Source organism: Pararge aegeria, chromosome 23 (assembly GCF_905163445.1).
Source record: "Pararge aegeria chromosome 23, ilParAegt1.1, whole genome shotgun sequence".
NCBI lineage: Eukaryota > Metazoa > Arthropoda > Insecta > Lepidoptera > Nymphalidae > Pararge > Pararge aegeria.
Window position 1 is genome coordinate 4,352,626 of NC_053202.1, and position 102,012 is coordinate 4,454,637.

The following is a 102,012-nucleotide window of genomic DNA, read 5'->3' on the forward strand; positions in this document are numbered from 1 at the left end:
TTCAAAAGTACTTAAATGAAAATAAAAGCAAATAAACCGACAGAGAAGTCACTGTACATGCAAACATAAAGTAAACAAATTAAGAAAAGTTTCGAAACGCAAACGCCTTTTTAGAAATCGCAAGCGCAAAGTACCGTAATGTGGGATCAGCTTTATTCTTCATAATACATATCAGCTATTACACATCCGCGATCCGCAGATATTGGAAAAGATAGATTACTCACTTTGAGTAGTTTAGTAAAACTTAAACTAAATATTACCGTTTCTTTTTTAAATATAGTCGACTAGATATTTCTGTACAAAAGTGAGTTTTCTTACTTTAAAGCGTACTATTGTTTTCACCACTAAAATTTGCCCTTGACTGCTATCCCGCCTGGTGGTAAGTGGGCAGTCTTATACAACCTTCTAGGGGTAGGGGTACATTGAAACCCGGTTTCATCGCGCATCGTACCTGAACGTTAAACTACGTGACGGCACGACTTTGTCCGTAGGGTGGTAACTAGCCACGGCTGAAACCCTCACCAGACCAGCCCAGAGAAATTAAAAAATTATATACCGGTGATCGAACCTCCCACTTATAACACTTCACCAGGGAGGTCGTCAAATCTAAAGTCAAAACTCAAAAGATGCATTTTAAATATGAAAAAACCGTTTAAAAATTATGTTTTAATACAATTTGTAAACAGTTTTTTTTTGTATATATCGCCATTTTCAATTATCTATCTTATGTTAAGTCATTTTTTTTTTCTTAATTAAACATCTGTCATCAAAACACATTATTATAAGTATTGTTTACGTTTCCATTACTAATATTTCAGTCACACAATATATCTTACAGCGCTTCTCTTGGCGTGGGTTTCACTTACTGACCTTGATGGAATATTGTTTCTATGTTTCCTTACGTTACTATATGACTCTCTTTCGATACCATATTAATCGTAAAATAGTTACTTTTACGATCGAATATGTAAATATTGGCAGAAAATTTCACACCAGGTACTCTGGTGACACGTAAAATTTTAGCTATTTGTTCAGTAGAACCCACACTGTGCTAAGGGAAGCACTGTGAGACATGTTGAATCCTTAAATGTACAAATTTGTAGCAGAAGAAACTATATATTTAATTTGTCGTACAAATAATCTCAAAGCTATAGAGAAAACCGTAAAAAAGAATAGTATGCCTTGTTTTACAAAAGATTATACTGCTACAACAGTAGTTTTCAAAATATATAAACTTATTTTCCGTCCCTTATTTCGGCCAGAAGAATTAAATACAAAAATAACCATAGCTTCACTTTAAACTATTGTCGATGTCCAATTTACCGACAAATCTTTCACACTTTTTTAAAAATAAAAATACTCTACCCTATTTACATTAAAGCGCTAAAAATAAAGAGATCTCTGAATGCATTAATTGCTAATCGCAGTTCAAAATATGCTATTTCTTAGTTGAAATCTCTTTTAATGATTTTCTATTCTCGAATTTCTGCTGCAAACTCGCAACATTAGACGGTTTAGGGGCTAACTTCGTTGTATTGGGCTTAATATTTGTATCAGTCTTTTGTATCGTGCTAGGCTTCGGCACGATTTTCGGTCGATTTTTATTCAGACTATCTGCTATTGCCTTAACGTTAGAGTCTGTTTTCGAATTGGCACGGTTCAAGGGCGGATTTTTGTCGGCTTTATTTACATTCGTTGTTAAATTCGCCGCTTTTAACGCGGGACCGGTTTTCACCGGTTTTTTGTCTACGTTGGGCGCTGGCCGTAACGGTGGACGATTGTCGATTTTAACTGTATTCGGCTTGGTTGCTAATTTGGGCGGTTCAACTTTATTATTGTTTAAAACATCCGGCGCTTTAACGTTTTTTGCATCTGGGACGGTGCAACTCGATACCAAGTCGGGACTATTTGGCATGGTTTTAAGACTTTTCGGCACTGTCTTCGGCGATTGCGGCACACTTTTAAACGTAGAAGTTCTTAGACCGGGCGGAGTCACTTGTCTTGTAAATGTTGGTATTTTTGAGTTCGCCTTTTCCATATCTTGTTTGGGATCGTCCTTTTGCATATAAGTCGGCACGTTTACTGCTGAAGGATGTAGATAACCGCTGCTAGTTGTCGACGCAGTGGATTTCGCAGAGTATACACTCTCTGGGGTTTTATATTCTGTGTTCATATATGTGCTATCCCTTTTGCTTTCAGCGTTTTTTCGCTCCTTCTCTTTCTTTCTGGAAAGCGTAGACGCGGAGTAAATAGAATCGAAATTACGGTTTTGTATTTCGCATACGATTTCTCCTAGCAAACCCATGCTTTCTGTGCTCCCTGAATTGGAATTAATTGGTTTAGGAGTTTTGTATTCTTCCACTGGAGGTTGTATCACTTTTGGGGGTTTAGGTAAAGGCTTGAAATGGTGTTCAGGGCTCTCTTCTATAACAGCGTAGATATTATCGCCGGATTCTTCGTCGATGTGGGCCAGAGGAACTTGCTTTTCCTCTATTGCGTCGACGTAGTCTGTGGATTTAACTTCGTGTTTTATCTTCGGTTTTTGGTATATCGTTGGTTCTTCTGTCGATTGGTTCGGGAGGGGAGGGGGCGGGGCCGTTGGTCTTCCGACGCAAGACAATGGCCTCGGCACTCCAGGAGCTTGCCTCATAGAACCAAAACTTTGAATAGTTGGTTTCTGAGCAAGCGGAGCCCTCATGCTATGAGCTCGATTCACGAAAGCTTTCGAATCATCTCCATCTTCGGAATCGGAAACAACTGGTACTGTATTAACAGATAGTTCTATATCTTTTTGCAGAATTGGATTTGATATCTGCAATGTACGCAATGCGGCTTTATCCGCAGTTTTTAGTACTTTGACTTGATGGTTTGCATTTTTGGGTAACGAATGACTTCTCTCGACGGGGTTTCGTTCTTTTTCTTTATGTTTCTCCTGTTTTAAGAACGAAGCTATTCTGTTAATAGTAGTCCCTTCTTTAACCTTCTTTGGCTCTTCGGGGAGAGGTTTTTGCAGGACATTTGAAGCTGAGTGCATGCTTAAAGGTCTCTTTGGGATATCTGGCGAGAAACTTGGTACAGTTGGAGCTGCCCGTATTGGGCCCAAAGTTTTAGAGCCTTGCAGGGGAGAAATTAGTTCCTTCGCAGTACACGTAGAAGCTTCTAGAATAGGGCTGGATATAACTGGTCTGGGGACTGGATTAGTGACAATAGTATCTTCCTCGGACTTGTCTGAGACTATTAACGCTTTCAGGCGATTCTGGACGGAACTATTAGTTCTTTTGACTGAAGGACTTATGTTTGTTGATTTTGTTGTTATTGGAACAACGGGTAATGGCGGTGCTGATCGCAACACTGGTTTTAACGCTTGGCTGATATTCTGACTGTTGCTACCACTTCTGTGTACGGGTGTTATTTTCGCGCTCTTCGGTACATTTTCAGCTTTCCTATCATTAGTCTCACTTTGGGGTGGATTTTTCTCGATAGGTGTGAGAGAGAAGCCTTTGAAGTTGCCGAAAAAGTTAACGGAAGGGTTCAAGTTTCCGGAAGGGCTGTGTTCGGAATCACTTCTGAGGAGGCTTGAGCTCATGTCGTCAGGGTTTGATAGGGTGTGCACGTTGACTGGCTGGGCGTTATTTTGGGGGTTATTTTGGAAATTTGCCGCAAACTTGCTTGCGCTTCTTGATAGACGTCGTTGAAGGCTGTTCTTTTTCGGTGATTGGACCCTGTGAACATTAAACTATATGTTATTAAATTTTACAAGAAAGCTATGACTATTTGCTTTGTATTTTATTCGTTATAAAACTTTCTTTTATTTGACTGCAGTTCATTTGTTTCTATTGTATTTTTTAACTTATACGCTTAACTTATACTTATTGATAAGCTTGTAGAATAAACATGCATAATTTTTCAAAAATAACATGCTTTGTGTTAGTTTTTTAGGCTACATGTATCAACACCATGGTAAAAGTTCATGCACTGGTGTCCATTCCGATTACCATACATATCAAAACAAAATTAAGATGCAGTCCATTTATACGGGAAACAAAGGTATTTCTACAAATAGCAATACCAAATTGTTTACTGTCTCGTGACGTCATGATAAAAAGAGAGCCAACTAATCAATAGCGTTTCTGATCACGTGAACTTGTCTCGGAAAAAATAGTTTATTTTATGATTAATAGAAAACGTATACTTTATTATCATGCTTTGTGAAATGAAATAATATTGAAATATAAAGATCAATAATAATACCGTCAAAGTTTTAATCATACAGAAAGTGTAAGTTGTTGGTGCTAATAAATAAAAAGAAATAGCGAGATTGCGTATGAGATAAATATAGAATAATTTGAATATCATGCAAGATTGCTGCATGCCATGCAAAGCACAGAAAACCCAAAACCACTCACCAAAAGCCAAAGTGCAGACAATCACCGATTAGATTTCTACTAAAGTGTTGCAAGATAGGAAAGAATTGGAAGTTACAACTGGCAACAATGTTAATGAAAATAAAAGAAAGAGTGAAAAATTAATTTATTAATAAGAGTTATAACTTAAAATATGTCAATAAAGTTACAAAATAAAAATAATAGAAAGGAATAATGGAAGGAGTGCAAAAGTTATTATGAGTACCAGAAAAGTAGTAGTAATTATTTCTATCGTTGAATAGTAGACATTGGACAGATTATATGAAACACTATGGTACGACAAAAAAAGATACTTTTTCACAGTAATACAATTTTGAAACTTTACTTTAGTGTAGTGCGATCTATACTTCTATAAGAACAAATAAAAAGAACGGATTTCGTTTGTATAAACGACATCTTTTATCTAGTTATTTTGAATCGAAAATTTAACTGCTCAACCGAATTTGACGCTAGCAGTTATAAGTTAACACTTAAGTTCATTTATTAAAAACTACTGAACCGATTTATTTATTTCTCATCTTACATTTTTGTCATTACAGGACAAAGTTATCCCAATGCGACAATGCAGCATGTTATGTGAATGCATTACAATTGCATTAAAATTACTAATTAACTTATACTTTTAAACTATTAGTTTCGGAAACATTAAAATATACATACATATACACCAATAAATTTATGTATATTTGTTTGGCAGCACTAATAGATTATCGTGTGTTTATATTTTAATTGATAATCTCCTTTTTTTAAAGCCCGTTTAAAGCCGCACTAAACTTTTAAGAGTAGATACTGTGTATAAAAAATATGTTCGTCCAAAAAAATATTTCAGATATGTCAGGGTAACATGAACCTAATGATCTATGTTTTAAAGCTAAGATTACATTCTATACTACCCATTTTAGTTTATACAAATACATCTTCTGCATTTCAAGCCTTAAAACAATAGACATTAGGTTCTCGTTACTCTGACAGGATAGTTACGATACTAGACAACGATTAAGTTTGCGAGGACATAAAATATGTATAAAATATATGCAAAAAAAGTGATATAAATACCTAATGATATCAATTAAAAACACTGTAGTAAATGTATTCATAATTTAGTTTAAATACTTTGCCGTCTAATAAAATAAAATAATATAAAATAAAAACTTACAACTATGTTTTAAAATAATGAGAAATTATTTTGTGATAATACTTAAGCTATTCTTTGGTATAACTATATTTTAGAAATATAACTTATAGTTTTTGGAACGTAGTTATTTAACGCGGCTTGCGGTAGTAAACTTGTTGATATAGGCAAGTAAGGAAAAAGCGTTATAGTGCCTCTATGCGAATCATTCGGTTCTGTCCAGCGTAGTTCGGATAATATCGACAAGCGCTAGCCGATATTTTTGTTTACACAAACGAACGCACACATTCACTGTTTTAAGTTTTGGATTATCTAAATTATAATATTGCCTTTCAAGAGCCATAAGAGAGCTATAAGAATGTATAAGCTGTGTTTTGATTTCTTTTCTATATTCTGTACTTTATGTAGCGTACCAAAAAAAATGTATTCATTAAAATTGGAAATGGAACCTTAAACTAATAATCTATATTTAAATAAGTAAAAGTTAAGGTTTCTCTATCGCTCTCTTATCGAATGAGTCAGGTAATTTTTTTTAAGGTTCTGAAATCATATTTTCGTAGTTACACTTTTAGATTCCTTACTTTTCTCAAATCGCTTCTTTTTGGCAAGTTATTTAAATCAATACGAGGTATTGACGTTTGACCGAATTGACTTCTCAAATCCCTAACGTTAACTTTGGGAATGTCATCCTCAGATGCAATATGATTATCGTTTGTTGCATCATTTGTTTTTGAAGTTAAACCTGCATCAACTATGGAAACTTTATTGTTTATTTTGGCTTGACCATAATTGTTATTAGCTACACTATTTTGAATACCCGTAAGTTTATTCGCGTTTTTATTCGCATTAACGTATACTTTAGATGGTTGTTTATTTTCTTTTACATTAGATTTAACATTAGCATTTACCGGTTGGTCCGTATTAAGTTTATAAACATTTGATTTGGACTTAACTTCACCCCTGTTAGTTGTTGACGCCCAAGTCGTATTAAGTTTATTAGCGGTTTTATTTGCATTACCGTCTACTTTTGATGGTCGTTTATTTTCATTTATATTAGATTTTACGACAGCTTTAACCGGTTGATCCGTGTTTATTTTAAAAACATTTCCATTGGATTTGACTTCAACAGTTATACTTTTGTTCGTTGTTGATGCTAAACCAGTGTTTACGATTACTAGATTAGCTTTAGATTTTTTACTTTCAACTTTATGTATATTATTAGGAACGAATTTATTCACATTAACGCTTTCGAATTCGGTAGTACCCGCAACTTTTATGTCTTCTTTATTAATTTTCCTATGGAATTTTTTAAGAGCTTCTTTTTTAGGTTGACCTTGGAATATTTTATGAAATAATGTTCTCTTCTGTTTGTTCAAATCGGTATTAGATTTAAGACTTTCGTAATCGTGTTCAATTTCGGCAATTGTTTCGTAAATATGTTCATCCTTTTCACTATGTTTTGGTACATCATTTTCTTGTTTACTACGTTTTAAACCTAATATTATTTTTAAACAACTTGAACCAGATATTGGTGTTAGGTTAAATTTGAAGTTTATGTTGCCACTGCTGAATATTTTCGGTACGTACGTTTTTCTCGGCTTCTTCCACCACAGTAGCACGTTGTGTCTTGAGTAGTATAGTAGAAATAGCACCAGCAGTATGGAGGGTAGGATTCCGAGGAATATAACGTACATCGCCACCATGAAGTTTCTTTGAACTGCAAAAAAAAAAAATATATGTATATATGTCAATCGCAGAATTATGATAATTAAGCTTAACTTGCTATACTCCCCGAACAGCAGGAAAATCTGTATGGTGTAATTTATAATTACTTCAATCCGTATACTCCACACCAAACAGATCCTTGGCAATGTACCCTCTACGCACGTTTCGCTCTGAAACCGGAGCATCATCAGGAGGTATTGACTTTACAATGAATAATTGTTAAGTGAAAAATTAGCCAAATGTGTCGCCTTTTATACCTTTCGTACTCCTACCCCCCTACCCTTCTTTATCTATCTAAGACCCTCCCACCTCCAATATTCAATCGCAGAACGTTAAATCGCTTGGCGGCACGTCTTGTCAGTGGGTTGATATTGATGATATTATAAATAGCCACGCCGGCCATTGATGGTTTTAATTTGGAGCAGCCGACCTTGACCACAGTATTTTCCGCTGCGTGAGTAATATTGTCAAATAACATTAAATAAATAAATTTGAGAGAGAGCTATTAATTCCCCCCCAATTTTATTTTAGAGATTTTTAATATACTACCACATTACACACATCGCCACATAGCCCCTAAGTAAGCGTAACTTGTTTTAAGGGTACTAAGATAGCTGATGAATATTTCTATGAATATAATACACATAATTACTTATAATATACAGATAAACACCCAGACACTGAAAAATATTCATGTTCATCACACAAACATTTTCCAGCTGTGGGAATCGAACCCACGGCCACAACTCAGATAGCAGGTTCGCTGCCCCCTGCGCCAGTCGGCTTTCAAATTGACAGGTCTAAGGACCAGGATGGCCATCTAAATCGAAAACCATTGGACGAAAAACAGGGCTACATTTAGCAGGGCATGCAGGTGACATCATCATCATCAAAGCTCTACAGCCCTGGGTGGGCCTTGGCTTGGTCAAGCATATTTCTCCATTTGAGGCGGTCAGAAGCTGCTTCTTTCCAGCTCCGAACTCCCAGAACCCTCATATCCCTCTCGACTCCATCACTCCACCGACCCCTAGGTCGTCCTCGGCCTCTACGCCCCTCCAAAGTGGCCTCCATCAACCTCTTTGGCGCTCTCGTGCCTTCCATGCGTTGCACATGCCCTGCCCATTGCATTCTTAACAGTTTGACAGTTTTGACGACATTCGGTTCTTTAAATAGTTCGTATAGCTCGTGATTATACCGAATGCGCCAAAAACCATTATCCTGCATAGCACCCAACACTCGTCGCAAGACCTTTCGTTCGAAAATGAGCAGACTGTTTTCGTCTTTCTTGCTTAAGACCCAACACTCTGCGCCATATGTAAGTATTGGCCGGAGCAAGGTCTTATAGACGAGTATTTTCAGACTTCTCGACAGAATCTTTGATCGAAGATAAGGTAAAAGTCCGAAGTAACATTTATTTGCCGATGTGGTTCTCCTGTTAATTTCAGATGATATTTCGTTTTCCGCCGTGACAAGAGAACCAAGACAAAGGTGACAGTAGGACGCTACAAGTGGCCCGGTGTCCATTAACCTGGAGCGAGTTATGCCACCTGTTATACACCGGCAACCACGCCCTTCAGACCTGAACACAGCTTCGCTGCTTGGCGACAGTAATAAGCATGGCGGTATTACTTCCCCGGACGAGCTATATCACAAAAAGCTATTCTACTAATACTTTTATTTATTTATTCACTAGCTGTTGCAAGCGACTTCGCCTGCGTTTGATTTTGTTTTTTGATGTGGCGTTCAATTTAGTTGTAGTTCTAAAAAAAATAAAGTATTCAGTATCGCTAAGCCTTAAATGAGGGGTTTGCTTGGGGAGGGGGTTGCTATCTCCAACCACATTAAGATCTACACAAAGTTTGGGCAAAATTAAACATATTATAACCTCTATAGTTCAAAATTATTATTTAAATCGGTTATAATTTGTCGGAGTTATGGTATAAAAACGTCAAACACTTTCATCCCCTCTCCCAAAGGAATCGCGCTTGCTGTCGGGATAAAAAGTATCCTATATTACTTCTAACACTTCCAAGAATATGTGTTTCAAAGTTTCATGAGGATCGGTTAAGTAGTTTTTGCGTGAAAGCGTAACAAACAAACTTACATTGACGTTTATAATATTAAGTAAGTACGGATGAAAGGAACACCAAAGGCTTGCTCACAATACATATTATAGGAAAATTATATATTATTTGTTTCTAATCAGTGTGACTAAGCACTTTAAGTTGTGCACAGCATTTGCTACAAAATTACCGATTATAAACAAAAAAAATAATAATACTAATATGAAAGTTATCTTACTGCTAGAGTCGGTGGCTGGGCCGGAATCGATCGAACCGCCTGGTCCGGGCAGAGCGCAGAGAGGGGGTGCAAAACCGGCGTCGCAGTGACAGTGACCTTGGGAGAAACGTCACAAATTTACACAATTATCATCATTAATTTTACCAACGTTTAATTTTTCAATGTAACGAGATTTATATTGTAACGATTAGATGGCGCTCTTCCAATTCTATGCAAATCTTGCATCCGAGAAAATGGGGCTCGGAATGAGGGTTTAGGCCGTAATCTACCACTTTGGCGAAGTCAGGATCTGGCCAATCCCCACTTTTTTCCTTACATTATACATTAATTAATGTATATTTGTGTGTTATGTTTATAATAATTTTAAACGTTGTATATAACGTTGGCTTCCTAAATAAATAAATAAATAAATAAACCCTTTTGAGCGCAAAAATCTTACATAATGAAAGATTAGCGTAATATAATTGATATTTAAACAACAATGTATTTTTTATTTACATTAAAAAGATTTAAATTTAAATTTATTTAATTTTTAGTGCACCAAACGCACATACTCGTAGCTCCGAAGTTAGAGTTGCGTGCCGGGGATCGAATAGACGTGATGACTATTGATTAAAATTTTTGCAGAAATTTAATTAAATTAGTACTAGTGACGTCATATCAAATGAGAGGTTTACTAGAAAGTTCCTGTTCCATAGCTAAAGATTATTGATTGGTATTGATACCAAAAATCGCTATTGATAGTTTGAAATCACAAAATACTTGATATATGCAGATATTTTCGAAGTGCGGTACAACATGAAACGCCATACGCCATGGTTATTTTATGTAGACGTGACATCATCATTTTGATTTTGGCAGTTCACCTGTCATGGCGAATCGCTAGATTTTGCAGTTTTAGTTACTGAAAAATAAATACCAATCCCACTTCGAATTATATAATAATACGTTTTTCATAATACGTGAATCATAAATTATTATGACAATATCATGCCTATTAAGTTCCCATAAAGATGAGACAGCAGTGTGAAACGCTACAACAACAATCCCTAAAGCCAATCACCACCACCAATCCGCACGGGAGCAGCGGTATGGTTTGAAGGCGGGTTAAGACTGAGGCTGATATCGCTTACCTTCGGAGTTACAGACGCCATGGCCGGAACAGTTGGACGGACACACGGACGACTCCAGACGAGCAAATTGCGCGCGCACGGCGGATACCGGAACGCACCTTTGTTTCAAGCACATCTGCACAAACATTCAATAGAACCCTATTAATTAGAACTTAAGCCTATAAACAACTAAATAATTTCGAGAATAGTTGTAAGTCGAGAAGTTTCTGGATCATTCTTTATGTTAACGAGTTCTGAGTAAAGAAGATTCTGGGCCGCAGATAAGTGGCTGTACGTCGCGAGCGAATCAGTTTGATATGAGAGCGAAGTGAAGCAGTTCTAAGTTAAAATAGTGTGATACCTCAGCTACTATTACCCCGTACCCGTTAAACTTCATTTAAAAAAATGTTGATTATCCACAAAAATCTTAGTTAAAAATCTTTATTTACTATTTTTGACTACAATTGCTCAGGAATGAATAGGTAGCAAAGATTATTTTTTAATTCCGGTGGAATCTTTTTCTGAAGTGCTTTGACCATAATAAAGTTAATCGTATTTCCTATCTATAGGATGTCAGCCAAATTTTATCAAAGTGCTGTGTTAAAGTAGAAAATTGGTCAAAAAAAAAATCAAAAATAGCGCATTTTAATATCAGTATTAGTTACCTTTTCCTCCCCGCATTTAGCTCCATCGGGAACCATGCCCGGATCGACATCTTGCGTTCCCATGTCGAGCATCGCCGTGCGACATACGATTATAGTGCCTGCGAACAAAGGGTGAAAAATTTATAAAAATAATCTCCAGACAAAATTTGTTATAGGTACAGGTTTGAGTCGTGTAAGGAGGCACTATTTGACACTATAAACATGTTAATATAATTATATATACGTGTATTTATGCGTTTTTATTAAAATATATTATATTTATATAAATATTTATATATATTATTACATTTGTTATTTAATCATTTATGTTTTTTTTTAAATATAGAATTGCGATTTCCCGTCTCATTGCCTTATTGCACTAGTTAAGGTAGCCTCGAAGAGATCACTTTTAGTGATAAGGCTGCCCGTTGCATATATTTTATGTTAATGTAAGTATTCCTGTGCGTCTTTCCCTTATTATGCAATAAAGTTGTTTAAATAAAATAAAAATAAATAAAATAACTGCCATACCCAGAAATTAAGAAATGATTAAGCAATTAAATATCACTTGCTTTACATGAGATGGGAAAGATGCATCTGAGATCTGAGAGTTCTCCATAATGTTCTGAAAGGCCTGTGAAGTCCACCAATCCGCACTTGGTCGGCAAGGTGGACTACTACCTATACCCGTGCCCAGTGGTGTGCACTGATGATACTCTAGATGTACGTTGAGATATCATTGTTTAATACAAGTTGTGTCACCGTAATTAATCAGAAGTTTTCAGGGTGTTATATAGTGCCAAATTTACTGTCATTGAAAACAAAAACCTCATTTGACTCTGCGTCAAGTGGCGTCCCGCGTCATACTGTGTCACACGATGTCGTGCGTCACATGGTATCGTGCGTCAAACGGTGTCGTGCGTGACGCCCTGCGTTAAATTGTGTTAGATAGTGTCGAACTTACCGTTATTATTGATGAATGCAGCGCAAAGTGTTGCAACGGTCTCCATACCGTACTCTAGACGTTCGTTGAGATGTCTACATTGTAATAAACCACACATTGCGTCCTCGGACGCACATTTGTAGTAATGCGCCCCATCTTTATCCGTATCGCGTCTGTACCCACAATTGCCTTTTCTGGAAATAACGGTTTAATACACATATCACCTTCCACTCCTTGTTTAATGTTTTCTAGAACGACTAGATTGATAGAGTTTTTAATGCACATACAAAATATAAGATACAATGAAATAATAACTATAAGAATTAAAAATTTAAATAATCCCCGATTGACAATTGTTAAAAAATAGTATCTAATATTCTACTAGTCGAGCACTTTTATTTGTTACATGTAGTGTATGTGATTACACTGTCTCGTGTGTTCCTGAGCAATGTTACTACATCCATATTACCCGAGCCGCAGGCGAGAGTAGACGTGTGACAGTTGGTAGTGAACATTGCCGAGCGAGTGACTAGGGGACCCTATTAGCATATCCTACATTACCCATATAAAAATTGCTCTGTTCCCGAAAAACTCACTTGTCTCCTTTAACATTGGATGTGTTGTAGCACTGCACGTCGGAACTGGAACCCGTGGAGCCCCACAGTAGCCGGCATTGGTCCGTGTGCGTGCGACAAGAACCTTGCGCGCAGTACGCCTGAGAACAGAGATTAATGGAGTATATCAGCTTGTTTGTCGGTCTTCAATAATTCTTCATCGCTGCTTCCAACTTTGCGTCCTTAGCGGCGTTCAAATTTGCGTCCGATGAGAAGGAAGAAAGAACGCGCCTAGTGTACAAGTATGGTGTCTGGTGTACGGCATTATCTTATTATAGTGACTTGGTCGGATTAAGTTTTAATATGTAACATTAAGTCATAGGGTCGTCATCATATAAGTCGTCATAATAGACGGGTGCGATTCCCACAACTGGAAAATGTTTGTGTGATGAACATGATTGTTTTTCAGTGTCTGGGTGTTTTTTATAAATTAATAATCCATATAAAAAATTTCGGAACCGACGGAATTTGAACTTGCGACTCTCTGGCAATCGCGGTTTGAGCGCTTTCTCCAATTAAGCTACGGCTCTCCTACCGTCGATGCCGAAATTAGTATGTGTATTATATTCTTAAAAATATATATATATATATATATATTCAACAGCTATCTTAGTACCCATAATACAAGCTTATATATATATATATTGTCGTAGTATATATTAATTTATTTATAAATTATATTTAATTTTATTAATAAAGTGTTTTATTTAACTTGCAATTTAAGGATATACCTGAATAAATTAGTGATGAAGAACATTCAAAACAACCAAAATACTCTGTAATGTATATATAATATGTATAGTAGTTTATATATCATACTGTGTGCATTTAGAATAGAATACAATAGAATAGAATTTGTTTATTTACCAGAACGATATATACAGACTTGCATATGGAGTAACTTAAAATTTTGTACTTAATTATTAATAGTTTAAGTATATGTGTCATGCCAATAAAAAGGTTCTGACTCAACTTAATGTTCCGGATACTAATGTACCCATTTCGCGTAGGATAGATTAGTTTTTGTTTTTCAAAGGGCAAAATATTAACATGTTTTTAGCATTTAGTAGTTAAGGAGTAACATAACATAAACCACCAAAATTTCCACGCGAAAACTAGTTTGATATAAATATATTTGTATTACCCCTTATCTCTACTTTATATCTTTCTTCTCTCTCATGTAACGAAACATTGAATTTCCCTTTCGATTCTCGTCTAAAAAATTATCGTTTTGCTGGGCCGCCTATGTCCCGCTTCAAAAGTCCTCAACTCACCTGATTGTTGGAGCACGGCGTGGCGTCCATCTTGTGTACGTCCTTTGGACAGAACTCCGAGTGTCCGGTGCAGAACTCCGGCAAGTCGCACTCGCGTTCCGCGGACCGACAGATCGTACCCGCCGATGACGGTCGACAAGTCTATGGAAAATAAGTCTTCCATTAACTTCAATCAATCAATCAAATCTTTTTTCAGTTTAGGCTACAGTTACAGCACTTATGAACGTCTACTAACTTATAACTATAAGTTACTTATATTATTATTAACTTATATAAATTTTGTAAAAAAACCAATGACCAATAATTAAAATTAAAACAAAGTTTATGTTTCAGCCTTTTAATCTTTGGTAAAATTTAGTGCTAAAGCATTAATTAATCCATTGTTATATTATTAAAAGCTTTTTCCCGCGTCTTCGCTCATGTTAAGTTCAAGTTTTGATTTGGTAAATTTTAACTACAAGGGTTTAAAATAAAGTCTTGCTACGAACAGAAAAAAATGAACGTTTCAGTTTCTTAAAAAATCTGAAAATTTCATATAAGTTTTCATCCCCTATTTGATGCCTTGGGAGTTGAAATTTTTATAATTTGTGAAACGCGTATTTCTTTATTTTTAATCGATAACCAAAAATCTACGTTGAAAAATAAATTGATAAATGAAGGATTTTATTTTTATACAAACTTTCATCGATAGTCAATCAGTCAGTCAGTCCCTTTGCCTCTTATATATATAGATTATGAGCCCTCACATTATCTTTGTTATATAACTACTATAGCATTTATTAATAAATTTATTACTTGATATTATACCACTACAGCCCACGGATCTCAGCCCGCAATGAGAAGGGGTTAGGGCCGTAGTCCACCATAGTCCACCCAGTGCGGTTTGGTGGACTCCGTACACTTTTGGGAACATTATGCCTGGGTTTATTATGCATTATACAATTTTCACCAGGTAGAGTAGGTAGGCTACAGACACGAGCCCGTTATATTGTCATGTGAGTGTATGTAAAAGCCGAAACGTATGAAACTTCGATAATGTTTCATCATAGGTTGATTACGTATCTCGTGACAGGCTTGCGACAAGCGTAAATCTTGCAATTACTGCTGTCAAACGTCACTTTTCCATACAATAAATAAACACAAAAGTCCACCCAGTGCGGCTTGGTGGACTCCGCACACCTTTGCGAACATTATGCATTATACATTCCCCAGCCTACCAAATATTAATAAAATAATGAATAAAATTAAAATTTACAACATTTATAGAAGGTTAGACCACTGATGCCTAAATTAATATATACTCGTATTACAGTCATCAGCGACAGAACATAAAATCAAACAATGTAATAATTGTGTTTGTATGTAGGTGTTGTCTTGGACGAGGCTCGCCACTAATAGAGTGCAGTGGGACAAAATGGAGGAGGCCTTTACCTGCAGATGGGTACCCAACTAACTTTAATGCATGTTTATTATTTATATTTTCTCCATTTTGTTTATTTCTTTACTTTTTTTGTAATTCGAAGTTTAATATGTTACTTGGGATTAAATGGCTTATTATTTATTTATGTATGTGTTTATGTGTGTGTGTGTGTGTGTGTGTGTGTGTGTGTGTGTGTGTGTGTGTGAGTGTGTGCGTATGTTCGTGTGTGTGCGTGTGTCTGTGATTGGATTAAGTTTTCGCAAGAAAAATAATTGCCGCAACCACCTTGGTATAATAGATTTACATTGGTATGAATCTAAATTTGATATATTTTTATATATTACAAATTCTATTACATAGTAAGCAGCATTGGAAGCAGTAGAATCTATGAGAAAAAAATATGTTTTCAGTTTAGATATTATACATATTGCACTCTTTCTTCTTTTCTTTTCGAGTTCTTTAATCAAGTTATTGTCATGTGAGTGTGTGTTAGAAGCGTACCCGCGGGTCGCAGCACTCTCCGGAAGCGCACGTAGCGTTTGCGCGCAGCACGCATAGCTGCGGGTCGCAGCACTCCGCGCAGGCGGGGTCGGGGCGCAGACCGCAGTCGCACTGCTCGCCCGGCTCCACGAACCCGTTGCCGCACGTTGGGAAGTCGAACAGGCGCTTCGGTTTGTTTCTGTCAAAGTTTAAACTCTATTCAAATAAACCTACAACATATATTACAACGTATTCTTTCCATTGTATCGGGCTATATAACGCATTCTGAAGACATTAACAAATATAAAAAAAATAAAAATTCATTTATTTCAAGTAGGCGTTAAACACTTTTGAAACGTCAAGTCTGTCTGTTTGTAGTGACTCTTACCGCTGGTCCGGAAGGCAGATTCTACCGAGAAGAAGCCGGCAAGAAACTCAGCAGTTGCTCTTTTCCAACATCAACTATTTACATTTTAACATTCATTTCTATATCTTGTGAGAGAATAAAGCGAAGCCGGATGCTTCCAAGCAACCTTGTTATTAAGAGATATAAGACCTTCTCTTACTTTATACTCATAAGAAGGCTTAGAGTCACTCAGCGGGCGATGGAGAGAGCTATGCTCGGAGTATCTCTACGCGATCGAATCAGAAATGTGGAGATTCGTAGAAGAACCAAAGTTACCGACATAGCTCAACGAGTCGCGAAGCTTAAGTGGCAATGGGCCGGGCACATAGTTCGGAGGAAGGATGGACGTTGGGGTTCCAAGGTGCTGGAATGGCAGCCCCGTGGTAAGCGCAGCGTTGGTCGACCCCCAACGAGGTGGACAGACGACATTAAGCGCGTCCCAGGTAGCCGTTGGATCCAAGCGGCTCAGAATCGTGGAACTTGGAACTCCCTACAAAAGACCTATGTCCAGCATTGGACGTCTATCGGTTGATCTGATGACTGTTAAATATGTACTGATTGTGCTCGTTTTATTTGTTCTTTTTTACAATTTTTTATTAAAATTTCTTACCCTTAGTTATAATAATAACGCAACGGGCGACGCTGTTGTTTGCTCAGTTTGATACTGGAGCAGACTGAGAATCAGCGCTGAGCATTGTTGCCAACATAAGGCTGAGTTTGCGGCCATTTGCCATATTGTTAATAATAAATTGGTATTGGTATAGTCGTAAAAATGTAATAGGCCCGTTTTGACATTTGTCATCGCGACGTAACTAGTTATGGAACCATAAGACTCTGTACTCGATACTCACGATAAATCAATTCAAGTTTGTATCAGTACTTGATTGATATTATTATGTATTGTAAAGTGTTCGTTCGTTCAAAGTATTCCTTTAACTTCACAACCAATACGCGTGACTGGCTGTTGATTATACGTCCACTTTTCAACATGTTGAAACAGAGTTAGTACTATATAACAACAAACACAAAAATCGAGTCAAATCACTATGTTTAATTTAATGTCCAAAATAGAAGAGCCAAAGTTAACGTAATAGTAAACAATTTATATCAAACTTAAACGAGCGCACAGTCAACTTTACAAGATGAGGAACGAAAAACTGCGCAGTGCGCGCGGGGACGCTTAAGTCATGTGCCGCTTGGTCAGATACATCATCTCAGACTCATTATTTAGAACCCATTTTGAGAACCAAGCTTATTCTTTGCAGTAAAGATAACTACACAATATTTAATTTCGATATTCAGTAAAAAAATGGTTACAGCTCTAGTATAAAAAAAAAAAAGACTGAGAACGTAACTGTTTTCGGAACGTTTCGCAACAATTATAAATTGCATGCTACTATGAAGTAAGCGCAAAAAGAATACTCGCGATATATTCTTTCATATTATTTAACGTCCCAAAAAAATTTACGTATTTTTTAAAACACTGTATGTAATTGATTTTTATTTTTTTGTTTCTTTCAGTTTCGTTCCAAGTTACATTCTATGGTCTTGCACAAATGTCAAAACGGGCCTATTACATTTTTCCGACTATAGTGTTTTTTATTTTATTTCTAAGCATTGTTAAGAATTTAATAAAAAAAAAAGAAAAAGAATAAATAATAGAGAATAAAAATTGGTAATAATTTAGTTCAAAATCTTGTATTAACAATAGAGTATGGCAATAAAGGATGATTGTTATTATTATTCTGCTTTCCGAGCCCAAGGCCGTGGGTTCGATTCTCAATACTGGTAAATGCTTCTGCGATGATCATGAATGTTTTTCAGTGTCTGGGTGTTTATCTGTATTTTATAAATATTTATTTATATTATTCATAAAATTATTCACCAGTAATCTTAGTACCTATAACACGACGTTTCGCCCCGAAACTGGAGCATCCTCAGGAGATGTTGAGTTTACAATGAATAATTGTTAAGTAACGTGCGTGGAGGGTTGAGGAAGATCTGTTTGGTATGTAATATAAACATTGAAGAAATTATAAATTACACCATACAGATTCTCCTGCTGTTCGCGGAGTATAGCAAATTAAGCTAATTTTCATAATTTTCATGAAGATAAATAAATAAATATACTACGACAATACACACATAGCTATCTAGTCCCAAAGTAAGCGTAGCTTGTGTTATGGATAACTGATGAATAATTTTTATGAATAATATACATAAATATTATGTTTATTTTTATTATCTATATGTTCATAATTTTATTATCTATATTTATGTATGATTGAGTATATATTAGTTTATTATTTTAAATTTATTTATTATATTTTTCTTATTTGTGCAATTATGTTTATGTATTTGTATTTAGTTATTGAATGTACGTTTATAATAATTTTACACCACCTTTCCGGTCTCTCTCATCTTGTCCTAATACAAAGGTTGCCTGGCAGAGATCGCTACTAAGCGATAAGGCCGCCTTTTGTATTCTACTTTTGTCTTTGTATTTCTATTGTTTTTTTTATTTTCCTAACTTCATGTGGTGTAGAAATAAAGAGTTAAATAAATAAATAAAAATAAAATAAATACTTATAGTATAGAAATAACCAGACACTGAAAACATTCATGTTCATCACACAAATATTGTCCAGTTGTGGGAATCGAACCCACGGCCTTGGACTCAGAAAGCAGGGTCGCTGCCCACTGCGCCAATCAGCCGTCAAAGGAGATAATTTTCAGCTCAAGATATCGTACAGTTCTCGCGGGATTATCAAACGAGCAGCTAATGAAGATGTTAGTTAAACTCACCGCAAACAATAATCCATCCCGCGTTCAAAGGACAGCGCGAGCGATCGCAGACTGCAATCGGACCAATGCGTTGGGGTAACCGACGTACTAGATGGACTCATTATGCACTTCTCGTCCTCACATTTACAGTCAATTTCAGTATCGTGTTCCATGCCGAAGTTGTGGCCCATTTCGTGGGCTATAGTTGTGGCGACCAGGCCGATGACCTCCGAGTGGTTTGCCGCTACGCCGCCGGAGTACTGGTACGTGCAAATCGGGCCCTTCAACGCTTTGCCCACGACGCCGTCGTTGAATTTCTTACGTCTGGAATTAAGTTACAAAGATAAACCAGTGCTCGGAATGGGTATAGTATATATTAAATAAATAAATATACTACGACAATACACACATCGCCATCCAGCCCCAAAGTAAGCGTAGCTTGTGTTATGAGTACTAAGATGACTGATGAGTATCTTTATAAATAATATAAACACCCAGACACTGAAAAACATTCATTTTCATCGCACAAATATTTTCCAGTCGTGGGAATTGAACCCACGGCCTTGGACTCCGAAAGCAGGGTCGCTGCACTGTTTTTCTGAGAGATGTGGTGTTCAAATAAAGAGTACAAATAAATAAATTAATAAAAAAAAATGATCTTCATAGCGACGATTTGTATTTTTCTTTGAACACTTAATAACAACTTGTTGTAATTAAAAATGTAATATTAAGTGACGGCGGCCATCTTGGACAGATTTTCATCAATCATAGCTAAGAACACGCACGGCTTATTCACCTTCCAAACAAGAAATATAATATCGGAATTTGTTCATCTTTTCGGGAAATACGTATCGTAAATCCACAAACACATCACTCTCTCACTCACTCACACACGCACACACGTTTTTTGCATTGGGGGTTAAAAAAAGGAAACTCACGTTAGCAAATGCGCGTTGTCATTCGGTATTTCGTTGAGCAATGTTTTCCGCCGGTACGTCAAGAAGTTCGTAAGGGTCGCATCCCCATCGTCCTCCAAACGTATCCTGTCCTGCTCGGTCCACACCACCACGCCTACGAGCGCTATGAAGATATTTAAAGGGGAGTATACCTGAAAATATAATTAATAAAAGTCCTGTGTAAGGGAAGAAGACCAGTCACATTTAAAATAGTGTGTGATAAACTGGAAGGCTTTTAATCTTTTAAAGTAATCTCGCATAGATGAATCAATTAATCTTCACCGCTACACCACGATAGATCAACTTATAGGAGGAATCATTCACAGAGTTGATTATATTGCCAATATACTTCTCCGCTACATCACAAACGATCAACTTAAAGGAAGAAAAAGGAAGGAAGGAGCAGATCTACCAAATCTCAGGTAGTCTTTGGTAAAAATGCTTTTAAGCTTTCGAAGTGATCTGGTATAGTTGAATTGAATGTTGTTCTACGCTACACACAAAAGGCCAACTTCTAGGAGGAAGCTCTCATAGAATCGACGATATTGGCGATATTCTTCTCCGATATATCACAATAGATCAACTTAAAGCAAGAACAGTCACAGAATCGATGATATTGGCGATGTCCTTCTCCGCTACATCAAGACAGATCAATTTAAAGGAAGAACACTCACAGAGTTGATGATATTGGCAATGTCGTTCTCCGCTACATCACGATAGATCAACTTAAAGGAAGAAAACTTACAGAGTTGATGATATTGGCGATGTCCTTCAACTGCCGGTGCAATATGTGTATGTTCTCCCGGTTGGCCAGATACTCGCTGTAGTCGGCTACCAGCACTAACTCGACGTACCGCGATTTCTTGTTGACGTTGAACGGTCCCCGGACTTCCGTGTCCTCGTATATGTCCCTTTTGTACTGGGGACAACATTTAAGTTGCTTGATAGAGTGCATTTTAAGTCAACCTGCCTGGCGCAGCGGTGAGCGGTTTGGTATTAAGTGAAAGTTCCCGGGTTAGATCCCTTATAATCCCAATTAATACACTTTTATTGCACATCACATAAACATACAGAAAATTTGTAAATAAAAACTTAACTCAAAGTATACAAGATGGCGGCCTTATCGCTACACAGCGATGTCTTCTTGGTGACCAATGGTGTATGAGCGGTTTGGTATTAAGTGAAAGGTCCCGGGTTAGAGCCCCGGCAGCAGTAACAAGGGAATGAATGAATGAAAGAATGAATGAATGAATGAATACACTTTTATAGCACACATCATACAGAAAAATTTCAAATAAAAATTTAACACAAAGTATACAAGCTGGCGGCCTTATCGCTACGCAGCGATGTCTTCCAGGCAACCAATGGCATAAAACACAGCTCAAGAAGAGATGTGTGGAGTTAGTTGGTGCATATAAATATACCTTTATATTATATAAATACTATATCATCATCATCATTACATCAACCCAGTACCGGCCCACTACAGAGCACGGGTCTCCCTCCCACAATGAGGAAGGGGTTCAAGGCCGTATTCCACCACGCTGTTAATCCTATATATTAGTATATTTGGAGCGGTGATAGCCCAGTGAGTAGGATTTCGATTTCGATTTCACTTTCCGGGGACCTTGTTCGAATCTCAGCATCATCTCTCAAATATCACTTGGTTCAGCGGTGAAGGGAAACATCGTGAGGAAACCTGTAGAAAGCCTGAGAGTTCTCCATAATGTTCTCAAAGGTGTGTGGAGTCCACCGATCCGCACTGGACCAGCGTGGTGGACTACGACCTTAACCCCTTCTCATTGTGGGAGGAGACCAATGCCCCGTAGTGGGCGGGTAATATGACGATGGAAATATACCAATATATTTCCATACATTGTTTCAACTCACTCGCCGCTTGCCTTAAGGTAAATATCCGTTAGTCCGGGTACACTCACCCGGTTAATCCTACTCTTCTCAATGCTTTGTTCGCTTATATGCCTCTTCATAAGTTCAGGGTCGTACTGTGTATTGTTAGTAACTCCGCCCTGGAAGCCGCAGTGAAAATTCGCCGTCAAATCCGAATGGTCGTAGACGAAGTGTTTTGAACCTATTTCTGTATCATCTGAAAGAAGATTTTTTTCTTATAGAATAATTGATGTACAAAGCGAATCGCCGACCACAAAACGATCGCCTATATAACAGAGCAACACTTTGCATGCACGGAACAAGTCCTACAAAGTGCTCACTTGTGTCCATCAACTTGATGCATTAAACTATCTCTGTTTCATTAGAAAAAGAAAGATTTACTATAGTTATTAATAATTGACTGGCCTGACCCATCTCATAATCAGTGCGAAACCAAAGCCTATAGTGACACTTCGCAGGGCATAGCAGGAACAAATACTACAAAGTGCTACCTTGTGTCCATTAACCTGTATCATATATACCTGTAATTACACCGGCGGTAAGTCCTTAAGGAGTTAAAGATGTAACTTGCATATCACTTGCTTTACCAATGAAAGAAAACTTCGTGAGGAAAGCTGCATGCCTGAGGGTTCTCCATAACGTACTCAAAGGCGTGAGAAGTCTACCAATAAATAAATAAATAAATATACTAGGAAAATACACACATCGCCATCCGGCCCCAAAGTAAGCGTAGCTTGTGTTATGGGAACTAAGATGACGGATATTTTTATGAATAATATACATAAATACTTTTAATATACAGATAAACACCCACTGAAAAACCCTTATTTATGTTCATCACACAAACATTTTCCAGTTTTGGAAATCGAACCCACGGCTTTGGCTCAGAAAGCAGGGTCGCTGTCCACTGCACCAATCGGCCGTCAAACCAATGTGCATTTGGAAAGCGTGGTGAACTGAGGCCTTAAACCTTTCTCACTGTGGGAGGAGACAACTGGACAATGTTTGTGTGATGAACATGAATGTTTTTCAGTGTCTGGGTGTTTATCTATATATTATAAGTATTTACGTATATTATTCTTATAATTATTCATCAGTCATCTTAGTACCCATAACAAAAGCTACGCTTACTTTGGGGCTAGATGGCGATGTGTGTATTGTCGTAGTATATTTATTTATCCCAAAAACTCGCACGAGGCGATTTGCATCTTCTTTTCTTATACGCGTGGCTGGGGTTTGGAACCCCCTTCCGAGTTCTGCGTTTTCTAATTCTTACAACCTGGGTGTCTGTAACACAAGAGTGAATAGGCATCTTCTAGGCAAGCGCGTCTCATCTTAGGCAACATCTATACACTTCCATCAGGTGAGATTGTGGTCAATCGCTAGTCTACAATAGTAAAAAATATACCTTGGGCAGGCTCAACGTATCTCATCTGCTTCCCATCGTGAATGACTCCCCTCACGCCGTGACAGGTCGATAGCGCCACCCACGAATCTTTCTTCCCCCTCACCTTGCCAGAATACTGGCATATATCTAATTCCTGAAATTGTACAAAAAGATTACTGTATTATTAATGATTTACGATTTTTTCCGCTTATTTAAGGTGCTTAAATTTCGCTCTTTAAATAATGTTGAAAGGACTTATAAGGACAAAAAGTGTCATCCTTGATTATGTATTCACAGCTGACTGGCGCAGTGGGCAGCGACCGTGCTTTCGGAGTCCTGTACATTTTAGTTTTTATTTGTTTATTTTTTTGTTCCCGAATAAATGCTTGTTAACTTCCAACGATTCAATTAAGTTCAATCGAAAGAACAACATTGCAAAGTTATCTGTAACGAAAATTTTAAGCACGTATATATAAAAAAAATCCATCCCAATTGCAAATTATAAAGCATTAGTAAATGTGAGTTGGTACCGGTTTATTACTTTTAGTTTAAAATTAATACCTAGTCCGTTAAACCAAAGTGGAGTTTTATTTTGTTTTCTATTCCCAATCTTGTTTCAGTCTTTTTGTTTTGTGGAGTTTTTTTATTTGCAATCGGGTTTTTGATTTATTTTATTAGTCAATGAATATGGTAATACCATTCATGTATATCCATCCATAACTCAAAACCAAACTCGAAAAAAAAAAATAATAAATAATCTTTTTTACGTGTTGGTACACCTCTAAACCCATATTTACTCTATTCCTTTCTTTTGTAAGTTGGCAATCCTGCTTCTCCAAAATAAAAAGAACAAATCGGAGTTATTCACCACCTCACCTGAATAGTCGGCTTATGTAGAACAGTTTTGCCATCTTTCTGATAGCTTATTGTGTGGCCTCCGGCCACCAGGTCCTCGTTTAACCGAAGGTCGAGGATGTGTTCCTCGCCGTCGATGTTTAACGTCATTGTCACCTCTGGATGATGGAGCCCTTCCTGAAATCAGATAAGCATCTCATGTTTATCAATTTTTAAAAAAATATACTTTTATTGTTCATTGCATAATTTTCAAGTAGGCTTATAGATTATATGTTTTGCTATATGTTTCTTAAAGTAATATAATATAGCAAACATAACCTCACAAGTATAGTTTATTTGCTAAAAATAGAAACTTGTCTATTGGGTGAGTATCCGATAAACGTGCAATTTAAAATCTACTGTCCCTAATTTAGGTAAAAACCTTTAAATATACGGAGAGATTTTTTTTAAACCCTCTAACATTGACAGCCCCTTAATCTATGCGATCCACAGAAACGTAAAATAATCGAAGTTTACTACACCAATAATAAAAAAATATAACATCCAGTGGAGTGTATTCCATACTTGCGTAAAAGCAGTGCTTACCCTATCCTCAAGAGCCTTTCTGGGCCTTCGGGCAAATCTAGATATGTGCTTTTAGTAAATTAGTATTACTTATAACATCTGCATGTTAGGCATTTGGAAGCAGAGTGAAAAGTTTGAGATTATACGATTATTTATTCGATCACGGTACTTAATATAATGCATAAATAAAAATGAGCCTTCATAGAGGCGGTACATAATAATAATTATAAAAGAGCAACATTAAATTAACCTAACACGCATATAATTGAAGGAAACGCAGCAATAGGAAACCGCTTAGCCCTGTCGAGAACTGCCTGCCATAAATTTCCTATGCGGTAACAACTGGCAATAATACGCGACTGTTGTTGGAGTAAAAACCTGTCATTATATCAATTGCCTTTCTTGATTTCTATGCAGGACATGTATTCAAGTATAGGGCTGTGCGAAACTAGTGTGTCTGTAGTTTTTGTAATTTCGTAATATAATTAAACCAGTTATTTCAATAAATTGATAAGCATTATATTAAACTGTGCTTGCAATTCTTATTTAATTGATGAATAGTTTTCCAAAAGTAATTAAAATTACATTTGGTTTACAGAGATTGTTTATGACATATGTGTATTTGGTAACTTTTCTAAGTTATGTGCGTTTTTAAAGTATGTTGAAGCTTTAAAAAACTTATAAATTTCAAATAACAGTTGCCCGCGTTCTTCGACCGCGTTCATTACAGATTTTACAAATTCTGTGGGATCCTCCGCACTTTAAATTAACCAAGGTCACAAATAAAGTTCAAAAATAAAGCTTATTGATTGCGCGTAAAGGAATGACAAACAAACACACTTTCGCATGTAGAATGACATAGTAACGATTGCTATAGTTTTTGTTGAAATTCCAGATGTCAGACAACCCTAATCGCAGGGAAATATAAAAAACTCGCCTGTTACAGAAATAACGCCTCACCCTATCCCTACTAACCCTACTAATATTATAAATGTCAATGTAAGTATGTTTGTTACGCTTTCACGCAAAAACTACTAAACCGATCCTCATGAAGCTTTGTACACATATTCTTGGAAGTGTTAGAAGTAATATAGGATACTTTTTATCCCGACATTAAGCTCGGTTCCTTAGGGAGAGGAGATGAAAGCGTTTGACGCCTTTACACCATAACTCCGACAAATTATAACCGATTTAAATAATTATTTTTGTACTATAGATGTTATAATATGTGTTTAATTTTGCCAAAACTTTGTGCAGATCTGATGAATGTAGTTGGAGATAGAGGACAGAACTCAACGGACAGCAGCAGACCCCTCATTTAAGGCTTAGGGATACTGAATACTTGAATGCCAATTGAATGCCACATAAAAAAGCAAATCAAACGCAGACGAAGTCGCGGGCAACAGCTGATATGATGATGCAGTAATTAGATATTTTTTTGAATATACTAGATACTTCTAAACATCATAGGGTGTAAAAATCAATCATCATGTCTATTACAGTTCACAAACGGGATGCATATTGTTACACCCACCGTAATGTAAATTAAAATTAAAATATAATCGCTAAAAGAAAACTTATTATAATAAGCTCACGGCTGATTTAAATACAAATAGAGTTACGAAAGAGATTTGATAAAAAAAAGGTCCTTTGTGTTCCTTTAAAGGAGTCTCTCCTTAAAAGGGGGCCAGTGGTATTCATTTTGGCTTTAATTCTTACCTTCTTAATAACGGGTTTTACGGCCTTTTTGGTGCACTATCGGGTTTATCTATGATAAACCCGATGATTATATTAAATATATCAACAAACCATAGTGTGTATACTCTTTGATAGTGTACTAAAGGCCATTATTCTATTTTCAATACACTATCAATGAGTATACAAACTATGGTTTGTTGATATTTATATTTATATTTATAAAAGAGAAAGTGTGTGGGTATGTTCCGTATAGGCTCCGAAACGGCTGGACCGATTTCAATGAAACTTTCTGGAAATCTCCGGATTGACCTGGCGAGTAATCCTGTAAAGTTTGGTAACGATCGGAGCACTCCTATTTTTGAACTGTCAAATACAGCTTTTATTTACTATGATGATATTCTATTGTTGGGTGTACATGGGTGTACATAATGATCATCAAACGCTCGAGAAGAGAATAAAAGATAATGAATACGGAGATATATAAATGATTTAATATATTATGAGACTTAAATTAAAAATTTAATTATGTAAGTTTATTGTTTAAATAAAATAAAGCAAAATCTAGCCCGGCAAGGCGGGCTGGGTACGCTAATATATAATTTTATCATCGGGTTTATTATAGATAAAGTGCTGTAATTCCCTATTTCCTAACACACGTACGCTATAGACTGGGGTTTAAGATGCTGAATATTTCAAAATGAGGTTTAAACTATAGTATCATCATCAACATCATCGTCATCATGATGCCGATTGACGCAGTTTGAAGCGACCCTGCTTCCTGAGCCCAAGGGCGTGGGTGCGATTCCCACTAGTGGAAAATGTTTGTGTGATGAGCATGAATGTTTTTCGGTGTCTGGGTGTTTATATGTATATTCTAAGTATTTATATATATAATTCATAAAAATATTCATCTTATGGGGATTGGTGGACATATCGTAGTATCATCACTAGCCTGTAAAAGTTCACTGTTGGATTAAAGGCTCCCAAAGGCTTTGCCATAATCACAACGCCGAGCAGACGGCTTGGTGATCGCAGTAGTTGGTAGTTGTGTCTAGTCTCCGCTGACTTTTATGTTTATAGTTTTTTTTTATCGCACAAAGGAAATTATAACACCGTATTATTGTATTCACTGAGCATAATGAATATTCCGGCTCATGCACTTGATAATATCAACGTAGTAATTAATTGCACAGACCTTGAGTGAACGAAAACTTTTAGAGACCTTGTTCTTACCTCTCTCTTTTGTTTTTTTGTAAATATCGTCTTCTTTCTTTTTTGCAATTTGGGAATTAGTACTAAAATTAACAGCGCTCACCGTTGCGCCATGAAGGTCAATACACTCCACCTATCCAACGTTGAATATGTCCAGCTATGTCCACTACACTCTTAGGATTTTCATGTGCTGGACTGTGTTCGGATCCCCAAAGATCTCATAAATAATAATAATATTAAATATGAATTACCGTATGCCGTGTGGATGTGATCTCTCTTTTCGTCCTGCCATGGTGAAGTACTGGCTGGACTATTCTGTGCCTTCGGAAGTCTGTTGCGGGACTCTCTGAAACAATCAATACCATTTATTAGCTACTAGCTTCTGCCCGCCACTTCGGCTGGTTGGACTTCAGAATTGGATCTCAAGCTACGCTAGTTAAGAATTTTCAATCTCACCACGGAAACTATTTGAGTGACCGTTATATAGAGTACATGTTTGACATGCATACCAAATTTCGAAGCGGTCTTAGCTCGAAATCAATTTTCAAATTTTCCCTCGGGAACAACTTAAGGGATCGTTATAGGAGGTAGCCTATGTTCTTTTCCATGTCAAAGGCTCTACATGCATGCCAAATTTCATCCAAATCCGTTCAGCAGTTTTTGCGTGAGCTTTTTGTTACTGCAGGGCTAGCACGGGCAGGAGATATAAATTATATCCCCCGATTATATCCTCTATCAAGGGATATAATTATCTTTTCCCCTTGCCAGAGCACGGCAACAGGGGAGAGGATAAATTTATCCCCGTTTGACATTTCTCGTGGATATATATCCCCCGCCCATAGCATGGGAAGAAATGAAAGGGGAAAGACTATCCTTTTTTGACATTTGAAAGAGACAATTTATCCCCGTCCTTAGACGTGGGTTTAAAATTCTGTTAACGAATTAAAGTCGAAAAAAACATGTCTCGTGCTTTCTGGGGCTCTTATTATTCAAGTGAAATGGAGAAATCTGAACGAAAATTACACCGGCGATCTATACGTGACGCCAGTAATCCGTTCGAATTTCCCGATGCAGAGTTCCAACACTTGTTTCGGATGGGTAAAAATTGTGTGCTGTACTCGTGCGAGGACCTTAAAGAGGCACTAACCACTAATTGCTGTCGATGGACTACCAGTGCACATAAAAGTAAGTTGTTATTAAGTACCTAAAATCACCTTGTGCAAAGACATCATCTATATATGAACGTAGGTTTAAAAAAAAGCATGGCTAATCACTTTTTGTCTAGGTTCTCACATCTTTAAGGCTATTAGCGGACGGTAGTTATCAGCGGGGACAGGTCAAGACCATGGCTGTTGCTCAAACAACAGTCAGCAAATAACTGACCCAAATTACTGGAGCTATTGTCAGTATGTGAGTATATATAGGTACTTACTTCCTAATAATTCTCATTAGTAAATATAAATCCCACCCTGTTCAAAGTGCAGTGATGTGATAACTAGTTTTCACTTTATAGCTGAGTGCCCCTTGTACGTGTTGGTAAGATGGGAACTACAAGGTAAGGATAGAATAAGTGAAGAAGACCTAGCAAACCTCACCTTAGGGGATATTCTTAGGTTCACCACAGAGACTGGTAGGTTTCAGGGGGGACCCTGCCGGGACACCAGTAAAACCTGTGTCTCAAACATGGGGAATAGGGTGGAATAGTCCTTACATAGGACTGATCACCCGACTGGCAATGGCAGACATCCCCTCATCAAATATAGATATACTTACTTTAATAATAAAATTATTAGTCAGTACTTAGTACTTCAGTATAAGTACATAGCAAAGATATTCAATGCTAGGTACTTTAATTATTTTTCATTTCATTTTAGACTAATGCCAAAGTAGATATTATTCCCGGGAACAGACTCTGGAGATCCACGATAGATGTTCAACTGGTAAAGACAAATTATTTAGATCTAGAGTTTATCAAAAACTTAAACAATCAAGTAAGTTAATAATTTTAAAATATGTTTTACAGATTGTGGTGTGTGTCCATGACCAATTCATATTTATTAACTCTAAAGTAAAATATGAAAAGATACAGCTGTATGAAAGTAGAATCGGACAGTACTACATCTTATGTATGTTTTAAATAAAATGTGCAAACTTTCAAAACTTTACTTATTGTTGCCATTTACTAGTATAAAAGGGAAACAATGCAAATCAAAAAAAGATACACACCTACCTATATCATTATATTATACTCCTCATAATTACCTAGAAATTACATGCCTAGGATTCTGCTGCATATGTTGTATACGACTAGTCTGGTAAATTATTTATATGAATATACAAAAAACAATGTCTCATTATAATAAAATTGTTTATTTGAGGAATTAGTACAAAAACTTGGCAGTAGATACTGTATTTAGTAATGAAATATAAGAAAATACAAAAAAAAATGTCTGATAAATTATTTAACATGGGCATGGGTTAATCATCACGTCCAAATTACAATGTAGGATTGTGCATATATTTCTATTCAACATTTTATTAAAATCTTGGAGAAAATCTGAAAAAGCAAAACAAGTAGGAATTAATTTACATGTTTAAATAATAAAGTAGAATTTTATTGGGGACTCAGGCTATGCTCTAGAGCCTTGGATGATGACTCCGGATTTAGAAGCTGCACCAAATAGTTCTGCAGAGAAGTACACAAACTGGCACTGCCAAGTAAGAAACTGTGTGGAAAGGGCCAATAGGTACCTCAAAGACACATTTTGCAGCTTGGGGATTGACTGGGTGCTTCATTACAGTCCCGAAAAAGCATCTCCACTTATATATGCCTGCATAACACTTTATAATATTATGCATCATTATAGGCGTGTATTGTAAATATATACTTTAAATAATATTTAAGTTCCCATAACTTATTATTATTGGGCACATTAATGTTTGGTAATATTATAAAATTATATCTTATAATAATGGTTCCTTATAAATCATTGATCCTGCATTTTCACATACAATTTGCCCTACTAATTTGGGTCAACAGTATTGAGCATAATATAATTTGTATATTTCAGAACTCTAATGGAGCAAATGACAGTAAATTTTGTAAATACGAGCGAAGAACGACATCAGACATCAAATATGGATCAAACAAGATTGTTAACAGTTGCTCGACAAAAAAGAGAAAGATTTATAAATACATATTTTAATTAATAAAATTTCTAAATTAACCTTTTCATCCTTTTTAATTTATTTTTGTGTGATAAATGAGCATCCTGCATTCTTCCATCTATACCTACTCTGGAAAATAAATAAATTCTTCACTTGGTTGACTTTACAGCAACATGTATACTATGTATATGTTGCCTGTGGTGCTGCGTCCCCGTGCTGTTGCAGCTTTTTTAATGTCCTGCCACGTCTGCAAATAAAAGAAAAATTATGCAAGACTTGTTTGATGCCAACAACACTAATAAATAATTTAAATTTTTTGCACTTGCTTACTTTACCGCAAAATTGACTTAACTGTTTCCACTGATTGACCGTCCCGTCTGGCCCATGCTCCTTCAGTAATGACTAAGATTTGCCACTGGGAGTCTGCCCTTTTGGCTCCTAAGAGTTCCTGTGAATTCCCCAGTGGCAAGGTGGTTGTGGGTTGGCATGAAATCTACCAACATTTGCAATTGTATTTTATTACTTCTTGATCTGAAATAAACAATAAACACAAATTTGTCAACTAATGGGCCATAGAAAAAGGCAAGCACAACTTTAAATAAAATAGTACAAGATCAATAATTTGATATGTAAACAGGATTGGATCTTGATGATTAACGTCTCTGTTTACTTTCACTGTAAAACATTCATTCATTAGGTACGCTTCTAAATCAATAGGTAGTCACTTTTTCAAGCATTTTATAATAGAAGACTTACTTTTTAGCACTCATTTTATTTTCTCGAAAGGTAGGTTTTATACCACTTTGAAAAATCCAGAATAAATAATATAAACAAACAGCCGCAGACGAGGAACATTTATAGATAAAAAAAACAATAAAAAACTTAGACAACTAAAACAAAACAGAAAACGAAAAATTTATTTGTCAAAACCATGAGCACAGATTAGAATAATTAATTTGTGACATTTACCGGGGGTTCGTCTTTCCCCTATTATATCCACCGTGGATATATTGTCCACCCGTGTGCCCATGCTCGGGGGGTGGATATAAATGCGTGAGGGGATAAACGTTATATCCTTCCCCCGTGGAGAAAATGTCCCCGCCCATGCTAGCCCTGCTGAGGTCGTCCTGGGAACTTCTACCTGTGTTCTACCATTCGTTCTGAAGGGCGTGACTACGGACACATGAGGCTTGTGGTGGATAGACACAGGACAGTTGCCTTGTTAAAAGGCGATGGATTTCAAATTACCATCGAGTGGGCCACCTGTATAGTCCGTCAATTATTACTACTGTGGACGTTAACGCAATGGTAAGTATAATTTATAATTTTACTAGCTGTTGCCCGCGACTTCGTCTGCGTTTGCTTTTGTTTTTTGATGTGGCATTGAATTTAGTTATACATCTAAAAAAAAATAAAGTATTCAGCATCGCTAAGCCTTAAATATACACATATTATAACCTCTATAGTACAAAAATAATTATTTAAATCGGTTATAATTTGTCGGAAATATGGTGTTAAATCGTCAAACACTTTCGTCCCCTCTCCCAAAAGAACTGAGCTAAATTTCGGGATAAAAAGCATCCTATATTACTTCTAATACCTTCAGGATTATGTGTACAAAGTTTCATTATGATCGGTTTGGTAGTTTTTGCGTGAAAGCGTAACAGACAAACTTACATTCACATTTATAATATTTAGTAGTAAGTAAGTAGTAACCGTAACCGATTTAAATAATTGCTTACTTACTTTTTTTTATATAAGAATACACACCTTAAAAATTTCAGTAGAATTACACCTAAATTGAATGCCACATGTCTTTCGAAAAACAAAAACAAACACAGACGAAGTCGCGGGCAACAGCTATTAACATTAATTAATAAATATTCCTAAATCCTGAGAACTGTACAGACAGGAAAACAACAAGGGAAATGCCCTTTAGCAACATATTATACTAGTTTATCGCTTCTGCTATATAATAAAACTATATTTAATAAAATATATTATTACATATTTGTACGAGAATTATTAATGACAAATGTAATATGTATTTGCGGAAGTATTTATTCCTATTAGGTATTACTTATATGCTCACGCGCACAAAGGTAGTTATTATAAATTAATTCATGGGCTAAAGATATAACAGAGTGGTATCCTAGAGACGTAAAGAGAAGAAGGGGAAGACCATTCCGAAGGTGGGAAGACGACTTAAGAGCGACAGCAGGACCTCTCTGGACAAGGAAAACCCATGATCGCAAAGCATGGAAGAACCTGGAGGAGGCCTATGCTAAAGCAAGACAATCAAGCGTAACCGGTGTCTCGACCGGCAGCGACCGCGCTTTCTGAGTCCAAGGCCGTGGGTTCGACTCCCACTACTGGAAAATGTTTGTGTAAGAACATGAATGTTTTTCAGTGTCTGGGTGTTTATCTGTATATTATTTATGTATATTATTCATAAAAATATTCTTCCGTCATCTTAGTTTCCATATTACAAGCTATGCTTACTTTAGGGCTAGGTGACGATGTGTGTACTGTCAAAGTATATTTATTTATTATTTATTATATTATTTAAATAATCAGTAAGATTGTTGAAAAGGCTATAAATAAATAAAAAAAGTTGCCTTTTTGAAACGTCTAATCTTTCTGTTTGTAGCGTCTCTACCACTTGACAGAAGGCAGATTCTTCTTAAAAGAAGACTGCAAGAAGCGTTCCAAAATTGAAATTATCTATTGCAATTTTCGTTTCATTTCATTCTTATGAGAGACTAAAGCAAAGCCAACTGGTCCTTGAGAACATTATGAAAAACTCTCCGGCATGCAGGTTATTTTCCTTAAAGCTAATGATATTTAGTCGCATGGTCGTTCTCGGACCCCAAAAAGGGATTCTAAAATCCTTCCCACTTAAAACTTTAAAGAAATTATCAATTAGACCATGCCAATTTCGTATGTCTTTCGCGGTTTTTAGCAAACTAGCTGACACTAGTTTCTTCATTTGCGTTTTTTTTCCGTTTTTTAAAATCCCGCTTGAGTAATTTATATGCCCGTTTATCTAATAGTGAGTATTTCAGTCAGCTTATATCATCCAACAACAGGTTTCCTAATAAACTGAACAAAACGATGCGTGAAATTGTGTCGCGAGTTGTCAACTACGCTTCTACGTATAAGACTAGCTTACATGACGCTGCATTTAGGATAAGGTGAGGACAGGTAAGGTAAGCATGTGAATCAATACGGTCCTAAGGTACCGCCTTCTAGTAGTATAATGGGCTTTTTCACAGAGCTCGTCCTTGGAAGTAAAAGAACAAAACGTTTCACGAACTTTTATATGATGACTAAGGATGTTAGATGCCATCTAAAGTTATGACACCGATTTGGCAGATCGTAAAGTTTAGGGGACTCGTAAACTGCCACTTAACAAATAGAGAAAATAATAATTCGGTTTTTTGTGATACTCTTAAAAATGTATGATGATACAAACACAAAATACCACACCTTTTGGCAAGAACCATAGACAAGTTAGATTGATATTAGATAGATATTAATTGCCTTGAGTAAATCGATTGGTGAAAGATAAATGTATGCCTAAGAATCTCCTTTGATTAGGCGTTATTTACTTAGGCGTTGCCTTGTTCGTCGTTAGTTTATGCTACTAATATTATAAATGCGAAAGTTTGTATGGATGGATAGATGGATACCCTTAATTAACAAATAGGCTAATTTTTATCCCGGGATAATGGGCACTGGGCCAGCGTGGTGGACTACGGCCTTAAAGCCTTCTCATTGTGGGAGCAGACCTGTGCCCCGTAGTGGGCCGGTATAGGGTTGATATGATGATGATGATGAATGTACGGTTCCCGCAATCAAAATGACAAACCAAATAACCGTGTACGAAGCCGCGGTCAATAGCTGGCAAGACATGTAACCCAAGCGTCAGGCACGGGCCGATCTAGATGGAGATCGACGACCTAGCAATTGTGGCTTAATTTAACCAACAGGACGAGATGTCCGTTCCGATCACGAACGGAATGAAGCTTAGATAAAGTGGTTTAGGTGCACGTGCTCAGAATCAGTTTAGAATAATAGGATTCCAACTGCGTGACGTGGATAGGGTTTCACTAGGGTTGTCACTAAGCCGGCACATAAAATACATAGAAAAAAAAAAGTGTATGCATGTAACCTTGACGCGCGATTTAAGTAAAACTTTTATTACATATATATTGATGAAAGAGTAAAATGTTCCTGGAACTCCGCAATTACATTTAATATTACCTATTTCATTTTATATTCTATTTAAAATTCATTAATATCACTTTCCCATTTTATAATTTTTTTTTTATTTGTGAAAATTAAAGGTTAGATCAGCACATGTCAATATAACCTTGTCATTGAATAAAATGGAATGTCGCAATCGTCAGAAAATTTATTAATAATTTATTTATTACAAAAGTAATAAAAATACAAGTTTTTTTAGATTAGAGATTTTCAAAAAACTGCAATTTAAAATAGTTTTTTTAGGAAATAAATAATCCTAATTGATTATGATATTTGCCATTATTAAAGCTGGCGTATAAGTTAAGAAGCGTGGAGTATATGACATATAAGTACTTACAAGTATTGTGTTGATCACATGTATTTATGATACTAAATTCGGACTAGGAACTACATTAATAAAGTACCTATTAAGGGGGCGCTTACGCAAAAGTAATTGTATTACTAAGTTACTATATTTATTATACTTTTTTTTTATTCCACTACAAGTTAACCCGTGACTGCAAACTCACGTGGTGGTCAGTAATGATTCAGTCTAGGATGGTAGTAAAATCAGTTTTTAAGCGGCATCGCACCGGAATAATAAATCGCTTAGCGGCACGTTTTTGTCGGTAGGGTGGTAACTAGCCACGGCCAAAGCCTCTCACCAAATAACTACTATTTATTTACAATAAAGTTTTAATAATTTTGAAACTGCTTTTTAATTTCGTTAGAGATCGCTATAGGGCCGCGATAGGGCATATTGTACCAGCATAATATTTGTTATTTTATTTCTTGTTAAATTACTATTGGTGGCAGTAGTTATTTATTGGTGAACAATGAAGTTTACTCTCCTTGCATTTTATATTCGCAGTATCTCATCGTATCAAATAAGTTTTACTATGTCGTAGATTATGAAAATTAAGCTTAATTTGCTATACTCCGCGAAAAGCTTTTCTATTTTGACTTTTCGCGGCGTTTAGCAAATTAAGCTTAATTTTCATAATATACCATGGATTTCTGCAAAGTACCGCCTGCTTCAATCCAAAATGTCGTAGATCTAATAATTAGATACGTCAGTTTTTTTTTTACTATTATATTAATTCAACCGTTCACGTATTCTCGCGGTAGCCCCTTATCCAGAGCACTTTAGGATCGAATAATAAGTGCAATACCACACGCGCAGATATTTGGTACAGTTACGTGTCGGCCCACATTTGCTTATTGTACCTATTTATAGCGGGGAGTTTTTGCGTATTGCCACACCATTGTTTAACCTGGCCACCATTTTCTTTTATTACATTACGAATTTAGTAGTTAGCTATATTGTATTACGAGTATTATGACTCTAAGGGCTTTGTTCTTAGCTCATCATTCACTAACTTCAAGAAGGATAGTATGGAGGAATTAATTAATACCCTTTTATTTAACATCACATAAAAATCGTGGGTAAGCATTACTTAGGTACGTTAAAAAAGGTACAATTTCGCACCCTAATTTGCGGTGTGATTAGCTACGGTTTAAACCTTTTTCATTCTAAGAGGAGAGAAAAAAAAAAGAGAGTAGACCTATTATATTGGGCAGGTTATGGGTTGATATCATCATCAAGATTATGATCAGAGAACGGGTGCTTCGAAGGAGACATTCCCAGGATCAGCGAGGAGTAAATTGACCCCTGCTAAACGTACTCTCGAAGTAGACATTCCCAGGATCAGCGAGGAGTAAATTGACCCCTGCTTAACGTACTATCGAAGTAGACATTCCCAGGATCAGCAAAGAGTAAATTGACCCCTGCTTAACGTACTCTCGAAGTAGACATTCCCAGGGTCAGCGAGGAGTAAATTGACCCCTGCTTAACGTACTCTCGAAGTAGACATTCCCAGGATCAGCAAAGAGTAAATTGACCCCTGCTTAACGTACTCTCGAAGTAGACATTCCCAGGATCAGCGAGGAGTAAATTGACCCCTGCTTAACGTATTCTCGAAGTAGACATTCTCAGGATCAGCGACATACTGCCAAGCGATTTAGGGTTCCGGTACGATTCCTCATAGAACAAGATTGGGTTTATAATTGCCATATCCGTAACAGGTTAGCCTGCTACCGTCTTAGACTGCAACATTATTTACCACTAGGTGTGATAGCAGTCTAGAGCCGACTTGTAGTAGAATAAAAAAAATAAAGAAAACTGCCGTTAAGAATCTCCGTGCCTCGTATAGCACGCTTAAAGACCACCAAACTAGACTAGAGCAACATGGCGGGTCCTATGCTCCGAAATCCTTTTTCCTTTAAGAGAGTTAGCTTGTAAGTAAGGACGGTTCAGTTAAACTTTTGTTGGTATTATCGGCTAAAATCTACCAGGCGACCATACTCCAGAGGATATAATGACTAGTGTTTACGAGTGTACGATCACTATAATAGTAGGTGGCTATTCATAAACGGTGCATTGCGAAACTATGTCGAGTCGTCTGCGACTCTACAGCTGTCAAACAGGAAACCGATGCGTTCCGTCACAACTAACCTATATACTTTATTCTATTTTACCTGCTTATACAAACATGATAGAAATAAAAAAAGCTTATAGAAAAGTCCTATTATAGTATTAAGGACTACGTTAACGATAAAAGTGCTTGGGTGTAAATTATTGCTCTAACATTTGAGATGACGATAACGAAAAAAAATAACAACCGGCTAAGTTTGTTGTGGGCTTCTTCTTAGACCAGGGCGCGTTTGGAACCCTCGTAGCTTTAGTTTTAAGTTGACAAATTTATTTATCGCCATCAACTCACTCCTATTTCATATTGCACGCATCAAAAGTGCCATCTATGTGCCTATTTGAATAAAGAAATATTTGACTTTGACTTTGCTGCTTAGCGGCAGAAATGAGCACGGTGGTAGAACTTCCCCGGACGTGCTCTGTCACATAAAGCTCCTCTACCCGTCTCCGAAACTTTTATCAAATACTAGCGTACCCAGCCCGCTTCGCCGGGCTAGATTTTGCTTCATTTTATTAAAACAATAAACTTACATCATTAAATGTTTAACTTAAGTCTCATAATATAATAAATCATTTATTTCTCTCCGTATTCATTATCTTCTATTCTCTTCTCGAGCGGGTGAAGATCATTATCTACACCCATGTACACCCAACAATAGAATTTCATCATAGTAAATAAAAGCTGTATTTGACAGTTTGACAGTTCAAAAATACGAGTGCTCCGATCGTCACCAAACTTTACAGGATTACTCGCCAGGTCAATCCGGAGATTCCCTGAAAGTTTCATTGAAATCGGTCCAGCCGTTTCGGAGCCTATACGGAACATACCCACACAATTTCTCATATATATAGATATAGAGATACAAGAAACTAGCTTTCGCCGCCATCCCGCCGGAGCATTTTGTTTTCCTGGGATAGAGCAAGCAAGATAGAGCTTTCCTTTGTTTACTTCGTATATTTATACTCGCAATATTTGATAGATAAATAATAAATAAACAAATATATAAATAGTAGCCCGTATTACTCTGCGCTTGACGGACAAACAAACCAGCAAATAAACAAACACACTATCGCATTTATAATATTAGTGAGTATTTAAATGGGACCATTTCGGAATAAACCTCGTTAGAACAAAAAAATAATTTAGCTCTGTCCATAGAAGGAGGTTTCAACGAAACTTTCTATATCCGTCGCGGAAATTGTATTCAAAAACGTCACCAGGCGTTTTTAATTCGCGATTAAAATTAATTTTTGCTACGTTTCCCGTCGGCTGTTAGTTTAACAGCAGTTAAATGACGAGTACAGAATAAGCGATGAATACGAAAGTATTAGCGATTGCATTTTGTTTTTTGTTTTAATATTTATCTACATATTGGACTGAAGCGGGCGTTAAATCTCGGAAGTCTACATAGATATACAAAGAAACTAGTAGCACAGCTTTTTGTGACAGAGCTCTTCCAGGTACCATTATGCTTATTTCTGCCGCCAAGAACAACTGCTGATCCGGTCTGAAGGGCGTGGTTGCCAGTGTGATTGCAGGCAAATGAGCAGTGGCGTGCATAGAGGGTATGCAAATGAATGAATGAATGAATGAATACACTTTTATTGTACACCAAAGAAAAAAAAGTAGTTACAAAGATATAAATACATATCAAGAGAGTACAATTTGGTGGCCTTATCGCTACATAGCGATTTCTTCCAGGCAACCAATGGCGTAAAAGGAAAAAACATAGAAAAGAGGTAGGTGGTGCAATAAATAAGATTTAAAAATTATACAAATATATAAATACAAATAAAATATATATAAATATAACTATAATATATATATATAAATGTATTACATATAAATACAAATAAAATATATAACATAAATATATAACATCCTCAATTTGTATGAAATATATAAATAATTCAAATTACACACTTAAAATGATTCGCTTCAGCGATGTTCGGCTGAAAGAGACTAATAATGATCCTTCACTAGGAGTTCCTTCACATTTCATATCATCCAAATGATATGAAATGAAGAAAATCACCAGTACGAGTTATAAAAAACTTCAGGATAGACATTGCAAGAGTTATAAAAGCCTACCCTTAAGTATATCCTAACTCGTACTAGAGATTTATTCATTATTTATATCATCTGCATACCCTGTCCATACCCTCTATGCACGCCACTGCACATGAGTCTTAACACCTACGGCTCGGGTTGATGGACACAGTGCGCCACGTTGCAGGACCAGTTACCTGCACGCCTTACGAACAGTTGATCTGTTTACAGGTGATGTTTTTCACTGACCACCACCTCGGCCATGCGTGGTCTGTCGATTATTACCTATTACGCGCTAATTTGTGGAACTACTTATTGAATTTGTTAGCCCAATTCTTGAGGAAAGCTATGACCTATTTAGCATCACGCTACGACCTTGGTGCCGAGCAGACGATGTAATATCGCGGGCGGGCGGTACGACACGGTTTCTCGTGGTACATTGTGAAGAATACGTAGCAGTTGAATTTTAATATGGGAATAATGCACTTTATTTTATACACAGTACAGTTCAATTCACAAAGAACAATCATAAAAATTGTGGAATCATGTCAGATCTGGGTTCCAAATGACCATTCTTTTCCTTCAGCTCCTATAAACGAAAGTGGGGCAGGAAAAACCTAGGTTCCTTGCGACATTTAAAATTAAACCATAACCTACGTCCTGTGCAGTCATTAGTGGTATTTTTTGTCTCATTCATCATCATTATTCAACCCATTATCGGCCCACTAAAGAACACGGGTCTCCTCTCAGAAGGGTTCAAGCAGTAGTCCACCACGCTGGCCAACTGCAGACCTAACACGCCTTTGGGAACATTATGGAGAACTCTCAGGCATGCAGGTTTCCTCACGATGTTCTCCTTCTTCAACTTCAAACTATAATGGGTTCATACGTGCTGCTACGATGTCGTGTGTAAACCGATTAGGGGTTTAATATAACTACCATCATACCCCCAAAAAGTCTAGCCCAGATCTGGTCATAGAGCCCATCTTCTCAGAAAGAGAATGCTTATGCTTCCGGCAGATGCGCATATTGGTAGACTGCACACACCTTTGAGAACATTATGAAGAACACTCAGGCATGCAGGTTTCCTCAAGATGTTTTGCTGCACCACCTTCCAACTTTGTTATAGTGGGTTTCATAATCAGAATGACCTAGCCGTGTAATCCCCATAATAGGATACCAGTTAATTCTGCCCGACTAGGTGTACGGTCGGGTATCGGCTTACAAATGTACCTGTTATCAGAACACGAATACCGTGAAGATAATAGCTAATCCGCTGTCGTAAATCTCGGCTTATCATCATTTTATAATCCTCAACTTACCGCGATATACGGGGACAAGAAAAGACTTCGAGATTTGGTTATGATTGATCAGTTCTTCAAGAAACACACAGTGATGCCGCAAAGCTCTGACCATCAACAAAATTAAAAAAAAAAAACAAAATTCATTTATTTCTAGTAGGCCAAGTTTATAAGCATTTTTGAAACGTCAAGTCAGTCTGTTTGTAGTGACTCTACCACCGGTTCGGAAGGCAGATTCCACTGACAAGGGCCGGCAAGAAACTCAGCAGATTACTCTTTTCAACATCATTTTACAGTTTACAATGAAAAATATTATATAATTATTTTTTTTCCTTGTGAGAGATGAGAGCGGAGCCTGCTTCCAAGCAGCCTTGTCGTAAGAAATTCATCAATCGTAAAGTAACCACGATTTATTAAAAGTGTTTTTTTTCCATATTGTTTTTACTTTTGCATTGACAGGTCCAATTTTAGTGGTGACAGAATTTTATGATAGTGCTTGTCCGGGACTACTATCACGCTTATTTTGTGCCGCTATGCAGCATTTTTGCAATACTTTGTTCTGCAGGGTGATAACGTATCTCACAAAAGGTTTGCGACGGGCGTAAACCAGAAATGGTATTCAAAAACGTTACCAGGCGGTCTTAATTCGCGATTAAAATTAATTACGCTACGCTTACCGACGACGGCTGTTAGTTTAACAGCAGTTAAACGAGGAATACAAGTTGCTTTAATATAGAAGAAGAAGAAGAAATACTTTATTGCACACAAACATCGAAATATACATAAAATATAGAATAAGCAACAGAACAAAATTTGTAGGCATGCAAAGGCGGCCTTATTGCTGCAAGCAATCTCTTACAGGCAACCTCTGGCAGAAGGAAAAGCTGCAAGAGAGCGGGATAGTGCAATTATATATACATATATATTAGAAAATAAATAAACATATATATAAAATAAACATAATATAAATACATATCTATTAAATTTATATATAAATACATATATTATTAAATATTGAAAAAAGAAAAATACAAATAATACACACAACGACAGATAGTATTCTTTAAGACGACATTTAAATATGGGAAGGAATTGACTTTTACGGATGTCAGCAGGCAAATTATTCCAAAGCACAACAGTCTTAAAAGTGGAAGAGGATAGATGATGAATAAGAAAGTATTAGTAACAGATTTTTTTTTTTTTTTTAATGTTTGTCTATACATATTGGAATGAAGAAGGAGTTACATTGCGAAAGTCTTTAGATTGACCATGAAACTAGTAGATCAGCTTTATGTGACAGAGCTCTTCCGGGGACCAATGTTGTACTAGAAGTATATAATGTACCTTGGACAATACATCGAATCCAGGGCAAAAACAGCTGGCAAGAAACTTGGCATCCTCAATAAGGTCAAGCGGTACTTCACGCCTGAACAGCTTCTTACCTTGTACCAAGCTCAAGTTCGATTGTGCATGGAGTACTGTTCCCATTTATGGGATGGCTCTGCCAAGTATCAGCTTGATGCCCTGGATTCGGTGGATCGCCGTGCTAGAAGGCTCATCGGTGACCTAGCCAATAAAAAACTTAAGAGTTTGGAACATCGTCGCAAGGTTGCCTGCCTTTCGGTGTTCTATAGGATATATTTCGGAGAGTGTGCTCAAGAACTATTTGATCTAGTTCCCCCCTCGCCTTTTTACCATCGAACCGCGAGGCACCGGAAGGATCTGCATCCCTACGTGGTCGATATACCGCGGACGCGTATGAAGCGCTTCGCATCATCGTTTCTAATTCGCACCGCTAGGATCTGGAATGCTCTTCCAGCTTCCACTTTCCCCAGTTCTTCCAACATTAGTACCTTCAAATCAAGAGTGAATAAGCATCTTCTAGGCAAGCGCGCTCCACCTAAGGCTGCATCATCGCTTACCATCAGGTGTGATTGCAGTCAAGCGCTCGTCTATAAATATAAAAAAAAAAAAAAAAAATGTACTTATGTAAATAATGTACTTAAGTATATTATGTACTTAAGTATATAATGTACTTAAGTAAATAATGTACTTAAGTAAATAATGTACTAAAGTAAATAATGTACATAATGTAAATAAGAATATAGTGTAAAAAAGAAAATAATGTAAATAAGAAAATAATGTACTTAAGTAAATAATGTACTTAAATATATGATGTATTTAAGTATATAATGTAAATAAGTAAATAATGTTCTTAAGCAAATAATGTATTTAAGTAAATAATGTACTAACTATAAAATGTACTTAAGTAAATAATGTAAATAAGTAAATAATGTACTTGAGTATATAATGTACTTAAGTAAATAATGTACTTAAGTAAATAATGTTCTTACATAAATAATGTATTTAAGTAAATAATGTACTTAACTGTATAATTTACTGAAGTAAATAATGTATTTAAGTATATAATGTACATAAGTAAATAATGTATTTAATAAAATAATGTACTTAAGTATATAATGCACTTAAGTAGGTAATGTACTTAAGTGTATAATATTATTAAGTAAATAATGTATTTAAGTATATATTGTACATAAGTAAATCATATCCTTTAGTATATAATGTATTTAAGTATATAATGTACTTAAGTAAATAACGTTCTTATAAATATAATGTATTTAAGTCTAAAATGTAAATAAGTAATTAATGTCCTTAAGAAAATAATGTACTTAAGTATATATAATGTATTTAAGTATATATTGTACATAAGTAAATTATATCCTTTAGTATATAATGTATTTAAGTATATAATGTACTTAAGTAAATAACGTTCTTATAAATATAATGTATTTAAGTCTAAAATGTAAATAAGTAATTAATGTCCTTAAGTAAATAATGTACTTAAGTATATAATGTATTTAAGTATATATATTGTACATAAGTAAATCATATCCTTAAGTATAAAATGTACTTAAATATATAATGTACTTAAGTAAATAATGTACTTAAGTATATAATGTACTTAAGAAAATAATGTATTTAAGTATATAATGTGCATAAGTAAATCAAAGTCAAAGTCAAAAATATCTTTATTCAAGTAGGCCCACAGGTGGCACTTTTGATGCGTACATAAGAATTACACGGTAGTGAGATGATGGCGATAACCACATTCGTAAACTTAAAACTAAAGCTACGAGGGTTCCAAACGCGACCCGGTCTAAGAAGAAGCCCACAACAAACTTAGCCGGGTGTTTTTTTTTTTTGTTATCACCATATCTCACAATGTCATTTTAAATTATTAGAAGAGCAACCTGGTTAGAGCAATAATTTACACCCAAGCTTTTTTATCGTTTACGTAGTCCTTTATACTATAATAGGACTTTTCTATAAGCTTACGTTTAATACAAACTTTGAACTTTTTAAGAGACATCTCCAAGATGTCAATTGGTAGTTTATTGTAGAATTGTATGCAATTTCCTTTAAACGAATTATGAATTTTATGTAACCTAGTATATTGCACTGTAATTAACATTAGAAATTATAGAAGACTGCATTCAATGGCGGACAAGTATCAGAAAATTTGTAGTATCAGAAAATTTTATTCTTACTTCTAATGTTTAAATTATTGCAGTCACATTTTTTCTTAAATTTAGAAATGTTTATATAAACGTACATTAAATTTTCAAATATGTACTGACTATACACTGTCATTATTTTAAAATCTTTATATTTATCTCTCAATGACTCTCTCGGACCCATTTTGTAGATAGAACGAACAGCCCTCTTCTGCAGCACGAAAATAGTGCTAATATCAGCAGCATTACCCCAAAGTAAAATTCCATATGACATAATGCTGTGAAAGTAACTAAAATATACCAGTCTAGCAGTTTCTACGTCGGTCATATGGCGTATCTTCTTTACCGCATAGGCAGCAGAACTAAGCCTGTTCGATAAATTATTTACATGAGGGCCCCATTGAAGTTTAGAATCTAACGTTATTCCTAGAAAAACTGTCGTATCCTCCAGTTTCAGTTCCTCATTATTAAGTAGTACAGTGGTTTTCACGTGTTTAACATTAGGTAAAGTGAATTTTATACACTTGGTTTTTTTTCCGTTAAGAACCAAATTATTAGCTTCAAACCACTGTACCACTTTAGCGAGAGAGTTGTTTACGTCGTCAAAAGCTAGTTCACGTCAATTTATTTTAAAAGTCAGTGATGTATCATCGGCAAACAGAACTATCCCGTGTTTGTCCTTGGCAAGGTAAGGAAGGTCATTAATGTAAATAAGGAACAGAAATGGTCCTAATATAGACCCCTGTGGGACACCTATTTTCACAACTGATCCATTAGACCGTTTTCCATTCACGTCGACTTTCTGAATTCTATCGCGTAGATAGTTACTCATTAAGTCTAGAGCTACACCCTGAATTCCATAGTGGTGTAGTTTCCTAACTAACGTTTCGTGTTGAACACAATCAAACGCCTTAGATAAGTCACAGAAAACACCACAATCCAAGTGCATCACGTGACTCCTCCCAGGCTTCAAATATGCTTTGTATTAGCTCACACCTGCGTCGATTGTTGAGCGACCCCGTGTGAAACCAAATTGCTTAGTATGAAGTAAATTATACTTATGAAAATGGTAAAGTAATTGATTTAAAATGAGTTTTTCAAAGATTTTACTGAAAGTGGGTAGTACTACTGGTCTAAAGTTAGTAGGGTCAGAAGTACTACCCGATTTAAAAAATGGAACTATTTTACTAAGTTTTATTAAGTCATTCCTGACCTTATGAAACAAACCACAATCTATACAATTATTAAATATTAAGGCTAAATCGGGTGCAACAATATCAATTAATGATTTGACAACGTTTACGGAAATGCCCCACAGATCATTTGTTTTTTTATTAATTAATAATTTAAAGGCTTCAATAACGTCAGAGCCACTAACATGCCTGAATTTAAAAGAATGGTTACACTCAGGCAAATTTTCCTTTAATAGAGAGAGAGCCATATCTGGTGAAGAGTTTAATGATTCTGTTGTGGAGACGGGAATGTTGGTAAAGAAGGTTTCAAAAGCAGTAGCCACCTCGAAATCTGTTGTTAAGGCTTTATTATCTACATTGAGTTTCAAGTTATTATTTCGTGGTGTTACTCTTCCCGTCTCCTCATTAATTATGTTCCAAGTAGTTTTGATTGCATTGCTGCTATTTTTAATTTTATTTTTGACGTATCGCGTCTTTTCCAAGTGACAAGCGCGTTTAAAATTCTTGGAAAACAATTTAACATAATCCCCAAACTCATCACCAGTGTTATATTGACGTTCAGCATACAATTCGTACAGCTTTTGCCTATTTTTATGATGTTCAACTGTCGCCCACTCACTTAAATTTAATGTATCAGTAATCACAACCGACTTACTAGTAAATATAGAATGAAATAGTCTATTAAAGGTATTGAAAAAGGAGCTGTACATTGCATTTGGAGTCGCCCCTGAGGGTAAGAATGGGAGGTCATTTACTAGGCTAATTCTCATTCTCTCTATGCGGTTGGATGTTACAGGAACAAATGTTATTTTACGTTTAGAAACATTTTTCTTCACATTTTCAAATTGAATAATTTGACCACAATGATCAGAGTCTAATTTACTATTAATATTTTTGCTTATAGGAATTATATTTGTAAAGATATTATCCAAACTGGTGGCGCTAGTAGCAGTTTATTACTTATGTAAATAATGTACTTAAGTATATAATGTACTTAAGTAAATAATGTACTTAAGTATATAATGTACTTAAGTATATAATGTACTTAAGTAAATAATTAACTTAAGTATTTAATGTACTTAAGTATATAATGTACTTAAGTAAATAATGTACTTAAGTATATAATTTACTTAAGTATATAATGTACTTAAGTAAATAATGTACTTAATAAGTATATAATGTATTTTAGTATATAATGAACTTCAGTAAATAATGTACTTAAGTAAATAATATACTTAAGTTTATAATGTACTTAAGTATATAATGTATTTAAGTATATAAGGTAAATAAGAAAAAAAATTACAAAGTAAATTATGTACTAAAGTGTATAATGTTAATAAGAAAAAAATGTACTTAAGTAAATAATGTACTTAAGTATATAATGTAAATAAGATTATAATGTAAATAAAAAAATAATTTACTTTAGTAAATTATGTAAATAAGTAAATAATATACTTAATTATATAATGTACTAAAGTAAATAATGTACTTAAGTATATAATGTTACTAAGTAAATAATGTATTTAAGTATATAAATATACTTAAGTAAACCATGTCCTTAAGTATATTATGTATTTGAGTATATAATGTACTTCAGTAAATAATGTACTTAAGTAAATAATGTACTTTAAGTTATTATGTACTTAAGTATTTAATGTACTTAAGTATATAATGTTACTAAGTAAATAATGTATTTAAGTTTATAATGTACATAAGTAAATCATGTCCTTAAGTATATAATGTATTTAAGTATATAATGTACTTCAGTAAATAATGTTCTTAAGTAAATAATGTACTTAAGTATATAATGTACTTAAGTATATTATGTACTTCAGTATATAATGTAGTATCTTTTATACTAGAATACAATTTTGGGTAGTATTACTATTTACATTACACGTATATGCCCTTATCTGCCTCGAAGGACCACTACTGTGTCCCAGTCAAAAGGGCTTTGTTGTCGGTGTACTAATAGGCATATGAGGCTTAAAACCAACGCCTCAGGTCGATGGACTCAGGGCTACACATTGCAGGACGTGTTCCTTGAGTGCTCTGCGAAGTGTTGCCCTATTTAAAGGCGATGATTCTCTACTCACTATCAGGTAGGTCGCAGAAATAAGCTATATTATAATAATGAGCTGTGACAGGAAGCTCTACTAGAATGGAAAAACTTTTCCTTAATGCAGACCAACAATAAAAACCTTCATATTAACGAATGTATGCGTGTAACCTTTAAGCGCGATTAAAGTAAAACTTTTATTATTATTTATTGATGAAAGAGTAAAATGTTCACTATTTTATTTTATATTCTATTTAAAATTCCATTAATATCACTTTCACATTTTATAAATATTTTCTTTTGTTAATATGTATTAAGAGATTGTTTAAAAATTAGCAATTTAAAATAGTTTTTTAAAACTTTTAAATTTTTATACACTTTGCTATTCACAGTTGATCAGTTGGAAAATATTGGAAATACTTCCAACTGATCTTTCTAGTGGCAAATATCATAATCCTAATTGATTATGATATTTGCCACTAGATGACGTATAAATCAAGAAGCTTCGAGTATATGACATAATATACTTACGACCAATCCAAATTATTATTTTTAAATAGCACAAACTGATAAAAAGCTGAGTTACTCCCTAGTCGCGCCTAAAGAAGTTTTACTTCAAGAACATACTACATTCTTAAGTAAGTATATATTATATGCTCCCTTATTCCACTTAGATGCAAGTCTTCGGTGAAAACGTTCCTGTTTATAAAACTCGGAACATATATGCATGAAATGTTGAATGTTTTACTGTTTATAGCACGTTATTAATACGCACGTGGCACGTGTTAATTTGTTATGTTTATAAACCAAACTGTGGTGCGACACGGTTATAAAATACATATATTTAATACCAAAGACTTACTGCTGCCCGCGATTTTGTTCGCGTTTGTTGCACGATCTCTTGAGATACCCATAAGCGCCAGGTAGGTACTGGCTTGGACTAAAAAGTATCATTATGAATATTAAGTTTAATTTTCTATGCTCCGCGAAAAGCAGGAGAATAAGTATAGGGTAATTTTTAATTTCGCTCTGAAAACGGAGCATCCTCATGAGGTGTTGACTTTATAATGAATAATTGTTAAGTCCAATATTTTAAAAGTGTCATATGCCTATCTCCAAGATATGCATCATAGATGTTTCAAATATTATTGTGTATTGAATTACCTTTACTTTGTTTTTGCCACTGTATGCTCTAGCTATCCTGGCAAAAACCCTGTAACTACAGCCCTTTCACAAACGTCTCGTGCCCTTTTAATTCGCACACTTTCAATCCTAGTGTACTTTTTGAGTGTAGAAAAACTGTAATCTGTGCAGAGTAAATGGAACCTTTTAACATTGTTTTAACGCTCAAATTCGTTTACACTTCTACAGCCAGCGCTCTTGGCGGAACACTTAAAAAAAAATCCAGAATACAGAATTTAAAATGGAAACATTTTAAGCGCCAAGTGCCTCCACTGGAACTAGTTATAACATACTGTTTTAAGGTCATTTTACTTTTTAGACAATCATAATAAATATACAAAATCGCGTCAACAATTGGAAACAAAATCAAAGTGGCATCAGTCTACAGCAGAAAAGCATTCTCCCTTAACTCTGTCGAAATAACTCTTTTAGCCCTATAAATGTTAAAGCGAACACAATAACCAAGTAAATGATTCATAGTTGCATCGGAATCCGGTTTGCGTTTAAGCAAAATAAAAGTAGGTATTTGTGATTAATAGTCGACTAGTCTGTCTACCGGACGACTGACTTTAATGGATTTAAATTCGTAAAACTAAGGACGTTAAAAAGGTATCAAAAAATAGCACTCCTTATTTAGGCTGTGTTCAAATTAATGGAATGAACAATTCTTTAAAAGAACGTGTAACTCGGTGACTATAATTCACAGATGGCCTTGTAAAGAGCTGAGATTGATATCTAAGATAGCCCGTGGGGAAGAATTCAGATATTCTTTCTGGAGGACCCGGTTCGATCCCTGGCACCGCACCTCTAGCTTTTTTGAGTTATTATAACACTTGTTTTAACGGTGATGAAAAAGCATCGTGAGGAATCCTGCATGCGCCTTGATGTACTCAAAGGCTTGACCAGCGTGGTGGACTAAGGACTCCACCTCTCTCATTCTGAGTGGAGAGCCGTACCCTGCAGGCCTGTGAGCACTCTGTAATGCTCTCAAAAGCTTGTGAAGTCTACCAATCCATACTTGGCCAGCGTGGTGGACTAAGGAGTCCACCTCTCTCATTCTGAGTGGAGAGCCGTACCGTGCAGGCCGGTGAGCACTCTGTTATGCTCTCAAAGGCTTGTGAAGTCTACCAATCAGCACTTGACCAACGTGGTGGACTAAGGACTCCACCTGTCTGATTCTGAGAGGAGAGCCATACCGTGCAGGCCTGTGAGCTCGCTGTAATGCTCATAAAAGCTTGTGAAGTCTACCAATCCACACTTGACCAGCGTGGTGGACTAAGGAGTCCACCTCTCTCATTCTGAATGGAGAGCCATACCGTGCAGGCCTGTGAGGTCGCTGTAATGCTCTCAAAAGCTTGTGAAGTCTACGAATCCGCACTTGACCAGCGTGGTTGACTAAGGAGTCCACCTCTCTCATTCTGAGTGAAGAGCCGTACGTGCAGACCTGTGAGCTCAAAGGCTTATGAAGTCTAACAATCTGCATTTGGCCAGCGTAATGGACTCCTGCTTAAGCCCTTCTCATTCTTGAGAGAGAGCTTTCTAGAGAGCTGGTAATAGCTTGATAATGATGATGATGATGATGATTACTTAAAACTAAAGCTTAAAGAGTTAACAAACTTGTTCCTGGTCTAAGATGAAGCCCACAGCATACTCAGCCGGGTGTTTAAATACTGAATATCTTCTATTAAATAGGGGGTCAACAGAACGTGTCGTGAACAATTCCAACTTTACAATGGTGGATTCACTGATCCGTGTCCCGTGTCCCGTATGTTAATATTTATTTTATATCCTAACTGCTTCGTTTGTCTAGTGGTTCGTACATAGTAGTCATATCCTTAGCAACATGGTTGCCTGGTAGATTAAAAGCGATAAGTCAATTGTATTTTTAGCTCTGATGTTTCGCTTATGTTCCGCTGCTTGTCTGATCGATCACGAAGTTCTGGATTCAATGTCAGGGTCGAAGCTTGAATTGTAGAACAGTCCACCTGATCCTAAGTGGAAAACCAAGGTCTATAAACGGAACAATACTACGCAGGGCATAAAAGGACCATGTACTGCAAAGTGCCTCCCTGTGTCCATCAACATGAGGCGTAGGAATAACCTAAATCACTAGGCATCCGATTAAGGCGAACACTAAAAAGTCCTAGTGAAAATTACAGATACATTAATAAACTGTTGACAATAAGGGTCTTACCTACAAATAAACGTGGTATAACGTCGGAATCATGCAGTATTTTGTCACATTTCAACTTTCACCTTTTAAATTTCAGAGCGAGACAAAACACGGAATAGCTGTCCCGTTGATATTCTCCGTTAATTTATAAGGCTTGACTCTTATCACATGCCCAAGCTCTAGTCTTAAGATATTTACACAAGTAACGAGTTCTCATTACGTTCAACTAAAAAGCTAACTGTTGTCTTTTGTTCGTGTGACAAAAGTTTTCAACGAGTAATATCACTGAAACACATTTCCAACGTAAATACTTACGTGTTCCGCCCAAGGGACGTAATGACTAGTGACGTTCGTAAGTTGAAAAGAGTTTTAAAATGTTTCACAAAAGACCGTAATATAAAATGGATAGGTACTCGTTAAACTTATATTATAAAAACTGAATTGTGTCTTTTGAAACATAATTTAATCTTAAGACTTCTGAAAGAGTTGTTAGTCAATCCTGTTGTGAAAAAATATCATTTACTATATTTACAGGTCTAAAAATAGTGCTGTCCTTTTCCACAAAGAAAATAGTGAACAGGCAGTTACATTACACCTATACTCCTAATTATAAATTTTAAATTTCCATTTTTCCCACCGCTCCGCTTTCTTCTCACACAAGATAGAACAATGATTCTTAAATTGTTAAATGATGTTAGAAAAGAGCAACTGATGAACTTGCCGGCTTCTTCTCGGTAGAATCTGCCTTCCGAACCGGTGGTAGAGTCTCTACAAGCAGACATACTTGACGTATTAAAAGTTCTTATATTAGGCCTAACTTATAAAGCATTTCATTGGATTGTTTATTAATTTATTTATTTATTGTAATTTTTATATTTATTATATGTGTTCGTAGTGTTTAGTTTAATCTAATTTGACATTTAATTAATGTTGATTTTTTTTATTTTTAAATAATTTTGCCAATTCAAAATTAATATCACTCCATGAACCAAATTTTTACACTATTAATTTTAGTAGAATATGATACCCTCTAAACTGACTGTATTGTATACTAACATATTGGTATTGTAGAAAATCTCTTGCAACTAAATGAATTTTGAATTTGAATTTCACACAATCTACCACCACTTTATCCCATCACTAAATAAAGAGTAACGAGCGAAAACGAGACACAAACACACAAACCTAACGAGGGGACATTCACCGTTGTATGCTAAGTCAAGTTTACGATTCAGAATATTCTCACCATGGCACAATGGGAGGAAGTCTCAGTGCGTCATGGCGGCGCGGCGTACAAAAAAAGGAAGGTAAAAAGGGACGACCCATTTCGTGCGGTTTTTTTGGACCGTGACGGTGGGGCGCGTTAAAAAATGACGTCCTGTGAGTAGTGTGGATGGTTTTAGGGTTCCGCACTTATAAAGTTTATTATTCTCTTATGGCAAGAATCGTTTGTTTGTTATCGATAATCTTTGAAACAACTGAATCGATTTGAATAATTCTCTCACCGTTAGAACGCTTCTTAGTTCTTTATAAAGAACCCTAGCACATAGATAAAATAGCATTGAAAATACATGATGTATTATAATATATAATGTATTTATATCAAACATAGTTAAGAACACACTTGACTAATTCACCTTTCAAAAAAAAAAAAAACAAATCATAAACGGTTAATCAGGTCAGGAGCTACGATAACACAGATAGACACGTCAAACTTCGTCTGCGTTTGATTTTTTTTGATGTGGCATTAAATTTAGTTGTAGTTCTAAAAAAAAAGAAAAAGTATTTAGTATCGCTAAGCCTTAAATGAGGGGTTTGCTGCTGTCCGCTGAGGAGTTCTGTCCTCTATCTCCAACCAAAGTTTGGGCAAAATTAAACACATAGTATAACCTCTATAGTACAAAAATAATTATTCAAATCGGTTATAATTTATCGGAGTTATGGTGTAAAATCGTCAAACACTTAATGTCGGGATAAAAAGTATCCTATATTACTTCTAACACTTCCAAGAATATGTGTACAAAGTTTCATGAGGATCGGTTAAGTAGTTTTTGCGTGAAAGCGTAACAAATAAACTTACATTGACATTTATAATATTAGTAGGGATAGGGATTTTCGTAGCTTAGTAGAAAAGCGCTCAGACCCCGATCGCCTGAGAGCCGCAGCTTGAAATCCAGTCGGTTCCGAAATTTTCATTAGCATTTTAAAATTTTTAAAATTAGTAGAATCTGTTATTACTTAATACTTATCAATAAACAATAGTTACACAAGGCCAGCAGCCTGTACCTGCTTTCTCACTGATTACGAAAATTGTGCAGACATTACCAACTCTCAGTTCTCAGTGACGCAATAAGTGAATAGAGTTATTATAAGTTCAGATATATCTCTGCCTCGTTGATTCGCCTATGTCAATTTTGCTTAGCAGTGAAATACGGTCTGTCACAAAAAGCTCTCCTAGTATAACAACACGATCTATAAACAACTATAACATAATCGCACTACTTTAGTCCAGCGTAAGTTTCAATGTAAACTAATGACACACAGTATGTTACGATAAAATTTGTCATATTATAATACCAGCTGTTGCCCGCGGCTTCGTACGGCGTATTTTGGTTTTTCACGAATCCTGCGGGATAAATACTCCCGGGATAGAAAGCAGCCTATGTGTTAATCCAGGGTATGATCTATCTCCATTCAAAAATTCAGTCAAATTGGTTCTGTGATTTTTGCGTGAAATAATAACAAACATCCATCCATCCATCCTTACAAACTTTCGCATTTATAATACGAGTATTAGTAGGATGAATAATCAAACAATCTTTGATGGATGAATTAAACGATTGGAGAACTGTGTGATGAGTGCGAGATTTTTCATCTCTTCGATCGCGCAAAAGTTAACTATGATTTGTATGGCGTCGAAAGAGTGCTATCTCTGGTCCCAAGATTGCACTCTTTCGACGCCATACATAGTTACTGCATATAAATTCGACAGATTTACATAACAGCAAAGTTGATAACTTGCTGAGTTACACTAAACACACTGTTTTTGTTGATGGTGATAGATTCGCCCTTGACCGCGATCTCCCTGTCTTTGCTTTTTGAGAGTTGTTAGCGCTTTTGCACCACAAGCCCGCCCGCACTGCGGAAATCTTCAGCGCGGTAATTTGTTTTACGTTTTATATTACTATTCCACGTGCGCAATTTCACGTAACACGCACAGCGAATGAGCATCAACGCGGGTCTAAAACGGGCAGTAAAAAAGTCGCCCAAATGAAATCTACACCGCATTTCGTAAAATTTGTAACAGCGCACTGATTTCTTGCAAGTGCGTGTTTCTGACGACCTCAGCGGCGCAGCGGTGAGCACTGTGGTTTTAAGTTGGAGATCACAGGTTCGATTCCCGGCAGGGGCAATATGGGAATGTACACTGTCTCTACTATGGTCTGGCGAGGCTTTCACCGCGGCTAGTTAATTAACACCCTGCCGACCAAGACGTGCCGCTAAGCGATTTAGCGTTCCGTTACGATGACGCAAAGAAACCGATTAGGGGTTTGGTTTTAATATAACTGCCCTAACAGGCTAGCCCGCTACCATCTTAGACTGCATCATCACTTAAGATTATAGTCAAGGGCTAACTTGTAGTGGAATAAAAAAAACAATTTGTATATAATAGGGCGGACATAATTCTCTATATCGTAGGTAAATACGCTAGTAACATTATTATTATTTTTTTTAAAACGGCCAAGTGCCTGTCGGACTCGCGCACAAAGGGTTTCGTACCAATATCTATAAAGACGGCATATAAAAACAATTCTTTTGTATGGGAGCCCCCTTAAATATTTATATTACTATGGAAAATTACAACTGTCTAACTATCGGGGTTCATGAGATACAGCATGGTGACAGACAGACGGATAGAGGAGTTTTGTCCTGTATTAGTACGGAATCGTTAAAAGTCAAACATATGTATATCAAAACCTGTTAAGAATTGGAGAGCATAATCGTACACGTAAAACAATGAAAACCTAGTCAAAATCGATTCAGTTCTTGAGAAAACCTTTAATATAGTAAAATATATGGAGTATTGATAGTACTCGTGGTGGTACTATGGTGAATGATAACGTTGTAGGAATAAAAACAAAGTTGTGTTAAAATATGAATCTCGGAAGCCGAGGATGTAAGAAAATGGCCGTAGGTACCTTGATAATAAACCCGCTAATTACTTATTTAAACATAACAATGATAACACGTCAGACGGAATAGTGAGTCACAATTTTTTCTCGGACTCATTATTTTATGTTTATTACCAGTCTTAGTGTACCTGAGTTTGTAATTACCTAGTTAATCGCAAAGATGATTTGTGCACTAATGTCTAACATGACTTAGTGCTCACTTATTCTCATTCAAATTTCATAATTTAAAGGTTTTGTCATAATCATCGTAGGTCTTTAGTATGAGATGCAATTCCATGATTGCGTTCAGCGCATCCCTTCGACTCGTTTGATTTCATCTGCACACCTCCGTAGTGACAGGGCCCACCAACTCTGCGTTTACCTTCGTGGAATCGTCATTCCAACACCTTAGGAATCCAGCGTCTATCGATTCCCAAAGCCATATGCCCCGATCAATGCCACTCACAAAGGTTTAGTTATACAACGTGTAAATGAAAACCGAAATGTTACTTCACATGCTTTACATTATTTACTTATCCGTGAAATCGAAACGCTAATTGAGTACGCAACTGCCATAGTTTTACTGAAATAAATCAGATACAGTCAAAAAACCACATGCAAAATTATTCAAATCAAGTGTCTTCTGTACGCGTTTTTAAACGTGTCTGTACCTATGCGCGTGTCTGTTTTTATCTCCAATAGGGTTGTCAAAAGTCCCGGGACGTGCTCTACATGCGCTGTATGAGGGAGGCACCGGTGGGTTCTTAGGAGATCCCGGAGCCTACCAAATATGTGCCGAGGCTGGCCACCGAGGTGGTTTTAGTCGGTAATCCAACATAACCCGATCTTCCCTGAGGTCAGGTATCTTTGAAGATTCCCCTAGTAAACGAAAAAAAAAGGGTTGTCAAAAGTAAACAATTAAAATGTTTTAAGTTACTTTGTATGGGAAATAAATATGCTTAGTTTGATTTAATACTTTTACAGGATGATTCCTTATGAAACCTAAAACAATATTATACTGAACCCCTCGCTAAAAGCGGTTGCACGCTGGGCTGACGCGTGACGGTTCGTTGATCGCAGTGGATAGGTAGTAGTAGCAGAGTACGCTGCTGCCCGTTCACTGAATACTACACCCGCGGGACGAGGAGGGGTGGTAACAACTGTATTCTTATCTGCCGTCACAACAGTCGGCATCATTCATTGCATTTATTCATTCGTTATCTGTATATCGGTCTTTTGGTATCAATCAATAGCAACATAATCTTACTAAAAAAATCGCTGGGATTTATCAGATCATTTTGTTTACGTGTATGTTATGCAGTACTTACACGTATAGATCCATATCTCATATAATGTAAATAGTTAAACCTATATATGTACAGAAATATTTCTAATTAAGAGCGCGGCGTGACAAGAAATTTTTCATTATGCGACTTGGCTTTGTTTTTTGCATTTTTTGATGATTTACAAAACTAGACGAGTACAATATGAATTAAATTTACTGTATTTATTAAAGGGATTTCATCTACTGAAGATAAGATAATATAATATTAGTGTGTAAATAGTGGCGTGCATAGAGGGTATGCACAGGGTATGCAGATGATATAAGATGAAGGAAATCTGCGGTACGAGTTATAGAAAACTTAAGGATAGACATTGTAAGAGTTATAAAAAGTCTACCCTTAAGTATTTTTAACTCTAACTAAAGATTTCCTTTATTTTATATCATCTGCATACCCTGTGCATACCCTCTATGCACGCCACTGTGTGTAATCGTTCGTTCCCTTGGTTTTCCTAATCCTAAGAGATCCTAAGAGATCCTAAGAGATCGCTACTAAGCGATAAGGCTTTGTATATTGATTGTATCCTACTTTTAAAATTTTTTTTGTTGAGTCCATTGTTTTTTTTTCTATTTGTGTAGTAGCAGTTGGTAGGTAGTAGTAGCACAAAACTGCTCGTTCGCCGTTATATTCACTTAGTAGCCTCGTACTTCTGTTGAGAAAGCAAAGGTGTGGCGACAACCGTATTCTGATCTGCCTCACCACACGGCAGTACGTAAGCCCACAAGTTTTTTTGAGGGCTTAGACCAGGGCGCATTTGGAACCCTCGTAGCTCAGCAGTGTGCACAGGGTATGCATATGATATAAAATGAAGACAATCTGCAGTAGACAATACATATACGTATGTATGAACGCTTCATAAGTGCCTGATATATATGGCCTTGTAATCTGCAAATTGAAAGTGACCAATTCCTCTGCCAAATATTTTATGCTTATTTCGAACAGACGTATTCTTGTAACAGCTGTCGTGTGCTATTGATTGCAAGCTGACTCACCACGCGTCGAGACTATGGGTCCCCCGTGGCAGGTGCGCTTTTAAACGAACTTCCAAACGCAAAGCTTTTATGCTCGAATCTGAACCTTTCATTTTTTTTTATTTAAGAGTCACTTAGTTTTTATAGCCTGTAAATCTTAATAACATAAAAACTAACCACAATTCGCCAATTATTCGCACTTAGTTTTTATAGCCTTTGAATATTTATATTATGAAAATTGGGCTTATTTTGCTCCGCGAAAAGCAGGTGCATCCGTGTGGTGTAATTTATAATTACTTCAATCCTTATACTCCACACAAAACTGATCTTCGGCAATGTACCCTCTACGCACGTTCGCTCCGAAACCGGAGCATCCTCAGGAGATGTTGACTTTACTTTATTTATTTATTTATTTTTATTAGAACTACCAACAAAATTACATGTATTATACACCAACAAAATTACATGTATTACTTTACAATGAATAATTGTTAAGGATTGAACGCAAAGTAACGCCTGCGTTTATCTTTATATTATGAAAATTAAGCTTAATTTGCTATACTCCAATCTTAATTAGATATTTTTCAATCTTTATACTCCACACCAAACAGATGTTTCGCAATGTACCCTCTACGCACGTTCCGCTCCGACACCGGAGCATCCTCAGGTGATGTTGACTTTACAATGAATAATTGTTAAGACAATTTGACTCAATTCAATAATGAATTCCGCAAAGTAACGCCTGCGTCTATCCAATATTTGAATCTTTGTCTGGTAAAAAATAAAGCCGGTTGTGTTGTTTGTACGCTTAGATCTTTTTAATGCAGTTTTCGGCAATAGGTAGGGTGATTCCAGCGGAAGGTTTATACGCAGTAAACATCAATATTATAATGGAGAAAGCGAATAAATTAAGAGATTTGTAATATGATGTCGTAACGAACATATTTTTATGCGCTTACATTGCTAACGCTGGCTACGAGATAGATTATTGTACTTAATTAATTACTTAATTTAATTTAATACAAAAGGTTTTTAGGTTTATGTTTTTATTCATCTCACTAGATTAAATTTAAATATATGGTTCTCGCTTCAGAGACGGGCGATAATAACTGCGACTCAGTCTTGCACTACTATAGCAGTATTATCGAATTTTGGTTTCGTGATACACATTACCTTATGTTCGCCTTATTTATTTACACACCGTGCGAGGCAGGGACGGATCGCTAGTTACTTATAAAGTTCAAATCATTTTGTATGAGTATGTTTTAGCAATATCCTATCTTTTACTTACTTTTATATCATTATTCTTAAAATGTTATAAAAGTAAGTAAATTTTTTTGCAAATATATATTCTAGAAAACGCTTTCTTAAAGTTTAAATTATATACTTGCAATAGCAGTTGTTGTATTGATTGGCTTAGAGCAGACTCACCCCGTGCCGTGATTTAAAAAAAAGAAGGTTATCAATTTGCAGTAAATTGTATAATTACATTAGTTTTTTTACGATTTCGTTTTTTTCGAAAGGAGAGATACAAAAGATCGATTTCGATCGATCGAGAGATACAAAAGAAAGGTATTAAAGAAGACACAGTAGAGTGGTGATAAAGTAATGGAGAAATACAAAATACGTGTTAAAGAAAAGAAGAAACACAAAAGAGGTGTTTAAATACGGGAAAGACAAAAGAGAGGTATACAAACAGGCAAAGTAAGGCTTTCAAACAAGAGACGATCAAGATGTTCAGATTACCATGAGAAAGCAGTGAGATCCTAGTGGGTAAGTATTTGCCCTTCCTTTCGGGAGGATCGAATTCGATTCCCGATGCGGAAAAAAACATCCCATTATTGGTCGCTTATATTAGGGGTATAAAAGCGACGAATAATGGGATATTTTCTCAATAATGGGATTCAAACAAAAATGCATAGCCGGAAGCTACGGACTTTTGCCATGAGTCAGTATCGCAGTACGCAAGCGCACAGCTGTTGTCAGGAAGGCGTAGGTGTACCGTGCCCAAGGAGACTTGCCTAAAGATAGAGCGGACTATGGGTAAAAATTTAATGCTCCGAGTGCAGAGTGTGAGATTTCCCACCTAAGTTTACTTATTTGATCGCTTGAAAGTTAACTACGATTCGAATGAATACGATTCGTTAGAATATTGGGAAACAGGCTTGCCACTAGGTGGCGCTTCTAATTGGGCACGTAGATAGAAAATCTTACACTTGGCTTTGATTATAATGTTGGATGGTGGAGGGTAAAGTTACATTACTTTACAATTTCACTCGGGTCAAGGCTGCTTTTACAATTGGAAGTAGTTAAACGAAATGGATCCCACCCAAAATGAGCTATTTACTAACGTATACTTTGCATATGGATACAATAATTCTTATACAGCTATATTCTCACGCTCTGTCATTTGAAAGGTCAGTTAAAGTGTGATAACTATTGCGACGATATTGTCAGAATTATTTTTAAGGCCCAAAATGGCAGTTTTAATATTTTAATATTAAAAAATTATTTCATAGGTAGGTAGGTATTCAGTAGGTAGTAGAAGTAGAAATGTGCACCAGGTTCAAAGATCATCTTGAAACAGCAGCTTAAATTAGCTGATACTTAGCCGAATAAATAAATAAATAAATAAATAAATAAATATAAATATACTACGACAATACACACACCGCCATCTAGTCCCAAAGTAAGCGTAGCTTGTGTGATGGGTACTAAGATAACTGATGAATATTTTTATGAATAATATACATAAATACTTATAATATACATATAAACACCCAGACACTGAAATACATTCATGTTCTTCACACAAACATTTTCCAGTTGTGGGAATCGACCCCACGGCCTTGGACTCAGAAAGCAGGGTCGCTGCCCACTGCGCCAATCGGCGGTCAAGCCCGACGAATGGCTTTTTCTTGGCTCAAAATATGTCGCTTTGTCTTATCTGACACTTAAGGAATACTTTTATATCTTCAATGGTACTGAATGTTACGAAATACCGGCAAAGTGCATTCGAAATTATGTTCAATCGATATTTAATTTTACATATTTGTAAGTACTTTTACTTTAAAAGGCAAAAGAACGGGTATTACAATATAATATGTCATATTAAATACATATATAGTCTAGTCAACAAGTTCAAAAACGTATTAAATAGAAATAAAGCTCCCAAAAAATATGTGCCATAGCTCATTCGATTCGGAATGACATCTAAGTTACAGTTTTTTAAGGGTATTTTTTAATTTTGCATAACTTTATTAAGTACCTAAATAAAAAGAGCTCCACGAAGCGAAAAATATATAGATCAATTATTTAAACTGCCGTATGCCGTAATTTATAACACGTTTTTGAACTCATATCCATGTTCTATACATACAAGTAGATAAAATTAAAAGTGTCTGTCCGTAATTTCGATATAACTGCCTCCTATTCATCATCATCATCATCATCATCACCTACTACAAGCTCACTGGCAGGGATCTCCTCTCAGGGTTTAAAGAGAGAGACAGAGAGTTCTTCGATCAAAACAAATCTATCAAAAACCACTTAGATACATAAATGTCGATCAGCTATTTAGAATCAACGCACAGTTGCATTCGATAAAACTTTATAGCAACTAATTATTGTGACAATTGAATCCAATTACAATACGTCACAATTACAAAAAGGTACAATGCTAAATCGACTTTATCACACTCAACATGCAGCATATTTTTAATTGCGCACAGTCATTAGATAAGTTATTATGTTTGAGACACATAGCGACCACACATCATGACTTCCACAAGCTATAACAAATGAAAGTTGACATTGAAATACCCACTCTATCACTTATACAATTAAGAATATTTTTAATTAGACGCGGTGATGACATAAGATGTTTTGCATGTTCAGTCGTAAATGTGATTCATAGGGACGTTCAATATGACTAGACTAAAAGTTCTTGACCCCGTGTAACGCATCCGAGGTTTTACGCCTTACTGAAATGTATACTTATAGTAAATAAAGGTAATGTTTTTATGTGTTTGTTTGAACCCCCTTATCTCTGGAACTACCAGTCGGATTTGAAAAATCTTTTCTGTATTTATGCTAATAAATTGTCATTCGAAATATATGCGTGCGCGCACGATGAATTGAGTCGCAAAATACATGATTCGTTCTACGGCACGTAAACACATATTGTTCGCGGAGTATAGCATAATATATTATGGATTTCCGCAAAGTAACGCCTGCTTCTATCCAATGTTTAATATGCATGTTGTTAGTGCTCTTAATAAATAAATAAATGACGATGATGAAATTTTGCATAATGCTTCCTGTAGAGCTAGCATGCGCGCCACGAAATAATTATATCTACGCGTTTTCTATAGAGATAGACGACATGAAGGGTAGAACGTAACTCTCGTGTCGAGAATGCTAGCCCTATTAGTAATATTTTTCCGGCATAGAAAATAGACGGTTCTCCGAGAAATTTTTAGACGGCCGATAGGCGCAGCAAGCCTGATTTCTGAGTCCAAGGCTGTGGGTTCGATTCCCACAGCAGGAAAATGTTTATATGTATATTATAAGTATTAATGTATCTACTATTTGTATTTGTATTGTATGATAAGTAATAATGTACTTTGGGGCTTAATGGCGTTGTGTGTATTGGCGTAGTATTTATTATTATTATTTTTTTAGTTTAAGGTTAAGTCGCTAAAAACAGCTAGTTTTCTATAATTTTCACGAGCACAATAATTATTATAATAAGTTAGGTAAGTGTCATTTATCTAAGAGTTAGAAAGTGTGTCTACAGCGATAGTTTTATCCATTCTAAAAATATAAATCTATGTTTCAAATAGTAAACCACTTGTCGGATTAACTTTTATAGGTCAATTAGGAGTTGTTTACCTTTAATATTTTGAGGATTTTCGTCTTTGTTAATACATAGACAAAAAATACATACATGAACGATTACGAGACGAGACGGTTTATGTATTTTTATATTTTAGTTTATTTATTTATTGTACCACCTTCCATGCATCTACAGAACTTAACTGACTGCAGAGCAATGTTGTGAAAATGTAGAAAATATTTAGTTCTTGTTTTTTTATTTATAATCATAAAGTCGGTTCTTTATTACAAATTATTTTTTTCTTAATACGCCCTTCGTTACCTGGAAGCTAAGGCCGCCAAAATGTACCTTCTATCCTTCTTTTGTATTTGCATTTTTTATTTGTGATCTCTATGTTGCGCACAATAAAATTACATTCCGACCACAGGGCACAGGTCTCATCTCAAAATGAGGATAGAACCATAGTCCACCAAGCTTGCCCAGCGCGGATTGGTGGGCTCCACACACCTCTGAGAACATTATGGAGAGCTCTCAGGCATGCAGGTTTCCTCACAATGTTTTCCTTTACCGTTCAAGCTAGTGATATTTTAATTGCTTTAAACACACATAACTTAGAAAAGCTATAGCTGCGTGCTGGGATTCGAACACGGGCCACCGAAAACCAAGTAAAAGTACCCACGCTACCCACTGGGCTATCAGCGCTTTCATTCATTCATTTATTCATAAGTAAATATTTTTCCAATCCGTACGGTCGTTTATGCTTTTATCAGTAACAAACATCCAGAGCATATCTCTGCAATCTTCAAAGTATTGCAGAAGTTCAATATCAAAAATATTGTTGGAACGCTCTCAGAAATTTAATTACTATTTCAATTGCGTTTGTTTGCTGAAATAAAGCAACTGAAAACTAAAGCGCCTTATATTGAAACATTTTAAATTGAATGTCGCCATTAATTGCTTTTTCGTTCGAGACTTGAATAGGACTTTTATATAATTTGCGAGAAAATAAATAAAATAAAAAACAAAGGATTTATTTATTAATTAAGCTATTTTCAATGAACATAATACACTACTTTGCAAAATATTGGAAAAAACCAAGTGTTACTTTGTGGAATTCTATGAACGTTAAGATTAGTTAGCTATACTCCGCGAAAAGCAGAAAGCAGGATACAGGATCTTTTTTTCAATCCTTATACTCAATTCCAAACCGATCTTAACAAAATGAAAGGACCTCCTCTTGCTGGCCTAAGAGGAATCCCGCAACTAGCTCAGCCGGGTATTTTTTTTGTTATCACCATAAAACACAAACGTGTCCAGATAAAACAAACCGGCTGGCGATCCTAGTACGAAATTGTGATAACTTTCAGATTGTTTATTATTGAACAATAATAGTCCAAGAAATAATTTACTTTCTACTTATCTCTAAGTGTCTCGATGGTCTAGGATAGTGGTTGGCTCAATTGTGGATCACGAGGAACTGCGTTCGAATCCTGTGTCGGGCGTAAATTTGTCAGGTATTGTATTTTTATGGTAGCGAATTTACAGTGCTAAGCCGGACTGAGATAATTGACGATGGTAACCCCGATACCTCTGAGACCACGTAACAAGATCGGCAGGCTATTATCGCTAACATGTGATAATGAACCGCGCTGCATTTGAGCAGCGTGGTGGGTCTACACTCAAAAACCGTATCTCCTATGACCGAGGAGGCCTGTACTCAGCAGTGGGACGGAAATAGGCTGCGGATGAACTAAATTGACATGCCTAAAAATAGTGCTGTACTTTTCCACAAAGAACATAATCAGAATGATGATTTGCTTTGATAATTTTTGATCCCACTTTTCTGTTCCACGTTTCTGTTCTTTTTCACTTGTTTGGGGCCTATTTTTCAAAAACTTTGGACTACCCATATGTTTAATTTCTACTGACTAATGCCGTACAGGGTGATTACGTATCTCGCGACAGGTTTGCGACAGGCGTAAATCTCACGATCGCTGATGTCAAAGGTCACTTTTGTATGGAAAAGTGACGTTTGACTGCAGTGATCGCGAGAAATACTAACGCGAGCCTTTCGCGAGATACGTTACGCGTACTGCGTGACATGTAAGCGAATGAGACTAGCAAGACCAAATTTGGTTTTGAAAATCCGGATGCATGGCGCACAGTGTCACTGGCCGGCTGTATTGTATGTGCAAGTGTAGGAAAACTTCGACTGGATCTTTTTGTTAAGGCGATTCGTGTCGAGGTCCTTATTTGCGCTACTCCAGCCTCTGCCGTGCAAGTTCCTCCCACCTGTCGCTTCGTATGTTGAGAGGCTAGGTGGAGAAACTGAAATCCCTCTAGCGCAGAAACTGACTACCAGATCTTCGATTTCCTTCCTTAAGTTCTGAGTAGAATGTCGCCATACCATAAAATTAAAGTAGTCTCGAGAAACGCTTGCAACGAATTCTTCAATATATTACGTGTTTTTATTTAAAAGGCAATCATCATCAATTTAGACAATTGAATGAGTATGGGAGGCGTCATTATTCTATTGTTACGCACAAGCATTGTGTTGACAGAGAGGCGCGTGCCTCGGAAACGTTTGCGAGGCACGGATTACAATCGGAACTCTCTTCTCACACCGTCTTCCGATCGAGTTGCGTTTAGTTTGATAGTAAATGATAGCTTAGTGAGGGTTTCTTTCTTTTTGGGGTACCGAATAACGATCCCATGCACACACCTGTAACATTTTGGAGTACGTGCATTTTTAATTTATGCAATCTGTTTGATTGCATAAAAAACTTGCGTGGTTAAAATGTACACAATTGGATGCGTGTTGCCAGTGATCACTTACGGATCTGAGACGTGGTCGCTAACTATGGGCCTTATAAGAAGGGTCAGAGTCACTCAGCGGGCGATGGAAAGAGCTATGTTGAGAGATCGCTTTTAAGCGATAAGGCCGCCCATTGTACCTTTTCTCCTTTCTTTTTCTAATGCTTGTTTTTTTTTTTATTATTTTTATTTTGTGTACAATAAAGTGTATTTTCATTTCAAAAGTGTATATTAGGAGTATCTCTACTTGATCAAATCAGAAACGAGGAGATCCGTAGAGGAACTAGAGTTACCGGCATAGCTCAACGAGTCGCGAAGCTGAAGTGGCAATGGGCGGGGCACATAGCTCGGAGAACCGATGGACGTTGGGGTGTCAAAGAGAGTTTGGAACGCCCTACAAAAGACCTATGTCCAGCAGTGGACGTCAAACTCCGACCAAGGTATAGCAACTTCTATTCTTCTATTCTTCTATATTATTATCGGCTTGACGGCCGATTGGCGCAGTTTGCAGCAACCCTGCTTTCTGAGTCCAAGGCCGTGGGTTCGATTCCCACAACTGGATAATGTTTGTGTGATGAGCATGAATGTTTTTCAGTGTCTGGGTGTTTATATATATATTCTAAAGTATTTATGTATATTATTCATAAAAATATTCATCAGTCGTCTTAGTACCCATAACACAAGCTACGCTTACTTTGGGGCTAGGTGGCGATATGTGTATTGTCGTAGTATATTTATTTATATATTCATTTTATTCATTTTAATCGATTAATCTCCACACTCAATATCCACATTAAGAAAGAGGAAAAATGTGTAATTATTGTTCATAATAATAGGCTAAGATCAAAAGTTAAGATTTTACGTATAAGGCTTCCAGTCCTTGCTGTAGAGACATTTACGATATTGCTACAACATTCCTTTTATAGGGCCAAATAAGAAGCCGACGATTTCCATTGCATTATGCTTGATGGTAGTAACCTTTGGGGTGCAACCAGCGGTTGTATTACCGTAGAAGCCGAAAATGATATTTTTATAATTTTTATTAGTGTTTTTACCTACACTTGGAGGAATTATCAATTTTATAAATTTAAAATGCATATAAATTTTTTTGGCATCGACGCGGTAGGAGAGCCGTAGCTTAATTGGTGAAAGCGTTAAGCCGCGATTGCCCGAGAGTCGCAGGTTCAAATCCTGTCGGTCCCGAAAGTTTTTATATGCATTTTAAATTTATAAAAAAGCCGAAAATGATGTTTGGAACGCGGCTGGTTATAATGATTTATCAAGCGAAATTCCGCGTAGTGTGTTATTCAATGATTTGTTGATATTGTTTGTCATTTTGTAGAACAAGAACTGCCTTTTAGGGGTCAAGATGAGTGCAATCAGTCCTATTAGTAACAGGGCTTAATATATTAATAGAAGTAGGTAGAGCTTTTTGTGACGGAGAGAAGTACTAGCGGGCTTATTTCTAAAGCCAAGCAGCATTGCTATGTTCCGATCTGAAGGGCATAGTTGCTGGTGTTATAAATAAAATAATTAAATAAATATACTACGAAAATACACACATCGCCATCTAGCCCCGAAGTAAGCGTAGCTTGTGTTATGGGTACTGAGATAGCTAATGAATATTTTTTTATGAATATAATACACGTAAATACCTACTTATAATATACAGATAAACACCCAGACACTGAAAAACATTCATGTTAATCACACAAACATTGTCCAGTTGTGGGAATCGAACCCACGACCTTGGACTCAGAAAGCAGGGTCGCTGCCCACTGCGCCACTCGGCTGCCAAACACAGACACATGCGGCTTAACACTTAGCGGTGCACCTGAGGTTTATGGACACAGAGTTGCCCTTTGGAGGATGTGTTTCGTGCATCAGAGAGAGAGAGCAGTGTTGCTATGTTTATAGGCGATTGTTTTTCACTTGAAATCAGATGTGCCCTCTGCTTGGTCAGTCAATTATGTACTTTAAACAAGCAACACTTCACAGGGCATGCAAGGAACAAGTTCTACAAAATGCCGCCCCGTGCCGACTGGCGCAGTTTGCAGTGACCCTACTTTCTGAGTCCAAGGTCGTGGGTTCGATTCCAACAACTGGAAAATGTTAAGTGTGACGAATATAAATGTTTTTCAGTGTCTGGGTGTTTATCTGTAGGTATATTATAAGTATCATTGTATATTCTTACAGTAAATTTATAAAGTGGGTAAATAATTAAACTTTTGATAAGTCATTATTGAGTATATAAATACGGATTCATTTTCGATACACTTCAGTCTTACATGGACTCTGAAAATATTCATCAGCTATCTTAGTACCCATAACACAAGCTACGCTTACCTTGGGGCTAGATGGCGATGTGTGTATTGTCGTAGTTTATTTATTTATCAACCTTAAAAGTAGGTTTTAAAGCCTCATGCAGTGGCGTGCACTTCATACATGCACGAAAGCACTGCATGCCCTAAAATTTATATACAACTCGTATAGGAGGAGATCTACTGCAGTTTTATGCAATTTACTGCTGTATGCATACCCTGGTATAAACCTAGTGCACGCCACTGGCCTCATGTGCCTATAATTACACCGACAACCACGCCATTTATACTAAAATACAATAATGCTGCTTGGCGGCAAAAAAAAACATGGCGGTGGAACTACCTCGGACAAGCTCTGACACAAAAAGCACTACTGCCACTAAATAAAGTTATTTAATGTAAATAAAGATGTAAACATTTATAGCGAACGATAACAGAACCCGTGACCCATGATGGCACTAACTCATCATCATAATCATCATCTCAACCAATGGACGTCCACTGCTGGACATAGGTCTTTTGTAGGGAGTTCCACAATGCACGGTCCTGGGCCGCTTGCCTCCAACGGCTCCAAGCTACTCGCCTGATGTCATCTGTCCACGTCGTTTGGGGCCGACCTACGCTGCGTTTACCGGTGCGGGGTCGCCATTCCAGCATCTTAAGACCCCAACGTCCATCGGTTCTCCGAGCTATGTGCCCCGCCCATTGCCACTTCAGCTTCGCAACTCGCTGAGCTATGTCGGTAACTCTAGTTCTTCTACGGATCTCCTCATTTCTGATTTGATCACGTAGAGATACACGGCACTAACTGCCAGCAAGAAACTCACGTTTATTTATGTTGTTATCTCTTTAAAGCAAGACCTTGAAATATCATTAGTCACGTAGAATGTGAACAACTTACTTTATATGAATCAATTTACAAAGTTGACCATGCAAAACAAAAAAAAGTTTTTTTGTCTGTAAACTTTACCAGAGGAAATGAGATGTCAATTGTTATATGACGTCTAAATTTTGTGCTACATTTTAATTGGTAGGGTGACCAAGTTTATTTTTAGCCGCAACTTCTTTAGCGTGTAGGGAGTTTATTGAAGTGAAACTAAACACATTAAGATTTAAAACTCGATGAATTGAAAATGCGTGAAGATAGAGAAAAAAACACATCAATGTTTGGGAGAGCATAATATAGATAAAATTACACATTTTCCAGTTTTAGTGGCCATGAAAACTGGATAATCACTGCACACAACACTGCACATAGTCGCTTTCTGGCTCGTCCATGTACGAGTATATGCCAAAATCTTTAAAACTAGGCAACGGATTTAGAAGCAGTTTTTATTAATAGATAGAGTTATTCCAGAGGAAGTTTTATATGTACAAGAATACATTGAAAACACTGATTCTTGTATGGGTTTCTAATAGTTTCTAATGGGATGTCGTAAATAATTAATTTTTTTTGAGCAAACGCTGGCTGAATCCTACCAGATAGATCAAAATAACGTCCTACAGTATTGTAAATCCAAAAAAGGTCTGCAAAGAAGCCGCGATGGTATATGTTTATCTCCAAAGGATAACGCACAGTAACCATTTTTATCTTTTACATTTTACTAAAAACGCGACGGACGGTTATGCGGAATTCCCCTCTTTTGACGGGGAGTACAGTAGACCTAATAACCACCAAGGCATGTCATGTTGGCTTTACTAGACCCCAACTTCCCCAGCTGAGTGCCGGGGCTCACGTGCTAAGGGGAGAATCGGGAAGCTTGACCCCCCCTCAGACAGTAGGAAGACTTGTGTAGTAACGGGAAGCCAGCCCAATATCTACTCGCCGCCTCCAAAGGGATACTGACAAGCGGCAAATTCCCCCAGGCATCCACCATCTAACCCGCAGAGTGTGACCTAACGTTCATTAAGAAACAAGGAAATCGTAATCGTAACTCTCATAAACTTTTGAAACAAACGTTTAATTAATGCCACACAATCCCATGCATGTGAACCGTGACATATTAACACATAGCTCAACGTAATTAAGGAAGTGAGTTCTGCTGTTAATTAACGAGACGCTCAATATCGATACGGGTGACACATTCGATACGGTTAACCCGTTCTCGATAACGAGTCGTCTCGCGTAACTGTTAAGCAACATGGGAAACTATTTATGTTATCGCCCCATACACCTGTTGCGTGTAGTAGTACCATGATTTGCTATTTTCTCATACATTAATTATTTAACGTACAAAGCTAGGTCTTCGTGATTACTTGGGCGAAATCGAAGATCGAAGAATTTGAATCTTTATTATAAGATGTAGTAGTATAGTGCTTTTTGTGATAGAGCTAGTCCGGGAACGTACTACCGCTGTGATTCGATCTTTAGGGCGTTGTTGCCGCCTTAGGTTGATGGAAGCCGGTCGGCAATTTGTTGGACATATTCTTTGCATAGACTAAGAAGTGTGACTCTTTTCATAGGCGGTGCTATATTTGTATAGAAGCAGGCGTTACTTTGCGGAAATCCATGATATATCAATATTTATTGTTAACAATTATTCTTTGTAAAGTCAACATCTCCTGATGATGCTCCGGTTTCGGAGCGAAACGTGCGTAGAGGGTGTATTGCCGAGGATCTGTTTGGTGTGGAGTATAAGGATTGAAGAAATTATAAATTACACCACACAGATTCTCCTGCTTTTCGCGGAGTATAGCAAATTAAGCTTAATATTGATAAGGTGCTATATTTATTTATTTATTTTATATTATTTATTATATTAGCAACACTAGTAGAAAACTTTATTAACTTCGATAACAATATTAGCAAAAGCACGATGATGACTAGAAGGTAACGTCTAAAAAAGTTACTGTCAAAAGAGCAAATAACTATTACGTAAAACGATCTACTAACTATATTGTACCAAGACTAATAAACGGCCTGCCTTTACCAGTTAGGGATTCGATTACCAAAAAAAATATAAAGAATGTTTTCGTAGAGTATTTTCTCAAATTGGAAGAATATTGATATCTTATTCTGGGAAGAACCTGCCTATTCGCCGCTTGTCAGCTGGCGGTGGGACTGCATAATATGCTGCGGTATCTTGAACTACTGGCGGCGCGTTTTATTTACCTACCCGCTTAAATTTTAAAATTTTGTTTAACATTAGAGGATTGTGCAATGTCCATACAAACTCAGTGGAGTTTCAGGATATCAAGTCACCTATGTAAACCTACTGATTGTAAGAAATAAAATTAATAATAATAAATAACACACCGCACCACTTACTATCAGGTGGGTATTCTATGTAAAAGTTTATAAAGATCGGTTTTGCTTTTATTGCAAATTCAAAGGTAACTAAATTTCGTCAAGACTAGTGCAGCGTTTGAGTGAATGAGAGAGCCCAAAACAAATAGAAACACTATCGCATTTATAACATCAATACAAAACAAAGAAAAAAATTAGGACTGTCCTAATAAAGTACGATCATACGGTGCTACGTATCATTAAGATCTACTCGAGTGGCGTATATATTTGCCCTTGTATAGCGCAAGAACTGTTAGCTAATAGTTATTACTCTAGTTATGTTATATGTTATGGCTACGGCGTAAATAAACCTATATTATTTATAAAATTATTTCGACGCAATTTTTATGTCCACCCCCTCTGGTGCAGTGGTGAGCGGTCTTATAAGCAGAGGTGCCATGAGCATTTTTTTTTTATATATAGTATAAATACTCGTAAATAAACACATTATAACATCCTCTATGAAATATCTTCATTAGTCGTAAAACATACTAGAGCAGTAAACTCAGTGGGCTCATAAAATAACGTAGTATAGTTGAAGACAATCGTAACTGTTGAAGTTAACTATAGAGGTCGCGGCAAATTGTTTGTAATTGTAACACAACGAGCTACGCCCACCTCCTTTCCGTTTATGTCATCCTAGTACAATGGAGTAGGACTAATATGTAATAGGACTAACATATTTAACTTTTAGTATTCCATAGCTATACCGGCTGAATCTAGGATTATTTTGGTCTGTTTGTCAAACCAAATAAATATATATATATATATATATATATATATTAATTCCGTGAGATTTTTAACGGAGATATAGAGTAACATCGTCAAACAAACCGGGTCCTTTTGGAAGTATAGTGGACCCCCGGTAGTCCGACAAACATTCGGAATTCGTCGGATTATAGAGTACTGCCTAAGACCTATAGGGGGTCCGGATTTTTTTACAAAAGAGTACCTTGTAATCCGACAAATTACAGATCCAATGATAAGATTCTTTATACATACATATTATATACACATATGTACATATATGTACTCTGAAATACTAATTATACTTCATTATGTATTTCAAATAATAATCAAAAACTATGAATCAATTATGTAGTTTAAGAAGCATGCAAATATTCATCAATTTTTTTTTGTTAACAGTTTAACGGATTACAGGGGGCGCCGGATTAGACAGGGGCCGGACTACCGAGGGTCCACTGTAATTTGAAAACGTAATATTTACTCTGTTGGTGTAGTAGAACATGAAAAAAGTTATTTTTTGCTATTAAGTAGGTACTATTAATCGCTATACAATTAAAACAAAACGATCATGCTTTCTGTTTTTTAAATCATTAACTATTAGGTACAATTAATTAACAAACAAATCGTTCGATTGATTTATATTTACTGGTCTGTGATTACAATTTACAGCAATTATAAAAAACTAGCGATAGCCTACGACTTCATTGCTAAGAATTTTTGTTTTTCTATAAGAAACTACTAACAAGTAACTCGTCTAGAAAAGAGGATTGTCTGTTTGATACCTTTTTTTCGCACAGAAATATTAACACTCAATATTACACAGAATATACTGAAAAAATAAGAAAGTAGCATAAACAATAAATATTTTAGCGTGCAAAGGCAGTCTTATCGCTAAAGCGATCCCTCCCACATAACACTTGCGCAGAAGAAATAAGTGTCCATTCGTGAGATATAAATAATGAACTTAAGAAAAAACTATGAAAACCATATTATAATGTCCTATTATATATTTTGGTATGGAGAGCAGATAGTCCATAGTACATAATACAACATCGGGTTTATGATCGAGTTTTACAATCTAAGTCTTACGAGGTAACGAAGTAAATGTCTACACTGCAAAAGTGTCGCCATTGTATTTAAAAATAATGTACATGAAAAATTCTACAGAATATCGTTTAATAAATAGAACTAGGGTAGTGTTTCTATCCTCAATGGTGTTGGTAGTAGAAACTAGTCTTTTTATATAATGCCGAATATATAAAATATTTAAAATCTCTATGGCCTAATGTTATGGGAGTTTTTCATGCCAAAATGTTAAACAAATTAAAACAAAAAATTTATTTTCACTTTCACTCCGATGATAGATTTCCTTCAAACTGTTATTTTACAAAAAAAATAAAGAAAATGAAAACCGGTGCATCCCAGTTCGGGATAATACACACAAGTGTGTGTGTATTTGCGAATCTGTTGCTGTGTGTGTGTGTGTGTGTGTGTGTGTGTGTGTGTGTGTGTGTGTGTGTGTGTGTGTGTGTGTGTCTGTGGCATGGTATATCCCGAACGGATGCACCGGTTTTGATTTAGATTTTTTGTTTTTTGTTTGAAAGGTGAATTAGTCGGGTGCACTTAGCTACGTTTGATGAAAATCGGTCAAGAGAAATCAAGGTGGCCTACGTCACTAAATTACGGGTTACATATTTTTTTACAGCTCTTTCAGTGTGGGTATCAAATGAAATGGCTATATGGCTTTACATGCAGCATAAACAAGAGCTTTTGGAGCATGAGAAGTGAAAGCCATTTTTTTTTACATAGTAAACACAAATAGCTTATTTTCGAGCTCGTTTTTAAATACCTCTTAGATTTATATGTACCTAGTGAACTTAATTGCATTACATTAGAACGATTTAATTGTAAAATAAATAAAAAACACGAAATAAGCCGATAACTAATTGCTTAAAAAATTGGGTGATTAAGCAAGTAGGGTATTTAATGGAGCCCTAGGATTTTTTTATTTCTATTTTCCAGTCAAGCTTAAAACTGTACAATGTTCGCAGGCCTCTCTCAATAGATTGGGAGGAAAGAGGTTTTTTTTATTTGTGGTGGAATTGGCTGCCAGCGTGATTTTTGAGTGAGTAAACACATTTTTATTGTCCTATGTTAATCATATTAATAACTATTTCGTTCATTTGTTTATTTAGAAGTTATGTAACCTCTTTTGCGTAACAAAAAAAGATTTTTTTCAATAATGTTATCTTTCGCCTTATTCTACGTTTGTAGATAAAACTACGCTAACAATAGAAAAAAGGAATTTAATACATTGAAAGTTTTATTATAACTTTTAGTAGTTATTACATTGAAAGTTTTATTATTTAGTTATAATAAAACTTTCAATGTATTAAATACCTTTTTCCGTATTATCTAGTTATCTCATTATCAGACAACCAAGTTTCAATGAACATTAAATTATGAGATTTTTGTACAATTGAATCAATTAAATCACCGGAATGAGCCCGCAGACTTTGCCAGTTGAAAGTGTACACTGTCAAACCTTATAACCAAATTCAGGGTGTCGGTTTTTTTGTGACGGTGTGCGCGCGCATCGTAAAAAATTACTCTCATAATTTTTCCCTAAAGCGCCAAAAGAAGTATAACTTCAAAAAAAATTAAGGAACCGACAGGATTTGAACCTGCGACTCTCTGACAATCAAACGACTGGCTACCTGAGCGTTACGGCTCTCCTACCGGGAAGATACTCCGGTTTCGGAACGAAACGTGCGTAGAGGGTACATTGCCGAAGATCTGTTTGGTGTGGAGTATAAAGATTGAAGAAATTTCAAGTTACACCGTACAGATTCTCCTGCTTTTCGCGGTGAATAGCAAATTAAGCTTGATTTTCATTATATAGCCTATAAGGCCTCGGCCTTGCTTTAGCGGGACCGAGTCCGACTGGCACACATTTTAACTTTTCGGAGTTTATGAATCCACATCATTAAAATATCATATGCTTTAACGGTGAAGGAAAACATCATGAAGTGAAGTCTACCAATCCGCAAAGGATACAAGTGCACTGTAGTGCAGTGGCGTGCACCAGGTCTTTGGCCAGGGCCCAGGTTATGCATAAAGCAGATACATGGAAAAATTCCCCTCCAATACTAGCTATATAAAACAATTTGGGTAGGCAGTGCTTTTGTGCACGTGTGAAGTGCACGCCACTGCTTTAGTGGTCATACATAGGTTCCCAATTTGGGAAACGGAAGTACCCATTTTTTTTTATCTTTTAAAATCGTCTAATCCTGGGATTGCGGACCATGTGACATTGTTTACCCCCCTTCTTTGGATAGCACGCTAAACCGTCGGTGCCTTATTGCTCATATAACATGGAGATAACGGTCGATAAAACCTTAGCAAATCACAATAAAACGCCTGCCTTTGTAGCAACAAATGAAAGGCGACCTACTTACAATGTATCGAAACTATTGAACTGTGCAACATGCACTCAATCAATTCCTGTTCCAAAGTATAACTGACTCGTTGGTCTAGTGATTTTCATGTTCGAATGCAGATCACGAGGTAATGAGTTCGATGCACGGGTCGGGCCGATAGTTCGGGTTTCTCTATCAAGAAATTCATCAATCATCATCACATCAAATACCGGCCAACTACAGAGCACGGGTCTACTCCCACAACTAGAATGGGTTAAGGCAGTGATCCACCACGCTGACCCAATGTGGATTGGTGGACTCCACACACCTTTAAGAACATTATGGAGGACTCTCAGGCATGCTGGTTTCCTCACGTAGCTTTCCTTCACCGATGAAGCAAGTTATATTTTAATTGCTTAAAACGCATATAACTTATAAAAGTTAGAGGTGCGTGCTGGAATCGAACTCGGACTCCTAAAAGTGAAGTCGAAATCCTACCCACTGCTACCGTTATACTTATATTTCAGTACTTCCCCCGGCGAGCAATGTCACAAAAATTTCTTATAAGGAGTTTGGAACACCATGGGATCTAATCAGTAGAAGTCCAACCTACTTATGTCCAATTGAAGGTCATAGGCCTCAAGGCTTGTTCGAAATTTAAGCATAAAACTGGGGCTCAGACAATGTTCTAAATTTAAAACGTCTTCGAGATGTCGAAAACTATATTTGGAAGTGCGTACTGCGTCTGAGAATCTTGCTCAGAACAAAACTGCATTTTGAATAACATATTAAGAGTGAAATATATAAATATGTTTCGACGTCCGATTGGCGCAGTTTGCAGCGAACAGTTTTCTGAGCCCAAGGCCGTGGGTTCGATTCCCACTACTGGAAAATGTTTGTGTGACGAGCATGAATGTTTTTCAGTGTCTGGGTGTTTATATGTACTCGTATATTCTAAGTATTTATGTATATTATTCATAAAAATATTCAACAGTCATCTCAGTACCCATAACACAAGCTACGCTTACTTTAGGGCGATGTGTGTATTGTCGTAGTATATTTATTTATTTATTATTTATTTAAAGGATATTTAACCGTTTATCTAATGGACAGCATGTTCGACAACGGATCGGACACATATTTTTTTTTAGATTAATAGAATGTTTTCTGAACATGCACGGTTTCTGTTGACGACACGAAAGTGTCTTTAACCCATTTATGCCCGCTGTCCCTAGGTAGCTGTCCGCTGTCGCTAGGTAGGTAACGAATATTGGGTCTCTTGCTTTGACTTTAGCTTTATTCCATTAATATTTTGTGACACAGAATATTCAGTATTAGCCCATAGTGTTGTCCACCACATGAATAAAAAAATATGTAATGCCGCCGAAACTTATAAACCTAATAAAATGAATCGAAATATTATTTTAACTTATTAGATATTAGAGGAATGTGCAGCGTCCAAAAAAACTCATGTAAGTTTCAGGATGCGAAAAATATTAATTTTAGTAGTTTGTGTTATAAAATAAATAAATAAGTCGGTAGAAAGCTCAACCATCTGCGTAAGAGTTTCGTGAGCTCTGTCACAAAACTCCCCTACCACTTAACTATACAGCCGCCTTACTCGAAATGGACATAAGTTAGTGACATCTTCATATCGTTTGCGAAAGTTGCAGAAGTCATTTGTGGGATTGAGTATATGCTTTTATAATATGATTCCTAAGGTAATTTTGGACCTGCCAACAATGTGTTGTAACACAGTTAATAAATCCTGGTTACTATACGATTGATGATTTTCTTATCGACAAGGCTCCTTGGAAGCAGGCCCCGCTCTCATCTCTCACAAGATAGGAAAATTTATGCTTATACTTGCCGGCTCTTCTCGATGGAATCTGCCTTCCGAACCAGTGGTAGAGTCACTACAAACAGACTGACTTGACGTTCCAAAAGTGCTTATAAACTGGGCCTACTTGAAATAAATGAATTTTGAATGTTTTTGAATTTTGAAAGAAGGCGTGCCATATAGAATTAGGTTTGCTAGGTTGCAGTATGGGGAAGATACGTTTGTTGAACCCAGAACCTCGTCATCTTTACTCAAAACTCACCACTAGGCCATCAAAATATCAACACAAGTAATTATACTGGCACAAGGAAATGGTAGCATTTTATTAACATTTTTACATAACTGCAATAACTTCAAGTGAAAATAGGTTAATTATTACCCGCTAATGGGTTCAACCTTTACGATATAAAACAGAGAACTCGCGAAGAAAGAGTAAACATAATCCTACACACGCACGCTTACACGAAAAACCAGTTTACTATAGCAGTGTTGACCTTTATGAATAAGATACTTCGAACAATGGATAGCTTATTTATATTCTATATCTTAACTATGTATCACGTTATATGTAACGTGATTTTGAAATGACTTCCGATTAAAAATATAATTTTGCCGACCAGTAACGCCGTCAATCTAGATTTCACATTAAAGCTAACCTATATAGAACCTTCATGGGTGTGTCTCCCAAAATGAAATCAAACCACCGCCGTTACAATCTACGATAGTAACGCATAAAATCAATGAAACCACCTTTTTCCGTTAATTTTTACTGGTGAAAATTTTTCTATCATAATTAATTGACATAAGTTTTACACTGTTTTACAAGTCATAGATACGCGAGTTGACAGTAGGGTCCAACGAGTATACAAACTAGAGTTGACAAAAATCATTGAGCAACACTCAACGTACTTGTTTTAAATCAAGCATTGGGAAATATTAGAAATTGGAGCCAGCCAACATCCAATAAAGAAAATATAGTGTCATAAAAATAAGTTAAGTTATAAGTTTCCCCATTAAAATCAATAGTATACATACGTTTTTCTTATTAATTAAATTATGACAATAATTGAAGATAAGTTATTTATTCTACTCGTACTAAAAAAATATATATAAAAAAGCCGAGGAGTCGAGAGAAGTGGCGTGACGGCATAAGATAGCGTCGTGCTGTTTGTCGTGACGGCATATGGGGTATATTTCAGTGCTTTATTAAATCATATCATATATCATCACACTGACTCTACCTAGAGTAAACCTTCTGACCAACGTTTAAGCATCAACGATGGCGCTAACGTAAATGAGTAATGACAGGCGCCTAACATACGCACGGCCATGCTTACTATTCTATTACATAACCGTATCGGAATGTGTTATACGATACGTTATTTGCAATGCCCACTTGCCAGTCGGTGTCATTGCCAAAACTTTTAGCAGTAGACCGTGACTTTGCCTTTTAAGATCAAATTTTTTGGAGTTTACTCCTTAAGAATCGATTTTCATATGTAAGGCGCCCGTTATGAGAAAAATGTGAGGAGTAAAATCTAGTAATTAATGACCTCATTACGTTTTCGCTTTGCGACGTTGCATGCCCTGCAACCGTGATGCGCAAACATGCAACGTCGCTTTCGTTTAATTAACTTATTTTTCCTATTTAAGTTACCAAGGAAACCGAATAATATCTAGATAAAGAAACAAACACATAAATGTATAAGGACAGAGTGAGATAGAAAACATAATTTTTTTTTACCTATTCGAGTTACCATGGAAACTCAATAATTAACATTACATTTATCTTAATAGTTCAGATACTCAACATCCACCTCTCAATCTCTCGTAGGCTACTTTTAAGAAGTTACACTTCCGTCGTGTGTGAATAAATTGCACAGGATTTTTTATTTACCCTTTCATATGGTATTAATCTATATTCAGTTAAATAAACTCTTTTTGTGTATGTTTCGACAATCGTACTAAAGGAGTAAACTCCAGTCGAGCGTCGGAGCTGACACACACTTTTTTTTACTGCAAATGTACAGAGCACAACAACGCCTTTTTTTTAACACTGATACTGGGGACGCCGAAAGGGTAAAACGGGACCCCATTACTAAGACATATTAAGAGTTAGACGGTTGAAATTTACAGAGATGATTGCCGCTATAACAACAAATACTAAAAAACAATAAAATAAATGTTGGGGGCTCCCATACAACAAATATAATTTTTTTGACATATTATTTTAGTGACCTTTCGTGCGCGAGTCCGACTCGCAGTTGGCCAGTTTTCCGGGATTTAATAAAAAATCGGAGAAAAAAAAAATCCTACGCCTGAATCCATTATGTAAGCTATATATATATATCTTAATATATATAAATCTCTTGTCACGATGTTTGTCCGCGATGGACTCCTAAACTACTTAAACGATTTTAAATTAAATTGGCACACCGTGAGCAGTCTGTTCCAACTTAAGAGATAGGATAGTTTAGATTTTTAATTATAGTCGCAATTTTATTTTATTGCAAATAATTTTTCTATAATTAATTGACAGTCACATGTTATATATATATAATACTACTATACTAATTTAAGGCTTAGCGATACTGAATGCTTTAAAAATACAAAATCAAACGCAGACGAAGTCGCGGGCAACAGCTAGTATATTATAGATATTTCACCGTGATTATTTTCACCATAATTTTAGCCGTGCAATCGGAGGAAAAAAAAATCCTACGCCTTAATCCATTATGTAAGCTAAATATAATAAAAAAATCACGGTGAAAATAAATCACGGTGAAAATAATCACGGTGAAATATCTATAATATATATATATATATATATATCATATCATATCATATCATATATATATATATATATATATATATATATATATATGATTATTTTCACCATAATTTTAGCCGTGCATAGGTGACAAAGACGGTGCTTTTTGGGGATAAAAACGTATCCTTTATCTAAATGCAGGATGCAAGCTCTATCTCAATACCAACATCGTCTCAATCATAGTTATTAATTCCCCATAGCTGGACACAAGTGTTCCTTCTCGTAGGAGAAATTGATACGATATAGACCCAAAACAATTTATTTTCAAGCCCTTGACTGCAATCTCACCTGGTGGTAAGAGATGATGCAGTCTAAGATGGTAGCGGGCTAACCTGTTAAGGAGTATGGTAGTCATACCCGTAATCTGTTTCTACGCGACAGCGCTCCGGAACACTAAATCGCTTAGCGGGACGTCTTTGTTGGTAACTAGCCACGGCCAAAGCCTCCCACCAGATCCGACAAGAAAAAAATCAGAAATTATAAATCCTCAAATCGCCACTGCCGGGAATCGAACCCAGGACCTCCAACTTAAATTCACTGCGCTTACCGTTCCGCCAGGGGGTCGTCAAAAACCCACCACACCACACTGTTTCAATCTCGGCTTAAAACAAGCCTCAAGGCTTAAAACAAGCCTCAAAGTAGGGTACCAGGCGCCCATCAAAAATAAAGAGGTCAAACCTCACAAAAACATAAGATAAGAAATTCATCGTACGAAAGAAACCGTTACAACGCGGCGTCGGATGGCGCGCCAAGTAGTAATTTTATACTATTAGTTACTTTTTTATCATTACTGAAGAGAAATAGAAATATTTTTAGAGTAACTTCCAATACGGATGTTTGGAAGTCACTTTGCAACTAGGGCTGCTAAACAATGCAACGTCATTGGAAAAGGAACCTTATTATCATTATCGCTCCTTGTGGAGCCTATGTTAAATTATACTTTGAAACTAGGAATCCATTTTATCGTAATGCTAGGTTTCGTTATTCGAAAAGACATCTTCGACTGTTGCCTGGCGAATTTTATACTAATGGTGGTCGAGCTCTTCCGGAGAATGTCCTATCCGAAGGGCGTGGTTGGCGGTGTTGTTACAGGCATATGACAGCCGACTGGCGCAGTGGGCAGCGATCCTGCTTTCTGAGTCCAAGGCCCTGGGGTCGATTCCCACAACCGGAAAATGTTTCTGTGATGTTTTTCAGTGTCTGGGTGTTAATGTGTATTTTATAAGTATTTATGTATATTATTCATATTTCATCAGTCATCTTAGTACTCATAACACAAGCTACGCTTACTTTGGGGCTAGATGGCGGTGAGGCTTAAGATCTATACCTCAGATTGATCGACACAAGGTGGCACTCTAAGGACGTGTTCATTGCATACCCTAAGAAGTGTTGCTCCGATTATAGGAAATAATTTTTAACTACTTACTTGGGCAATATACTTGCTCCGTCAATTTTATTAGTCAAAAAACAACAAAGTCCTTAGTCCTCACAATCAACTTGAGAGAGTGTGGTCAAGAGCTGTTTGATCTAGTTCCCCCCTCGCCTTTTTACCATCGAACCGCGAGGCACCGTAAGGATCTGCATCCCTACGTGGTCGATATACCACGGACGCGTACGAAGCGCTTCGCATCTTCGTTTCTGATCCACACCGCTAGGATCTGGAATGCCCTTCCAGCTTCCATTTTCCCCAGTACCTACAATATGAGTACCTTCAAATCAAGAGTGACTAGGCATCTTCTAGGCAAGCGCGCTCCACCTTAGGCTGCATCATCGCTTACCATCAGGAAAAAAAAACTTGTACTTCCGTAAATAAAGTCACAAGTCTTCGATACATTATCTATGCGTTAAAGCCAAAGTAAACAAGGGAACCCTCTTTCCTTACAATTAACTGCATAAATAAGGTTTCTGGTACAACTCATGGGCGAGGCGAAACGACGAAAGGTTAATGAGACAAATTAAACCGAGGTCGGACCTTTCTTTTTCTTGCACGTACCTTTTTAGGTCAAATTAGGAGGCGTTAAAAATCAACTGACGTTTGTAGCTAAGAGATATTTGTTTAAATTGCCGTCGTCTTGGTCTGATTACAATATATACTGTGGAAAGATTTCCAAAATAAAAAGTACCCTGTGGGATATTCCTTCTCCTGGAAGGAAAAGAAGCTGTCTCTAAGAATTTTTTTATCAATATCGGTGTAGCTCCTGCGCCACACATACTGACGTCGAGTTTCTGAAATCTTTTAGAAACTGTTTCAGAATGCTTTTCCGGGATATAAAGTATCCTAAGTCTTTCTTTAGCATATGGCAAATCTCTTGTGCTAAATTTTATCGAAATCGGTGCAGCGGTTGGTCCAAGCAATAAAAAACAAACATACAAAAAACAACTTTCGCATTTTACAATATTAGTATGGATTAAAAATAACGTCGAATGATGTGTGACGAACTCCCTGGCGCAGTAGTGAGCGCTGTGGTCTATAAAGTGGGAGGTCAGGAGTTCGATGCCCGGCGGGGGGGCAATTTGGGAATTTATAATTTATGAATTTTCTCGGGTCTTGTCTGGTCTGGTGGGACTCTATGGCTATGGCTAGTTACCACTCTACCGACGAAGACGTGCTGCCGCGCAATTTAGCGTTCCGGCACGATGCTCCGTAGAAACCGAGTAGGGCTTAATATAACTTCCACACTCCCGCTACATCTTAGACTGCATCATCACTTACCACCAGGTGAGATTGCAGTCAAGGGCTAACTTGAAGACGAATTAAAAAAAAATTACATTACCGCCCTAGTGCATCAACATTTCTCTCCTTAATTCGAATGTTTGTTTACTATACACCCGAGAACATTGAACCTCCGCAATGTTTATTTTGATAACGCCAATGTATTCACCAGTAAACGCGGAATGATAGGCTATTTGGCATTTAGCCAATTATAACGTGATCCTTTTTTAACTATTAAAAAACCGTAAAAAAATCTGCTCGTATTTTAATTTGCAACTTTTGCCACTTTTATTCAATTTTTTTGAGTTTTCACTTCTATCTTATGGGTTTGTTTTTTTTAATTCGCTACAAGTTATTCTTTGCCCTCAAGTTCACTTGGTTTTAAATGATGATACACTTTAAGATGGTAGCGGGCTAACTTGTTACGGGTATGACTTTTGACAGTTGAATACGAAATTGCATGACGAAACATCTTTGTCGGTTTGGTAACTAGCCACGGCCGAAGCCTCCTACCTAACGATATCATAAAATAATTCTAACCAATTTATTTACTGAGAACAAAACTATTTGAAATAGTTACAGATTAATTGCACATTCGGACATAAGGTTAAATGAAAATTAAAATAAAATGGAAACCTCTAGAAAAAATTAAATGAAGCTAATTATCTCTAGTTATATATTATTATGTCAGTATGATATATATATATATATATATTAAGGTTTGACCTAATTGACTTAAAATATTGACCCCCTAAATAAAATGGTTGTTAGACATTAGCTACCAGGCGAACATAAATAGCACGCGATGGTGTCACGGCTGGGTATATTAAATTTAAAAAACTAAATTTTTTTTCACAATTACATTAAACATTTCGAGTGGTATAACACAAGAGTTTTTACTTTAGTACCTCTCCAGGCAGTTACCATTTATTAGCTCAGTAAAGGTAAAACTGTTTACTTGTTAGTCCTTCGTAGTAGACAATAAACTGAAATCTGTAATTTCTTTTTGAATCTTGAAAGCTGTTTCCTGCGGTTTACTAGCGACAACTAGGATTTGTGATATTTTTTTTCTAAAAGAGTAAGATCCCAGAGCGATAATACATATATTTTCAGTAGGCTGGAGGAAATAAGTTTTGACCTTAGGCTCTTATTATTCCTTCAATAGCTGCGTACTTGTGGGGTTTGCCCTGTAACACCTGGCCACTTGGTCGATCTAATGTCTATCCAATAGAGACTGGTAACTAAAAATATGATTTACTTAACTTTTTTTTTCTCCATAACACAAGCTACGCTTACTTTAGGACTAGATGGCGAAGTGTGTATTGTCGTAGTATATTAAACTAAAATTTAGATGGCTGATTTTTATATATTTTGTACAATATAACTCCGAAATACTACTTACAGTATCAGGCACTTTCCACGGACTAGAACTTTTATCAGACGCTTTAAAGCTATAGTAATAGGTTAATCAATCAGACAAATATAATAATCACAAAAATTATTCGCAAGAAATTATAAAAATTATATTTGTTGCCAATGTGTATGACATTGTGTCGGTGGGTATTTTGATATTCATATGGTTGTCATTTCAATACACTCGGACTTGCGAGAGACTCGGTCGATGTAAAGATACCTCCTGCACGGCAGGAGACAAACATTATATCCTCTGACGGGGGATGTAATTAACGTGTTAAAGCACGGAAACATGGATCAGGAGATGTTTACCCCCGTTTATAATTACACATACATTAATTGGTTATTATTTCAGTGCTTTGCACCAGTGCTCTGAGAGGTGATAAAGCTGTGGGAGAATATATGAATTTTTTATCCTTTCCCCTGGGAGATAATTTTCTCCTGCCCAAGCTAGCCGTGCAGCTTAGCCTTTATCAATAGATTAGCATCTCTTATTTTTATATTATCGTGATAAGTTACAATTAATCCATGGGAAATGGCAATCAATATAAATCACTAATTGGAGCGTTAGGGTGGGCGAAGTGAAAAGGGCCGTTAATTTCGCGCGCCCACGACACCATCGCGTGCAAATTATGTTCGCCTGGTACCTGATCCACATAGAAACAGTCGACCTACTTAGGTACCGGTCAGTTATAGTTAACTAAGTAACTAACTACGGTAAAATATTGTACTTTAATCTGACCTTTGAGGTCCTTAAGTGCTGGAGTGGCTACAATCATACTTGATGGTAAGTGATGATGCAACCTAAGATACCTAGGGTGGAACGCTTGCTTAGAAGAATCATATTGAATCTTAGTTTAGTTAGTGTCCATGGGATTTGGGGGAGCTTGAAGGGGAGGTTGGGGGAAGGGGTATAAATATGATATTTTATTTCACTACAAAGTTAACCCTTGACTACAATCTCACTTGCTGGTTAGTTATTATGCATAACCTGTTAGGGGTATGGCAGTTTATTGATTTCATACACCCATACATCTAAACGGTTTCTACGCGACATCGTACCGAAACGCTAGATCGATTGGCGGCACGTCTTTGTCGGAAGGGTGGTAACTAGCGACTTGCGAAGCCTCCCACTTAATAAACATAAACGAATGGCCCTCGTTTAAATAAACGTATGAATGGCTAACACTCAAGAACTGTAGCACGACGCGATTAAAAGCAAACGGCTCACGGTCGTTTTTCTAAAAAGCATCGCTGGATCAGAGAGGGTACTAAATGACTCCAGCGATTGCCGGAAAAATGGCGAGTATAGCACAATAACCGCGTGAACTTTTCGCATGTGCGTTCTTCACGTGATAAAACACTATAATGCACCTTATAATCATAACGGTAAAACCTATATTGGGTCGCGTCATGGATGGTTAGGTCAAAGGACTTAAACAATAACACTGACATACATACCTAAACATAAATTAGCTTAACAGCAACGATGTTTAAATACAGTGAACGCATCGTCGTCAGCAGCATATTTCAGTCTTTCATTCACGGGCACAAAATCTATCATCATCGACAAGTCATTACCGGCCCACTAAAAATCATAGGTCTCGTCTCAGAAAGAGGTTTTTTATTGTGGTATTTGATAGATGGAAAAAGGTAGCCCATCTCTTATAAAAAACTCAAACAATAACAAGTGTAACGAACTCGTCCTGCAACGTGCCATCCAGTGCCAGCTACCTTAAACGCTGGTGTTAAGCCTAATGGTGCCCGTTATTACACCGGAAACCACGTCCTTCTGACCGGAAAACAGCATGCAGCAATGCTGCTTTGCGGTAGAAATAAGCATTGCGGCAGTAGTTCCCCTGACAAGCTCTGTCACAAAAACCTTTACTACTACTCATGGCCGTAGTCCAACACGCTGGTCATATGCGGATTGGTAGACTTCACACACCTTTGAGAACATTATGGAGAACTCTCAGGTATGCTGGATTCCTCTCGGTGTTTTCTTTCACCGTTAAAGCAAGTTATATATTAAAACTTCCCATTGGCCGCAAAACCTCTTATCGACACGACACATAAAACAAATTGTTTTATGTGTCGTGTCGATAAGAGGTTTTGCGGATTTTTGAAAAATACTTTATATTTGAAATTTGAGAAATACTGCCTTCTACTGACTATTTTATTTTCTCCGCAATTGAGAAAATTTTTAATAATTAATTCGTCTCTACCATCCACCATACAGCCAAACGACACCCCCTATTTAGAAAAAAGCGGCGGGTCGGAATCAGATGTTTGCGATGAGAGGCCCGTAATTTTAAAGATAATGTAGTATTTGAAATAGTTATTATATATATATAGTGGTTAAGTAATTAATTCTTCGAACTATTCATAACACCGACCAACATACATAGATACACGGTGTTAATTATCTTGTTCATGAACATAGGCTGCCCACAGACAGTCAATATTATTGACAAAATAAATATTGAAAATATTTTGTACCAAGTAAACTTATTGTCAGGCAATATTATTGTCAATATGAGGAATAATTTCAATAATATTGACAGGACAGAAACACCCTTCAAAAACTTACAGTAAAAGAAAAAAAATCTTTGGAACGTAGGTACGTATAAATATTTGATAAAGTCCTTTCATTTGATACCTTTGGTGTATTTGACAACATTGTTGCTGAAATTTGTTGTCAACTGAGATACAAAATCGCCCTACTGTTATATCGCAGTATGTAACATTATGAATTTTATATGCGAGGTGGAGCATCTAAAACGTGAGAGATAAAGGAGGGTTCGCGTTAACTCTCGGCGTTCTAAATCGGGTGAGGTCAAGAGGTCCTCTATTTCGTACGACGAGGGCCCTCCTGCGCTCTTACCGGCTTCATGCATTGTGACAGTATAATATACCTACCTACGTTAAAAGTTAATAAAGGGGTTTCATAAATATAACCTCATAATCAATATGCTGAATATAAGCACTGTTATAAGGATATAACTTATTTCACTTTAAATACAATAGCATGAAACTGTCCACTTAAAACCACAGCGGTCACCGATGCGCCACGGAGGTCGCCAAGAATAGGAGAAGTTCACCCCCGTTCATTGTAACAAGTGTATTATTTGGCTATTATTTCAACCTGTGCGCCAATGCCCGGAGAGTCAATAGTGCTGTGGGAGAAGTTTATTTTGCCTCTTTCCCGCGCAAAACGACTCCTGCCCATCTAGGACCCGCACCACGGTAACGTTCCCGTGAGCTTTGACAAAAGTCTTTATCTCCAGGAATGAGGAAAAGTAACTGCCAATTTTAATAACAAATTAGTCACTTAATACATTTATGAAAATTACTGTTACTTTTGGTCACGTACGTACAATTCGCCGACATCAAACCGCAGTCTAAACCGCTAAAACGGGGCATGATATCTGGGCCAGGAAAAACCACTGTTTCGAACAAACCCTTCTACATTTACCTCCTATTTTAATATTAGCATAGGGAGGCTTCTTAGGGTAGTTACCACCCTACCAACAAATATGTGCTGGCAAGCGATTTGACGGCCGATTGGCGCAGTGGGCAGTGACCCTGATTTCTGAGTCCAAGGCCGTGGGTTTTAAAGATTCCCAAAACTGTACAATCATTCTAAACTGGAGTGGTTTTTGATGCTTCTGATATTGGTTTCTGTATGTTCTTAATTCTGTGTCGGCAATCTCTTTAAAAAGAAAAACTTAATTCTGTACTCTCAGTAATTCAAATTTACTACTCATATTTATGACAATAGGTATTAATTCCTCTATAGATAAGTTAAGTTAAAAGTCGCGTCCGTACTATGTTAATAATAGGTGTCCCCTCGCAGTACATCAACAAGATAAAACGAATCCTTTTTTTTCTTCAAATGTTTCACATCAAGGACATGACGTCATCGGGAGGAAACGAAAATGTCGCAGCGTGGAAGTCATCTTTCCCATAACTACCAACAATACACATCCAGAAATAAGTTCACCGCCACTCGCTCGTGACACCTTAAAAGGATAAGGAAAGGCGGTGGATGGGGATCAAGTTAAAATAGCCAATCTATAAACAGCTGTTGACGAAGTGGGAGCGTTGGCTTCAAGTTTACGCATTTTTATTGTGCCGCGTGATTACTTGTGGGCTACAATAGCTAGCGTCTGTGAATAAACTCTGCAATCATCGACAGACCTTAGGCTCCGATCTGAACATATTCCGCTCTTTGCGGAGGTTCAGTGGCGTGCGTATGCACAGGGTAATCAGATCATATAAAATGAAGAAAATCTCCTGTACGATTTATAAACACTTAATGCTTTTTATAACTCCTACAATGCCTATCCTTAAGTTTTTTATAACTCGTACTGGACATTTTTATCATTTTATATTATCTACATATCCTGTGCATACCCATAGAGGGTATGCACAGGGTATGCACGCCACATAATTCCTCTGAGTGTGCCCGGAACGAGGCCGAGAGGTCGGAATTAGTTTTAAGAGGGAATTTAAAATTAATCAATATATAGGACTGTAGAACATCATTGTTGCAAAAATGCTTTATTTCATAAACTTGTTTTATTAGCTTTAAAGCGGAGAGTAAATTAGTGATAGTTTTATTTGTTGTAATTTTGAAGACGGCCGATTGGCGCAGTGGTCAGCGACCCTGCTTTCTGAGTCCAAGGCCGTGGGTTCGATTCCCACAACTGGAAAATGTTACTGTGATGAACATGAATGTTTTTCAGTGTCTGGGTGTTTATATGTATATTATAAGTATTTATGTATATTATTCATAAAAATATTCCCCAGTTATCATAGTACCCATAACACATTGGAATAACGTTCCCAAAGGTGTGTGAAGTCTACAAAACCAGACTTGGCCAGCGTGGTGGACTACAGCATAAGCCCTCCTCGTTCTAGGAGGAGACTCGTGCTCTGCAGTGTCCCGTATGTCGAGTATTATCATCATTATTGTCATCCACCCATGGATGACAATAATGATGATAATACTCTAAGACCTCGCTTCTGTCGGCCTACTATCCTTCATCACATTTGTGCTTCACGTGAATCACAGCCGATTAGATCGATTTCCGTCGGACGGATGTACTGACTCATTCAATACAATATGCTAATTGAATCGACGTATCTAAGGTTCTGCGGAATCTTTGGCCTCGTGATGCGCATTTAAATCAAACTAACGGCTCGCCTGGGTTCGAATCCCGGGTGGGGCCAACAATAGTTATCTATTGTGTGCTTCCTTTTAAAGTATTTTCAGCACACGCGCCTTGGAGAGCACGTTAAGCCGTTGGTCCCGATTATTACCACTTACTTGAGATAATGTTCGGTAAAGCCCACCAATCCGCATAGGAGCAGCGTGGTGGGTCTATGCTCTAAAACCGTGTCTTGAGAGACGAGGCCTGTGCTTGAGTGTCATTAGGACATGGGCTGCGTACGATGAAGGAAAGAAAGTGTATTCTAACTTTAAAGTCACTTCGCAAATGAGGATCTCTGTCTACATGTGTAATGCACAGAAAATATAAGAATTCCAATGCCTTATAGAAAGTGCAAAGCATCGAGGGTTTACTGCTTACATTAGTTAACTATTCTACAAAACTTTCAACAAGTTGCTAACCGATCGTGTTCCAACAAGACTTCATAAATTGACAGCGACAGTTGTACACCGGTTTTGCATACCTGTCAATTCTGTACGGAGATATCAGGCAGGTACCTACTGAATAGCGCTTGGCAAACCTAGGAAATGCACGCCCTAAATGGGCACTATTATCATAAATAATTATTTAAACACTTCCTCGTCATTCTGCCAAGTGGAGCCGTGTTTGGTCTGCCGTCATAGCTACACTTCCTTTCCCAATTACCCTTAAGGTAGGAACTTTTTAGGAACGATGCTATAATCTCAACAGGGGAGTGCGATCTCGTGAGATTTTAGACATAATCGAGATTTCGTAAGCACTCGGCGACCTTGGCGGCCTCCGAAGCTTCTGGAGTGAGCACGTCCAAACGTACTACGGACGGTCTCAGGCCAACCAAGTGCGGAAACGGCCCAGGAACAGAAGTAGAAGAGATTGGGTAATTTAGACTAACTCTCGTTAATAATTCAAGAGGCTTAATCAGTTAGCCTTGTAAGTTTTAAGTCCGTAGTCTCAACTGATGGACATTGGGTATCTCGTGGTATGATTCTCTTCTTCCGTTTTGTTGATGTCACATCGTCGATGTCTATGATTTAATTCATATTCGAGAATGAGCTTCATGCGAGAATCTGCATTTTTTTAGGAAGTCAGACCTATGTTTATCATGTATAGTCATACTAGCTGTGGCCTGCGTTCCGATTTATTGGGGTTTTTTTATCAATCTCGTGGGAACCGTTATTTTCCCTGGGATAAAAGGTATCCTATATTACTCTATGCCAAAAGTCAAGTTGATTGGTTGCTTAGTTAGGACGTGAAGGAAGGACAGACAAACAAACATATTTTCGCCTTTATAATATAAGTATGAATTATCAATATCTCGATGAAGCACGTCAAATGGGACATAGTCTTTCATATAGATTTCCAGTTAGTGTCGTGCCATTTGCATGCAGCGACCTCCGACTCGCTTTGACTTGGGGGGTATGCTTTCCAGCCAGTCCAGCACCAAGAAACCCCAATGTCAAAGCTATGTGCCCCGCCGTTACCATATTAGCTTTATTATGACAATATAAGGTTATTATCGATAGCAACTATGTTCATCTATGACTTTTTAAATGAGGGTCAATGGAATGGCGGACGCCAACAACCGGACATCCGGTGATACCGTGCTTTTACCATTGCTAATTTATTATTCACTACTTAAAAACTATATGATGCAAATTATTTTATACAATGCAAATTAATTTTATAACTTAACAGGCCCTAAACCATACTAATATGATAATTATTGCGAAACTGTATTTTTTTATTCATCTACAAGTTAGCCTCTCAACTGGTGCAACCTGCAATCTCACCTGGTGGTAAGTGATAATGCACTCTACGATGGTAACAGGCTAACCTGTTATGTGGCAATAATATTAAAACCATACTGAATGGTAAATTTGCTTAGCGGCACATATTTGTTGATATGGTGGAAACTAGCCACGGCTGAAGCCTCCGAAGTAAACCAGAGACAATTAAGAAATTATAAATTCCCAAAATGCACTTTTTGGGGTTAAAGTGTTTTTTTTTTTGTAACTTTAATTGCCAAAAGTTGGCATAGTCTGTGGATGAGGCTATAGGATACTTTTATCCCATGTAAGCACTCAGAGACAGTAAATAAATAATAATAATAAATAAATATTTTACGCCAATACACACATCGCTATCTAGCACCAAAGTAAGCGTAGCTTGTTTTACGGGTACTAAGATGACAAATATATATTTTTATGTATAATATACATAAACACTTATGATATACAGATAAACACCCAGAAACTGAAAATCATTTATGTTGATCACACAAACATTTTCCAGTTGGGAGAATCGAACCCACGGCTTGGAGTCAGAAAGCAGGGTCACTGCAAACTGCGCCAATCGGCTGAAAACAGTGTCTGTTAGATTTATACCTAAAATAAATTAAAATTTGTTATGTACAACTTAATAGCAGATCTTTTGATGGCAATATTTTGCATTGAGAATTTTCAATAAAGACAGACTTTACTTTTTGGTCCAGGAATATAAATAACCAAAACCAACCCGGGCAAAGTTGGTGGTAACAACTAGTAGGACATAATTTTACATTTTTTTAATTCAAAAAATTATTATCGAAAAGGGTTATCGAGTCTTCCGGTGATCCTAAAGCGGGCTGATACCTTGGCCAACAAATTAGTTTGGCCATCCAAAGGGGCAATGCTGCCAGCATCTTAGGAACTGTGCCTCACTGCGGTGGTTTCGAAGACGTTTTAGATTTTATTTAGTTTTAAATAGTTTATTTTAGGTTATATTTGTTAAATTAAATTAAATTAAAGTACTCCCTGGTGGAAATAACTATAAATATCCGATGCGTCATCATACAACATTCAACACTATTTTATTTTAAGTTTTATTAAAATTGTGTCCTAAAAATTGGTCTTGTCGTCTGGTGATCCAAGAGCTGGCACCTTTTTAGCCCAAAGGCTAGGCAAAGGCAATAGTACGAGCATTTTTGGTATCATGCCCATTAGTGAAAATTAAGATGGCTTTATATTTTTTATAAATATCATGTTAAGTTTGCAATTTTTATTATTATGTTTATTTTCATGATCTAAAAGATACAACACCTGGTAAAATTTCAGTACACAGCTATTGGTTTAAGTAGTACAGAGTTAACTATTGTCTTGGAATTGATTTTTCTGTTCGAAACACATTTTTAATATCCTTTTCAAGCAAGTGCGGATCCAGTTTTGGCGCCAGGAGGGGGTGACATAGTCATGGTCAAGTCGAGAACTTATAATTTAATTTTGATGCCAATAGATAGAAGTGAAAAGTAGGTATTTTATTAATGTACCTAAGTACTGTACTTAAAATTTTGTATTCTTTATTTTACACTTGCAAAACTTAACCTAAATAACTTGTACATATACGCATACGTAATGCCATCTTCTCTTGAAGACATCCAGAGAAGAATGATCACTCACGGAATGAGGCAGCCTATTTATATTCCATAACCATGGTGAATGATTTGCCATAACAGCTAGAGGTATGTCGAGGGGTATGACGCAAAACTCCGCCAGAGTGAAGGGTTCAACAAGCTAAGGGGGGGGGTCATGACCCTCATGAGCCCCCCCCCCCCCCCCCCCCCTGGATCCGCCGTTGTTGTCAAGGGTAACTTGTCCACTCTCATGTCTTAAGAGTGTGATATGCGGGATTAATTTCAGCTATACTTTTCACAACCTTTTTTTTTTGGGTTTTTTTTTTTTTAATTTGTTTGATGGCTTAGCATCATCAAGTTCATTATACATGAAATTTTATATTTTTATAAAGTGTGTTTACCTACAATCGGAGGAATGTCTACAAAACCTTTAAATTATTTTTTATTCGAATTTTTTTTTTCATATAAAGTTTTCCAAGTTTTTGCTAGTTTACATTTTGTTCTATTGAGAAAAAAAAATTATACTGCACTACAAACATAAGATAACTATTTAGTCAAAATATGGTTACGAATATCAGTACGTATATGTTTTTGCTATCATGTAGAAAAAAATATTTTTGTTTAGTTTAAATTCCTTCAACCTCATTTAGCAGCATGCCATTTAAAGCTTTTTTTTATGTTGTCCGTATAAATATATATATATATAAATGACTGCCTTCTTCATAAAATTGGAATCTTGTAGACAATTCTGAATGTATACATGATATTTTAAGTTATCTATTATTTTTTTTTTATTTTAGGAATAACTTTAAATAAAATGCAAATTTAGAAGGTAATCCAGTATTGATACAATTTTGTTCAGTCTTCAGACTTACTCAATCAACAACCGATTAGTTCTAAATATTGACAATATTAAGTACTTTTTAACTTGAATACATTGCAGAAACTTATTCTATTATTTTATTTTGTAACTAACATTACGGCTTTTTATTATGATTTATGGGATGGGCTATTTATTATAGAGCCTTCAGAACGAGAAGTAATCAAATAAAACGTTGACTTACTTATTTGTTGGGCTTCGATCTCCTTTGTCAGGAACGAGAGAAACACGTACAACACAATCCAACTCAAGCCATCACTGCACAAAAACATTTTAATATGCAAAACTCTTTGTAATATTTCACATTGAAACTAGTTTATAATTTTTCATATAAATTCAAGCAAACTAAAAAGAAAATTAGTTTAATAGTTCGTTTTCTACAGAAACAAGGCACAACACAAAATTCATGACGCCTACCGAAATTAGTAAACCGTACTGAATATTTTGACATTGACTTTTCAAGATTGACATGACAGTTGACACGACTTGTCAGTATGGTGACAGTTGATAACATTTCCATATTGTTTATTGTTTATTGTTATTAGGTACACAAAACGGGTAATAACTAAAAGTAGATCTAAATATAAGTAATAACAAGTTTTGTTCTAAGCTACAACCCAAAGTATGTGTACACAACTTGGAATTAAATTAAACAGAAAGTAAAGATAAAATTAAAGTTGAAACAAAAAAGAAACACTTAAATAATAATATATATATTATTTCCCTAAAGATTATGTGGAATAGTGCTTAATAATTTGATTTTTTAAAATATTTATCCTTTTGTTAATCTGTCTCTGTATTATATACTTTATTTTTTCTATTATACTTTATTTTTACGCTCCGTTGCGCTTGTATACTCATTGACGTTAAAGATTTAGAAATTTTGTTTAAAACTAGAACAAAAACTGAATGGTCAAAGAAAATGCGTTTAATAGAATAAAATGTCGGGTTGTGTTTATTTACACCATCTTGACTACGAAATGCAACTAACGACTTAGTCTGTGGTTAAGGTACTAAAACTCCGGGGAAAAACATAAAGATAATATCGATTTCCGTTACTTTTGCATCATTCAATTTCGTGCATTCTTATTGGGTATTAAAATCATATGGGAATAATAGTTGATTGGGCATTGTAAATTGTTATTTTTAATGTCTGAGGGTAATGATCACGAAAACCCTCTGCAGTTGTGTATAGTAATCCAGGAACACCGTATGCAACTTATTTTGTAACGGCAAGTACGTAATAGTTTTTTTTTCTTATTGAACGCCTAAATATGGGCTGGTAGGTAGGCTCAGGAATTTATCCCAGGAAAAATCTTTATCTAACATTTTCGGCCTCCCCAGGCATCGTTACCAAACCAGCACCTCGTTACTAGTCTATAGGCTATAAGCATTTTTTTCTATTGTATACTGCCCGAATCTAACTTTGTCTTCTCGAACTTAGTGCGTTTCGTTATGCAGAATTCAATATCAGCGCGAGGCTACAATCGCAAGTCGCAACTAGGTATAATTTTCGAAGTTCCACGATGACAAAGTTTGAATCGTTATATCGTTGTTCGTTCGACGATTCGAAGTTTAAAATAATGGATTTTAAACTAATTTGTTTTAAAATAACTATTTACAGGATCACAGGTCTATCATGGAGTTCGAGTTTCATGAAAACGGAGTTCTCACCGGCGTCGCAGGCTCCTTTTGCCTGCTTTGTGAGAAGTACATTACAAAAACCGATCTAACTGTTCATATTGCAAATTCAGAGCATAAAGAGAGATTGGCGCCATCTGCTTATTTAGACAAATATAAAGATGACCGCATTCGAAAGGTAAGTTACTTTATTTTAAAAATGTTTTGACCAACGACTTTGATTGATTATATCGATGGTTTTGACGACCTCCCTAGAACAGTGATAAGCGCTGTGTTCTTTGGAGTGTGAGGTCCAGGATTAGATCGCCAGGGGAAATTTGGTATTTCTTATTTATTTTTATTTATTTATACACTTTATTTGTACACCACAAATAGTAAAAAAGAACAATGAACACAACAAAAATAAACTTAAAAAGTAGGATACAAAGGGCGGCCTTATCGCTTAGTAGCGATCTCTTCCAGGCAACCTTAGGATTAGGAAAACCAAGGGAAACCGATTGGTGGGGTGTATTATTATTATATAGGTACATTACTTACGAACAATTACACACTAATACTTATCAAGATTACACACATAAAATACTAATAATAATAAATATAAAAAATATTAACAAATAGGTAGGTACCTATATAGTAAAACATACTTAAATATGAGTAAGAGTTGATCACTGTCGTCTTTATTGCTCAAGATAATGGGCTTTAACAGCATTTTTGAATATGTCTAGTGACCTTGACTGTCGTATGCTTTTTGGGAGTGCACAGTTCAGTAGCTTGAACAATGAATGAATGCTTATAAAACTTAGTTTTATGATACGGCATGCTCAAAGTCAGCGTACGAACAGAACGTAAATCTGACTGCACTCCAAGAAAATTAAATTTCTCCTTTTGGTAAGAGGGAGTTTTAGGGTTCAATAACACACAGTACAGAAGCGACAGAACATGCAGATCCCGGCGATTCCTTAATATTGTGCTCTGAATTTTCTCTGGTCTGGTTTTGTGGGCGGCTTCGGTAGTGGTTCGTTACCATTCTACTGACCATGAACTGTCCAGCAATTTAACGATCTGTAGGCACGATGCTGCGTAAAGCTATTAGGAATTTGGGTCTATAAAACTTCTATACCCCTAACAAAAAAATATATAACGACACACACATCGCAAATTAGCCCCAAAGTAAATTTATGAATAACTAGCGTACCCAGCCCGCTTCACCGGGCTAGATTTTGCTTTATTTTATTTAAACAATAAACTTACATCATTAAATTTTTAATAACAGTTGTATTTGACAGTTTGACAGTTCAAAAATAGGAGTGCTCCGACCGTCACCAAACTTTACAGGATTTACTCGCCAGGTCGCCAGGTCAATCCAGAGATTCCCTGAAAGTTCATTGAAATCGGTCCAGCCGTTTCGGAGCCTATACGGAACAGACGGACACACTTTCTCTTTTATATATATCTTAATATATGTATATAAATCTCCTGTCACGATGTTTGTCCGCGATGGACTCCTAAACTACTTAAGCGATTTTAAATTAAATTGGCACACCGTGAGCAGTCTGGTCCAACTTAAGAGATAGGATAGCTTAGATCTTTAATTATAGTCGCACTTTTATTTTATTGCAGATTATTTGTCTATAATTAATTGACAACATGTTATATATACTACTATACTCATTTAAGGCTTAGCGATTCTGAATACTTTAAAAACAAAATCAAACGCAGACGAAGTCGCGGGCAACAGCTAGTATGTATATATATATATAAAACACAAGTACACATAAATACTTATATTAAACACATAAACACCCAGACACTGAAAAAACATTTAAACATTCATCACACACACAATTTCCAGTTGTGGGAATCTAACCCACAGCCTTGGATTCAGAAAGCAGGGTCGATGCGCCAATCGGCCGGCAAGTTAGCATTTTACCATCTGGGGGTAGGATTGCAGTCAGCTAACTACTGAGTCTAGCTAGTCGGCTAACTTGCACTTTGTGGAATACAGAAAATATATCTTCATTCAGATGAAGAAAACGTGGGTAATATTTTTATTCATTTGCATAAATATTCATACACATTTTAGGTTAAAATGGGCTACTACTGTGAGCCTTGTAACATATTAATACAAACATCATCAAAAGTTGGCGTTCATGTAGGTGATACTACACATGATAAGAACAAAACTTATCATCTAGTAAGAGAAGTAGATAAAGGATTGGTTGCATTTGATGATATATTAATAGAGAGGCAAACATGGAATGGACAGAATGTGGAATCTTGTTATGTTTGTAATGTGGAATTTTCTGATGAGAACAAACATTGTAATGAATCATCTCATATTCTGAACATCATACAGAGTAAATTGGAACTCAAGAGGGGCAAATATGTTTATCGCAAGGTAAGTTTTTTATTACTTAATTATTTAAATCAGAACGGTAAGAAAGATTACAATGTTAAAATCAATAGCTGTAAACACTAACTCAGTTTTAAACATATTCTCAATTTTACCATACACCTTTACGATCCTGTTTGCAACTAATGGATGGATATAATACATTACAGAAATAATCTAAAATTATATAACATATTCTTAAAACTAACTTTGAATGATTTAATTCGTAAGTTCCTATGGTCACTGGTCAAAAATTTAGAAGGTAACATATAGCTGATGTGCGTTGGTTAAAAATCTAAAATATTGTTTATTTCTCATGAGAAATTATTATTTTCGGTAACCATTGATTTGATGAATTGCTACCTACCTAAGCTTACATTTGTAGCATATAATGTGATATTTTTTATCCTAGAAAAAATTAGTTCTTGAGTTATTATGAGACTCCAAAACAAATGCAGCCAAGTTTTAGGCAAAAATATAGTTCAAACTGTAGTTACTTAATTTTTTAACTGACTTCAAAAATTCTATTGGTATTTTTTATTTTTAATCAACCTGTTTTCAGATTGATGATGTAGTTTTGAATTGCCTTATCTGTAACAGTTTAATCACTGTAGATTCAAAGGAATCTCATGCAGAAGACTCCGATCATACAAATAATTTCATTAAATGCCAGAATAATTATAAAAAATTCAAAATACAGAGTGCACACACAAATACACTAAGAGAAATTATACCTACTAAAACAGAATTAAGGGGAAAAAATGGAGAAGAAATGAATACAGATAATATGAAGTTAGATGTTTCAATGGATAATTGTAATGGAGAAGATTATCAGAAAACTGAAAGTGATTGTCAAAAGATCATTGTCTTCAAAGTTCAGAATGCACACACAGAGCATACACCCAAAGGTACCACTGATACTGAATTAAGTGTTGGAGTGAATGGAGAATTAACCAAAGCTGATTCTAAGAAGTTAGATGTTGCAATTGAAAATTGTAATGACGATGGAGTAGAAATTGATAAGGAAAACAAGAAAACTGAAAGTGATTGTCAAAAGGTCAATGACTTCAAAGTTCAGAATGCACACACAGAGCATACACCCAAATGTACCACTGATACTGAATTAAGATTTGGAGTGTATGGAGAAGGAACCAAAGCTGATTCTAAAAAGTTAAATGTTGCAATTGAAAGTTGTAATGACAATGGAATAGAAACTGATAAAGAAAACAATAAAACTGAAAGTGATTGTCAAAAGGTCAATGACCTCCAAGTTCAGAATGCACACATAGAGCATACACCCCAAGCTACCACTGATACTGAATCAAGTGATGGAGTGAATGGAGAAGGAACCAAAACTGATTCTAATAAGTTAGATGTTGCAATGGAAAATTGTAATGACATAGTTTCGCCGCAAGAAGCTTTGAAAAGTGCAATGCAATTCGCCCATGCAAATCATATGAAATACAAGCGCAACAACACATATTGCAAAGTTTGTAATGTTAAGATCGCATCGTCCCTTTTAAGGCTCAAAGAGCATGTTGCAGAAAAAAAACATCAAGAAAAAGCTGCACGATGCTCTGAAGTTGTTATCAAAAAGGTTCCTTTCATTGAATTTTTTGATAGCGAATTCACAGTGAAGTCTTTATTTACACGTGATACTATAATTAATGAAAATTTTTGTTTGACTTATGCTAGCTTTCAAACAATTAGTCAACATGGAATGAAATTTAGATGTCAGATATGTGAAGTCTCTATGGAGGGAGAAAATAAAGTATTTTTCCATGCAAGTCAGTGGGAACATACTAAAGGGATTCAACAAGCGTCTGTCCTCACAACGTTTAAAGAGGAGTTCGTGAGAGAGGTAAGTTCTATTCATTTCAGTGCAAATAAACAGTCTTACATACATATAAACATTTCGCTCTGGCCGCGGTTGATAGTGAGGGGCAGGTTGGTTCCGAAATTTTAAAATTGGTTTTAAACTCATAAATTTCTCATTTTCTCCAAATGTACTTATAACATTGACTTAATATGAATTGGACGTCGAGTCTTATACAAAATTTACGAAAAAAGGGTACTGAGTAGACCCATACATGTGTAGGAACTTTAAAAAAATTAAAACATTTCTATCCGAATCTATCTGCTATAATCATTTGTTTGCAACAATCATATCCTTATGCAGCTTCGACCATTCCGAGCGATAAGTCAAAATCATCAGGAGTAATGGAATAGCTATTATTTTGTAATTTTTCTTGCATATGTAAATAAATATTTATTACCTAATTGAATTATTTCATGAACAATTCACCACATAAATTTACTTAAATATATTCTATCATTGCCTTTTGGAATTCCTGGGGGAATTTCGAATATCGCGATTTGGTTTAATCTATATAAATATTTATATAACGGTGAAGGAAAACATCTTGAGTATACCTGCATACCTGAGAGTTCTCCATAATGTGCCCTACGGCCTTAACCCCTTCTCAATGTGGGAGGAGACCCGTGCCCTTTAGTGGGCCGGTAATGAATTGATATGATGATGATGATGATGATATAAATAAAAGTGTGTATAATGTAAAAATAACAGCTTTTTACTAAATGCTTATGTAAGTCATTAAAAGTACTGTGTATAAACTACATTTAAAAACATAATTAGTTTTTTAATTATTTGTCTGTCTGTCTGCTTGTTCCGGCTTATCAAAATGTCTTCAAAGATTTTGGCAAAGCTTTCGCTGGCAAGAAGCTGATGATAAGAAGTATCCTACGTTTTTGTTTTTTTTAAACCGAAACATCATCACTCATAGAAATTCAGCCGAATACAGTGATAGTAGATGGCAGTTCAGTTTGTCTCTTTTTTTTTCTATGCAGCGCAACGCGTACGAAAAAGACAGGTATGCTACTTTTGTTTATTCATTAGTTTAGTGATGGGTTTCAGATTTAATGCAAATTTAAATAATTACTGTGTTTTTAAGCAAAATAATAGTTTAAAATGAAACAACGATACGCCATGATCTTTTCTCATTTTAGTTGAATAGTTTTTGCATGTTTTACTCCATCAATATGTCTGTAATCTGTTAGTCGATCAAATGAAGCCTGGCGCGTAATTCATACAGTTTTTAGGTCGGACGTTTTTAGCTCTGACCTGAAGTCCATTCATATTACGTCAGTGGTACTTAAAAACACTAAAATTATAAAAATAAAAATCAATGAATGAATGAATATACTTTTATTGCACACCACAAAAAGTACATAGAAAAAAAGAAAAGTATAACAAAACAATGTGTCTTCTCTTGTTTCCAAGTTGTCTCATTGCAATAAGGAGCTTTGAAATAGCAGTTTCAATTTTTTGCAATGTTTCCTACTAGATGGCGTTACGGACACTGGTGGAATAAGACAGCATAGTCATAAAGCGAGTCGCGGGTTCAAATCCTGTCGGTTCTGAAATTATTATATGTATTTTTTAAAATTTATAAATTTTATATTTCCTCTAAAATGTAGGTAAAAACATAAAGTTGTCATTGCAATATGATAATATACATTTTTTTTTTCATTTTTCTGAGTGGTGTACAAATAAAGAGTATAAATAAATAAAAAATATAAAATTGTCTTAGCGTTGGTAGTCTACTGGACCTTTGGACTTTCGGGGAATTGGTTTGAGCTTTGGAAATCCTATCGGGGGCTTGTGTTCGATCCCCACATGGACATGCCCTTAAGTGTGGATTGATGTGCTGTTTTTTTGAATTTAAGCAATCAAAATGTCACTTGCTTTGAGAGAATACTCCATTGCTTACTCGAAGGGGTGCACTTGGCCAGAGTATTGGACTACGGCCTACGCCCTTTTCATTTTGAGAAAAGAGACCTGCCAGTAGGGTGACGGTAATGAGTTTATAATGATGCTTGTATAAATACAGCAGATACCTAAATCGTAAATTTACCATTTATAGATTCGGCCGGGGGTCTACCATTGTGGCTTTTGCAACTTCATTGAAGCGAGTATGACCGGCCTCAGAAATCATCTAAAATCCTTCATGCACGGAGCGAAAAAGAACGAGGCTCGAATTCGCCTTGGCAAAGGTTTGGCGGCCTTGCGAGAACATGAACAAAACGAATTTTTTGCTCGGTTATTTTACGGCGCCAGCCTACTTTAGTTTATATTTCTATCCATGTTCCTTGAGGTAGTTGAAACAACAATTCGATAAAATTACGTTATATTTGTCTATTTTTTCTTATCTGTTATTACCCTGCAATCAGTCCTCGACTAACAGCAGATGTTTTCTTAAATATTTTAATTATTTTATGACAATTTCTCATTGGAAATAGTCATATTGAGGAGATTTTTTTTTGTCTAGAAACATTGTATTCTTGCATGGCTTTGAATGCTAAAGCTAACTTGCTGTTCCGCCATTTGTATTTTATTTTTTTCAAAATGGCATCCATACCATGTTCATGCACGATCAAGTTGGAATAAATACAAAAATAATTCAACAGGACAAATGTTACTGGCGAGTTTCAGAAATGTAGGCTATCAAATATCCATATTAAAAGTGGCGCC

The 102,012-nt window shown here is 36.3% G+C and overlaps 2 protein-coding genes across 3 annotated transcripts; one reads left to right on the top strand and one right to left on the bottom strand.

Moving 5' to 3' along the window:
• Positions 1-662: 662 nt before the first annotated feature.
• On the bottom strand, positions 663-93,839 carry LOC120634176 (disintegrin and metalloproteinase domain-containing protein 12-like). The gene is made up of 17 exons (XM_039904609.1): positions 93,612-93,839; positions 28,091-28,185; positions 24,387-24,542; positions 23,532-23,664; positions 22,153-22,319; positions 20,961-21,134; positions 20,198-20,367; positions 19,281-19,583; positions 16,091-16,268; positions 14,170-14,310; positions 12,878-12,996; positions 12,303-12,475; positions 11,360-11,457; positions 10,716-10,830; positions 9,583-9,678; positions 7,144-7,273; positions 663-3,722 (listed from the first exon to the last, which is right to left on the bottom strand). The coding sequence occupies exons 1-17, from the start codon at positions 93,697-93,699 to the stop codon at positions 1,439-1,441; spliced, it is 4,620 nt and encodes a 1,539-aa protein (XP_039760543.1). The 5' UTR covers positions 93,700-93,839; the 3' UTR covers positions 663-1,438.
• Positions 93,840-94,502: 663 nt separating this feature from the next.
• LOC120634221 lies at positions 94,503-101,673 on the top strand. Of its 2 annotated transcripts, none has more exons than XM_039904692.1 (5): positions 94,503-94,663; positions 95,052-95,246; positions 97,152-97,466; positions 98,023-99,321; positions 101,405-101,673. In XM_039904692.1, the coding sequence occupies exons 2-5, from the start codon at positions 95,067-95,069 to the stop codon at positions 101,606-101,608; spliced, it is 1,998 nt and encodes a 665-aa protein (XP_039760626.1). In that variant the 5' UTR covers positions 94,503-94,663; positions 95,052-95,066; the 3' UTR covers positions 101,609-101,673. The 2 variants fall into 2 exon arrangements, with proteins under 2 accessions (XP_039760626.1, XP_039760627.1); XM_039904693.1 differs by lacking the exon at positions 94,503-94,663 and adding an exon at positions 94,748-94,931.
• Positions 101,674-102,012: the final 339 nt, after the last annotated feature.

Bases quoted from the DNA above. Each gene is read 5' to 3' on its own strand.
- LOC120634221 (XM_039904692.1), top strand. From the start codon at position 95,067: ATGGAGTTCGAGTTTCATGAAAACGGAGTTCTCACCGGCGTCGCAGGC. The intron at 95,247-97,151 runs GTAAGTTACTTT...TACACATTTTAG, and splicing joins AAGATGACCGCATTCGAAAG to GTTAAAATGGGCTACTACTG. The intron at 99,322-101,404 runs GTAAGTTCTATT...TACCATTTATAG, and splicing joins AAGAGGAGTTCGTGAGAGAG to ATTCGGCCGGGGGTCTACCA.
- LOC120634176 (XM_039904609.1), bottom strand. From the start codon at position 93,699: ATGTTTTTGTGCAGTGATGGCTTGAGTTGGATTGTGTTGTACGTGTTT. The intron at 12,476-12,877 runs GTGAGTTTTTCG...CGTTATTTCCAG, and splicing joins TCCAATGTTAAAGGAGACAA to AAAAGGCAATTGTGGGTACA. The intron at 3,723-7,143 runs GTACGTACCGAA...TAATGTTCACAG, and splicing joins TGGAAGAAGCCGAGAAAAAC to GGTCCAATCACCGAAAAAGA.